The sequence below is a fragment of the Motacilla alba genome, chromosome 2, assembly GCF_015832195.1.
Source record: "Motacilla alba alba isolate MOTALB_02 chromosome 2, Motacilla_alba_V1.0_pri, whole genome shotgun sequence".
NCBI lineage: Eukaryota > Metazoa > Chordata > Aves > Passeriformes > Motacillidae > Motacilla > Motacilla alba.
Genome location: NC_052017.1, coordinates 97,724,946 through 97,869,124, shown reverse-complemented (window position 1 = coordinate 97,869,124; position 144,179 = coordinate 97,724,946). Strand labels below are relative to the sequence as shown.

Below are 144,179 nucleotides of genomic sequence, written 5' to 3'. Positions count from 1 at the left end.
TGAAGACTTTGTATCGTCTCCAGAGTTAGGTCTACAGGAGAGAAAATCAGCTCATTACCATGAAATCAGAATTGTCCTACAAGTCAAGTCTAAACAACACTGAAAATCATCCAAGGATGATGGGGGAGGATGCAGAAGCTCAAGTTTCAACTTCGTGTTCGGTCCAGTGCCAGGTTAGTTTTCTTCAGGCCACACTGGTAGAGGAAGACATGGCTTCTGCCTCAGTGCTGAAGCAGGATCTGTCTTTCATGACAGACAGTCCTAACAAAAAAATGTATGGACTTTTCCTCTCTCTCTTTCCATCCATGCATAGCACCTCTTAGGCATGGATTATTTTTTAAAATTATTTCTTAGTTCAACTTGTTTTCAGAATTCAGAACAAATGACCTTCTGAGGTGAAAAAATGCTATAGTCCACAAAAGGATGTATTATGGATTTAAAATAAAAAATTAGAAATGCTAAAAACAGATAAGGCTTATGAAAGGGCATGACATTTTACTTGGTTTTATTATTTTGAACACAGGTTTAATTCATAGAAATTAGCTACAGATCAATAAGCTTTTTTTTTCCTCAGACAAAGAACACAATCTACAAAAGAAAGGAGGAAAACGCAATTATTTTTGTGAGCATAAACTATCAGATTTGCTAATTTGGACACTAGCTTTACTCTGAAGCTTAGCCAGCCTTTTATAATTTAACAAGTAGCCCTGATAATCTGCTGCATTGTGCACAATCATTTACCATTTTTAATTAAAATTGACAACCCCCCCGAAACTTCCCCTAGACAAATGTGGCAAGTTTAGAATAGCTTCAATTGATTTAACTCTTTGGGACTGTATTTTTACTTAGGGTTTTTTTAGAAAAGAAGCATCAATATATGGGATACTATAACAAGCCTGTAAAAATGCCCAGAAAATAGATTTCTTGTGATGATGTGCAGAGTACCTACAGAACCTTCACCGTATGAAAAAACATAGTGAAAGCACCATTTTCCCTCTAGACATGTTAAAGATACTTTGTTCTTATTTGGAAGCAGAGTCTCTGAGAAAAATTTTGGCTCATATACAATGTGATCACTGCGGCTGCCTGGATGGCTTCTTGTCTGTTAAACTCCAAACTCCTACTCCAAAATATGGTGTGTGTGCTTGGGCTCTTATAAATGACCTACTTAATCTTGATAGAGGCAGCACTGGACCACCTCATACAAAGGTAACATTTCATACCTTCTCTTCTGCAATGAGACGGTGTCCTTGTGGCTCAATAAAGGAGTGACTGGAGGGTGACGTACAACAATTTGTGCATTAGGAAGCCAGAATCCTTCAGGGGTTTTTTATCTGTTCAACACTGAATTATTACAGTCCTCTCTTCTGTACCTAAGTATCATTAAAGCTAGTTAATTCAACATACTAATGGAAAAAATATTTTTCTCTACTTCTGTGAAAATAGTGCAAGCCTTAATGACTAATTTTTTTTAATTTTTTTTTTTTTATTATTATTAGTGGAGCAGAGGAAATGGAGCAGTGGGGAAAACATTCCTGATTTATATATGTGCTGTGTACAGTCATGTAAGAGCATGTGCATTTTGCATATTTCAGGAGATGGATTTTTGCCTGCAGCAATGAAGTCCATTTCTGGAATGTCCAGAGTAAATTCCTGAGACCACGCGTGGGGGAAGGGAGACAGAGAGGCAGGAACAAAATGATACAAAAATGCAGATCTGATGCTCCCCATGTATTAGGGACTTCTGGAAATCGATGTTGTTAACACCTTTACAGAGTACTGAAGTAGCTGTTGTAGAGGCATTTCATTCTGGAAGGAAAGTGCATTTTTTTATTGATAGTGGGCCTCTTTTGCTGAATGAATGCAAGATATATGATGCTGAAGGTCAAGTCTTGGCCAAGAGACGCAGCAAGTGTTGTAATAGACATACAATGCACATATTCACTAATCATCTAGTTCATAACAAAAAGAGAACTGTTCTCTTTGAATGCATGACTTGCAGGTAGACAAATCAGGAGATTGGTTCAAATACAGGATTTTGCATTCCAAACTTTAAAGACAGTATAAAAGATGATTGCCCAGAATGCTTGTGGCTTCTGAAAAGATTTTTTTTTCTGTCTTTCACTTGTGCCTCTGCATGTCACAATGAGGTCCAGGGAGAGAGTTGTTTCCTTGAGAACTTGATGACAGAGACATTGGTTCAGAGAAAAGAAGATGGAGCTCTACATAAAAGTTCTGAGATTTAGAGAGAAGAAAATCACAAATATACAAGAAAATAAAAAAACCAAACTACTTTCTATGTCTTTATTTTCTGTCTCAATGTGTGTTTTGTTTTCTGTTACATACGAGTGCAGGAATTTTGAGGAAAAAACCCCAAATTTCTATTTATTGCTTAAATTTGAAACCAATTTTTTGTAAGTTCTTTGTGAAAAGAGGGAAGACATAAAAGTCCATAAAAAGTTATAGACTCTCAGATTTCCTAGTGCAATAAAATGAGTCTCTTTTCTTATACCTGTTATTTATTTAGACTGAGTAATGTACCTGACCTAGCCTATGCTTCCTTGTTTCTGTCTTTGTTGATGAGACACATGAACAGCATTTATTTCCTTGTTTCCCTCTCCTTCTCTCTTGCATTCATGTACAGCATATTTTGGCTTCATGTATCTTCTTGCATGATGAAGCATCTGCCTGTGGTGCTGAAGCTACTGGCAGTGCCTGTGTTTGCCCCAGAGCACATTACAGATGGTAGTGTCATTGCAGATAATGATAGCCTAATATACTCAGGGTAGCAACAGGGGACAGATGCTGCTTTTGTTCAGTTTTCAGCCACAGATCCACCCTGTAGACTGGGGCGGAGGGGAGAAAACGCCTCCAAAAAACAAGCATAGCTGGCAATTTAGGTAAAGGCCACTGGGTGGGGCAAAAGTGCACATCATTAAAACAGAACAACAAAAAAAAAAATAAAACCAACAACAAAAAACCAAAAAACCAAAAACTCAAAAAACAACCAAAACACCCTTGGATGATTTGTTGGAAATAGCAGTGCAATCAAAACATGATTTTTTTGCCAGTAGATTCTCAGATATGGGAAATATCAGTTTCTACTTATGAAACAGTACACATTCTTCATTACTTTTATTACTTCCATAATAATTTACATCAGATTACACAGAGGACCATTTCAAGGCATTTTGTCTCTCAAGATATGGATGTGAGTAAATCGCACCCTATAATCTTCCATCATCCCCAGTGCTTTTTCCAGTGAGGATTTACACTCAGACATAAAATAAACATTTAAACCCCTACTGTAGAATGGCAAAGGCCTTTTCTTCAGGAGACTACAAGCATCTAAAGTACATGCTGTTTATCTTTTGCCTTTGTGCAGCATAGTCACATGAAGAAAGCCTTATCAGATAACAATGTTAAGTAGGAATTTAACTTTAGCACTATTTTTCACTGAGTGTAGTATTTTAACAAATTGCATTTTTTCCTATTTCTCAGTTTAATAACTTGAGATAATTTTTTAAAAAATACAAATTTTTAATGATTAACATGATTTTAGAACATAACAGCATTTTTTGTTCTTGCAGTTAGTAACATTAATGAGGGAATGGAAGTCAGGTTATCCATGTCATCCGTCATCCATGTTCAGCCAGTGTACCAGAAGCACAGGAGAGAAGCCAGTAGCTGAATGAAAAAAAAAAAAAAAAGAAAAAATCACAGCATGTATGAGATGAACTTCTTGTACATCCTTTTACCAATACTCAGATCTGCCATCTGTTTTCTGCCATAATGTAATTGCTCTGCGGAAGGTCCTTGAAGAGGTTTCTTCCTATAGCACTGCCATCCTTTTCATATTTTTCTGTGTGAAGGAAAACTGTTGGCTTGATTTCAGCAAGCCCCTAAAATGGAAGACATAAGGAAGAATGGAGGAAGTATTACAGGCTTTTCTGAGAATTCTTTTCCCAGACATGTTCCTGAAGAGTGATCAGAAAACAAATAACAAAAGAATCCCCCTCGTCTTTGTAACACTACCACCATTTTCTAAATTAGGCAAAAGAACTGTTCTGCAGGTAGATGTTGAAAAACCAGCTCCAAGATAGAATGCTGCCCTTTCTGTTTAGAGAAGACCATAAAAAAATTTTTTTTTCCTGTTCATCTTCCTACATTTTCATGTCTGTATCCTCTATAACTCCAGAAGACCTCTAACATTTATGAACTTAGTAACTGTTATCACTTGTGTCATAGGATCAGTGGACAGGACAGTACCAATTTCTGCAGGGAGAAAAGAATACCATCTCTTTTTTAGAAAAAAGAATGAAGCAAGGTGATAAAAGCCACTACAGTTCCTCAGTCATTTAACACAGTGACTGACACCATTTTTCATTGACCTCACATCTTTCTACAAACATCCCGATTAAAGCTACTTCCTGTGAGTAAAGCAGCCATCTGCTGGGGCTGCAAGTCCTTCTGCCCCTGTAGAGGACTGTTTCACCTGATTCTTTTTAGAGTGGCTGACTGTCTGCACTTATTTCTACTTGCAGTGCTTGGCCTACAAACAAACTGCTGATTTCAGCCCATTTCCTGTTCATACCAATCAGCAAAAACCATTAGAACAGATGTTACTATCTTTAAGTAGCTTTGAGAGAGAAGACACTGAAGAGCTGAACTACCTTGCAGAAATTTCCAGATGTGAAAGGGTCTAATGCACATCATTTTCCTGAGGTTCCTAACCTGTGTATAAATGAATTTTATTGTCCACTGTTGCCAGTTTTGCATTAAAAAAAAAAAACCAAACCAAAAAAACTTGAGGGAAAGTAAGCATAGTAACAGATAACAGTACTCAAACTGCTTAGATTGCTTCTGACGATATCAACAGGGCAAACAAAAAACCTCTGCTAATGTCTCAGAATACCTTTTAATTGTCCTGTTGTGGTTGTGCTAAACATAGAAACAGAAAAATTAATCTCAACAATTTATGTAGTTTTGCAGCAAGGGCATTTACTGAAATGTGAAGACACTACCCCTGTCTTGCTAAGTAAGTGTATAATAAACGTGGATATTGGATATCGAACTCATAACTTCTGTCCTGTAACAACAAGTTCATCTTTCCACTCTGCCTTGCACTGCAAAGCTAAGATAGTAATGCTCTTTAACGATGTCATAACTGATAGTACTTATAACTTAAGAGATTACCCAGTGTTGTAGTACAACTGCCAGTCAAACTGTACCTGCTTATACCAGAACTGAATCTGTTTTGTAAGGCATTAGAGAATTTGAAGCACTTCAAACATGCAGGCAACCCTGACCAAATACAATTGAGGACATTGAAATACAAGTTTTGGATTTTCTTCCAGGTAACTCTTCCTATCCTCCCCTACAGTACAAAGCATAGTCTTTCAAATTATTTCATTTTGAGGGTCTACTACTGGCTTGAGTATCTTCTAACAAGGTCTTCCAAGGTATCTTCTTCCAAGCACTGAATGTCTTGCTACTCTTCCAAAAATCAATCATCTCAGTCTAAAGAAGTTGTACCTTTCCAGCCTACACAGAGAGTACACTGCAGATTTCCATTTATATTTTTACCTCCTGAATTTCTGTCCTTGTCTTTGACCACAGAGAAACTCTTCTTTTTCATAATTGTGTCGAGAATTAAATGTGGCAATACATTCAATGCGGGTTCCATAGTCAATAAACAATTATCAATAGCAACTTGAAATATTCATTTAGAGCCTAAAGTAAATTTAATAAAAATTGCATAAGAGTTAATTAACATAAAACACCCGAATGCAAAATGAATTAAATAAACTAAAATAAAGTTCATGTTTTAATCAGCAAAGCCTTGTTGCTTAACAGCTCCTCCAGGCTTAATGTTCATCTTAGTTTCTGAATCACACTCTTTCAAATTGCTCCACAGAGACATAAATCTGACTGCAGCTACTGTATACTCTTGTGAGAGTGAGTACATGTGTATATTTCTGAGTGGGAATGTGAAATATAGCGTGCTGGTGCATTGCATGTGAATTAGTCCTTTCTGTATTAGGGAAAATACATTGTAGTATACTACTCTTAAAGAACACTGCCAAATATTTAAAGCTTTCTTGTGTTTGGGGTGATACCAGAGAAATTCAAGAATAACATTGGACTCAATTAGATAGTATGAAAGCAGAATAATGTTATTGACTTAATTGGAATTTTCCAGAACAGACACCAACATGTTTGAAATCTCACAAGCACAAAGTTCCCTCCTTTGGCATGCCTTCACTACAGTATTTTTCTTTCTTGAGGCAAACTAGAAAAAAACATTTCACAATCTGTTAATCCATAGATCTAGGACACATGTTTCAAAATAATGTCCAAACTTACACTTAAAGCCATGCAACTAGATAAGTTGTCTGGATTATGTCACATGTGTTAGCCCGCTCTGATCCACTCCGGCTCATCATGCAATCCTCTGAATCTGAGTAAAAATGCAGCCTGAGATATCTTTTCCTCCTTTGGGTTTTTGTTTAAGTTTCAGCACAACTCAACCACATCATGCTTTAAACAGTATGGCTACTGTTGTTTGACAACATACAACAACCAAGCAACCAATGCACTAGTCAGAGATTTCTTGGATCTAAAGTGAGTGGGAACTCCCAGTAGATGCCGACTGGACCTCCTGGGACCCTGCTCTTGCTGCTGGCAAGATGAAGAGAGAAATGTTGTGTAGTATTAGCTGTAACACTGGGTCTAGGATGTATCAGACAAGTATTTTTTTGTACACTCAAAGACATGTCTAAATTTTCCTGACAAACAGAAAAAACCTGTAAGTTTTGTTAATACCTACATGGAAATCAACTTGCATGGTCCTAGCTTATATGTTTAACAATAATCTACTCCATTGTCCAGTGTATATTTCTGCTAAGGACTTCTAGCATGTAAATTATCAAAGATTTTTTTCCCTAAATTTCTTCATCTTTAAATCATAACAGTGTTATCTGTATTGCAAAGATTGTGAAATAAAAGTGTCAGGAAGTACTTTCTGAGCCTCAGGTAGAAAGTTTCACACAAGTGGAAAGCATCTTTTTTTCTATTTTCTGAAGTCTATAAATGCTTCTGCAGCTCAGAGTAGGCTTGTGAAAAGCAATTCTTTGTGGCTTGTGAAAAGCAATTCTTTCCAATGTGAAAATAGTTCACATGGTCCTACATAAGACAAGCAAGTTCTGTTGAGAAAGTTGTGTACTTCAAGTACAGCTAATTGAATTCTAGAAATTTTTGTGTGGGTGGAATTACTGAAAGAAATCATGTTAATATTCATTATTAATATTAAACACAACTTGTTGGGGTTTTTAAAGCAGTACTGATTTTCAAGTGTCTTGTTAGATGACTAAAGATCACTATTAAAGAGAGTCCCCTCTGACAAGCCTGTGGCCACTCTGTCTCAAAAAGAGCACTTGTGGAAAAAAAGGGTAGTTATCCTTTCACTGTTTAGATGACTTAGAGAGTCACTGCATGAAAGTTCTAGGGTTAATCACAAATTCAATAGAAAATGAATAGAAAATGTTTTTAAGGGTGAAATGTAACAACATGCTTGACAGCCCAGAAATGACAAACCCTCAGGTACACTCTTGATTTAAAACGAACTTGCTAAAATACAAAGTTTTGATGAAAGACGTTTTCTACATTGAAATTCTTTTTCTGGAATAAAGGATTGCATCCATACCTCCCTCCTAGACCCACACAGTTAAACTGATTTGATTTTGATTATGTGAAGAAAGTTGCTCAGTCTTCTTCAGATATTATTTCCTAAAATTTTTCTTTGGTAAAACTTCCAAAAAAAACTAGAACTAAATGGTAGCCAGACAGGTCTAAAGGCATCACAAACCAGAGGAAGATCATGAACTACTGAAATAACTAATGAAACAGAGCTGGGCTTTCCCTGCTGCAGAAGGTTCACCCTGGCTGAATGCTAGGCACCCACCAAAGCTTATCTATCACTCCCCTTTCTAAGTGGAGTGGTGGAAAGAAATTTACCTTGGGTTTATCAATTGAGATAAGAACTAGGAGAAATCACTCACCAAACACCATCATGGGCAAAACAGACCTGAATTAGAGATGTTAATTGAATTTATTACTACCAAAATCAGAGCAGGATAATGAGAAGTAAAATAAGACCTAAAAAACACCCTTCTCCCACCCCACCTTCCTTCCCAGCTCCCCCTCCTGCCCCAAGCAGTGCAGGGAGACAAGGAATGGGGGTCATAGTCAGTTCATGACAGGTTGTTTCTGCCTCTGCTCAGGGAGAGGAATCTTTCTGCTGCTCCAGTGTAAGGTCACTCCCGTGGGATATAGTTCTCCATGAATTCCAACATGAGTTTATCCCATTGGCAACTGCTCTCCGTGAACTGCTGCAATGTAAGTCACTCCTCCACGGGGTGCAGTCCCTCAGGCACAGGCTGCTCTGCTCTGTGTACCCCACAGCGTCACAATTAATACCAGGAAACCTGATCCAGTGTGGGCTCTTCTCTACACAGGTTTGTGGGTCTCTGCCTGCTCCAACACAGGTTCACAGCCTCCCCTCAGGCTTCCACTGCTTCAGCGTGGCTGTCCTTCAGGGGCTGCAGGCAAGTCTCAGCATCCCCATGATCTTCCGTGGCCTGTAGGGGCTCAGCTGCTTTACCATGGTTTGTTCCATTGGCTGCAGAGGAATCTCAGCTCCTGCCCTTCCTTTTCCACTGACCTTGGTGTTGCATAGTTGTTCCTTTCACATATTCTTACTCTGCTCTTCTCTGGCCACAGCTAGATGTGTGCAATGACTTTTTTATTTTCTTTTTCTTAAATATGTTATCATGGAGGCATTACCACCATTTCTAATTGTCCCAGTCTTGGCCAGTGGCACTTCCATCTTAGAGCCAGCTGGCATTGTTCCTGCTGGATGTGGAGGAAGCTTTTGGCAGCTTCTCACAGATACCACCCTGTAGCGGCCCTCACTACCAAAACTTGGCCATGCAAATCCAATACACCTGTCTAGTGCCCAATGATGCAACATCTCTTTTGATCGTACAGTGAAAACTAAGGTGAGTAATATTTTACACAAGCTAGTATTTCTTGGGGAGATTTTGTTCTTTTTCTTTTTTTGTTCTTTTGTTCTTTTTTTCTGGGGGGGCTTGTGTTCCCATTTTTTTGCCACTTCTTTTTGTTGCCATTTATATTTCACATAAGCAAGGGTGGCCCTGGTTAATGTGCCCAAGAAATCGTGGCATGGGCTTTAAATCTATTTCAAAGTTGTTTAGATGCACTTTAAAAGGGCAAGAATATCCACCCTGTACCTTGTGCTTTCTCTCCACTGAGTTCAGCTACAGGGCAAACTGGTGCAAAGAATGTGTTGCTGTGCATTTGTCAGCAGAATGCCCCCAAATCAACATGAAATAGAGGTCAAAACAAAAGCGAAGGGCAAATTGGTTATTGAGCAATCTCTAAAGAAAACCAAGGCCAGGTTAAATGCAGCTTATGTAATTCTTTTCAAAGAGGAGATTCAATAAATTTTTGGAGCTGAAATCCTGATTCTCAGGCTCAAGCAAATGAGAGCTGAGTGGAGAATACATTTTATTGGTATCAATCTTCAGTGCTGTGCCACAGACAACTGACCCCATGGATGACTTGAAACCCAGTTCTATTAGTCATTGGATCCTTCAGTTCCTGTGATTCCTTACCTGGGATCTCTGCCCAGAAGAACATTTTATGTTTTGAGAGAATGTTCATCAGTTATGCAAACTACCCAGAGTGAAGTACAGAATCTCTCTAGATAAGAAAAAGAGGCTAATATTAAAAAAATATAAAAAGAAATTTGAAACATTAAATGTCTAAATTTAGATGCTCTACAATTAAAAATAATATTATTTCAGAGGACTTGCATTATTTGCAGAATTATTTCAACATTCAAATTGCATACCACTCCTTCATTTGAGAAGCTATATGTGCAGACTAGTTAATGCATTTAGATATCTATAATGTATTGCAATTTAACCCTTTTACACTGATTTTAATAGGCCTTGTGTTGAGTCAGCATCTACATTAATTCTGAAGTGCAGGGTTATTGATTTAACTTGTAACACCCAAGCAGATCAGTTTGACAAATTTCTTCTTCTAAACTAAGTAAATTGACTTGAAAAGTGACAAAGCATTTTGGTTTCTGATTACATCTCAGAACTACTGGTGATGAACCAAGCAACTAATTGAATTTTTCATTTTCTTACTCTCCTCATTTTCAATGTGTATTTACATTCCAAAATTTGATAGCAAAGTGTGCAATGTATTCCCCAGATGTATAGAATCTACCGTAAGAACTAAAGGTAGAATGAATCAGGTATTTTTATTTTATATTTTTATTTTAGGAAATGATGTATCATCTGTATCTTCATGAATCTGTAAATTTTACAGTATTGGCATTCCTACTGTCAACAAGTTCATCTAAGTATGAACAGCTTTGCTAGGGACAGAGTTGGTTCAGGTTTAACAAATCAGTCCAGTGTTTCACATAGTTAAAATTTGTTTTAGAAATCATGATTTTAGCACACATTTGCAGCTGTAATACTGTAATGCTCATTCCAGCCAGCCACAAGGCTGAGAGGTCTATGTATTCACAGTTTACAATGATTACCACTTTATAAACTTCATAAACCAAGGAATTAAAAATTCATTGTAGATATTAAAGGACTTTATTGCTACATAATAAGTAGAGAATCCTTCTTTCAGATCCCCTTTTCTTTCTTTCTTTCTTTCTTTCTTTCTTTCTTTCTTTCTTTCTTTCTTTCTTTCTTTCTTTCTTTCTTTCTTTCTTTCTTTCTTTCTTTCTTTCTTTTTATCAATACTTATAAGCACAGATTTCTTTTGGCTGTTTGTATACTGCATTAAAATATTCTTTTATTTCTTCAAAATAGTACTATGTATTTTTACTCAAGGTTTCTTCATTCCACATTAGAGTAAAATAGATGAGTGTTTTAATTGTTTTTTTTACATTTCAGTGTCTGATAGATTACTATTATTTTTGGAAGTATAGAGGACATTTGATATCCAGTTCAATTACTTCATGCTTCTAAGAAAATAGTAACCTCACCAGAGATCAGGTTTTTTGCATCATTCTTCTTTTCATTTGAAAATAAATGCTCTTATAAAATATATTTTCCTTTGAAATGCATTGTAACAAGCAGTAGTGAAATGCCTTTGCCATAATCTCTTTAATTATAGATGATGCTTCGGACAAAGTGGCTTTGTGTAGCTATGATATTCCTTAGGAATAAATTTAGTTTGCATGCTCTTTGGGTCCTTTTCTATGTATTTACTGCTGTATTTATTGAATATAAAATAACTAGAAAAATACAGTTTAGGTTTTTCAAGGGGAATACTTTTATCAATTGAAAATAACAATTGAACTTAAAAAACTCTAAAAATATTTTCTCTTCCTGCACTTCATACAAATAAGTTTTCTTAATCTCTCTCTGTATAAGGATTTCAGGATGTCATAAATATTACTTGGTTGACCAAAGCTAAATTTAGAATTTAGTTTCAGGAAAAGAAACCCAAATGTATTTAACTCTAAATGTATTTAACTGGATATGCAAGTTTTCATGGCTTATGCTTTATATGTTAAGACTTTTAACAGACTGCAGCATAAGTGGACTATGACTTATTCCCGTTCTTCTTTTACAGATTCATTCTGTTAAGTTATAGTGCTCTTTTCACTTAATTTCCTTTTTTTTTTTTTTTTTTTTTTTTTTTGCAAAATATAAGGACTGCTGTTGGATCAAATAATTGAACTGCTAAGAGCTACATATGTTTGGATGGAAATCTATAGCAAGTTTTTACTGGAGGTATTCTGTGAGTGCACTGTGTCTGATGAGAAGGTCAGTTAACCTGTGCAACCCTCAGCTATTCTAGAATGGCAAAATTCTAAAGTGAAAAATTTTATCAGTTTTATCAGTGACGAGTTTTATCAGTTTATTTTGTTACATCAGAGTACTGATATATGAATTAACTAACATTTCATATACCTTGTAGGGGTTTTTTGGGAGTTGCCTTTTAAATTTCTCTATAAATTTGTCATTTGAAACAATTTTCAAACACTTTTGTATACTCTAGGTAAGAGCACAAAATGGTTTGGAGGTCTCTAAGCTGGTAATTAGTTACATCCCCTTTGTAATTGCCTCCTAATAGAAAAGTATCCAAATTATACTTTCAGTCTAATCAAACTGAGAGCAGTGGTTTACTCTGAATTTACTCTGAATTGAAAATAGAAAAAAGAGGTCCAAAACCCACAGTTCAAGTATTTTAAGAAGTGTGTTCTCTCAGAGTGACTTACTCTCACATTATTCTACAGATTGTTGTGGGGTTTTTGTTACTTATGCCTCTGGGTTTGTTTTTTTGTTTGTTTGTTTGTTTGTTTGTTTTTTACTTGAACAATACCAAAAAAAGTATCATAAGGTACTTCATAAGATATGGAGAGAAGCCAAAATAAATTGAATGTAAATTAGTATAATAATAAAAACTTCTGGAACAAAAGGGAACTTGTTCTTGGGTTTTTGTGATTTTTTTTTTGTGGTATTCAACTCTGTGACATTTTTAAGCCTATGTAGCCTGGGGAAGTTGATGAATATTACTTTATTAAACATTTCATCTTAGGAAGAAATTTGCATACTAAGTCTTCACTCTATGGCTAATAAAATTCCTTTTGACTTCAGTGAGAGTTTTGACTAAGTAGTGAAGAAAGTATCCATATTTATATATATGAAAATAAAAAAGAGAAAGGATAATGAAAAAAATAGAAATAACATGACTGTCAGATTTTAGAACTGGTGAGGGTACCATTTTGGCTTCCAAGTAAGAGCTGTATTTAAATTCAACAACAGTGAAATGCTTTTATTTTAAGATTTTGGTGATTTAACCCCATCAAAAAGGAAGGTGAAGACTTTAAAAGGGTTTTATAGAAAATTATTAGCTTTTTTTTTTTTTTGTCTGTTCAAGTGAAATAGTTAAGGGTAATTCACAAATAAAAAATAATAACAATGTATACTCTATTATTTATTAATTAGTTCATGATTACAAAGTGCTTTGAGAAAGCATGGCATTACATAATGCCAGACTTATTTTTACTATAATATCATGCAAGTCCTTTAGCTGTTTCCCACTTTCATAAAACATCATTTAGAACTGTTCAGTAACAGATACAGCCTTCCATCCTGGGTAAAACTGGTGTGAAAGAGCACATCATTGAATTGTTCTGGAAAGGTAAAGACAGGAGCTCTATGTTCACACTATATACACTTAGAAGTGTTCCTGCAAAATTGTGACTGGTTCTGTGACCACCTTATGCTATTATTACACCGGAATTGTGATACTGATTCAGATCCAAAGCCTATCCTGAGCAGAGTAACTATCTGAGAAAGTGGCCAGTGTCAGATGCTTTGAAGTCCTGGAGCCCTCGCCACAGGCTCTTCATATCACATAGTCTGCCTCCACTTTTGATTTTTTTTGGTTGCAACCAGAGATTTAACCCTGAATCATGAAGCACTTCAATATGTCTTCATGTACAAAAATATATTACTTTATGTATTGTGTGCAAAAAAAAGCTAAGTTCTCCAAGTAGATGTGGGTAAAGAAAGGTTTTTGGTTGTTGTACGAGGAAGCAACTGGGTGAACCAGTGGGCTGCCCTACCTCTTACAATTGTGCAAGGGTTTCTCAAATAAAAATGCTGTATGCAAACAAACTCCAACCCTTAGCTCCTTTTCATCTCCTAAAACCTTCATTACCATGTTATTCCTGATCTCATTTTCAGTCAACTCTTTTTCATCCATGTTCTGACTCTATTTCTCTGATGTTTTATTTCTCTATCAGGGGAATACAGTGCAGTGTAACTTTGTGTTTATGCTAATCCTCTCACCCATAAATCGTTTCTTTATTCTGGGTTTAAAACTAAATCAAGATCAAAATTCTTCATAATCTTTTGTTTTGTCTTTCATTTGGATAATTTTTGATAAACCTAATGATATTGGCAAGAGACTAAAATGATACTGCACAAGCCGGAATGAGTGAAAACATACCTGAAGTTGATACTAAATCCTTGATTATGTTCCTAATTTGTTAACATTTCCATCTATATTCACTGTATCTCTTATCAGGTTCTGTTCAGTTTTAAAAAGAAGGAGGATAGCAGATCCCTGTGCTGTAAAATCTTCTTACTTTATAGAGAAGTCCCTTACCTTAGGCTCCTACCTTCTTTTGGCACCTACCTGCAGTTTGTGGCCTCAAGGACCAAATAGACTGAGGCTTGTAAACTAAACTGAGGTGATGAGTTCTCACTAGGGTATCCTCTGCAGCCAGCGTGGCATTACGATCACCCATCCCTTCATCATGGACATGTGCTAATGGGTGCCAGATGTCCTGGTTAGCAAATAATCATTGCTGAAGGGAGTGCCCTGAAGGACTAGAAAGGGATAAAATGGGCATAATTTGCCGTGAAGTGTTCCTGTGATCCATAGTAGGTGAAATCTCTGAACTGCTGTCTAGTCTTCTTGACAGCCCTGGAATTGCCAAATGTAGGTACTGCATGTAAACAAGAAATTAGTCAGGTCATCATCTTGCATACCAACTAAGTGTACAACACCAGTGTAGTTCTCTGCGGAGAAAGAAGCCACTTCAGAGCTGAACACTTCCCTTCAGTTTTCACCAATTTTCTTCAGGTAGAAAAAGAAACGCTATGCCAATCTTGAGATTTCCTTTTTACTTCTTTCTTCCAGGTAACTATTTAAGAACAAAACTAAAATTCATGGTATCCTTTGAACGTTGAAGATCATTCTATGTCAGTTATAGTGAAAAAGGAAAGGAAGTTTTGAAATAGTGTTTTGATTTATTTTTTCTTTAATTTACAAGGATACTGGAGAGCAATGAGTGCAATTTTGTGCAAATAAGGTTTGCTCTGGCACTGCTGTGTAAAAACAATCACTCACTTCTGGGTTGTGAGCTGGAATACATTCCCACTCTGTGTTCTGTCTCCTAATTAGTTTTTTAATCCATGACATGACTGTGCATCATCCCCTCTCATTGCTTAATATCCTCAAAAGAAGAAATCTTTCAAAAGGCTCTTGAAATTCTAAATCAGTTATATTGCCTGCTTCTATTATGTATTTTGTTAACTATCCCAAGTAGTACTAACCCTTTAAGAATGTAAAAATCCCTGTAACAATAAGCTTTGTAGTTTTTTTTTTCCTTTTCATGTTGTACTCATCAGAGACTCTTATAGACCTTTGGTCAGTACTACCAATTAGGAGGCATACACATACAGGAACTCAGATCTGTATGGTTCTTGCCAGTTCCTTTCAGTATTGAAAGTGCCTGGAGCACAATTAATATGGTATGGATGGTAACTTTATTAAAACACGGCATAGCAATAACCATTCATGAATTCTCTCTAATGAGGAGGTCTTTAAAATTTCTCTTGTAGCTTATCTGCTTAAATTCTGAGGGCTTGAGTGTTTTAGGTTCAGGCTACATTCTGCTGAAGCATATATAAACACACACACATGGGTATATATAACTATTCTTTTTCATGTAACCAAAACAATGTGCACATCCGAATACTGAGGCCTGCACCCTCAAAATGAATGAACTGATATTATTTTTTAAAATAGGACATGCTGTCCAGAAAGGCACAAGCTCTTGCACACTCACTATTTTTTTTATTTTCTTTTATGCACAAGAAAAAACTGTGTAGAACCCAAATGAGAATTTGCTTCTATCAAACATGAATCTAGTCCATTTCTGTACCCCGGTGCCTATCTTATAAAAGCCAGTATCACATCAGACTGACAACTGGCAAATGCCCATACCCTTTCTACTGCTCTCCTCAGCAGTGTTTGACACTGTCAGTCATACATTCCTGCTTACATGCTGTATAAATCTGGCAAGTGTAGGCAGAAGCATGCTGAAGTGACTCTGATCTTTCTTGTCAGATTAATCCCAGAAGGCTCCATTTCCATCTCCAGAACTTGGCACTGAAGACCTTGGTAAGGTTCAATTCCTTCCCCATTCTCATTTGATATCTGTACATCAGGAAACTATGACTTGGCAGACGCTTGGAAACAGACCAGAAAAGAAGACCAGAAGAGCGTATACCCAACTAGAAGAATGAGATCAAGTCCAGACAATAAAACAGCAGATATGCCCAAATACCTTTTACATTATGCTTCCCAAAGAAGGAATCTTTGGAAAGTTTCTGAAGGAAACTGGAAATATAAGTTCCATTTGCTTGCTCCTGCACTCTCGTCCCTACTCTTTGTTCTGCACAGTTACATATGGATTCATGCTGTGAAGTTGATCAGGGATGCAATACATGTTAAACAAAATTAATTGAAAAAATCTCTTTTTTTATAGCTGGATTTAACTTGAATAATTGAACTGATCTATTTTGTAGGCTTACTCTCTGTTCAGCTGGGGTGACATCACATGTGTGAATGCCAGCACTGGGGGTAGGAAGGAAGGAGAAGAGGAATGTCTCAGCTGGTTTTGTTGTCAGTGACACTGAAACACACAATTCCACCCCTTGCCTAGGTGAAAACCACATATTACAGTTGGGAATGAGCTTTCAGATGCAGCTATTCAAAGCTCATACACTCATTATATGCAATGCCTTAAAGAAAAGAAGGTTTTAAGAAGTGGTATGACGATTTCATGATGTATATATGTACTTTCTTAATTTTTTTAAGCAGAATAAAAGAAGTGAATTTTCTGTTGAAGATACAACTCCTCCTGATCTTTTTTCAGAACTTTTCTTTGAACCTGCAGCTCTCTTTTTTTTTTTTTTTATTTTTCTATGTGACAACAGTGGCAAGTAATAGGATGAAATGCTAATAAAGGACGATTGAGATATACTTCAGTTTTTTGCCCATAAATCAAGTAGTTAAAAGATGTTTTATTTCTGGTTTTGTGCAGTCCTGTATCACAGATTCTAGTATACTATTTGGACGCTTTTCTACATCTCAATTTTTTTGAGTCAGAAGGCAGGGTTTTGCATATATTTTCCCTTAAATTCTGTTTCTATATCTGCTAATTAAGTAAATAGTAAGATCTTTCCTCTTCAGCTTACTAAATCACCTCTTGGATAACTCTACTTCAAAGGCTGTGTGCTATACCCAGCCATTCCATCTAAATGCAGAGCCAGACTAAAAGCTGTAATTCTTAATTTCCCCTGATCTTAAATCCACAGTTTTATGAATTATCATTAGCAGTCTTTTTTTTTTTTTTTTTGACCAGTCTGGCAAAATTACCTATCAGTAGAGATTTTGCTTTCCTTTCAGAAGCATCAAAGCATGCTTCCTTTTGAAGTTATAAGCACTTGGTGTCATGCCTTAATGCAGTACTGCATTGTTTTGTTCGGCCTCAGACTCGAAAAGCTGCTGGCCTGATCCTTCACACAGCAGAAAATATTGTGATCTGATAGCTGGGACTGAAGCAAGTAATGCAGGAGCTTGCCTGCACCAGGAAAAGGGAGAAGGATTTGCCTTCACCTTTCCCTGCTAGTGCCTGCTTTGTGCTATTATCTCTTTTCATAGATGGGAAAAAAATTTAAAAGAGGTAAATACCAAATTTTTTTTCTCAAAAAATTCTCAAATTTTTTTGGTTCCTTTTTTCCCTTTTGATAACAGCTATGTAGCCACTTCCAGTCACTGAAACAGGTTTATAAATATGGTATTAAATAGTGCTGTTGATTATTCTTCTCTTTAAACTGATCCCAGAAATAGTTGAGAGAATTTGCATTTAATGTTTCAAACAATATTGTGAGGGGAATGATGATGCAACTGATCTTGAATCCCACTTATGTCAAGAATATTCTGCCAGTGGTTAAACAGCAAGTCATTCCCAAGCCCAAACTTCCAGTATTACCATTTTAAATGTTCCCCAGTTAAATAATCAGGTGTAACTTAATAAATGTTTGGACATCACTTTCTTCCCTCTTCTTTCAGTCCAACTGTCTTGTAGTTTATGTCACTATGGCCCACTTTTCAGCAAGAGCATGTCTTAATATTGACTGTATCAAATTAATCCTACGGTTTATTGTGGGCAGCCCCAGTTGGTCCTGTTTCACTCCCTTTCTGGTGAAAAGCACTTGTACCGTGGCCCTGCTGGTGGCCTGAATCACCTCAATTTGTTCTAGCAATCAGAGGCAGCTGCTCCTAGTGAAAGGAGTGTGGACCACTGAACAGAGCATTAGGACTGACCTCAGGCTGAATGCAAAAGGCTCAGCCTTTTTGGCGAGGCCAGTCGAGCATGTGCAAACAGATTTGCTGAAGTACAAAATGGTCCAGTGATTTAATGCACTTTTTCTTCTCCCTTTCTCTCTTTTTCCCTTTCAGAAATGAAACAGGATAGAGGATAGCTTGGGTACAATCTTAGCAACATCTGTTGCCTTTCAGTAGGGTCTTGGCCAAGGCCAGTAGCTATTCAAAGAGCTACTGTCACTTTACTGAAAGAGAAGAAAGGCTTAAATAGAGAAGTGTTTGGACATGTTTCCCAACACATACAGTTGGGTCTTTTTGTGGGTCAGAATGCTTTTGGAGAAATACTTCTCCACTCCCTCCCCCACTCCCACCTTTTTGGGTGAAAGTGTCACAAAACAAATCTTCAGCAAATTACAGAGCTCAGTGGGCCTACAACACTGAAAAACAGTTAAATTTTCCTTTCTTTGCTTTTATTGTCTGAACTAAAGGATGTTTGACGACCAAAATCTTAACCACAGTCAATAAGAAGTGTGAAGGAATTTATGCTTAAGATTGCTTCACATCTGTTACTTTCTAATTTCCACATCAATTTATCTTTTAAAGTAACTAGTAATAACAGTGGAGCAACTGCAGCATTTTAGCTCTATTGAGATGACTGATATTGTATGAAGAGACATTTCACAAAGTTATTTCTTATGTTTGTTTTCCTGTGTGCTCTCCCCCCTCCCCCCCCCCCATAAACATTAATTTCATCCAGCACTTAGGAAGAGGCAGTTACCTGTTTCTCTCTTCCTTTTTTTCTCACATAGCTTTTCACAGGCAATTTTGCTCTGTCCATCCATGACATGCCTTCATAAAAATGACAGATGAAGCAGCTGAGTAACTGGTGGGTATATTATCCTCCTGCAGGCATCTGCTGCTCAAAAGGCACCTATTCTTTTGTTTGCCTTGAGAGAGAAGATGCATACTGCATCCCATACACGAAGTTGTTCTTATCAGCCTTCCCCTATTTTGAAGATAATCACAGTAAATTAAATAAAAACTACTCAGAGGAAGTCTAGTGGAGTTATTCAATTACATATATTTGCAATGAAGCTTGATGTAAGTACATGTCTGTAGACACAAAAGATATTGCTAGAATCCTCAAGGAGAAATACTGTGGAGATTCCAGTTTTACTGAATTTTGTTTTGACCAGGCCATTGTCATTAAATTCAAAGCAATATGAATATCTATGGATGAACACAAGCTTCATGACATGGGATGTCTTAGAGTAGCTGACTTGTGTGTATTATACTCATGTATTATACTCATGTGTGTAGTAAATTATTAGTATATATCTGTGTGGTAGTACTTCACACTGAGGTGAAGGTGCTTGTGCTCTGTGTCCCTTGACTGACCTAAAAAAAGCCTTGTCCCAGAAAGTTCCCAACAGAAATATATATGACAAACTTCAGTGACTCAGAGGAAAACAAAACCAGTACTTTTGAAAAAGCAAGGCTTGCAGGGCTGGGAACACCAAGGTCAGTGCTGCTGAATGACTAGGCACAGCATCCCAGTGACCAGCACTGATGTCTCCAAAGGGCAGGTTGGAGGAAATATGATAAAAGAGTGAAGGGGCTTGAATGAATTACTTGTGGTGCTAGGGCATTACTAACCTGCTAAGTGTAGGAGGAAGCGAGCTCCACAGAACTGCTATTTTCTTTCATCTACCCTTAGCCCTTTTTTTCCTTTACACATATAGCCGTGGGTAGAAGGAAATAAGGATTGATCAGGCTATGGTTTTGTTCTTGCAGCACAGCTATTGGTGTAATGCTGTGGGACTTGCAAAGATTTCCACCACTTTCTGCATGTTGTGCTTCATATTCTGAGCTAGTTTTCATACCAACAATACTTTAGGTTTTTCATTAAACTTATTTTTGTCTCATTGACTAAACAATGTTTTCCCACTGATTTTAATGAATGCAGAATCTATCCCAAGGAAAGGTAGAATTTGGATAGGATTAAGGGGTTTATAAGGTTTTTAACATTTTAAGTATAAAAGTAATATCTAAGTTGTCATTCCTGAGGAATAAAAAATTTGATGGATACATTAGCTGGGTGGAAAATTGACATATAAAATTATGTCTCCTTCAGCACTCACACCAAGTAATTTTGAGAGTGGGCAGTTCAGGATGATGAAGATAGTGACATTTTTTCTTTAACTCGCTCAGAAGACATTTCCATCTGCCTCCTGTACAATTGCTTACATGCTGGTGTAGAATTCTTTCTATATAAATATTCAGGTATAGGAGATTAGCATTTTGTTTAACATCCAGACTTGAAAAGTTGAATTGCTTGAAGGGGAAAAGGAAGGGTCATCAGCATGCTCCTTGCTTTTAGTGTTTCTTGTGCTTAAAATACTCAACATTTTAAAAACGTGTTTTGGGGTTGTTAGGGAATTTTTGCCTTATTTTTGTCTTCAGTTTTGGGAGGGTTTTTCCAAAAGAGAGAGTGCTTGTCCAATTTTTGCTGTGGTCGGGAGAAAAACCTACAAGTAATAATAAAAAAGTTGCTTACTTAGCTGAAGTTTTCACACGGGGAAGGTTATGAGCATCTTGAATACCAGTTATGATGCAGAAGCATATATAATTCAGGCCATTTATTCAGAAAAGACTTCTAAAATTGCAGCTGTAATTACTGATTTTGTTTGTGCAAGTGTTCAAGTTTGTCTTGACAAATCACACTGGAACACTGAAATCTGGTTTGGGTTTGGAGGTCAGTGGAGGAATTATTCATATTAATTTTGTATAGTTGATGTAGAGTATGGGGTCTGACCTGAAGATAGATAACCTTCTATTTATGTGAAGTTACTGGTTTAATTGTGTATATATTGGCATTTTTCACAAGTAACTGAGCAGCAGATTTTCTGATAGATGCTACACAGTAGCAATCTCCCTGAAGCATGCAAAACTCCCTGAAGTCAATTGGACTTCCTATGTATAGCTTTTCATAGAATCAGACAAATTGTGATTCTCTATCACAATTCCTCTGAAAAAATTACATCAGTTGTACCACAGTATGACTGCCTGGCAGAATTTATCTTAATATACAGCAGAAATGCATCTAACCTATTTTTTTCAGCATACATCAAAAAAAGAGAGGAGTGCTTATTCTAAGGGTGGTGGTGCTTCTTCTCCATCAGCAGGATCCTTCCATCATGACACATCAATCTGAGACTCATGTGTTTTTTGAACACAATTTGAATGTTTTTTTTCATTAAGAGGTGCTCATAAAAGCAGCTACGTGACGTCTGATAGAGAGTTACTGTTTAACTTAGCAACATTTCAATGTTAGTGCAGGTCCAAGGATATAGAAATAGTTGGCATTTTGCATGCTCTTCTCCTTCCTGACAATCCAGAAACTAGATTCTCTTCTGCTCCTGCCCTGATTGCATTTTTGATCATTTTTTGTTTGGACAACATTCTTGAATGAAACAGAATAAAATATTTTTAATGATTCTGCCTCCCTTTTAATTCTCTCATCTCATTTCCTATCTCTTATTCTTAGCCCCCCCCTTTTTATTTAATTTTAATATTTTAAAATAATATTAATATTTTTATTATCAGCACCTTTCTTTGTCTGCTGCTGATTTCTTTTTTATTCCGTATAGGTAATCCATACTTCTTGCAGAGCACTCACTCCACCACACTGCCAGCTTTGTCACTCTCTATTGTATCTCAGTGTGGGCCAACTTGGTACATCCACTTTTAATTTGATGAATAGCATCTGGAGCCTGGCCACACAGCCTCCATTCTGGTCTTGATGCTTTTTTAAGCCATCTATCCTTGCCCATTCCTGTGTGGCCATAATGAAATTCTCAATTTCTCTTTTCAGTCTTCTGACAGCCTACCTGCCATTTGCCATCATCCCATGACATTTTCAAAATTCTTTCGATGTTTTTGTTTTTCAATTGGTTTATTCTTGTGCTGTTCTCACTGGTGTGTGACTAATTAATTATCCTCAATAGAAGAATCTTTTAATTTTGCAGCTTCCTTACTATTAAACAAACTAATTTTCAGTTTATAGAGTTTTTTAACTTTACAAGTTCCCTTCCTACAACTACTTTTGTTGCTATTCTCTGTTCTTCCTGACAACATCAACTCCATTTTTAATTGCATTCACTTTTATTACCTCAGGCAACTTTGACTTCTTATTACTTGTACAGTTACATTGCCTTAGATTTACTAGATTTACTTTTGGAGAGTACCACTCTTGCAAATATATCAGTTACTCAAATTTGCCAGTATATGTGGACCAAATATGTCATCAAAAGATTGTGGAAACTCAAGGGAGGATAGAGAGGAGCCAAAGAGGGACAGATGGAGCCATGACAGTAATATTTAATTGATAAGGTAACACTGCCTAAGCAGAATGGGTGGCTGTGGATACACAAAGTGACCTCATAAATTCCCCAACTGAATCACCACTACTAAATACTATAGTTTAGTTCATGTTATTATGTCATTTTGACTAACACATCTTTAGAGGATATTCTGCAAAATGTATTATAAAGAACAGGTTGTTGAACTTGTTATTGTTAGGCATGTCCCCTGTGGTTCTACATTGGGTTGATAACACTCTTAGAATAGAGAGAACATTGTAATTGTCTCAAAAATGTCAATGTTTAAATAGGGAAATAAACTGTAACTTTGAGGACACAGAAAGACAGAGACATCCCTCTGTTAAATATCTTGTCAAAGGCTGTGAGTGTCTTCAATTTCAGTAGGCTTTATTTTTTTGCCTTCTGCTATTTATAAAAATGAGAAAAAAAGAAGACTGAAGAAAAAACATTGCTCACTTCTAGACTGGAATCAGAGCTAGTGCAACCACAGCAATGGATAGTGACTTCCTCTGTGATACAGAAGGGAAGATAGTCACTATAATCAGAATTATAGCCACTTGTAAGTATTATTTCTGGACAACTGAAGTGGTTAGCTAAGAGTAACGTACAAAGGCATTAGTACCTGTACAGGGAAAACATGTTTTTATGGCATTAAGAAATGATTTCCTTTAAAAAAGGAAGTTCTCCTGCTTGCTTTGTGAAAGACCAACATCCACATCAATTTTTAAGAAAAAGAAAAGTTACCATTTTGCATCTTAGCGTACTACATTTTGATATTGAAGGAACTCTACAAGCTATTGCTAAGTGCATAATGGAACTTGCTTCTTCCCACACAGTGAATTACCAGGACCCAGGTAGCAGTTACCTGACACTGCTCTTTTTCAGAATGTGTATAATGAGTGTACTGATAGAAATGCTAATATAGAGAGACAGTCAGAGGCTCAGGGGACTGAATACAACCATTAAACAAATTTGGTTTGTGTTTCTGGTCAAAATCCTTCATAAGCAGAGGCCACCAAAGCTCTCACTGTCTAAGAAGCATTTAAGAGCATGCTTCAGGACATGCAGTTTCAGGTTTTATGGTCCTAGATCTGCCTATGCATCCGGTCTACAAAAGAGCAATGTGACTTGTAATGTGAAGAGGCATCCTTGATAGTTCCAGAAGTGAAAAGATGGGAAAGGTGCCAGTACCAATGTGTTTTGATGCCTGCAGTTACTCTTTACAGCACCTACCTAAGAGACAGTCTAGCACAGTCCAAGGTTTGCTCATACAAACTGTAGACTCTCCTCTGGAAGTGCTACACCTGTACCTCTCAGGATGGGTAAATGCACTATACAACATATTAGAAAGAAATACAACAGTGCTGTAGGTGTGGATTCCTGCCAAAATGATCCTGTCAATGCTTTGGAATGGACTGACTCATTGGCAAAAACCCACAATCAAGACAGTCAAGAACAAAATGTATTAAAAAATACACATTTGCTTATGTTACTAAAAATGGTAGATTGCCAGAAGTGACTAAGAATAATTGCTTCTTTATGTTTCATTCTGCCTGTGCAATGAAATTAAATTGGTCTGCTTAGTCACATATTTTGCTTGGAGTCACTGTTTTACTCCATGAAAGTCAAAGGGTTTCATACATTTTATTTTAATATGACAACATAAGCATTTAGACAAATAATAAGACAAAATATCTCTCCTATTTTCAACAGAGTAAAAATAAGTTCAAATGTTTTCACTGACACACAGTTTAATGAAAGATATTGCTTGAGGGACTAGATTTTTGGAACATAAAGCACATCCTTGAGAGAGGTCTGTTAGGAAGAAAGTCATGAAATACTCCATGAAGCTACACATGAAAGCTTTTTAATTGGGTGATAATTGACTATTCTATTTTTTCCATTAGTAATATCTGGATCAGAATCAAAATTAATAAGAAGGAGTCCTTCCTTTATAATGATTTTAGGTGATTGTAAAACTGTTTAGTCCTTCTTTTGAACCTGAAGAGCAAATAAAAAGTTTGAGGATATTTGCTAAAGTTTATGAAGATCATGACCTCTTGCAGATTCTTTTTTTTATGTCATCCTATTTGCAAACAAAGGTTTTTTTATCTGTTTTTAACTGTTCTGTTTTCATCATTGAAGTCATAGATTTTGAATTAAGTGGTAAAAAGATAAATTTTCATGGTTACATCTCTGAATGAATTTGAAAGAAGATAAAGCAGAGGTATTTATGATATTTCATGATGAAAAAAAGATAATCTGTCCTTGAACCTTGTCCTCTAAGGATCAGTGCAGAGAGTCTTATTTTGATTAACTTGTAAAAGATGAATTAGGGATTGGGGGAAGGAGAACAAAGGAAAGGCGAATCCTTAATTACAATCTTAAGCAACTGTGTGCAATCATGTTTCAGGATTTTCTTGCCTGAATACATCTTGTTAAATTGGAACCATGCACTCAGACACTCCACAACTTGGAGAATGTAGATTGCTTCTAGTTGCTCTCTTTAAACCACTACTTCAGTTCACAAATGCCATGTTGAATTGCCTCCCTCTGATTAGAAGGGTGACATTGGAAATCACGTCTGAAAGTGAAGCTTAAAGACAAGAAACACATAACAGTTACATATTACATTTATTAAAATAGGTATGAATACTGCATTTGTGTATTCAAAGACTATAAACTAATTCAGAAATTAAAATTATTTTTAAAAAACCTTTGTGACCCAAACCAATTGTTTTATCCACATATTACTTTATTAGTGTTGACAGCACACTTCATAGTATAATGCATAGCAGGAATGAAAAGTAATTATATATTCACATTATTAGTTTGTTTATATCATGTTGAAAATATTCTTCTGGTAAATATAAACCAAAAGACATTGGTCAAGGTGCATCTCTTACAGTTGCCCTTGGTACAGTCCATTGTTCTAAAAACAGTGTGTGTTAAAAATATTTTTGTCCGTGAAAAAATGTCAGTTCAGCAGCTCTGCCAACATTTGGAACCTCTGCTTTTTTTTTTTTTTTTTTTTTTTTTCAGGAGGCGTGCTGACTCCTGGCTGATCACGTTTCAGTCGTAGATCTGTTTCATTCTGCAGACCCAAACGGCTTCAGCAGTGCTGGAAGGAGGCAGAAAGTTTGTGCTGCCGCTTTCCCGGCCGGACCACGTCCAAACAAAGCAGGTACTCATTTCCCAGAGCGGCTGCCCCGAGCAGCTCCGGGGTTGCGGGGCTCTGCGTGGGTGCTGCCGGGCACCAGCCCCAGCGTGACACTGAGCCTTCTCCTGCTGCCGGTGCCCTCTTTCCGCTCTCTCCACCCTTTATTCCGGGAAAGCACCCGGTTCAGTTATTCAACATATTTTTTACTTTTTTTAATGCTCTTCTCACTGCTCACCACCACCCCGCAGTATGGGGGGGCGTGACAGCAGCTCTAGGGAGACAGAGGGCAGCAGGGCTGCGAGGTTTTAAGTCTCCCGAGCAGGTCGGTGGTGGCTCCGTGCTCTGCCCGGGGACCAGGAGAGGAGACCCTGGCCTGGCCCCGCCGCTGCCCCACGCCGGGCAGGAGGACGGGCCAGGGCAGGGAGCGTGGGTTTCACAAGTGGCAGGCTGGGCAGGCTGAAAGGGCAAGGCTTTAAAGAAGGGACTCCGCAAGTTCGGTTTAGTTTTGCGACTTTGTCTTCACGCCTCTAAAGCTCAGTCGAAGCTTGTAGGACAAATTGCGTGGTGCGTTGAGGGGGGAAGAAGTAAAAAAAAAAAAAAAAAATCATAATAATAAAAAAAATTTTAAAAAATCTTTAAGTCTCTCCTTCAACTCCCCGTTTCAAATGCAAATAGGGAGAGAGATTGGTTCCCGCCCCACCCCCTAGCCCGGCTCCTGATTTTTATCCAAAGGACTCCATCTGTATATCCTGTCAAGGAGGAGGAGGAGAAGAGGCGGGGGGGGGGGGGGGGGGGGGGGGGGGGGGGGGGGGGGTAGTGGGGCCGGGCAGGCTGCTTGCTCCCTGGATCCCGCTTCAATAGCCACCGCTGGGTCTTCGGGAGGTACAAAGAGTCCCTGTGCCGCCTCCGCGCGCCCTCGGACGGAGCTGGCAGCCGGCTCCAGCCACTGAGCCGTGATATCCCCTGCCCAGAGCAGCATCCCCACCTCCTCTGCTTTCTCCCTCCCTCCCCGCTCCTTCCCTCCCTCCTCTTCCTCCTCCTCCCGCAGCCACGATCCGCACCCAGTCGGAGCTGGGCTTGGCACCGTCACCCACTTCTCCCATCGCGTGCCCAGCGGCTGCCTGTGCAGTGCCGCGCCGTGCCGTGGAGGAGGAGGAGCGGAGCAGCGGCAGCGCTCCCATCTCCGCGGGTGCGGGCGAGTGCGCGGGCGGGCGCGCAGCCCCCATGCCCGGTGGGCGCCCCGCCGCCCGCAGCCCGCCCCCCCTGCTTGGGAGCATCCCGCCAGCACTTCGCCGCGGAGGCACCGTCAGCCCTTGGAATTAAAATACTCACCACGCCGGGCAGACGAGGGAAAGGGGGAGCAGGTAAGTGCTGGCTGCACCTGTGCCTTTCCTTACCTTCCTTCCCCTTTCCGTTCCCCTCCCGCGTAGGCAGAGGGCGGTCGGAGCAGCTGCAGGAAAGGACTGTGTGCTGTTCCTCCGCACCCGCTCGCTCCGCTGCTCGGAGCGGAGCCGCTACTCTGCGGAGCCGCTGGGAGCGGCGCGGCCGCGGCCGTAAGTTTGGCGTTCCCCTGGCTGGGATCGGCCGCGGGAGCACCCGGCACCTGGTGTGGTGGGGAAACCGTGGAAAGTGAGAGCGCTGGGACTACAGGCGCGTGTGCACCTTCTGAGAAATAAGGGAACAATAGCATCACTCTTGACACTCTGGAGAAGTCTCACAGACAAGCGGGGAAGTGGGGTGGGGGAAGGGAGGACCACAGACTTCTGCAAAATATAGGCAGCCCAAAGTCCTGACTGTCAGTCCTTTCTGCCAAGCCAAAGTGGCTGTCTTGCTTGGGCTCAAAGTCTGGCCGTGATGCTACAGTGCAAAATATTACAGACACAATGAAATTTCCTGAGTTATTTCCCAGAGCTTTTGTCCTTCTATGTCAAAGATGTTCTAGAGTTTGCAAATGTTGAAATTATGGGAGCTGTTTCTTTGATTAGTATTCAGCTGGTAAGGCTAGCTCTGCAGTGCTTGGCTGATGCTGACCCTTCCCCCTCCGCCCTGTCCCCCAATCCATCCACATATCCACATGCTGGCATGTCCTGCTTTCCTACAATAGGCTGTGTATACCAGTAGCAAGAGGTTTGTCATCTGGATCCTCAGACTTCTAGTTGCTAATGGAGGCAAAAAATATCGCTTTTTGAAATACAGTTTAGCCTTTATTCTGTTTTCAAAAGGTGAAGTAGTTCAGGTGAGCCAAGATTCTACAAACGATGCCTTCCCTGGGATGTGGGAAAGGATGGGAGATGGATAATTGTGATGTGCTCTGATTCTGGGAACTGAAATGCTGATACTTTAATCTTTTCCCCTTGCAAGGATAAAATCTTATGTTCTGATAGATAACTTGCTCAAGCCAAACCAGAGACTTGAAAGGGCAGAGTATACTTCATAGTCTCTCTAACAAGACATACTGACTTGCAATTTTTCAGCTAAAACATAGGTGATGGTGCAGCTTTGCAGAAAATAAATTGCTTTTCCAGGACAAATAAATAAATACATAAAAGAGCCAAACTTTTGAGCATGCCGGTTTCTGAAATAGTCTCTCCTTGGCTTTGATGAGTGACTTTACTTTTCTATCTTTATTATATCTTCTAATTGTTTCTATGTTGCATTATTTGAGTTTGCAGGGAATTGTTACTGGTGAAAGCTAGGCACTTTGTTTCTGAGAAAGGTGGGTCTCTATAACCCCAGGGGCAGAGCTGTTTAGGTGGGCAGTAGCATGAAAGTTGCATAACTAAATTAAGTTTGCCTAACATGTAGCTTCTGAAGGTACAACAGGTCAACAGATAAAGATCAGCTGTGAAGTGATGCTGATTTTTTCTCAGCAATATTATAACAGTTTTAGCAATGCGGAAGTGAAGTGAGGATATTTGGAAATGGTACGATTGTGCCTCATTAGAGCTAGTTCAGTGCAACGGGTGTGTTACCACCTTTGGAGGAAGAAAAGAACACAAAACCCACTTAACAAACCCAAAAGAACTATCCAGGGACCATATGTGCTATTATTTTTAAGTCCTTTTACACAATTTTATAGCTTTTCAGTCTGCAGCTACCAGGGGATCTAATCTAGACATCTAGACACACGTTTATTTCAGGGTCATGAAGAAAGGCTAAGTAAAATTCAAAAAAAAAAACAATTGCAGTAAAATCCACAGTAAGGGAAGGCCTAGCTCTGACAGCTTTTAATATTAAGTATGTGCAATATCTAGGGTTTGAGTACTCGATAAAGGTTTAAAACTACCAGGAATATTAGGAACATATCAAAGGTAATAATCTGAGCTACCACTGAATGTTAGAAGTGTGTGTCAGTTAATGTGAGTGAAAATACAAACATCAGTAATATAGCCTATTTTCTTGCAAAAAGCCATTAAAGATTGCAGTTTTAATTAAGGGACATTTCATCCTTATAATGGGAGACTTTACTGTAATTAAAGTCTGATGTGGGTCATTAGAATAGTGTTAAAAGTCAGATGACAGCCTCACAACTCTCCTAAGTCTACTTTCATTGATTTAATAGCAAGGCACTATTGATTATTTGCTATTGATTTAGTAGCAAAATATTCTTATGTTTTCATGTAAAAGTGTAATTGCAAAGCATTTCTAGAACAGCAGATTAACTGTGAATTTTCTGATGAGAAGAATGGATACAATATCCACATAGATTTTCACCTCTCCTTTTCACATATGACTGTGTGTACGTACACGTTCCCACATTTTTCTATGTTTCTTCAGCAGTCAGAGACTTGACTGAAGAAAATCATTACTAAAGCAAGACCTTATATTTTTCTACTCCAACTTAAATTCCTACTTTGCTATAAACCTGGCTAAGCCTTTTCTCAAAGGGATTCAACTCACAAATTGACTCCCATGTGTGATGAAAATAGAAAATATTTTAAACTTCAAGTGGTTTACAGGTGAATATACTGCTTGGGAGTCAGTCCTAGTGATGTCTAGTAAGTTCTTGTGAGTGTTTTCAGTCTATTGACTTCAGTATCTGATGTGTTCAGCGGTTCTTCAATGAAGGCCTTTCTTGAGCCATTCCTTTTCCTTTAGTTTATCACACGCATTTTTTTTTCATGTACGCTTTCATGCTACTACTGGGTATTGTTTTCTTGTGGCAATAAAAATCATTAAATTCTATCTAGGAAGGGTGCATAAAATAGATGGTTACTTCAGTTCTGCCTGTCAAACCAGGCTTAACTCTAAGCAGTAATGCAGGAGTGCCTCCTCTGGGAATTCAGCAGTTCTGCAAGGAAGTCATCCCTAGGCATTATGTGACGCTCTTCAGCTGAAATGAGGCTGCAAAAATTGAGCTTGTGGAAATTTAAATATTTGCCTTGATTGGTCCCAGATCCACAAATACTGCTGGTGTTTCTTTTCAATAACTGATCAAATTAGCATAATCCTTCCCAGCAGCTTAGATCTTTCAAACGCACCATGGCAAGGTGAAAAACCAATAAAACCTTTCACATGGAGAAAATGATATTAGAAAAAAAAGATCTTTCTTCTGTTAATTTTGCATGGGGAAGAAAACAAACTTACCAAGAACCCAAACAATTTAGCACTCTAGACACGTGCAATCTTATGATCAACTGCAGAGCAGTATAAAAGACCAAAAGCTGTTGCCTAGCTTTCTTTATGAATTTTTTTAAAGCCATATAATTTATTGCAGTGTGCCTCGTGTTTTTCTGTCGTCTCATCAGGTCCTTTCACCTGAGTCAGAGGGTATTGGAGCCAGTTTAGTGTAACAGTGCCATATGTTTGGAGCAGTGATAGTTTTTTGCTTGATAACCAGATGCAGACTGCAGGATATGCACTACATTTACAGATCTCCCATGTGAATATTTAGGCCAGTTAGTGGCAGGAGGTTGTGGTCTGTAGTTGTAATGTCATCTGGCACAGGGAGTTAATAGGATTCATCATACCGCCTTGACTTGCAGAGCTTCATTTCATCACAGGGTCCCCACCTCTCCTGCTCCAAGGCACCCTCCTTTTCTTTTTTTCTTTCTCTGAAAAAAGTGATAACCAGACATTGCAATTGACATCATAATTAGACATGTTTTCTTCTCAAAACCTTTTTCTCTCAAGGATCACATTCCTGTTCATGTGCCTGTGGAGGAGTCTCCTGTAATATTTAGGACGTGTGACATGGAGGAGCTGCAGACTTGTAACAAAGGGGAATTTTCTCTGCCACTAAATGTAACACCCTGTCCAATGGGCTTTGTAAAATTGAATGTCAAAGCATAAATATTTCAGTGAGGGCAGTCCAGCTGTCAGGGGGCTCACCTGCTGGTTCTACTTTGTTTGAGGGATCGTGGTTCAAGATCCAGTGGCAACAGTCACCCTTGGAATTATTTCAACACCCTGGCTCTGATTTTACTGAATGACTAAAGTAGAGGAAAAACAAAAAACCCCATGGGATAACTGTGCATTGTTGACCAAGCTAATGCAAGATTTACTAGCAGGTGGTGGCTGCTCAGTCAGTGAGGTCCATATTTGCCCAGTAAATTTTGCAATGGCATCAAAAATTGAAGACATTTGATGAAAGGAGAATAATAGGGCAGGGAGGAGGATGAGGGAAGAGAAGGCAATAAAATAGGAATGGTAAACTCTTCAGTTACAACTCCAATGCGTGGCTGACAGTGAGATTTCAAACTAGATTAATGCAATCCAGACTGGTGGAGTTTAGTAATAGAAAAGGGTTTGGATATCCACTTCTTCCTGAAGCATTTTACACATTAGAAACACTTCAGGACAAAATATGCTGAAGGACAAAATCCTCAGTTGGGTTGAAGAAGTTGACAGGAAAATGATATGGTTCATAGATTAAGCTGGCACTGTGACACTGGTAGCAATGTGTGAGCAGAAGTCTGCAGGAATTTGCATTTTGGCTGCAAAGGTTAGGTGGTGCAAAGATGGTCTCAAGAGCATTCAGCAAATTGCCCTACAGGGCTGGGGAGATCTCAGAATGGGAAAGGAGGGCTTCCACGATGATATCTCTGAGTCTGAAAACTTGTCCTTATCTACTGTTGCTCATTGTGGCACGGAAACAGCAAACACTAGACTTGATGAGTTGTTTTAGAAATTATGGAGTGAAGCAAAATATTCAGAGAGATTTTCAGTGGGTGTAAATTACCCTTAATTGCTTGCAGTGAGGGGGATTAATTTCTTTAAGTTGAGGATCTTATTCATGATCAGAATGTTTTCAACAAATCAAGATTGCCCCTTGGAGACAGTGCATAATAGTGTCTTTTTGACATTAGCAGACTGTTTTGGCAAAGTAGAGTAGTAACATTCTTCAGTTTAGCAGTGTATACCAGTACACTGTGGCTTAAATATAGTTTACTTTTTGTACAGCAGATGGGAGAAAATGTAAGGTTTATGATGTATATTGAATGAAAAGGTTATTTTTTTTTTCAAATATGTATTCTTCAGTCTGAGGTTTTATATATCAGCCATCTATTTAAGAACATAAATGAGCATTTAAATATCTTGTGTATATTTTTTGTTTAGTTTTTTGGGCTTTGTGGGTTTTTTATTTTTTTTATTCTTACAGCTGTTCACTTGGACAGCATGTTACTGCTTAGTTGAAACATGCTACCTGCACTTTCCAGATCACATAGCATAGTCTCCAAATTACACACCAGTTCTATTACTTCCTATTTTTCATATTTGTTATTGCCAGGACTGCATGTAAAGCAAATAGGAAAAACAAGCTTAGATGTGAAAGCTAGAGCTTAATGCTTTAAATACACTAGCAGACAATTTTATTTTTAAAGGCCTAAGTTGGCAAAGTGTGAATGAGGAGATATGATTTGGTTTACCCCCTATATGGGGAGGGGAGTAGCATTTGGGAGATCAGAAACAAGATGTAAAGGTACACTTTTATTTTAGGGTAGTTAATGGTATCAAAAGTGTAAATATTTCTAAGTTTTTTATATTCTGAATCTTGTTTGTGAAGAAAGACATAGCATTTTGTAAAAGAGCATCTTTACACAAAAAGTACAAAGTGGTTGCAGGTCAGTTTTGCCATCACACTCAAGTCAGTAAACACAGATGACAGTGAAGACACTGGAATAAGAGCACTGAATACCCTCTGTCACTGTCAGTGTTAGTTTTATCCACTGCTGCAAGTGCAACCTTGAACACACAAGCTGTGACTTAATGAAGAAAAAACTATCAACAGTACCTCTGAGTTTTCAATTTTGTGAGTGCTGTGACGTTGCTTATATGGTCTTGTGGACTTGATACTTATGGACATTGTAGAAGAGGTGATGTTGAAGTGCTAGGTATTCTTGGAAAAAATTATTTAAAAAAATTTGTATAAAATGTCTCTCTATCTATCTATCTGTCTATCTATTCATCCATCCATCCATCCGTCCATCCATCCATCCATCCATCCGTCCATCTCAGTAAGAAAGGTAATGAAATTCAATTTAATAAAGAATTCTTCCCAAAACAGAAATTATTTTTAAATACAAGAGACTTCTGCTTTTGGAGGTATCACATATAAAAGGCAGTGTGCTGGAATAACTATAAATAAAAAAACCTAAAAAAAGGGCCTTAAGAGGAATAGGAAGACTTATCCTGAAGAGGAGAAAAAAGGGAGGGGAGAGTGTTTCAGAGCAGAAAGTGCTGCCACACAGCTGAATAAAAATAATTGGAATTTTGGAGTCTATGTGGTGAAAGTATTTGAGAATGAGTAAACCACAACAACGTTTTTTTTTCCAGGAGGTGTGAGTATTCTGCTTTTCATCAGATTGTGCTGTCTAGCATATGGACTGTTTTTCAGTTGGTATTTTGGGTGCATTTTTCAGTTCTGTGCTGTGGTGTGTGGCTGGGGACCATGGCACTCCATATGGTGGCTTTCATACTTTCCTGCAGGTGTAAAAGAAAGGATATAAGAGAACACTGTTCGAGATAAAGGTTAGAGCAATTCTAGGTTTGAAATGTCTGTTCTGAGCAAGAACAAGACATTTCAAATTGCTTAGTGAAAAGACTCTAACATATTGTAAATGTTTTACTGACATTTCTTAAGAAAATCCATTTTGTATTTTTATCTCTGTTAAATAACAATCTGCTGCCTCTTTGAAATAAACTGACAGTTTATCAATATCAGATGTCTTTAACATGATGTAACTTAGACACAGAGAGGGGAAATCAAGGATGCATAAACAGCCTCTACTACAAACAACACTTACCGTAGCTGAACAGTGCAGTAGGAAGTGAACATATCACAAGGAAAGCACAGCTACTTCCTTAACACTCATTGGCAGCCCTCTCAGTAATTACTGTCATATGGTCATGATTTACCCAAAGGGCCAGATCAAAACTGAGTTATGACTAGTTGGGATTCATCATTTCGAACTAGGCTCTTCTAACGAGGATGACACCTGCTTGTTAATCCTGCTGTGACAAGAATTTTGGTCCATGTTGAAGTGATGTCTTTTATAACTGTAGCATCATGTTTTCAAAATTAGGGTCTTTAGGTAAGGCTTCCCTATTCTTTTCATTTTGCCTGTAGGGAGACACTGGATTTTCCTATTTGGAAGCTTTCAAATTGCTGCTGCTTAGCAAACACGCTCAGTGGGTTTGTGGTTTATCCCACCAGCCTCTAAGCAAAGCCTTTCTGGTACAGGGCAGTACCACAGAAGGGATTACAATAAAAAGGCTTTAAATACAGACTGTAATCAGAAGAGCTTTTTATTTGTTTCATGTTTCTGCCCTCTAGGTACCTTTGGCAGCACAATGCATAGGCGTTCTGCAGCTGAAAGAGCCTGACATACTGAAAACAGATAGTGGGTATCGCATTTCACTCAGTTTTAGTAGTAATGGGTAGGACTGTGATAATCAGTCCAGAGTGTTTAATGTCTATGTGATTTAATGTCTAGCCTTTTTAGATTAATTAAAAGTGTAAAGGATGAAATCTTCTTTCTTCTGTGGCTTCCTAAGTAGCAGCAGTTCACTCCAAATTAATGCTGTTATCTATTTTAATTTCATCCTTATTTCCACTTCGTGTTTGGCACTTCGTAAATGCTTCTTGTCTCCCTTATTGCTCACTTGGACAGTGAGGATGTCTCCTTAGGAGACAGCTTTGCTTATCTGGTGATTCTTCCAAAAGGTGAAGCTGTGTTTGGTTCTGACTGACAGAATTTATGCTTTTAAAAACATTATACTAAGTATACATTTTTACATGGGCAGAGAAAGCTCACAGTCATAAAAGGCAGAAAGCAGTCTTGTTTAAGTATTGAAGTTTTGTTTTCTAGAAAAAAATAATTTTTATTAGTTAGTTCTATGAGTAATTAAACGATTAAATTTTAAAATAAAAATTGATTTATATTTGTTAGTTCTGGAAAATCACTTGTAATTAAATCAAGGTTTCATTGAAAATACAAAATGACATTATCTTCTGATCTTTCTGGGCATATTTCTGTATAAATATATAAAGTAGTATAACATGTTTCTTACAGTGCCTGACATTTGCTTTAGGAATGTAGTGAAATTGAGTGGGGAGACTCAGGGCTTTTTACCAGGTCAGGTTCAGATCAGAACAAATCATAGCATCTGGTGTACTGTGACTAAGAATCAATCAAATTGTTCTGATTCATCTTATGTGCCTTCATTTTACTTTTGAGTTATATGGGAGAGAGTTAATCTAGGAAATATCCCTGCCATTATTACAACTTGGTGCCTCGAGCTGATTTGTAATTATATCATAGTAAAGGCAAGTAAAACAGACCGTAGCAGACAGAAGAGAAAATATCAAACCAAATTACTGTAAATAACTACACTTACTCTAATTATTTTAAAGGGGAACAATTTTAGCATTTAAACTGGAAAAAAACCCCAGTGTATAAAGGGAACATTTAGGAGAAAACTTTATGGCTATAAATACAGTTGCATCAGCAGTAGTAATGCCATCCAAGAAGTTTGATATAAACTCTGAGAGATTTATGTAAACTCATTGGTGTCGATGAGGAGAAAAGTAATGAATAAATAGTTTTGATGCATGATGTGAAAGCTGCAAAGAATTTGCATTCTCTAAAAAAAAATTAAAATTCTGACAACAGTTCTTGTCTTTTTCCTGGATAGGTACCTATTACACCATTTCTTTGGTGAAGGCTATTCAGCAGTGGTGACATCTTCCAGTCGGCCATTCTGCAGATTATTATCTCTGGACTCCCAGCTGACACCCTGCCGGAGGCTAGAGCTACTGAAACAGCTGGAATTGTGCCTGCTTTGGTCAAGGTTTTTTCTTTCACCAAGGAAAAAAAAAAAAAAAGATGAAGTTGGGCAAAGTGGAGTTTTGCCATTTTCTTCAGATACTAGCTCTTTTCCTGTGTCTTTCTGGGATGAATCAAGCAGAGATCACAAGGTCCAGGTCAAAGCCCTATTTTCAATCAGGGAGGACGAGAACCAAACGCAGCTGGGTGTGGAATCAGTTCTTTGTCCTGGAAGAATACATGGGTACAGACCCACTCTATGTAGGAAAGGTAGGGGATTTAAATAAACTTTGGAGGATGTGGATGCTTGCTTTTTGATGTGTTTATATGATGCAATCTAAAAATTGTAATTCTGTTTGCCCAGAACAGCAACATATTGCATTCTCGTAAGAATTGAAGGTTCCTGTTGCAATTTTCTTTAAGAGCTCTACATATTAGCACTGCTTGTTTGACAGAGTACAGTCATGAAAGTGTTTCGCCACCACTGATAGGAAGAAAATATTTATTACTTACACTAGATTTTAAAACGGAGAAACATAATGATGAGTATTCTTTTTTAAGAGTTAACAGCTTGTCCCAGAAAATAAGTTCTGTATTATGTTGTTTGCTCCTTAAAACTCAGCACTACTGAAAGCAAGAGAGAAAGGATCAGGCATCTGGGGGTGTGATGAGTGAAAAGGAGGGCATGTCTGCATTACTGCTTGTCTTTGACATTGCCTGGCTGGCAGATTGACACCTTGGGGGCCTTGCTGTCCTCTGTGCACAGCACAGACTTGTGGCTCTACCTCGCCTGTGGTGGGCACGGGTCCAGTAGAGAGCCAGCCCTTTTACATCAAGGCATCCCAAATGGTTCTTTCTGAGCACTCGTCGCTGCACATGGAGCACACTGAGCACAGCTGTGAATCCGGGACTTAGCTCATTTACTGCCTTGTGCTAGTGGGTAATACGCTGCCTTCAGCAATTATGCAGGGGAAAAAAAAGCCCACAAAACAAAACCCCCTCTTGTGTTTCTCTGTAACATTTATGTGTAATCATCTTATTGAAAGGAAAACCCATTTTCTCGGTGATATCAGAATCAATAAATAGAGTTTCTCATTAAAATACAGCAAATGCATAGAAAACAAGGGAGTGACAGCTTTTGGCACAACAGCACGCTTACAGAAAAAGAGATGAAGTAATCTGAAATCCACTGCTTCAAATATACCAGTGCAATGAATTTCAGCTTACTTAATTCATCCTACTGAGACAAAACCTTGATGTTTGTGTTAATGCAGTTAAGCACTTAGAATTTAATCATGCCAACGGAATAATCAAGTTAAATAGGGAACTGCTTTCATGATTGCAGCAATCGTTTTGTTTAGGTGCTTTTCTGAATTGGGACTGGTACTTTGCATAATTGAACCCTTAAGAAAGGTGTGCTAGAATCAGAAATGTCATCTTGTGGTGACATTACAAGGGTCTTGAAAGTTTTGGTAAAGTTTTACATTATGTAGCAGTATCCATTCTGATGCCACACAGTTGCTGGTTGCCTGTGTGGGTTTGTCTTTTAGGCAAATTTGTCCCCAGGTTGGAGTGGCTCTGGAAATGGCCTATTTGGCATTCTTTCCTACTGATAAAAAAAGAAGTGTGGCTTGCAAATTTGAATTTCTCTCCTGGAAAAGAAGCATCTTGAAATACTTGAGTGAAGACTAGTTTTGATCTGTAGTAATTCTCATATTCAGTCGATTGCTGTATTATGGCCAAAAATGCTGTGGTAGTGCTGTAGTACATGATATTTGCATGCATGTGGTTATTTTTAGCTTCACAGTCTGCTCTTTCCCGTCCTTTGCAAGAGTCCTAACATTCACAAGCAGATATCTTCCAAAACACAACTTTTTTTTTTTTTTTTCCCCTGAAACATTCTGTGCCCAGCCTGCTTTTGTATCAGCAGTATGAATTGTTGGCTCAGGAATTTGTACCAGCAATCCATTTTGTAGGAAAAGCAGATAAAAATTTTCACTTACAAAAAGAAGCCCATCTTCTTGGAAACACAGTCCTTGCTGAGCATCTTGTAAGATAAGATGTGCCCAGTTCCTAACCTTCTCACTGTAGAGGCTTTTCACTGTGTGGCTCCTGAGGTGCAATCATGACCGAAGCCGCATTCCCACACAGGGGAGCTAAAAGGTGAAGAAGTGAATTTCCTCCTGTGTCTTAACATATTATGTGTAGCACCACTACAAGTGCAGCTGAAGTGAGCAGCCGTCGCCTGCCTCCCCCTCTTCTCCTCTTAAAAACATTGTTGGTCTTGTTTCAAATCCTTTGCAAGCAGGTATGGACAGAGGAGATGGAGATTTGGATAGGAAGGATGTGGTTTTTTCCTCTTTTTTTTTTTTTTTTCCCTTGCTGAGGAAGCTGCAGCAAGCAAAAACCTCTCATAACTCACTTTTCTCATCAAATGAAGTGGAAGCAGCAACCAGACTCTGCAGAGTGCTCTGCTTCTGGGGAGGCCAGTCCTGCACTGCCTTACGTTCAGGATGCTTTGCAGGGTGCCAATCTAACTGCACATCCAGGAAGGAGAGACCTTCCTCCAGCTTTTAAGGGCTGTGAGATAAAAAGGCTTCAGAAACACTCAAGCAAATGGAGCTGTAATGGGGAATGCGGTTTCCCTGCCACTATTCAATTTTACAAAGCCCTAGGCAATTCTGGTTGGAAGGCAGCATTTGGGAGATGTTAGGGTTACATGGCAAATGATTCAAGAGTTGTGAAGTACCAATGTTAATTCCATGTTCAGCACTAGCTCTGTCCTCCTGGGTGTCTGCATGCTGACACTTTAATTATATGATCGTACAGGGGAAAATCCTATTCCTTGTAAATAATGTAGTAGGAGTCAAGTCCTTCCCTTAATTTTTCAGTGTTTTCATGTTTGTTTAACAAGGCTTCACATCTAAACCTGAGGTATACTGCAGCCTTCCTTCTTGATATCCTTTTTTCGTTTTCCTAAATGCATATGTATTTTTTTTTTTTTTATTAAGGCAGCAGGGCCTGTTTCTCATGTGACTCTGGAGAAACCTCTGGAGGAGTTCCATTAATTTCACTCTAATAGAAGTCAGAGGTGACAGAAGTTTGATGCCTTTTTTATTATCTTCTTTTAAAATTTAGGTCCTACCTCTCTATGATATGAATTTTAATCATCTTGGATATAATTTCAAGCACTTCTTGGGAGGTGCTTAACATGTAATCAGATTGTGGACTGAACCATGTACAATTCTTTTCTGTCGGTCAGCACAGCATATGTTATGTTCACTTGAAGGGCTGAAGCATTTAACTGTTTAATGCATTAAACTGTTTGGATAGTTCTCTTCCAGACGTGCCATGTAGGAGGTGAGGCAGTTAAGTGTGATGCTTATTGAGCTAGAAGCATAGCTGGCTTCTGTTTTCTGGAAAATGTTTACTATTGCTTGGTAATATGTTGTTGTGAAATGCCTTACTCGGTATTTTCCTTTTAAATCATGATAATGGAATCTATTTGGGAAAAAAATACATAGTATAGAGCAGTTTTAAATTATTTGAAATGTAAACACCTAAAATTAGGAAAAATTTTGTTGAATATGCTATTATGTTGAATATTTGAAAAGTTGCGTACAGTCTTGTAATTGAAGTTTCCATGGGTACACATTGGCAAAAAGGGATGCAGTAAAAATAGAACTTGAACATTTTGTTGGTACTTTTTTGGTTTTGTTACATAACCATCAGACATCCAGGGTTTGGGGTTTTTTTGGTCTGGTGGGTTGGGTTTTTTTATTATTATGTGTTTTAATTTGTCTTCTGCTGCAAGAGTGTCAGTCTCATCAAAAGCATTATAATGACACAAAATCTCTGCCAGTAATAATTTCATTTTTCTTACAAAAATGTTAAAAAAAACCCCAAACAAACAAAAGAAGCCACAAACAAACCTGAAGAAGTGAAACAGGTTTTTGAACTCCATGTGAGGTGCTGATTGATAGCTGGCTTCACTGTTTTCTTTAGGATCTAAACCAACTCTCTTTTTCCAATGGCTCTAAATTTAGGTATAGTTACAGGGCGGTTTCAAGCTCTTTGCTGAGTTGATCTCTTCCCTTGAGATCTCACTAACATCTGAAGGACTGAAGATAAAAACCAGAGACTTTTGACCGAGCACAAACCCAAGAAATTATGTATAGTATGTAATTCTACATACTAATTACTTGTAGTGTAATTCTACATACTAATTGTAATTCTACATACTAATTACATTACTAATTACATGTAATATAATTAGTATGTAACTTCGAGAGGCTCATTGGTAATTCTCAGAAGTAACGCTTTGAACTCATATGATGCCCTGAGTGTTGTTTTTTATTTATAATGTGAGTGAAAGTAAAGCATAAGCCCTAACCTGCGTTTTCTGGATTGTAAGATCAAGAAAAAAGGTTAAACGTGTGAACTAAGAGCCTATAGTTTCCTAGATCTCACAGTCATTGCCTTCCAACACAATTTTACCTGCCTCTTCTGACTGTTTTAAGGTAAATAAACCTGTTGGATTCAATTTTCAAGCATGGAAAAAAGTGCATAAAAGCTAATATTTGCATTATTATTTCCTGGATTAGTACAGAATGAGGTGCATGTGAAAAAGGAAATGAAGTTAAGCTTTTTCTAAAAAGTGATGTTATTTAAGAGAATTTGCAGGTTCCACAAGTTTTAAGAGAACTTACAGGAAGGATGGGTTTTTTAAGGCAGCCATATAACAAGTTTATGTTATTATTAGTGTAGAGAGTGGGTAGATTTTTTCCAGTCTCCTTATTTCAGAGGGAAGGAGGCTGGATAGGGAAGGATACTGGGGTTTTAGAGTAATGCTTTGTTTTTCAAAGGTGTTGGTGGATATTTCAATAAGGTGACAGAATTACTCACATACTATATTTATCTATGGTGTGACCTTGTCTCAGGCCATACAGATGCAGTCAGCAGTAGGGCTCTTTTCGTAGAATCCTAGCCTGACAATTTCAGATGTGGCTGATGAATTTTGACTGAGCTGGATAATAGGTGTCTTTGCTAAAATACTTTAAGCCAGTGAGTACTGTGGAAGTGCTGGCCTCTCAGTCAAACTCAGACTGAACTGTGGGAATATTACTGGCATTTTGGGAAATGGAGAGGACATGGGGTGATATTACAAAAGCTAAATATAGGTAAGAAGGACTGGGCTGCCACTCTTGCACATAGTGAAGAAGGAGGTTAGTCAGGCACAATTCCCTGCAGGGATCTGACCCTCCTGCTGCTTCTAGAGGCACCCAGAGGGACTAAGGCTCTCTGCTCTGCTTCAGTCTGTGTTTTTTTCTTTTTTCTCTAAGCATCCTGTGCAAGGTAAATGTTCATGCCTGTTGTTCAAGTAAGCTCCTGGCTGAGAGTATCCACAGCTCTGCAGATGTTTGTTTATTTTCCACCCCAAGAAGTTTTGGAAAAAAAAACAACATTCAAACACACCAAACTCAAACCAACTATTTTTCATCTGTCTTTGTGGCCTCTGTGTGGAAAACAGACAGCATAATAACTCAGAAAGAAACTTCCCCTTTGTTATATTTTTTCCTCACTTTCTATTTGTGTTATCTTTACTTTTATCATAATCTTTGAAGCACTGTTGTTTTATATACTCCCAGAAGGCCATTTATGGAAGGGAAAAAGAAAATCTGCTATATTTCTGATATTTACCCATCTCAGGAACTCTTTGCTTTTGTGTGCTATGGAAGTTGATAACAGTTAACCTATTAAGTAAAATGGGGCATGCCATTCTTGTCAAGTATTTTCCTACCACAAGTGCTGCAAATGGAATGAATGAACAGCCAAAATAATTAAGTCCTACTTACCTGCTTTATGTACTGAATAGGTCTTGGGGAAGTGATGCTTCAGTTGTACTGCACATGTATGACTTTACCATCTCAACTTGTTCTGTCCAGTCCCAGTATCACAAACGTTTCTTCACTGGATAGTCACTGTGGGCTTTGTGTGCTATTTCCGTGCTATAATTTATGTGGATTACCCTGAATAACTGAGAGATGACTGACAATCCAAATGTTCCCTCCTTAGCATGAAGGGCTAAAGTGTCTCTGGGGAGAATGGTGAGATTAAGGCACACAGGAAGAATTATCCTAAAGGATAACCTAAAATCTGCTGTCTTTTCCTGGTTGATTTCATCAGCCTGAACAGCTATAGTGTAATTTCTTCTTTCCCTCCTTACTGGGAGTCCTCTCATAGCTGAATGGTTACTAGAGAAGCTTTTATGCCAGGGACTTAAAGTGATGACAATTTCACAAGCCCAAGCACTAGAAGACAATTGGTATGTAATTTCATTATTAAAAGTGATAATAGAGTTGAGAGACTTATGGTTGGATACTGAACCAGAACATGTAGCTTTTTGATCTCTTTCTACAATATTGAACATTGATCCTTAACATGTGCCATTACAGAAGAGGAAGGTTAGTGAAGGTGATGACAACATCAGTAAATTAGGCAGCCCTCATGGCAATTTTTCGTTCAATGCCACAGCCATGCTATTTATGTAATCCTGTAATACCATTTCTGTATTTCAGCAGAATGAGAGACTCTACCTGCAGTGCTGCTCTAGATGTCTTTTGGGCATTATTTAAAACTAAATTTTATGAGTCTCTGACAAAATAGAAAAGCAACAGTAAAAGCTAATTTTGTGATTATATGTAGATGAGAGGCTCTTGTATGCTTGGCTGGTTATCAGAAAATGCCTTATTTTCAGGAAAGAATGAGATTTAAAGCTCTGATGTCAGTCAAGCTGGTGCTGCTTAAGCTGACATTCCTTCTCCTTTTTGTCTTCAGATAATGTACTTGGTCCCTTAGTTCTTGTTATTGGCTGTCATCCAGCATCCAGTTTTATGTCCATCCTCTTGTCTCACAGTTCTGTGTTAATGGCATTAGAAATACAACACTGTAAAACTGTGGCTATCAGGTGCTGTGAGTATTTTCATTGTTCTAAGACTAAGGAAGTCCATTAATGAATTATTCTCCTATCTAAAATGCAAGCAAACACAACCCCTGCTCTGAGGCAGTGGTCTTATAAGGCAAGAACTAATAGCAGACTAAGAAGCAATGACAGAATTCAGAGAACTATAGTGTTAATTAAAATCTGTAAATAGTTTGAGAACAGTGGGTCACTAGTGCTGTTTTCTATGAAGATAGAATATTTCTTTTTCTGAAAATGAGACTCATGCAACATTTTAAAACATTATGAATAAATAATTGAGAGCCCTTTCCTGACTTTACTTCCCAGTGTTTATAGATGACAAGTTTTTTGAAACTTTTAAGTGCAGACCTGTTTAATATCTATGTTAGTACAAGGCTACATCTTCTTTCAGACCATCAAAGATAAAGGATGTTTTCCAATTGCTTTCAAAATATAAGACTGCATATGCTTTATAGTTTTACATCTTGTAGCCGGCTGTCCAACTACCTTTTTCATGTTGCCTTTTCTCACTTATGCATCTTCTGTTAGCCATAAGTGTCTGCCTGCAGACTCATTGGGCATTCATTTTATGTATTAAGTATTTTCCATGAGTCACCGTCTAAAAGTGCTGCCAGGGCTGGTGCTGCCTTGTCATAACTCTACTGCTGAATTTCTTATTTGCTTCACATTTGTTTTTAAATATTATACTGCATTTCCTAATTTCCTGGCCCCTCTTTTTTAAAATTTTTTCCCAATAATCACTTAATAAAATAGCACCTGTGACATATGTCAATGTTTCAGTGCTGACTTTAACCACTTAAAGGGAGAACCTGGGACAATGTATTTAAAGATTCTGAAAAACATCAGGGAATGTTTCCTTTGTGTGTGGTAAGCTGGCTTTCACATAAATACATTGATGATAAGTACTGGAAATCTCTTCAGTATTATCTTATTATCTCAGCACTATGCATTTCCTTGGAAGAGATAACTGAGCAAAGTGCTAACGGTGGAGCTGCTGAGAGAAGAAAGATGTTAATACACTAAGTTGCTCAGTTTTTTTAGAGTAACTATTAGCTACCTTATACTACCAGCATCTTCTCTGTCACTTTTGCACTGGAAGAGATACTTACTGTCATGTAAATTAGACACAAGTAGCTCTTAGAAAAGGCAGTGGAGTATGTGCTCTAGGAGAACTCTAATTCTGTCCCAGTTGTTCAAACCATGGTCATGGTATGAGTACCAGCCTGCACCAAGATCAGAAGTTTGAGGATGTCATAATGCTTACTCTTTCATAACTTCAAGGTTATAAGAAGGAGGATTAGCCAGTTAAAAATAGGCACAGATGTACTTCACTTGATATAAATAAATGTTGTGAACACCTAACTATAATTCATTTGAGCTCAATGTATAAATGGGAACTCTCTTAACTTTTCCAGGCAAGTGTAAACTTAGCCAATGAAGAAGCTTATTGGCAACAGATACTGATCACCAAAATCAATAAATGGGTTCATAAAATGGAAGAATATATTTATTATTATTTCTTGCAGATGTTTTTGAAAAAAATACAACCATTAACAGTTCTGTCAGTGTAAAAATATTTGGTGATGTTACAGCCCTGTGCTGTTGCAAAAGTAGTATTGTTATTTATGTAGGTGTAAGGCACATAGTATGGTAGTAGCGCTCTACAAGTCGTAAACATAGCAAAGAATAAGCCTTATTTTTTCTTCCAGATAAATAGGAATGCCAAGAGAGATATAGCTCTTTCACATACAGAAGTTCATATGCCATTACTCATGTACCAGGAAACACAAAATATGCCTTACTGACTTGATCTCAAGCTGTCTTTTTCAGAGTCCTCCCCTGGGAGAAGAAGCTAATTCTAAACATTCAAAAAGAAGGCAAAAAGTTTTTTAATATGTTTTGATTATTAAATCATGCTGTTCATAGAGTAAATGAAGATTAGTCCAGAATCTTCAGATGAGTTTTATTCACCCTTGGAGACCATTCGAGGGTATTAAGGTTGCAATACAAACATCTAGTTATTGCAAAATTGAATACTGAGGATTGATTTGCAACATATATGAATATATTCCACATTTTGAGAATGAGGAAAAAGTGGCTTCCATTCATATAGTACTCTAACATTCCTAAAGCACCAAAGGGAAGCATTGTGGCATTGTGTGCGGGTCAAAAGGTGTATGCTAAGAACAACTAAGGACACTCTTGCATAATATTCTACCTACAACACAGAAAATTCTTAGACCCTCTTTGAGTAGAAAGAAAGAAATTTAATGTCATTTTCTAGGTGATGTAAGATTTTTCTGTGTGAATTCCACAAAACATTGCCAGAGTCATACTGTTTCATTTAGTTTTCCTGTTTCTGTAAATCATGAGAAATTACCTTAAGGATTAACAAGACGTGCAATTCTGTTGCTGTGGAGTATATGTGAGAAGAATTGAACCCAAAAAGTTATTTTTCATTTGAAATGTTTCCAAAATATGGAAAATCTGGTCGTTGGATTGTACATGTGTAAGGATGATAAGCTGCTTAAACACTTCATACTGAGGTATCAAATTGTTACCCTGCTGACTAGGCAATCAGGCAATTCATTTTTCCTTACAAGGTAGGCAGGTGCTGTATTACGTGAATTTTGTCTTGTTATCCTGTAACAATGAAAAGTTTCCAGACACAGCTGGGAAAAGCAGATGGTCATTTCTTAAGTTTCCATAATCATGGTATAAACGTAATGCCATAAATTAGCAAAATACTTAACTTGTGTTTCTTACACAATCTATACACATTATATAGGCAGAGCAGGCATTTGCAAAATGCTTGACATTTTTTTATGTTACTTTTTTAACTGGCAGGGCTGTAATTCTACATAGTCTACATATTAAAAACTGTTTAAATAATTCCACTTGTTCCTGGACATTCATAATCTTCATGTATATGTAGACTGTTATCCTTCCCACCATCTTTTACCCTTTAGCACTTTGCTGTTGCTTAGCCAAGCAATACTTGTAAAAGGTTTTCCTTTTGAGTCAACACTGTAGTCTTGTGTTCATCCATACTGCTCTTTCATTCATCCCCTCCTTTTTTTGAATATTTTCTTGACAGTGAAAAGCTGCGAACAAAAGCATGCTATTGTTGCTTCATCTAAACAGGAAATAAGCCAAGTGAAACTGTTACTTCCTTTCTCATTGTAAGATTCAAATTGCACTATTCATGTTTGTTTCTTTCTTTGCAAATTCATGTTCACTACCATGCAGAGAATCTTAAAACCTTATTGCTTTTCTGGCTGTTTTAATCTTTATGCTGAATCAAGCATACTTCTGAGCCAGTATTGGTACCAAAACAATGGAAATAATAGTTGTTTGAAATGGTTCCATTTGTTTGACTGACAAACCAAGTGAAGCCATGTCAAACAGGGTTTTATGGAGCAAACATGCAGGAATTGGAATGATAGCACTGATGAAGCATATACACCAATGAGTATATATGTCTAGGAAGCAATGGAGGGACCTCACATTGAGGAATAGTTCCTCCTTATACTGACACATTTATTTAATTCAGATTTATCTTAAGATTCAAGAAAAATGTAAGAATTCTAGCCAATATTGGTTTTAGTTTGGGAAAATAGAGATTGAAAAAGTTAAAGAGAAGAAAAAGTGTGCCAAAAAGTAAGCGTGAGACAAGAAGGGACATGATGAAGCATTTTACTTTGTTTTTATCACTCGGGAGCCTGATGCAAAACTGAAATCAATGAGAAAATAAATTTAGATTAAGGTATAACAATCTAATCACAGAATGGCTCAGGTTAGGAGAGAACACAGTGGGTTGTCTGGTCCAACCTCCCTGATCAAGCAGGGTCATCCCAGAGCACATGGCACAGGATTGTGTCCAGACAACACTTGAATATTTTCAGTGAGTGAGACTGCACAACTTCTGTGAGTAGCCTGTTCCAATATGTGGTCATCTGCACATTAAAAACGTTCTTCCTTGTGTTCAGATGGACCTTTCTGTGTATTAGTCTCTGCCTGTTGCGTCTTGTTCTACTGCTTGGTGAAGAGTCTGGCTCCATCTTCTTGGCACCTCTTTTCAGAATCTTATAGACATTTGTGAGGACCCCTTGTCTCTTCTTGAGGCTGAACAGGCCCAGCTCCCTCAGCCTGTCTTTTTAAGAAAGAAGCTCCAGTCCCCTAGGCATCTTTGTTGTCTTCTCTTTGACCTCTTCCAGGAGCTTCATGGAACTCCAGGTGCTCCCTCTTGTACAGAGGAGTACAGAACTGGACACAGCACTCCAGATGTGCCTCACCTGAGCTAAGTAGAGGGGCAGGATCACTTTCCTTGACCTGCTGGCAATGCTGTTCCTAATGCACCTCAGGATCCCACTGGCTGTCTTGGCCACAAGAACACACTGGTCCATGGACATTTTGTTGTCTGCCAGGAGCCCCAGGTCCTTACCCAAAGAGCTGCCTTTCAGCAGGTCACCCTCATCTGTCCTGGTCCATGGGGTTATTCTTCTCCAGGGGCAGGACCTTGCACTTGCCTTTGTTGAATTGCAGACTGTTCCTCTCTGTTCATCTCTTCCACTTGTCGAGGTCCCTCAGAAGGGACCCAGCCTTCTGGAATATCGGCCAGTCCTCCTGGCTTTATGCTGTCAGGGAACCTACTGAGGAGACATCTGCTCCTCCATCCAAGCCATTGATCAATAAATTAAATACTGGGCACAGTTTTGAACCTTGGGGGACACCACTAGTGACAGGCCTCCAACTACACCCTGTACCACTGACTGCTGCCCTCTGGTTCAGCCAGTTCTCAGTCATCCTCACTGTGCACTCAGTCAACCCACACTTCCTGAATTCACCTATGAAGATGTTGAGAGAGACAGTGCTGAAAACATTGCTGAAGTCAAAGTAGAAAATATATACTGTCCCCATCCCTCCAAGTAGTTTCATTGCAGAAGGCAATGAGGTTGGTCCAGTGTGACTTACCATTAGTGAATCCATGCTGACTACTCTCGATCACCTTGTTGTCAAGCACATGGATAGAGATGGTCTTTTGAATGAGACCAGGGATTGAGGTGAGGATCACCTTAAGTGTAGGTCTTGATTCCCTATTCTCTTTGCTAAAGAAGCTGTGTGCATCTGTATGCATCACACATTGGTTTAGGTCACCTCAATCCACCCCATGGGTTCTAGAAAGCAGACCTGACTTAGTTATGTTAGCACAGATGGAAAAGGAGGGCAGGTAGCCAGAGATCCAGTAACATCCAGGTTTTAGAAACATACAGGGAGTAGGTCTGTTAACTAGCAGATGTATTTGAAAGAGACAAAAAAGGTAAGTAAAGTTCATTTTTAATCAAAAGAGGAAAATGCCATGTGCAGCAAGGTAATCTGTGATACAAGACATCAAAAGCAAATATCATCAAGACAAAATCTAGTAGAACAAGTTTTTATGCTTCTTTAATGAGATTAAGGAAGCAATGAATAGAAAATGAAAGATGTAAATATTTCTTATAAAACATTACTGGAGAGGGCTAGAGAATTTGGAATTTGTTCAGAAAAGCCTAAAACATGAACAGCAGAGTGCCAAACAGCACAGGACAAGACAGAATAGCATTCTATACATAGAGGTTCCAAGAATTACTGGGTCAAGATGAAGCATGGATAAGAAAAAAATAACATAAAGATCTGGAGGAGTCCAAGCAAGTCTGAGCTCTCAGCAGACGGATGAAAGGATGCAAATATGTGCAGCTGTCAGGGAAGTAACTGGACCATGTCCAGACTGTTTCCAAATTAAGAGCCAAAAATCAAAATGATGAGTTCTCTGGTCTACCATTTAAGAAGGCAGATCACACCTTACAAAGCATATTTTTCTTGGGTGCTGAAGGGATAAAATAATGACATCCATGGTTTTCAGAACTTTAGTAGACACCTTTCCTTCTAGACTGGTATTTTGACATGGATCATTTCATGTAACTATATTTCCTCCCATCTGTTTGCAGGCTGCATGAGAATTTTTCATGCAGACTAATTTCAATGTCCTGTCAAAATTAGAGGCTGTTCCATACTATCTAAGTCACAGTACCACATTCAACAATTTCCATTCATCTCTTATTTTAGAAAGCAGAGATAGACAATGATGGTCCATTCTGATGACAAAGTCATCATTCTGGATTTTTGTTTTTTTGGCGATTTTACTTCTAGTAGCACAAAGTGAAGTCAATGACTGCTTTATGTGTGGTGTGATACAGACTGAGGGCCCAGGTGCTTTGTCAGGCTTCCAAAATACCTGCCAAGCAAAAAATGAGACTGTGAGGATGATGGAAAGATTAAGACGTCCACCCTGATAACAGATCCTTCTGATTTAAAGATATAAGGGTCTGTATCTATATACCATATTAAAAAGGGAAGATAGTTACCTTTGCTTCTGAAATTATGTTATTATATGTGTTTTAGACAGTGGCCAGTCTTCCAGTTCTGATTCTTTGATGCATGCTTTGTATTATACTTAAAATGCAAATATGGTCTTGGAACGCAGTTTGAGGCTTTAGCAGGATGTGCTAACAATTTTTATTTCAGGTCATATTTTTTGGAAAATTACTTTGTGAAATAATTAGCAGGATAAAGGGGAGACATATTTCAGATTCACCTTCAAGGTTCAAAGAGGTAAATTTATTAGAGTGAAAAAAATGATCTGCAATATCACAAATTTTCCTGGAATCAAACATTCCTGTACCTTTAAATAACCTTTACTGATAAGAGAACTTCAGCAGAAATTGTATGTGTGACGTTGTAGAGAGTCATGGAGTGAAACCAGATGCTTCTTCCATAGTAACTTGAATCTGGTGAAAATATGGATACAACTGAGGATGAGCAGTACATTCAGTGCATGCTCAAAATCAAAGTACATCTTTGGTTTGCAACAGAAGTAGTGCAATAAAATAAGGTAGATTTTCTTAAACATTAAGGTACTATTGAATAATGTTTATCAGAGGATAACATCACTTTATAAATGATGTCTTGTAAGGCAAGGTAAGAGTTTTTCTTTATATATTCCTGAAGTTGTATGTCTCAGTAATCAATAGATCCTCCCTATGTTTTCCTGTAAGTTTGGGCTCCACAAAAGCATTTAATACCATTAAATCTTTTATCTCAGTATTTTAAAACCTTCAGGGTGGAGTGTCAGAAGAAGCAGTAGGTTGTCACATAGCAAAGGCTGCTCAGGGCCCTGAGTCTTCACGTTGGCTTGGAAACTCATACAAACAATAAGATGGTTTAATATGTGTCTGATGGTTTACAGACTAGCAGAAAATTTGCTCTTAAAAGAGACTGCATAAAATTATACTGTGTTCATTCAGTAGATGAATTCTATGTGTGAGTCACACCTGCCTGTTCCAGTGATAATTTTTTTCCCACTTATTATTGCCATTAGTCCTGCTGAGCTAACACAGCTGAGAGACAGCAAACTGAGTGTCATCCTCAGACTTGTTTGTTATGTTCCACTGACTTACACCTGCAAAATCCTATTGTAAGCTATGGGGCCCTACATTTTTTTTAAAATTAGAACAGAATCTGAAGATAGCAGGGGCTTTACTTGCTTTTGTAACCAGGGGAAAGACTCAACCAAGATTACAATATGAACAGCTTGCATATGACCTGCCCACTGAGTCTGAAGTGCAGGAAAAAGAAAGGAATTGCTGGTTTTATGCTATTACTTTTTATCATGCTGCATACTAATAAAGGGTCTGTTTACTGTCCTAATGCATTTTTTAACGATTGAATTGGCTTGGTTGGCTAATTAATTTTTTTTTTTTACCAGTTAATATTGAATTCACTAGATTTGCTGTTGAACTACTATCCTTCCATTTGTACCACTATTTTTGTGCATATATGGACAGCATGATTTTGTAAGTGAACTGGCGTGCTTTTCCTTTAACAAACATTATTCCAGAATTTAATAGTGTATTCTAGTTCCTTTACTCTCTTACATAGGCACTGGTTTTACCTTCCAGTCTTCCACAAGTTTTAAAAGTAGCTGCAGAGCAAACTGAAGGGCATTCCTTATCTTGAGCTGTCATGAGCACTGACCACCAGTGATTGATGACTTCTGTAAACAACATGCTTTAGAGTTTCTCAGTATTCTTTACTGAAAACAAATTTTAAAAATCTCTGAACAATCTCTTTGCCTTCTCATGAATTTTATTGGGCAAATATGAATAGAGAATAATGGAGAGAAGAAAAGTGGAAGAAGTGATGAAAAGGATGTATATAGGAAAAAAATATGCCAGCCACAAACTCCCAGAAGAGCAGGGGTACTATTGGACAATAAATTCAACAGATTGGAATATGTGGAAAGAGTGTGGCTGAAGAAACACAGCAACCTTTGAACTTGTGCATAAACTAGAGACAGGCAGAGAATATAAATTCTGTCAGTGAATCATTACTGAGATTAGGAAGTAGAACTTTCTGTCGACTTCAGAAAGTTTGAGTTTAGTGATTTGCAGTGTGTAGATACTTCATTTATTTGACTAATCTTCTTGTGACTTTTCTTTGCAGAAGCTCTTATTTTTGCTATTTTCACAAGGTAACTTTCAGCTATTTGTGAACAACATAGCTATTTACTAAAATGCCATTGTTTTTATATGACAACTTGTGCAGTTTTGAAGGGAAAATGTACAGCAAAATAACACAGAGATTTTCATGTGCAGAAGCAATTATTCTTTTTAAAATATTTACTGAAAATAACAATTTCCTTCTAACAAATATAGAAGTTTGGCACTATCTATTAGTGTACAAGACTCAGAGGCCAATGTATAGGGTTGTAATTAATTATTCTTTTCCCTTAAAACTACGAGATCCTCAATTAATAGAAATTATACCTTTCTTTCAGTGCACGGAGCTGTGCTGATTTACACCAAGCTTTATAGAACTTCCCTAATGGGTCTTCCTTAAGTGAAATGATCATTTTAATGGACCACACAGAAGGTATGAGACAAGAGTGGAAATGCCTTGAGTATAAAGTTCTGAACATAACAATTGGTGACATAAGGCCTACCAGTGAGACAGTAATCCTATAAAAATACAAAAAGATCAAATTGTTTGTCGAATTAGACTTGCTTTAATATGGATGCATGCAATGGAGCTGGAAACTTTGCATCTGTTTTGTATACAAAGTGATTAGATTGTGATCACTTAGTCCAAGAGGATAGAAATGATGCACAATTCTGCCAGGATGAGACATGCAAATTGGATCAATTAAGCTTTGAGAGCACTCAGACAATCTGGTAGAGAAGTTTATATGTTGTGTCAAGTGAAACTTAGCAAAGATCAGTCCTGGATGCTGGGGGCAAGTATTATAGTGATTTAGACTCCAATCTCTGAGAGTAATTAATTGTTTTCAGATTTAGTTATTAAATGGATCAGATACTATAATGAAACAATCAGATACTATAATAAAAGATCCCTTATGGAGATGTTTGATAGTACACCAGAAGTATGACAGAGAAAGTAGTGGCAGTCATTTGAGTTGCAACATTTGAGGTAGAGGCAAGTAATTTCAGATGACTGATCTTGCTTGCAGCTAATAGAATACACAGTCCTAGTAACTCCTGTACCTTCATGTTCACCACAATGTTTCAGAAGCAGGGAGTATTCTCATAAGTAGCTCACTGTGGGCGCTATTTTCATTGAACCAAAGCTCCCTCAGAAGGGGGTCAACAAGCAAATGATCATTAGGTAAGAGCGCTGTAATTTCATCAGAGACCACATAAGAATTTGAATTATGTGACCTTTTAAATGTCCTTTATAGTGTCAAAAGGACATGTTGTTTTAGATAATCAGAGGGATCTCAATGGAAATTGAAAATTCTCAATATTTGTGAAATACCGGAAGCCTCAGAATTCAGTTTTGAAAGAAGACACTAAAATTTTCAGTAGAATGCAAATAGCTTACAGAATTAGAAACAGGTCTGCACAATTTGAATTTTAAGGTAGATTCAGCAAGTATACATGAGCAGTGTAAAATAACAACTTCCATTTCACTATTTTCTCAAAATTTTTTTATTAGTGGCACATACATTGACTGTATCATCAGCATTTAAAGGCAATGACTAAGAAATACAGCGAGAATATTTTATGGTAAAAACAGATGAAAAAATCTCAGCATCATCATTGTATATGGCAAATCTCAAATCCTTGTTTGTTTTGTTTTGTCTTGTTTATTTTTTAATACAAGTGAAGTTCAATCTTATAAATATCTTCTCACATCATTTGAAATGGCAAAGTGTGATTTAAGGAAACAAGATATAATGACTGCAGAGGAATTGGATGAGATTTTCTTTGTTAAATGCTTGTTGTAAACACCAGCATAGAAAAAGGCACTAGGAGAGCACTGCCTTTTACACAGAACTGTTAAAATCCTTCTAAGCTGGGAGGATTTACAATTAACCTAGTATTGTTCATGTTAAGGCAGTTTTTTATGGGTTTCAATAAGGCATTATCCTCCCCCTCAAATATTTTCTGAAAAACAAGCACAAAACCGGGGCATTAAAAGCATTTGTTTCCTAGCTCTTAATCCTGTGGAGTTTAAATGCCTATCAAGATATGAATTACTATCTTGAAATCAGTCTGGTTATATCTGAAAATCCTTGCAGGCCTGCAAGTTTGAATGGTTAAAAAAAAAAAAAGCTCGGGAGAAGTCAAACTTTTCAAAGTATCTATCCACAAAGGATGACTTTAAATGATCTGAACAGTTTCAAGCAGACTTTCAAGTGTCCATATTTACTGTGCATACTCTGCTTCAGCTTGTTCTGAATACTGAACAGCTACCGTGTGAATTTATGTAAGGAAATCTCTTAATCTTTCAATGCTTCTTCTTATAATTAGGCATATGTGACACACATGTTCATTAAAGCAACCTTCCTCTTAGAGCAGGGGTTAAGGGGCTGTTTCAGAAAGACGCTTAGACATATGCTTAGTACCAGCTTTCATGACTGTTAAGCAAGTCCTGACACGATCCACATGGATAAGGATGATTTCCTAACTTAGAAAATTCTAAACCAGGTTTAATTTGATGAGGCACCGGGTTAAATTTCCCTAGGTTTTGAAGTTAATTTTGAACCATGGGCTGTGAATTGATAAGCCAATATATACATATATATGGGTGGATGGGTGGACTTGAGAAATATTTTTGGGTAAAAATCAATGTGATAAGCTGCCTTATGATATGCCAATATGATAAGCTGCTCAGTAAAATACATAATACTAGGGGAAAGAAAATAAAAATTGTCCTCTAGTCTACTGAAAAAAAGAGTGTGTTATTTGTCATTCAGTGTTTTATCTTTACTTTTACCTTTACTACAGAGTAACAAGTGGGTCACAGTAGTTAATGGAAAGCATCCAAAAAATTATTCAGGTTTTTATCAAGCCAGACTCCAAAAGAGATTCTAAGTGAAATGTAAACACACTAGCAACAGTAACCTGTGTTTTATGATAACAAATTAACCAAGGGATTATTTTGCTCTTTTTTACATGAATTCATTTTATGACACAAGATAAGTGTCTACATGAAGGTATCTGATAGTCTCCACTTTATTTGGCCATGCACTGGTTTTTCATCTTACATTGTCATACTAGCAAGGAAACCGTAATGCTTTACTATAGATATTCATTCCTGCCCTTTTCATATGAAATAATTCACTCATTTTAAAATGCTAAAGAAAAATTTTGTGCTTAAATTATCTTTTATTGACTTTTTTCCTTGACCCACTGTCAGCTCTGGGCAGTTGTGACTTTCTCCATGACATGCCTTCCAAGGTACTAATTATATCCAATGTGGGCATTGTGTCAAAATCCTAATTTTGCACTTTAGGTCTAGGAGTGGTGCCATTGATTTTAGTGACAAGACCTATGGGATTAGATTTGTGAAAATGCTTTGGGAAATACCTGGGTGGTGTGAAATATTTTATAACATACAACCAATTTGTTCATATGGAGAATTGTCAATTTAAATTTGACTATATATCTTTCATGAAAGTCAGCATCAAGTATTGCATTTTTGTCAAACATACAGAAAGACAATAGGAAATTAGACAACCAGAATTAGACAATAGGAATTTAGTTTTTAAGAAGAAAACCACAATAACAAGCACTGTTATCCTGACATTTGTACTATCATTTTTGTTAGAAATTAAAATTAGTGTTTAGACCAACATGTAAATTCTGGTTTGTTCTGACAGGTTTTTTAAAAATATTAATTAATGAGTCCATAGTTGTTTTCAGGAAATGAAAGATTAGTGAGTACATGGACCCAGCTAACTACATTTTTTCTGTATTGCAAGTCTTTAATCATTGAAATGATCAGATCATGCTCTCTTATGTAGTCTAGTATTTTATAAACGTCTCCAGAGACTTAACCCTAGTTACTTACACTGCTTTACAGTTAAGTATTTTGCCATTGTCTTCTAGTCTGTCGGGGTGTCAGCACTTCCCACTAATACACAAGGTAAGATTATGAGTCGATCTTTAGTAGCATTAAACTTTCAAAAGCAAATTAAATCTGAGGAATTGATACAACATAAAACCAAAACGAAAACAAATGAAAAAAGCTCTACACCCTCTGGGTGTCTATTCCTTGGTACTAATGTTCTTCGGAAGCAGGTTCCTTTGAGAAAAATCATTATCAACGAAGCAATGCTGCGAGCTATTTTGGTTAGTTGAAGCAGAAAGAGGATAATCACTCTAAACTATAGATCAGTAGTTTGACAAATAAGAGACAATATGGGAGGTATAATTTCCAATCTAAAATGAATACATTCAGTATAAGTACATATCTTATCTCAGAAAATACTTTAATACCAAATGAATTTCTGTTTGTAAATTTGGTATTATTGATATGGTTCTCAAACAAGAAGTGTGTATGAATATTTTTCCTGTGCAGTGCTGTTACAGATAATTCTATAGATTACAGAGTTAGAGATGAAAAAATAGATCCTCTAATGTGCTCTCATTTTCCATGGTTGAAATCCTAGTTCCAAATTATAATGACTGAGTTGAAAAAGCATTATGGGAGAAACAACTTTCCAATGACCATATTTGTATTCTAATGTCTTATTTTTGTTTTCAAGGACAGATAAAAAAGTAAAAGCATTAATTTTTCATTATTGAAGGTACATAAATTCTGTTACTGCCTTTCTTGTTTCATTTACCCTCTTTCCCTTCTTTCATTGATATAAGGGATAGTGCATGCATGCATTGTCTGGTCATAATACCTAACTAACTAACAAAAATAAATAAGCTGTACTGAAATAATTAATAGAAGTATATACAGTGGGAAAATATTTATATTACTATAAATTTATATACTTGTGCACCTATGTATGTGTTTCATTCAGGAAAAATACATGCTCAAGGAACAGTACCTCACTGTACATGTGTTAATACTGTGCAAACAGAAATTATTTCATGTATAGTGAGGAAGTAATTTGAGAAGAAGAATGAGTGAAGTTTCTTGAAGGTTCTGTTTCTGCAAGCTGCCACACATACATAAACTTTTCAAGCCCATGGACATCTGCTAGCCCAGAGACATTCTTCTATGAAGTGTGCTGGGAACTTTGGTATTTGTTTGCCATGCTACATTTTTAAAGCCTGAACACATTCATAGAAGCAATATGTGGGGAAAGCGGGAAGGAAGCATCCTTGGAACAAGTTTATTTTACTGCTGAAATAGAGTGTAGTGACTTTAAGGAAATTTTGTCTTATAGCTTCAGTGATTCTTGGCAACAAAATAAATCAAATCACTGGACCAGCAAATCCGTCGCTTTAGTATATAACAGCAAGGTGTTTGGTGCACTATGAATAGATATGGATCATGTGGAAATGCTGTTGGCATGTATGGAAGTGAACTTAGGCCCTTTCCTGTAGAAGAAGACCCAAAATAGAGCTAGTAAGAATAAACATTCAGGAATTTGTAAATAGAGTTTCACTGCAGTGGTATTTTCACATGATTGTAATTGTATTAGGCACTTGTGTAAATGAGGTTTGAGTCACTGGTTTCTTTAATCAAAAATTAAATCTATTTGAGTAAAAACCAGCTGGTTTTGTATAAAAAGTAAGTCAGATGGCAAACCCATTCTATGTTTGTTTGTCAATGATGCTGTTTTTTTACTGAGATGTTTAGAATGAGTACTGCTAGGAGGCTAGGAGTAAATACAGATAGACTGAGAGCAGCGTGGGGAAGAAAACAAACACCACCACCACCACACAAAAAAAAAAAAAAAAAAAAAAAAAGAGAAAACAACTGAACCCAAAAAACCAACACAATGCTGAACATTGAAAAGCTGTGTAAAGATTCCAATGTGCATGTTGTCCGAAAACAGTGTGGTCTGTTTCCATTCTAGGAAGCTGATTTCTGAAAAGTTTGAAGCCTGCACATGAGGAAAAAGCAGGTCTCCTTTTTTTGCAGTTCTTGTTATGAATGTGTTATGTTATCTATAGGCTCTTGGTGGTGCTACAATACAGTATTGCTGTCCCCCCACCCCCAATAAATATTATGCAATTAGTACATGATGATGCACAGTATGCAGATGGTTTTTACCTCCCAAAGCTGCCAAACTGTCTTTTAAGAGAGTGAATGACAAACAGTCATTTTGGGGAGTGACATGTCATGATGATGGCCCATTAAAACTCTTCAAGAATACTCAGGCAGCTACATATGCCCACTCAGCTCCATCCACAGCAGCAGCTGCTTCTGAGTTCCTCCTGTAGCTGCAGTAAACTTAATGGGCTGGCTGCACAATTCCCTGTTGCCACAGGGCATTTGGTGTTCTTATTAAAACTGGGGAGTGGAAAAGGCAGAGATTTGTGACTACAGCAGCTGCAGAGACTGGAAAAGGACAGAAAAAGGAAGGGTGCGTGTATGTGTGTATACACATGTGTACATGTACACACATGCACTTAAATGTATATATAGATATACAATTTCTGCCGACATTAAGAGCTACATTATATGAGTATACATGAGGAGACAGAACACTACAGACACAGCTGAGTATTATTAGGAGAAAAAATATCAGAAATATGACATGGATGCTCTTATCACATCAAGTTTTCAGTATTTCTTATTAATTATTCAACTCACTAGCCTTTAGATGACAGTATCAGTTATTCCTAGGGGAACTATTCTTCTGAACTTTGTCTTCAACCTAGAAGCCTTGAGGGCTTACTTAGATGCTAACTGGAATATTATGAAGTGAAAGTTTTAGAATTTTAGTACTTCTAATTTGAATTTTGTTTGAACAGTAGCCATCAAGGAAATGAAGTTTCACTGTTCTCTTTCCTCTTTAACCCCCATTTTCGAAAGGCTGGCAAAATTAAATATTCACTTCACTTCATGTGGCTGAGGTGATAAGATTATTATCCTTCTGAAGCACTGATCCACCACTTAAAAGTATAAGGGCTGTATAAGAGCTTTAACTAAACTCTTCCACCAGTATCTCTGAAATTTTATTTTGGAAACAATACAGAGGAAGGAGGGAATAGTAAAACCTAACTGCTTATTCCAAGTTTGATGATGGAAGAGCGTAAGTAAATTAATACAAGTTCTTACTGTTTTAGTTTCTTAGGCACAGAAACATGCATTCTGTAACAGAAAAGGAGTTCAAAAACTGCAATAACAGCCAAAATAAGGATTGTTTGAGGGTTTTCTAAAAAAAGATGCCTAGTTCATTCAAAGTCAGCTGACAGTTATGCTACTCTCCCAGCCCATTAATCATGTTTATTTTGTTTGCTCCTCTGGTCTCAGGACTTGAAAACCAATGACAATTTAAATTTCAACTTATTTCTTTTGGTTTTTTACCTCCTTTTTTGTTTTTCCCCTGTACACTTGGAGGAGTGGTATTGCACATCCTCAGTAAAATGACACTTGACCAGATTCAGGTGATCATCTTTTTAAATTGCTGTTGCATTAAGCAGTGTATGAAAAGAAGATGCTGATAAAGTTATACAACATAACTCTGAAGTACAATTCTTGCACTTCAGACCTATCCATGTTCTCACTCACTTTGGCTTTTGGTTTCTGAATATTTTTACATTCTATTTGTTTATTTATTTATTTTAATTTTCTTTTTCCTCTCTTTCGTGTTAAACATTTGTGTTTATTTTACCTCATCCTTTGCTTTCTTAATAATGACTGAATGCCTTGATTGTAGACAAAGCTTTATTCTCATTGGTTTTATATACCGTTGAATATGAAGGTCTTGAAGGCTCAAATTACACCAAATGTTATACATTTTGACTGCAGCAGGACTACTGAGGACAATCTGTTGGCTGAAAACTGATACTCCCAAAAGGATGTGCCTTGGTTTTACCTGGAATCTGAAATGTGTTCATTTGATAGGTAATTTCTGATGACCTCATTGCATTTGTGGTGATTCTGGGCAGATATATATCTGCCTTGTGGTCATTCATAGGACTCTAGTATTACCTGTGTCAAAACAAAATATGATTCAGAGGCAGTCTGAGTTCAAGTAGCCTGTAGGGTCAGTGCTGAATGTGAAGACATCTCTGAAATGTCCTGGACCTCAATTATCTCAGAAGTTCTTAGGTCTTTGGTCAGCTCTGAGCACTCCAGACACTGTTTTGAATATTTTAAATCAAGTCAGAATAGAAGTCTTGTCTGGGCTGACCAGATTTTTAGCAACCCGGTCACTAACTTCTTGCGTTAGATAAATATAACGTGGTTATACTGTGGTCTGCAGCATAAGACCTTATTGTATTCCCTTGTGACTGTCTCTGCACTTGCCTGACAAAGAGCAAGTCTGAAGGCAACAAAACAGTGCATGAAATTGCCAGTATGTCAACGTGGCAAATTGTGCCACAGTGACACCGTTGTCTGTGCTGGTTCCCTACTATGCTGACAACATTGCTGAGACAAGGAAACTCTGGCAGCAGTACAAGCATATTCCTTCTGTTCAAACTCTAATTAAATGTGTTGGAGTTTTGGGTATAGCCATTTATATTGACTTGATCTCCTGTCCTCAGTATTATCTGTTGTGCCGAATGCACAGAATGTAGACCAGCATATTTCTTTCTGAGCCTAGGCCTATAGTATAGTTTTACACAAATTAATAAAACCAAAAGCAAACAAAAGCCCTCCAGGAGCTCCTTTATCACTTTCTCAACATTTCTTGAAGAATAGACTTTTATAAGAAAATCATTACCTACTGAATAATACTTTCACTGGTGCCTGGGTATAAAGTCAATTATATGAATCACAGGCCTTTGCTGACATCAATAAAATGTTGAGGAATCTTTTTCTTTCCCTCATGACTTCTGTAATCAGACTGAAAGATAAATTTAAAAAGATGTCTTAGGCTGTTGATACTGAAATATAGTTTCAGTTTACAAAAATGAGAGTTTCATGGCTCCCTCTGATACAATGATCCTATTAGTAACTAATGTGTTTGTGAAGCCCTTAGACATTGCAGAAACATGATATGTGTGCACATTAGATTTTACTGAAATGTTAACTACATCATCTAGGTTGAATTTTAATATTAGTCACTATTTGCATTGAAATTGTTCCAAAGCACCAGCACTGAGCCCTTAGTTATCCTGATAGTTGATAAATATATTGCTATATAAAAAGAAAAGAAAAAGGAAAGGAGATAAAACCCCTATAAATATCTAGTCCTTTATGAGTCATCACAAAACACACACTAACAATGATAATCTAAGGGGAAAGGTGATTTGAAAACTTTGTATGTGAAACCATAGTAAATATTGACTCCAAGAAAATCCAAGAACTGCAGTTTTAAGAACCTGGCTGTTGTGATGACCAAAATAAATAGAAATGAAAAAATTGTGATTTTGTTTCAAATCCCCAGCTTTCTTTAGCCTTTTAGAAATTACATACTTAATCTTTGTATATCATTTTTAAGTCTTCCCAGAAAGGATGAAGGGGAGAAGGTGGCATGAAGAAAAGTTTATTCTTCCCACAATCTCTTCTCAGTTGTTTTGTGATAGTAAATTGTGGTTATAAAATGGACAAGAAGATTCCTTCTGGCTTGGAGTTCTTTTTTTCCTTTTTCATGTTTGTTTTTGATTCTTAGTGCCTCCTTGGATTTTGTGAGAAAGCAGGAATAAAGTTGTGCCATTTCCATACCACCAATAACAATGGATACTGCACAGGGCATGAGAAGGAGGCAGAGGAGGCAGTTTTCATTCCTCTCTTCCCTTTCTAGTTACTTTCATAGAGAGGAAGGAAGGGGTGCAGACAAGGCAAATCCTCCTTGAGAAAATTTTTCTGTTCTGCAAAGGAGAGCACATTTCCTATGGTCTCAGAGAGCAACTAAGCTAGATTGTATTGAAGCATCTAATGTTTCCCCTGTCTATCTCTTTCTCTCCATTGCTTCTGTCATTCTGATAGTGTCAAAAAACTATCAGCTCCTTATGTTCTCCCTTCAATTTTGTTCTTCACCAATAATCTATAAACTCTGTAATGAATCATTAACCATGCTGGCACAGAGAGAAGCAAAAGCAAAGATAGATTTTTAAGGAAGATAAATCAGAACAGAGAGGCATATGAACATTGCACCTGCTTTAAAGGAGCCTGAAATGAAAATCAGAAAAAGATCAAACCTCCCATTCAGACTTACAAGAGATGAGCAGTGGCCAGATAAGCTGCTTTTAGTACTTTAAATGCTTTTAATAATTCAGTGCAGTATCTCTCCTTACTGAGAAAAATTAGTCTGCTTCACCACTGGAAATATTGTTTGTTACTTTAATGGCAAGTGATACAAGAGGGTATCATCTTTAGTTGTACAGATTTTAATACAGGCAGTATCTAGAAACTGTTGAGTACTGGGAATTTTGAAAAAAAAAAAAAATATGTAGGCTTCTCTACAATAATCACCCACCTAAAAGTCCACAGAGACATATATGCGTTAGGAGAGACTCTAGACTGAGCTATATTGCTGTAGGGCCAAAAAAATCTGAGAAAAAATTTTGTTTATTAAAAGACTTAAGGTAATAACACCTTTGCTCTTTAATGCAGCTGACTGCTTCCTTCTCTCACACATATCCAGCAAGAATTTTCTAAAAGTGAGGACCTAAAAAAATTAAATGCTTTTTTATCTTGAGTTCAGAGTCAACAATAAATTGTCTTCGAAAGAACAAGAAAAGATTCACTTTTAATGTAAATTGTCCCTCTGCCTCAACAAGGCTTATGTGGCTTTTATTATTAGATCTGTTTGCTCTCTGTTAACTTTCCTAGCACATGAAAAGTTATCCTCCTGGTAAAAAATATATCATCTCTCTCTAGAGGGTTGTTGCTCCTCTTTCCTGTTCTCATGTACTCTTGTATATGCAGGGATCACCCAATCCAGAACTCTTAGAATCTTTGTGTTAAATATATGCAATATGTAAAAAAAAAAAAACTATAGGATCAGCATACAAGAATTGGATGGTGAATCTTATACTGAAAATAAGCCAAGTTAAAAGGCAAGGCAAACAGGAGAGTCACCGTCATTGATATTGTGTGAGGTGGCAATGGATGAAATGAATTGGAAGCATACAGCTGTCTCTATCATTCCTCTATCTGAAGACAGGGTGTTTTATTTACAATATCTATGGCAAACTGATTCTAAAAGAGGAATTGTCCAGAATAACCCAGAATGGAACCAGATGAGATTTACCCAGTGAATCCTTGAATCCTCCATGTCTCTTGAAACAAGAATTTGAAAGTGACTTTGTCTTGAGCCTCTGTACTTCTAAAGTGATAGTCCCCACCTGTAGCTACAGATTGAGCTGCAGTTCTGTCTCCTACAAGAATGGCCCTGTAGAAAGTGGGAGGAGTGAAAGACAAGCTAGCATATGGCACAGCCAGACATGCTTTCTGGGACCTTCCTGCAAAGTACTACTGCCCTGAGGACTAATAGCATCCTAGATAATTGTAGTCAAATTAATAACAAGAACAAATAAAAAATCCCAGGCGTTATTACTTGATGTATTTCTTCTATTAAAAAAGGGACAAAGAAAACCTGACAAAAACAAAAAATGTACAAAGTGTTTTCTAAAGCAAACATTATATGGAAGATTGTACTTCTCACTTCCTATGCTGGTAAATTAAATAACTGGAACCACAGGGAGTTTGCAGTCTAGTTTGGGAGCAGCAGAGCTGTGAATATGATACTAGACATTCAAATTCAAAAATTTGGTTCATAGTTGCAAAGCATTGATGCCTCTGCATTAGTTACTTTAAAGATCACTGTATGGAAGAATTATATTGTGTGAAGCTGGAATATAGGTAACATGAAAAACGCATCACAATTCTCAACATTTTCAGCAAAGTACTTTTTTTTTGTGTTGTTCTCTTGTACTGTACTTTTAAGTTTTCTCTGATCTCCTCTAAAAAGCATATAAAAGTGTTGAAAAAATATCTTTAGAGTGCTTTACACTGAATTGATTGTTCCATAGTGCCAAAGATAAACTAAATCTTGAGCTATATCACCTTCCTGGGGTTAAGTAGGTAGGGAATGGTATATTACTAATTTGAGCATGGGCCAGCACAGTTTTTAAATGCTTAGTAGAACAAAGTTTTAATAAAAGATGCAAAGAAGTTTGCAGTTCCAGAGCCTTAACCTTGGAATAACAAAGGTCCTCACTAATCACTTTACTAATCCATGTGGTAGCAGTTTTCTTACCAAGGCATCATTCCAAAAAGTGGCTTCTGCTCAGCATTTCACTCCAGGTCACCAGCCACTGTAGTGCAATCCATGAGGAGATTTATGGACCTCAAAGTGGAACTCCTTAAAGAACAATGTGTTGTTAATCAGTAAGCCACTGAGTGAGCAAATGGGAAATGCTGAAGCTACAGAATTTCTCCTTTCCCTGGGATGTGAAAGCCTTGCTCAGTGCATCTTCAAGAATTTACTGGCCTCTCCCCTGAAGGTCTCTTTTTATTTTCTTTAAAGCAGTGCTGGTTAGTTATTTGGGATAGGCTGGATGTAGATACAAGGTAAAAGGCAGGCTGTGCAGCCCTGCAGTTTGAGACCACTGTGGTGTGCTGATGGGCTCAGCTCCATCCCCATGGGATAGCGCTGTGCTGCTCTCAGCCACTGAGATGTGGAAACTTTACTTTCTCTGCTTGAAGAGATTTACTTGTACATCTCTAACATTCACAAAAACTGCTCTGCTTGATGAAATGCTGGATATGCTGGTGTCTTCTGCTTTTCTCTCATCCAGCATCCATCCTAAAGTACGCCAGAAAAGGTGGAACAGCCTTTATAGGGAGAATGTGAGAATTGCAACCACCACAGAAAGACCAGCTAGAATATGGGGTATGGAGAAAACAGAATCACTTAAGAAAGACAAAGGCATGGAATCCTTGTACCCCATAACCTCAGTTCTTGTGTGATGTGGTGTTCAGCATGTCAGTCTAGACTGAAGGATTCTGGCTATGTAGGGAAACACAGACAGTTCCTCTGTAGCACACAGGAGACTTATGCACCCTGAAGCAGGTATTAGAGAAAGAAAGAGGAAGAAAAAAAAAGGTCAAACAAAATCAAAGACAAGTTAGACAGATTCTTACTTGCTCAGGCCACTGCTCCTCTGTAGGGAAGATGGATACTTCTTCCAGTCAAGTTTGAAAAAGCATTGAAAGCCCCAGCTGTCAGATGTGTGAGTTGAACAGAGGTATGGTTTGTTCAATAAACCCCAGCCATTGGGACCGAGGAATACTCAGTGCTGTGGATCTCAAAAGAGCCTGAATGTGAGATACATTTTACCTTGGCCTGCTCACAGTGTCAACATTGTTTATTCCTGAGTGTGCAGAAAAGTAGGGCTTTAAATGTTCGGGGAACTCCACCAAAGAAATCTTAGGCTTGTTTATATGTCTCTGGATTTAGGTAGCAGCAGAATAAGGATAAATCATATTTCAAAATAATGTAACTAATCTGATTTAGTTACCCTAGTTCTGTTTTTCTAATCCAGTCCAAAGCTCCAGATTCCATTTCTGTCTTGAAAGAGAGGAGTGCACTGTAATTGCATAAGTATGAGATATCCAAACAGTGTAAGTGAAATAATGTGTAAGAAATAGGCAGCTTTTTATCCAGCTGAAAAATTCAAAACTGTGCATGAATACTTCCCTCCTGAAATAGGAAAAAAATTTGCAGCTGCGTTATGTCATGCCCAAGATAACAATTTTCTGCATGTATTTGGGAAGTGAATACTGTCACAGTGCTACTCCTAACAGAGAGAAAAAAAAGTAAGGGATGGAAATTGTGATGCTGATGGTGATGACAGTGGACGTACCTCCAAACTCAAGGTAACATGGAATTAGGGCAGGTACAAAGAAGATATGAGATAGAAAAACCCAAGCATATTTAACACTGTCTTCAGCAATTTACAAATTAATCCACTTTTAACAAGCAAGAAAGTACTTAAAATTTTACTGGTATTCTTTTCACTTGTAGTGTATTAAATATATCATATATTCTGTTACTATAACATGATATCCAGATCAATTACACTCTGATGCAAGTTTGAGAAGTATGTAAGAGGTGTTTGAGTCTGTGCTCTGTAACAGGAAGATGAAACTTGGTGAACTTTAAAGAGATTGAAAACCTGTGGAATTCTACTCTGTAAGTTAAAATACTTTGAGTGATGAGGAAAAAAAAAATTCTGTAAACCTATCTTGCCTTTCTAATGGGAGATACATTTTGACCTGCTGAAGTGTATTTCTTGCGTGCCAACTACAAGTAGTCCCAGGGAGACTGTACCTGGCTTTCAAAGCTGTGTGCTTCCAAAAGTACCAGGACACCTTGGTCTTTCTCAGAGTCTGCATTTTTCTGTAATTAGATAATGAAAAGGAAGATATGGAAGTGAAGAATTGAAGTTACAGGCCCATCAGATAGTAGTGAGCAATTTATCAACTGGTACATTTTACCTCCTTTTATAGAATCAGAGAATATGCTGAGCTGGAAGGAACCCATCAAGAAAATCAAGACCAACCCATGGCCTTATACAGAAAACCATAAGAATTACACCAGGTGCCTGAGAGCATTGTCCAAATGCTTCTTGAGCTCTGTCAGTCTTGGTGATGTGACCACTTCCCTGGGGAGCATGCTCCAGTGGCCAACCACCCTCTTGTTGAAAAGCTTTCCTGCTATCCAACCTAAACCTCCCCTGACTTAGATTCATGATATTCTCTTGAATTCTGTCACTGGTCATGAGAGTGAAGAGATAAGTACCTGCCCTGCTGCTTTCCCTCATGAAAAATATTTGACACGTTTTACTGCTCTCTGCAGTAAACACTGAGAAAATACATAAATACACACAAGAGCAAACACACTGACATGAAGTTTATACTGCCATTTGTTTGAAGTCTCACCCTTTAGAAGGATTAGAAGCTGAAGTGAGCAATGTGGTTGAATTCAGATAGGAATAAAGTCATGGTTATGATCATATGTGTGCATGTGCTTGCCTATGTGAAAATCTGGCATGAGAAGAGTGAGATTGTTTGCAGGAAAGAATGCAGTTCTTGTCCTTAAAGGAGCAAATTTACAGATTCCAATGGTCACACACATGCTCTGTGTGATAAAAATTCATCTTATATTTCCAGAAACAATAAAATTTCATGTACTGCTGCTCAACACAGGAATTATTTTTTTTTACATATCTCCATGCCACTGACTCTCTTGTAAGTTAATCTCATCTCTCATGAATTTTTCACCAGCTTCACTCTGATGTTGATAAAGGAGATGGTTCCATCAAATACATCTTGTCAGGCGAAGGGGCAAGTTCCATTTTCATTATTGATGAGAACACGGGGGATATCCATGCTACAAAGAGGCTGGATCGAGAAGAGCAGGCCTACTACACGCTCCGAGCACAAGCACTAGATAGGCTGACTAATAAACCCGTGGAGCCAGAGTCTGAGTTCGTCATTAAGATTCAGGACATCAATGACAATGAGCCAAAATTTCTGGATGGTCCCTACACTGCTGGAGTTCCTGAGATGTCTCCTGTGGGTAAGTGCAAAATACACTGTTGGTGTTGTGGGAAATTTGTTCCTATTGCCTTTTTAAAAGTTTCATTATTTTTTACTGTTTCACGCTAAGCTACTTAATTATCTATGAGGCACCTGCAACAGTTAGATATTTCAAGACTAAACTGGAAATAACATGCTAGATTAAGTATTTACCCTTTCAAAATGCTGTGAAACTCAAATAGCTATGCAAGGATTCAGATAACCATTTTATGGTGCATTTCTCATTCCAGGGCCCAAAGGCTTTGTTTTATAATTCCCATTAACAGTAATAAGTTTCACACCTATGTTATGGTACTCAGAGGTTATAATTTATAATTTCATTCAGATAAGGTCTGTTCATAACAAACTCTTCAAGTTCCTGCTAGTGAATAGCATAATCCTTTTTGTAAGTTTTGCACATTTTAGTAATAGTTTATTGGATATTTTTTCCTTACACTGAAATTCCATTTTCTGGGGAATATAGGCAAGCAGCAGGAAGTGGTGTACAACTTGAGGTAGCTCAAAGTTCTACTGAAATCAGAGAAGAATGGGTCTTAGAGGCTTCAGACCCTTTGTTGGAAACTAAGAAATGCTGATTTTTCCTGAATTTGAATTAGGGAAGAATTTCAAAATCAAATCCACTCTCTGTTCATTATAAAGTGACCAAATGCTCATCCATTGTCCGGGCCACTGTTGCTCTAAAAGCTGACTTTTTCAGACCAGATTAAGGCTTGGGCCAGAGATGTTTTGGTAAATGTTACTTTAAGATGAAATTATGAATGCAAGCACAAAAAACACCAACCAACCAACCAAAAACAAGAAGAAAAAAACAAAATTAACAAAACAAAACAAAAAAAACCTTACTTTACTACAAATATGGGAAGGCCTCTTCAACCTGAGAGAGTTCTATGGTGATTGAAATAAAGATTTTCTTTGCTTAATTGATTTTAAACCACATTAAAAAACCATATTAAGTGGTACTCTTACAGTAAGGCTGGGCATAAAATTTGCTCTAGTTTCCTCAGTATGATCTCCTGTGTTTTTGAATGTTAAACAATGCATCTAAATTAGAGCTAGAGAGAAAAAGAATCTTCCCTACCTAAGTGCCCTACAGCAATCAGTAGCAAACATTGCTCATATATTTGAAACTCAGTTTAGGAGTCAATAGAAGATAAGTAAAACATTGATAAGTAAAACAAGATAAGTAAAACTTATTGCTAATGAGTTTTCTATACATTTATTTTACTAAGCAGTGAGCATAGACACTATTTCTCTTTGATGCTTGGCATTTGCTCATTGTCACTCTAGCACTATGTGGATGGCTCTAGGCAATGAAGAGGCAATGCTAGCCTTGGAAGAAAGACAGACACCACAGTTTTTACAGAGTAACAGGGAGATGAAGTTGTGACATGTTTCTGGGAATTTTTACTTCTGGACTTTGAAAAAATCTAGACAACAGAAAATCTAAGTCTGTAAAACCTAAATAATACACTTCAAAAATATGTTATGTTAAAATACATCTGTTTTTTTCTCAATGAAGTTGCCCCTTTTACTTTAGAATAAGATAATTTAAGTAAGATGTAGCATGCAGCAACTATTAGATTTTTTTTTTCGCTTTTGTCTTATGAACTGAAAAGAAATAATCTCCATATTTCACTTTTGCATTTATCACCTGTGTCTTTTCTTGCACTGGCATATTGATGTACAGACAGCTACTACAGACATATGAGGTTTACTTACACATACAAATCCATGCCTCTACTCCTACCTATGCTCCATTTGTTCCAAAAATATATTGGAAATCAGTCTATGGGCAATGCACTGTGTGCAGTGGAGAATATAATGACTATTTTTCAAAATGACCTGCTTTGCATATTTTGTTGAATCTTTACATCATAGAGGAGTAAAAGATATTTTCTCCCACATGGACTGTGCAACACCAAATGTATTTTCGATTCAGATAAGTATTATGCAAAATTATTGACTGAGACCAGTGCATTCTCTGAAATTTGTGTCAGCTAAGGGTGGTTTCAGATTAATGAACTTCCTGAAACTGCACATTTTAAACATCTTCATGGTTAGTATCACACACCTAGCAAATACTGCATTGTTACAGAGTTAAGGATTAACATGAAATTCCTTTGTCACACTTTGTCGCACTTTATTGCATTTTGTCTTACATAGTTACAGCAATTCATACTTTATTCATATAACATAATTTTTAATTAATCACCTAGAGTATCCATGAAATATTAAGGAGATACAAAGTATCTCTCTCCTATTTAGTTTAAAATTGTATCCATGACAAGGATTTTTAATTGGATATTAAGGGAAATGAAAGAGATCACAGGATTATAAACCCAAATTAACTATAAAGCTAGGAAAACGATAACCTTTAACTTATAGACTGGTATGCAAGTATAATGGTTCTGTATTTTATTTGACAAATATTTTTGGACATTATCTAAGGCTAATTGAAGTCAATCTCTTCTTTTATTTGAAATGACTTCAGGTCAGATTTAAATTATATTTGGGTCAGGCCCAATTATATTGATTATCCTGAACAGAGTAAATATCTTGATGGCTTATAAATCTATTCCTGGCAAAACCCCCAAAGATATGGCTTATCTGAAAATCATAGGGATTTGTTTCTGTTATATTTTTTTAAAGTTTGCCTTGTACTTAAAAAACTGAGCAGCATTATATTTCAAACAAAAGGATACTGGTCTGTTTGAGTTAAAACCAAGGGAAGTAGGGATGAGAATTCCAATGCCCAGCATACTTTTGGTTTGTTTAATCTTCTCTGCTCTCCAGCCATATCAACAGCTTTGCTTGTTACCCAGCACAACAAATATCTCTCTTGCAATTTATTACCCCTGACTGAGATGGATTGAAATATCTGAATTATATAACAACGTAAAGAAAGCAAAAGCACTGTATCAGGCTTATATCTTTGATACAGTGTGTAGTGGGCCTTGAGAGCCTGCATGAAGTGTCTCTCTCCAAGCACAAGCCAACTCTGCTTCCCTTTGTCTGACCTTGCTGCTTAGCTGGGGCCATTCTTGAGTTTTTTCCCCAAGTGCAGGCAACATATCAAGGGTGTGGGAGGGGAGGGAGAAGCTGAAGAGGGTTCTGACTCTCCCCTTTCACACTCCTGGAGGGGAAAGGCTGTGGAAGCATTGCTGCATCAGCTGTGGGTGAGACCTGGTGGTGGAAGAAATAGAAAATACCAGAAGGTAGTGAGCAGAACCAGTCTGGATTGTTGTACATAAGGATCATGAAGGAATTCTGGATCACTTGATAGTAAGGGTGTTTAATGTTTTTAGTAGCAGCTGATACCATGTAGAGACGTGATGCCATCATGAAATGGTTTTATGTGTTAGACATAGTGCACATCATTAGTTGATATAAATTAATACTTTTAATAACTGACTGCCTTAAAGGTCTATTTTTAATTCGTTAATGTGGCTACAATTCAATCAATAAGCATTTGTGCAGTTTAAAAATTATGCATTTGTTAGATTATTCTAGTTTTAGAAACAAGTTTTTTTTTGACTGATCTCACCAATATTAAAACAGAAGTCACAGAATAATTTCTCATAAAACATTATTTCAAAATATTATGTGAAATATTCAAATTTTATTTGCATAAAATATCCTTCAAGTTACTAGCAAGCTTTCTAAAAAGCTCTGTAGAGGTTTCTAAAATAATACACTTAGAGATTCAAAATGGATCCCTTTGAAGGATCTCCAACTCAATTTTCAGTCACCAGTTTAGCTTTTTCTCTTCCTATAACATAAAAGGTTAATCTCTGCAGTGTCAGGGACATTGTTGAGCCTTGACTAGCTAAATTTAAGTACGAATAGCATTCTAAAGACAAGGTCCTCTCTACAAATATCCTCCCATCCTTTTACCTTAATACCAGAGTTAATAGGTCAAGTTCTAATATTACTGTAATTTAATAATCTCTATCAATGTCTAGTAAATATTATGTTAAAATTATCTTTAAAATTCTGGAAAATAAAACCAGAAATCTGTACCAGTCATACAGAATTAAGTCTGTAACTAACTACTATCAAGAAAATAATTACATGGAACACTTTGATAAACACCACAGATTTTTTCTTAGTACTGGCTACAATTGCTGGAAAAGTTTATGATGCTGCTACATGTAGAATTTCTTTTAATGAACTGATATCCAAGTTTTGTTAAAAGGACATGACAGTAGAGAAAAATAATTTTAGAGGAATCCATACTTAAAAGAGAAAGTTATTTTTAAAATAAATAACACATGTACATATTTTCAACCCATACAAAATGCACAAACTGTAAGTAGTATTTTAAGTTATAGTTACAAAGCCATAGTTTATATTAAGACACTAATGAAAGTTTGGGGAAGGGTCAGTGTCCTGTCTACACTTGCACTCCAGGGCTCTGAACAATGGCGACTGAACAAGATTTATTGGAACACTCATTTTGTCTGATGGAGTAAAGGTGTGGTACCATTTGTTGACTGTCCCTGTTACCTCTAAGTCCTAACCTTGGATGCAGGTATGGCACCTGATTGTCTCTGCTGGAGGGTAAGGCAAAGCACTCACAGACACAAGAAAGACAATTTCAGTGCAGGAACACAAACTCTTCTAAGATGTTTTACTTGGAACTACAATGCAACTACCCATTTTTCCTCACACTTTTAGATTTATTTACTATCCATAAGTATCCCCACAACTTTATGATTTAGGTTCTTTTAAAAGGGAAGTAAGTATTTTAGTTTGACATCAATCCATTGCAGAAAGATTAGAACAGCAGTACATGGCAGTTATCCTACTCTGAAGGAATTCCTGTTCTTCAAGAGCAATCTGCTTCTTCTGGAAGAAATCTCTGGAAATCCTCAAATACACATATTTCTGTGCATTTTGTTTCCTTGGAACAGATTTCCTACACATAGGACTTTTCACATAATTAGAATACCTTCTGTTATCTTGCATATTCTTGAAAAAAATGTTATGCAGAAATCTCCCTCTCAGCATGGGGCTTCAAAAGCTCTTTTTTTTTTTGTGTGTGTGTGTGTGCAATTAATAAAGAAATAATGACAACATAATGGGTTTTAGATCTTTCCCCAGTGATGTTTAGAAGAAGTTGATTTTCACAGAAGGAGTGGAAAAGTATCATTGTTTTTTGGTTACTGATTATATTTAAATGGAATTATTGCAGAAAGATTTGATGTTAGAATTTCTACTTAAAAAACCACCCTTTTCTGAAGGATTTATGTGTTTTAGGAGAGACACAATCAAATTCAGATAATGACTTTATTCATCTCCTGAAATGTAGAGGGTTTGTTTGCTACATCAATAGATTTTTACAGCAAACAAGCACTTCTAAACTTGCAGCATTTTGAAAATGTCTGTGCTGAGATTGCAGAGCTTGTAATTTCTTTGATCTTGTATTGGTCTGGGGCCCTTGAAGGCAGCAAGAGCAGGGGGAAAGACAGAATTGTGTGAGAGGTTTATAAGCACTTTTGCCAATATTTGCAGACATTGTAAGCTTCATTGGCAGGGCTTAGTGACTTTGTAAATGCAGTAAGCCTGGCTTTCACAAAGAACACAGGATGTCAAACAGTCATTACGATACCCTTGTTCTCAAAAGCTGGATAGACCTTGGCAAGTTTAAAATAGGTCCCTGTATGAAATTACATCATAGAGTAATCTGTAAAATCAGTTTGACATACTGAATCAAAGATCTTAGTTACTGGTGTACAGAAAATGGATGTATTTTAAGTCCCATAACTGATAAATGTGTTATTGGATTAACTAGCAATTTTCTTTTTAAACTTTCAATCAACTTAATAGTTGCATGTGAAATTTCAGGTTGGGAAGAACCTCTTCCCTGTCCAAAAATATTAGGCCAAGACAGAAAAAATGAATTTAAATAGAATTGCAACCATACTACTTTGTCATGGATACTTCAGGAAGAGAGATCAGGAAGGTGGGCTAATTGGACCATACCTCAAAAAATTTGTTTTACAAATGATCATTTCTGGTTAGAATTCTTTCAAGCGGGACCCATCCTTTGCACTCTGTTCCATTTTAGGGAGGGCTGCACTTAATCCTTTCTCCAAACTTTCAGCCTGGTTCCAGGCTCTATTTATGATATTCTACTTAACTGAGAATGGAAAAGATGAGGAAAATGGTTGGATGATATATTATGTAAGATAAAAAGCATTTCAGATCTTTCTCCCATTTCCTGAAAATTCCAAGTGAAACTGACCGGAATACTATTTATGTGAAGTTCACCCTGGACACTTACTATTGCAGTTTGTACTTAAAAAGTGAATTCAAGGCTTGCTAGTCTCATTTTCCCATGTCAAAAAGATATCCTTTCAGAAAATGAACATTGTGTTTAACAAATGATTTTCTCTAATCGTGTGTAAATAAAGTCTGTGAAGCAATCTGATCTTCTCTTGAAGACCTTTACTGGGCATCTGCCAAATTGATACAGTATTTATTTGCAATCTCACCTCCAATGGGTCCCTGGGCTGTTCAATGGAAGATCTGAATGTTACAGACAATCTGCCAGTGAGAAAAAATAATCTTTTCTGTCTATCAAAGGATGGTGACCATGGCCAAGGCCCTGGCTCCCAAGTGTTATTTTATTCTGCTCTCAGCATACACCATGAAAGCTGTTGTCTAGAACAAAACAAATGGGAACTGACATGGAGAGCATAATGAATAGAAGCTGGATGCAGAATGAGGTCCTCACAAAACATAACCTTCTTTTTAGCCAGTTAGAAATTTTTCTTTCTTATTCCTGTTAAAATAGAGTCATTCTTTGCTCAAGGAATCTTTACACAATAGATTACCACAATTGATATTGCAGAAATATTGAAGGAAATTAGTATTGCAGGTTATTGAGGGAAAATACTGCTTTTTAAAGGAATTTAGAGACCACTTTCACCAGGTTTTCTCTGAGCTGAGAAAGAAACTCTTCAGCCATTTCTTTATGAAGCAGTAAATAATTTTATAGGCTAACAATAATTTTGTGTACATTTTTCAAAATTTGTATAACATATATATGTATGTATGTATGAGTTTCTAATGGAGTTATTATAATTTCAGCAAGCAGACTTCTCTTAAAAGGAAAACTACTACTACTGTATTTCATAGTCAAAAAGACTTAAGTTTTCATCATCATTACCGGAATTTTGCTGACATATCCTCCACCAGGCAAAGGCAGAGATAGAGAGGAGGAGCTAATGAGTGAGATGGTTTTTACTGCTGTGAGTCAATGCTTGTGACTGTTTGGGAAGATGGAATTCTGTAATAGCTGATGCTATCAGTTTACAGATAGAACCTCGTACACTAAACAGAGTCAGCACGGAAATGATGAACACTTGTGAAAAAGTCACCTCACACTGTTCCAGATATGTACTGGCACAGCACATAGAATAAGTGTAGTTCATAATTTTCTATCTTTCATGTGCAACAGTCCCTCAAACATTTTACAGGTACCTCTGTGGTTCAAGTGACAGCCACAGATGCAGATGATCCTACTTACGGCAACAGTGCTCGAGTGGTTTACAGCATATTGCAAGGACAGCCTTACTTCTCCGTGGAGCCCAAAACAGGTAAATTTACATAAATCCTTTGCAGTAATGCTGAGAAAAAGAGGAAAATGTACATTAAAACTTGCTAGGAACTTATCAATATGACCTCTTTGTTAATTGAATACATTCGGGTTTTGTTGGTATTTTAATCTCCTATTGTTTATAATGGATTATGAAACCTACATGTCTGAGCTATGCAATAAACAGACTTTGCTGGAATATAATTGATTGTCTTTTCAATCTACCAGCTGCTTGGTCTGCTACCCTGTAATCTCTCTTTTCAGTGAAAATTTCAAAAATTTCAAAACTGATTGAACATTTTTTTCATATTTCAGAAATATCTAAATGTCACATAGCCAAGTTCCAAAGGATTAGATTTAAGGCTCAGTTACTCACCATTCTACTTTTCAAAGTGAAGTATTGTTGTGGAAAATGAATCCCTTCTTTATTAATTTGGAGAAGAAAACACTGTGCTTCTTATGCTTATCAGATATAATATTTTGCTGCCACTTTCAAAGCATATTGCTGATGAAACATTGTTTTTACAATTTTCTTGAAATTTTGTGAATGTTTTTAAGCCACAAACAAATGCAACCTTTAATCCTCTGTTAGTTTAATAAATATTACCCATTCTGCTGGATCGTTTCATAATGCAGGAACGTAGGTTTTTGTTCTGGTCATTTCAGCTTAGTGCTTGAGCCTTCACTTACACCTACAAGGAGAAGAGTTATAATCTTTATTTTGGATATAACCAAGCTGAGACAAAAGAGAAAAAATATCACCCTTTTAATCATAAACAATCTGTGATGTGAATCAGACTTGACTCCCAATATTGTGACCAAAAAGTCACACTCTATTTAGCAATCTGCAGAAATAACTACTGTAATTATCTCCATATTGCAACAACTCCATGCTCAGCAGGAATATATAGCACTGTCCTTTTCCCTCCAATGAGTATGATTCATAGTGGTTTTCTCTCTGTGTGTCTCTCTCTCCTCTCCATGTGTGCTTCTGTACCATGTGTGTTGTGATGATGGCTGCAGGCAGCCCTTGAACAATAATATGGTAGTTTCTGCTAAATAAAAAACTTGAAGAATTCAGAGTGAAATGTTTGCATACATTTTCATCATTTGATGTGATATTCAAATTTCCTGTGTGCATGAGACTTTGCTTCCAAATGATTGGGTAACTTTGCCTGGTAATTTAACTCTGACAGAAGAACAAGCATGCCAGGAAAAGCAAGGTAGAAACAATTAACACTATTAAATTGTGTATTAATTGTATTTTTACATGTCTTGTAAAATGGGTGAAATAGTGCCAGGCAGTCTGTTAGTGAAATAAATGTTTCAACCCAAAGGTGATTAATGGCAAGTCCAACATTCATAAGGGGAAAAAGAAATAAAAGTCTAAGCAAGCATTCAACAAATAGCAGATGAAGAGATATGTGTCCCAATGTGCCTCTTCTTTATTTAGTTTATTTATGTTTTTTTTACTGCTGACACTAAGTGCTGGAGGAGCAAATGGCTGCCTCTCTGGAAATCAGGGTTAGCAGCTGTATTATGTACTGGGCATGAAATATTCATAAAATCATCATATTTTGAGAAGGCATATTTATTTTTTGATGTATATCAGCAGAGCTGAAAGAATGAAACCTGGAATTTTCTTCTAGTTTTCATTTCATTTCTATTAATTACAATTTAAATAATTATGCAGATTATCAAATGGACACAACAAAAATTATTTCAGATATTTAAGTACTTCATTACTAAAAAAAAATCTCTTAATTATGCCAACGTTTTGGAAGTTGATATTGGTAAACCCAATATATGGCAAAATAAATAATTTCATATATCTGCAAAGTGTGGCATGTTATCAGTACTGGTAAGAGTTAATGTCTTGAATGGGTATCCAAAAGATAGTGAAATTAATTTTGATGTTAGAATTTAAAAAATGAATGCAGAATATTCTGTTCTTCCTAGCTCTAAAAGAGTGGGGAATCAAATACAGAAGATTACACCTTCCAGGGAAGGAAGTGTTACCCAAGTAATTTTGAAGACTAGTTCAGGGAGAAGATACTTGAAAAACACAAACCTGTGCTGCATTACCCAGTAAATAAAAATTGGTGGGTTTGGTGACTATTTAAAATAATCTTATGGTATGTCAGTGCAACTCCTAGTCAAACCCTATTATATTCATGTTGGAATTAATTAATTCTACTCTTGCTGCAGTCACTGATCTGCTGTTCCTTTTAAAGGCAAACTCAGCTTTTACAGTAGCATAATTTTGCTTGTGTGATCCTTGGCACCTTGTCTTTCTGCAGGTGTTATCAAGACTGCCCTTCCGAATATGGACAGAGAAGCCAAGGACCAGTACCTGTTAGTTATCCAAGCAAAGGATATGGTTGGGCAGAATGGGGGATTGTCAGGGACTACATCTGTAACTGTCACCCTGACTGATGTTAATGACAACCCGCCCCGCTTTCCACGCAGTAAGTTACTTTGTAAATATGTGACTTGTGATATTATTCCAAAACACTGCTATTTTCTTTACACACTGTGCTATTTCTAAACAAAAAGTACTTATTTTCCACGTTAAGTTCTTTGTTAAACACTGACTGAAGGACTACATTATATTATTATTATTATTATTATTATTATTATTATTATTATTATTAATTTATTTAGTAAGCGTTGCTTTTCTTTGCCTCATGCATACCAGATCATTTGAAATGGTGTACAGCATCAGGGACATTTATTCATGTAAATACAGCAGCAGGGACATTTTACTTCCTCTATGTGAATAAATAGACAAAAAATAAATCCTAACAGATATTTAGGTCTTTCCAGTTAGGCTTCAGGATTCTTTAATTTGACCCTTAATCCTTCATATTCCTTTAGCATTGTCATGTGCTTACAGTGTTTCCTAAAGAGTTAAATACCAAAGAGCTGGAAAGTCACCTTCCCTCTGTTTAATTTCTTTGACCAAGGTGACTCTTATCCTAACCTAAAGAAAGGAGCACATAGTTGTGTGCTCAAACCAGAAGAGCTCAGTTTATTCATAGAGTTCTGTCTGGGGTGCTTTTTTATTAATAAAAAAACCCAAAAATATGTGGTAACATAGGAAGTAATGTGAAGGATATATTCATGTCAGCTCCAGCCTCACCTCCAACGATGGAAAAAATAGATCTGCACATAATAGATTTCCTGTTATTTCAAGCCACCAAGTGCTTGAAATAATAATAGAATAACTGAAGTTGTTTTTGAAGGTGACGGTGTTATTGGCTACAGAATGCACTCTGATACCCCTTTGACAGCATATATATCATTTTGTGCTTGAATAAAAAAAGCTAGAATTCTCAAGATGGTGCACTTACTGTTAAATAAATTAATATATATTAGTTTCTAGTGATATTCAGATTGTGAACTGCCCAATCAAGATATAAACTATAGAATAATAAGTTTTTATATAGATGTTATTTTACTTGCTTTTCTTTCCTGTTTTCTGGTAAAAAGTAAAACTCCATTATCAGAGACTCAAATCCTTATTAGCATTTAAGTTTTGAATTTTATTTTTGTGTCTTTGCCTTGTACTTCTCTTGTCATATGAAGAAGTTATGCCTGTTGTACTTATAGTCTATCACCAAGAGAACCTAACATAAAGGGCAGTTCGGTTTCTAAACCGAAGAATATTTTCTTGTAGCCTGAGTAAATGTTCAGGCACATGGTTTAAAGGAATGTAGATTTAAGAAAGCTAGATTTTTTTTTTTTTTTGGCTTTCAATCCCAGAAGACTCTGAATTCATTAAATTTTTAAATTTTGCAGGATCATATCAGTATAATGTCCCAGAGTCTTTGCCAGTGGCTTCTGTGGTGGCCAGAATAAAAGCTGCAGATGCAGATGTTGGACCTAATGCTGAAATGGAGTACAAGATTGTGGATGGTGATGGTTTGGGAGTATTCAAAGTTTCTGTTGACAAAGACACCCAGGAGGGAATCATAACTATTCAGAAGGTGAGTCTGATTTTACTCACTGATTCTGTTTGGAACTCTTCAAGATGAGGGCAGGTAATGAAATATGAGTTTTTGTTCCTAAGAGCCTTGTTTGCTGTAAATGTTTCCATTGGTGTATTTCATCTTGACTTGACTGTGTGATTTTAAGGTTATGTTGAAAAATATTCTGCATTTTCTTTGAAAAGACCTGTATTTTTGTGAGGTACACTGCATTTTAATGGGAATTTTAAAACACTGCATTTGAATGGGAATATAAACTTTAGTCTCATTTGTATTAAACAGTAGAAAGTGTGAAAATATATCTTGCAGCAAAAATGGAAGCTCCAAATAAAAAAAGGGTCCTGAAATTATCTTTAAAAATCATTATCTGGATGTCTTTAGCTAAGGTAATACTATTCAGAAAACACATTATTAATTTAAAATTACATAACAGTAAAAGTAGTCGGTTTACAAGATCATGTATTATTAAAAATAATATTTTTTAAAACCAGAAAAAATTAAATAAGTATTTTTTCTTCATAGCTTTCTGCATGTGCAGTTAGAAAGCATTATGAAATTGAAAAATCATGTTGATATAAAATTATTAAGACTAAGCTTTCTCACATTGCTGCAACATATTTTAGACTACCCTTTTAAAAAGTAAAAATGTTCTGCAATAATTTTCAAGAAAATTTAAATTTTTGAACAGTAAAAGGAATACAACACCTTAGAAGAATCTCTCATATAATTTCCTACTCTTAATGTGTGAATGCTTGGCAAGTCCCTGTGACCTTTGTTATGCAAAGCGTGGTATTTCATGGCCTGGGCTTCCCACCCAGAGCTCAGCCTGCAGCTCCCACTGCAGTTGCTTACCCAGCTACCTACACTGAATGGATTCCTCAGCGATTTAATATCCTTAAAGTGTGGGAATGACTTGGAATTTTGGAATACATGTACCTATGTTTCCAAACAAGGACCTGTGTTTGTACTTAGTATTATTCCATAACAGATTTTTCTTTCCTATATAGACTTTAATCTTTGTAAACTTCACCTATTGGCTGGGATGCTTTTTTGTCTTGTTGTGTTGGGTTGTTTGTTTTTTTTTTTCCCTTCTCTGGTGTATCAATTTCTTCTTCTAGCAATAGAATTCTTCAGTTATATTTCTCTTTGAAAGAAGTTAAGAGTGCAAGATGTTGCAAGGCAATGGGCTAACTCTCTGATGCCCTTAACACTTGTTGAGAGCTGGTAATCATCCATAGATGTCACAACAAATGAAGTATGTTCACCCTTGAAAGATCATAATATGTGTAATGTGAACCTTTTTTCAAGGAAAAAACATCCGTCTTAGGCCTCTAACAAAATGTACTTCTGCTTAGCACATTTGAAATACAAGTGATGAAAAGTTAGTAGTCTTTTTGTTCACCAGCCAAATTCAGTGTGGCTCCTTCAGTTTGCTCATTTAAAGTTTTTGGGCAAGGATTTGGGAGAAATGTGCCTATCCTATAGGGAGAACATTTACCAGTGCCACAGTGAGCAACACTGAATCAGTCAGGGTCTTCAGTGATCTAATACGAGAACTGGTGAGTTCATTTCCATTTTTTTTTAGCATGGTTTTGTAGTCATGGTATTTGTTCCTTGAGTATCCTGATTTCAGTGCTATACAGTGGACCAAATAATTGACATTTGTTATTTCTATAATCATTTCAGCTAGGGAGCTGAACTGGGCTTTTCACTGGAATGTTTGTCCAGAGAAGTGCTCTATGAAAAAGCTGTTAGACTACATCAAAAGGCTACAAATTTTTGACATGATCAAATGGTCTAATCTCCTAATAGATTTTATACCTACATACTGCTATATTTTGACACAAGAATTCAGACTTCTTTCTCTGCAGCGTTAGACCTTTTCTCTAATTTTCCTATTATTTTTGACTTATTTTCCTCTGTGTGGTAGGTGGCTAGTGCAAGGTGCCCACCAAGCCAGTCTACCACCCCCCCATCAGGAGGACAGTGTGAGAAAATAAGGTGGAGAAAACCTTGTGGTTCAAGATAAGAGCAGTTTATGAAAGCAAAACTGAAGGTCACATGCATGCCAAGCAAAGCAAAAAACCAGAAGATCTTATTCCTTATGGAAATGCCCAGCTGCTTCCTGGGAAGCATGGCTTCAGTTCAAATAGCAGTTGCTTCAGAATGCAAAGGTTGTAAATAAGAAATGCCCAATCCCCCACTCCAACCCCCACCTTTCTCTTAGGTTTTATAACAGATGCCCTATGGCATGGAATATCTCTTTGGTCCGTTTGGGTTCACTGTTTTGGCTGTGCTTCCTCCCAAGATCTTGCCCATCTGTGTGGGAAAGGTTGGAGAGACAGCACTGATGCTGTGCCAGCACTGCTTGGCAGTAGCCAAAAACTGGCGTGTTGTCAATACCTTTCCAGCTACCAATGCAAAGCACAGTGCTGTTCTGCTGTGGGGAAAATTGACTGCCCTTCACCCAAACCCTGACATACCCAAAGGTGATTTCCCACAGTGGGGGCCACCTCCCAAACCTCAGCATCTCCTTAGCTTTTCATTGTGACTCCAGAGAACTGTGTGCTTTGCTGAAAGACCCTCCCTGACAGCCTTGTAGAGAACATTGTCTAGGATAGAAGTGAGGAACTGCAGCACAGTGCCTGTCAGGCAACTGCACTGTCTTCTGGACAATAAATTGAATTAAATACCAATATTAATAACTGTGTATGCAGGTTAAGTAGGTTTCAATCACTGAGCCTTACCTGCCAGATCACTATGGAGTCAGGTTATCCCTGCATGATAATGTGTGCTTGTTAGTAAGAAATCAGGGAAGAAATTAAGTTTAAGTTTGTAGCCTGAAATCTGCCTAAAAATTTTACTGTCCAGCACATGATGTTCTGTACTCCTCTGAGTGCAACTACCTTTCTCCTTTTCATGCCCTAAAATCAGCTGAGGTATTGAGAAACAGCTCAGTCTCAAAACACATGCCTTTCCTATTCAACTTCTGATTATTGATATGCTCAGATGTCACGTTTGTGTGCACATCAGGCAGTAAAATGCCAAGGCAAAGACTTATGAAAAGGCATGCTTTGGTTCTAAATGCAAATGGGTGCTTTAGTTTTGCGTGCTTCTGCTGATATTGTACATAAAGCTCAGCAGGCTGGGCATGAAAATCACCGGCAGTGACTGAGCAGCTGAAGGCACTTCTCCATTCATTTTTGTGCTGGGTGTTGTTGGGGAAAGTTTGGCACCTGGTTATCCGAGTTCCACATACAAGCTGAGGATTTTGCATTCTGTTTTTAGAAGGATAACCACTTCAAGACAACTTTGAATGCTGACTTCCTCACTCAAAACTAACACTTCTTTTAACACATAAGAAGCATTAAATTTAAAAAATGAGAGTTTTTGGAAGAAAGAAAAGAAAACTGCAGGAAAAGAAGTGAGATTTAAGAATTCACCATGTAAAGATGGATTTTTATGTTCTTTTTTATTTTTATTCTGCAACATTCAGTTTATGGAATATTAAAGAAAAATGCCCAGGAATGAGCAAAAATTGCAGGAAAATGGTCTTGTTTGAAACAGAGAGTCACCAAGTACCATGATATTAGAATGAGAAAAAGTGTTACATGGTTAGGTGTATCTCAAGATTACTGGTGAACAGATTTGGATGTGTTTAATTTATTGTTTTGGATTGTTTTCCATGCCTTTTTGAATGCATTTCTTCTCTGTACCCTGCAACAAAGAGACTTCATAACATCACGAGTCAGTGGGAGAAAAAAAGGTGTTTTTACTATTAAGAGTGATTTTCTTTGAAATATATGGAGTGTATTCCTTCCTTTACAACTCTCATGCCTTGCTATAAACCCAGATATCCCTCTGGCTTGCACAGTTTATTCAGGATGGATTTTTCTCCTAACAATTTGAGAACAGTGCTGTTTTCTGAATAGCAGTGATAGTTCTGCTCATAGTTCTTGCAGCCATGGCAGGACTAGGGATTACATGTTCCTGAACATGCTAGTACTGTTGCTACCTCGTGCCTAATGTCAGTGTTGATTAACTACTAGACTAAACCTTTGCTCAAAATAACATTGTGGCAATAGCCTGGCACTCCTGTAATTACTCTCTTGATCATATGGAAGCAGACAAGGGAAGAATGCTTTCTCTGTGTCTCTATCCACTTGGTCTTTGTCCCTTCCAGGAGTAAAGAGTAGGATTTTACTACACCTTATGCAGCACAACTGAGAAGCATGTGTGCTTCTATCACAGTAGAGTTTTTGCAGTCGTGTGGGCTTTCACATACCCATCCCACCTTATTTTCTTTTATCCCAGTTAGGATACTTGAATCAAAATTAAATGAATGAGATAAGCAGTTAATGTATTTCAGGAAGTCGCTTAAGTTCCTTAGAAACAAAAAAAAACCCACCACCCCCCACCAAAAAAACTTGAACCCAAATAAACCAATCAAACAAAAACAAATAAACAAAAAACTTCACATACAACATTTTAAAAATATTTGGCACAAGGACTAATTTTGTTCATTAATTTATGGCTTACATAGTGTCAGCAGGTTATGTTTGGGTAGAATTGTTTTTTTGTAAGAATAGAGAAGCTAAAATTTCATCTAATGACAGAAGCTAGTAAAACGGTGTTGAACCATTTACTTGGTTATTGACACTAAAAAAAGTTCTACTCTCTTCTGCAATACATTAACTGATTTCATATGCAAAACATGTATCCAGCATGTATCTAAAATGGTATATAAAAGTGTGTAAGTAATTTTTAGGCTTTTCCAGCTATTTCATTACCTGTAATAGGATATGAAAAATTCTAGAAGACAAACTTTGACTTTCTTTGTCTTTCCTCTTTCTTCAGAAGTTGTTACAAATAACAAGTGAATGAGACCTGTAAGTAAAATTCTCAGCCTAAATGAAGGGTGGGAAAGTGGTAGGAAAGCTAATAAGGGTCTTTTCCTGTAACCTACTATATTGATACAATTTGTTGCCTAGCAGTTTCAAGTCCCTGTGGAAATCTTCCTACTTCTTTATTTACTCGCTTTCTCTTTTGTTAAATAATACTAATAAATAAATGAGAAGTTCTCACTTGTCAAATGAAACAGAAGAACAGAAACTGCTCCTGTTTGGAGCAGTTCATGCTACAATTCTGATGTTGCAAATAATGTGAGTTTGGCTAATCTCTGCACTGTAGCACAGTCTCTATGGTAATTCATAAAGTAGAGCAGAACAGAAGAGAATAGAATCATAATTAAGCATAATTAAGATTGTAAGCGACCTCCAAATTCAGGAAGTCCAGTCTTTGATCAAACCACCACCATGTCAGCGAACCTATAGTGTCACATCCAGTTATTTTGTGAACACTTCCAGGGGTGATGATCCCCTGGGAAGTCTGTTTCTATGCTTAAGTACCCTTTCAGTGAAAAACAGTCTTTGTGATGTCCAGCCTGAACCTTTACCTGTCACATCTTGTAGCTGTGTTGCCTTATGCTATCCCTAGTTACCTGGGAGAAGAGGCTGACCCTCACCTCTCTACAATCTTTTTTTTAGGTAATTGTAGAAAATAATGTTCCCTCTGGGCCTCCTTTCCTCCAGGCTAAACAACCCCAGTTCCTTCAGCCACTCCGTACATGACTTATTGTCTAGACCCTTCACCAACTCCATTGCCCTTCTCCCTACACTCCAACACCTTCTGAATGGGGGCCCAAATCTGGACACAAGACTCAAGGTGTGGTCTCACCTGTGCCATGTGCAGGGGCATGCTGCCCTTGTCCCTCCAGACACACTGGTTTTGATACCATCATTGGCCTTCTGAGGCATGTGGACACATGCTGGCTCATGATCAGCATACCCAGGTTCTTTTCTGATGGGCAGTTTTCCAGCCACTCCCAGCCTGTAGCACTGCAGGGGTTGTTGTCACTCAGGTGCAGAACCCTGCACTTTTGTTGTTGAACCTCAAACAACTGGCCTCAGCCCATTGATCCAGCCTGTACAGATGCCTCTGCAGATCCTTCCTGCCCTCCAGCAGATCAAGGCTCCCACCCAAGTTAGTGTTGTCTGCAAACTCCTGAGGTGCACTCAATCCCCCTATCCAATTTATTTCTACATATTAAACAGGACTGGACTGAACAGTGAGCCCTGGGGAGCACCTCTGGTGATTGGATGGCAACTGAATGTAACTCCATTCACTACCAACTCTCTGAGCCTGGCCAGTTTTTAACTCAGTGAAGAGTGCACAGGTCGAAGCCATGGGCTGCCAATTCCAAAGTAAAACTAAATTAGATGTGTAAATTGCCTTTAAGCTGGATTTAGGAAAACATCCATCTTACGTGATCTTTTCAGAAAAAATAAGAGTTGTAGAGTTTATGAAAAGGAATCAGGCATTTATATTTCTTAGAAGTATCTCAAAATTTTTTCTTCGTTCACACTGTGACTCAGTTCTCCATCTGTAGAGTAGGATCAATTCCTTCCTGTAGTTTCATTTGTAATTTACATACTGCTATCAATGCTCTGTTAGTAAGGACTCAGATCATTTGCATAACTCAATTTCACAGTGGTGAGGGTGTTTGGAGAAAAAGCATAATTTTTCTGCATATATTGGAGTTTTAAAAAATGTGTCAGATTTTTCTCTGCAGTAGAAATCTTAGAATTGAAGAAACATTTATGGAAGTAAATGATGATTCAGTCACTTAATGCAACAGATTCTGAAGTGTCCATGCAAAGCTATGTACAATTTTGTAGTGAATTAATGTTGATTTTTGACAGAATCAAATTGTAATACACATGAATGGACTTTTGGCTTTGCTTTCCAAGAAACGTACATAAACAAACCCTTATTTCTTGTAGTTTCCAAAGCACTATTCCTAGAAATAGTGTACTAAAAAAAGCATAATTGAAGTACAGATCTCATTTACTCAGAAAGTTGCAGGCTAAAGTTAGACTTCAGTAATATTAATAGCTAAGTAGCAAAATATCTAAAAATAAAAACATGATGCTCTGGATCCACCTACACTTTTATCAAATATTTGGTACTTAAAGTAGTTATGGTAATTTCATAATAAAAAAAGGCTTCAAAGTATATTTTTATTTTATTTATCAGATGTGACTTTTTGAAATGTTATGAGACGTGATTCAAGCTATTTGGAAGTCTGTGGAGAGATTTTAGTGGTTTAAGGCGGGAAGGGGAAAGACCAAAGACCCCATAATACTCTGTAGAGTGAGCATTGCAGTGTCTTACTGCAGAAAGTGACAAGCATTAAGATTTCCCCTGGCAGAGTCCTTCCTCACTTTGCCTTCATTTCTACCCTCAATACACAGCCCCACCACAATATCACTAACTGGTATGCATGTTAGCGGGAAAAATATTGTTGTAACGTACTTTCTCATAGAAATTGACTGCTAAGAGATTATTTTAAAACCTGCGTTCATTCTAAAAGCAATATTGGCAATTATAAAATGGGAGTGGGGGAAGAAGAGGGTTTATGCATAAGCTTTTGAGTGAAAAGCTATCTTTCCATTACTGTTAACATTTTGGTGGTTCTTTTTTTTAGCTAGAAATTTTTCTTTCAATTCTGTATCAGAGTTTACAATGTAAGAACTTGAAGCTTCCCTGGTTCCTTTGAGAGATTTTGTGCATTTGTTTGATGAACTGCAGTTTTCAATATAAAACCTCAACTGGGCTTAAAAATGGGATTTTCACCTCTGAAAAGTACATTATTACAAAGTTACCATGCAATAAAAATGAACATTAAAAAGTGGCCTTTCTGTGAGTTATTACTTTATATCCAGCCTCTCTAAAATAGAAGACTTGTTTTGCAATTTCCTTCAGAGAGGACAAAATTCTTATCCCTTAAAAAGAAAAGAAGAAAAAAAGAGACAGACCTCACAAAAGAAAAGATATGGATCCTGCACAGGATCTAATCAGATAATACTAATGCACAGATATTAATGAAGCTGTTAAACTCTATTCACTATACTGAAGGACAGAAGTATATCTTATCCATTTAACCTTCACCATTGATGTAGTGATTTGCAGTCTGTTAACTTGGTGTTCATCACTGGAATCTTGTGCTTTTGTTATAGCAGGAAATAATGGAGGCATGATCCAAAAGCCATTTAAATAATGCTCTCTGTGTAACAGACACCAATGATAATTAGATAAGAAAAAACAAAAAAAGAAATTTCAGGTCACTTTCTCTGTCTTTCATGAGTGTGTGTAGCATGCAATTTCTTCATTGTATTATCTAAGAAATGTTGAAATATTTATGCCAGGTAAAGAGCTCTTGCACATTAATCATATCTTAGATATTTTGTTTGTTTTTCCCAGATTATATTCTGCCCCAAACTCTGATGGATACCTCTGTTTTCCCCACAGGATCTGAGGTTGGATATCTTAGAGCAACAGATTGAGGATGTTTGTAGCTTTTGTGGACATTGCCACACCCCACAGAAAACAGGCTCTGCTAGAAAGAACTGAAAATAACATTATTGCCACTGCAATAAAAACTACTTAATATTGTAAAATCCATTTGTCCATCCATAATTACCCTCTTCTAAACCATTTGTCTATCCATAATTAGCCTCTTCTAACCCATCTCTACTGTATACGCACAAAGATTCAATTTTTAATTTTTTTTTCTTTAACAAGAATCCTTATCTATTTTGAATGCTGCCAGCAGCATTGGGTACCAGAAGATATCTGAGGGAATCCTACAGAAGGATTCATGTTGCTAAGAGCAGATGTTTACTTCTTTCAGTTACTGAGATTCCCTTACTAGTGACTGGTGAAAAACAGGCATTCATCAGCTGATAGCTTTCCTGGAAGAATTTTGCTACAATCACACTGAGGACCATATGGTGGTTTCCTCAGATGTACATAGCTATGTTAGAGAAGGTTGAACATGCACTTGGTAAGTAAGACTGTTTAGAATACGTATCTACACCACTGTTATTTTTTCATCCTTTTCTATGAGGAAATACTTTACTCATGAGTGTGTATTTTTTGGTGAATTCCCTACTAGTCTAACTCTTCTTCATGATAGACATTCTTATGAAAAAAACCACTTCTGTATGTTTTCAGTTAATAAAGATCTAAAGTAGTCTTCTTTAATCAATATAGAGGCATGGGAGTGTCTTAAAATTAATTTGAATAGTATTTCTTTTTTTGTTGTGCTAGTCTGTTAAAACAAAATTAAAATTTATATATTTTTTCCAATTACATATATGGTATAAATTTTGTCTATTAAATCAGAAATTTCATAATTCTTTTTACTTTGAAGGACTGTGCTGTTGGCATTAGTGTATCAGAAGAAGCTATCTTTTCTGCAGTCTCATCATAAATTTCCATGTGTTTGATTAGGTATCAACTGTGATCTCAACCACCCAATTTCAACAGATACTATGAGGATAAATTAGCTTCCCTTTCTCCACTATTTGCTTTTGTACATTCTGACTGAAAATACACTGTTTGTAAAAGGGTCAGTGCTTTGGCATTGAAGATGAGTTTTGGTTTTAGTGGGTTTTTGTTGTTGGGATTTTTGTGGTTGTTGTTGGTTTGATTTTTTTTTTTGGTTGTTGTTGTTGGTGTTTTTTTTGTTTTTAGTTCAACAAATGTTAGCCTTTTGCCTTTCACATTTTTGGGTTATCATTTCTTTATTTATTATGCTGGTTTTTCAGGTCATAATTTTTTAATTAATAGTTTGCTTTTATTAGATAATGTAATGCCTTAAGATGTCTTAAGAGTTTTTCCACTCTTTAACCTTGCTGCTCATCTGGTCATATCACTTGCCTAGTTGTTATCACCACAGAATGGAGTTTCTGAGGCATTTTTCATCATTCCAACATCACTCTGCATTTGCATTATGGCTATGACGTTGTTTCATAACACATGTATTGTCCTTTAAATATAAAACCAAAGTGAAAATAAAAAAACTATTAAACATGCTGTACTAATGAATACTGACCAGTTGTACCCAGTACAGGGAGCAGTATCCAGACAAACTTTCTATTTCAGCATATCTGTTTTCCAAGAGCTGTGGATATTGCAGCTTTGATTCAATGCAAGAAGTAAGTGCTTGCATAATATCAGGATCACAAGTATTCCCATTTGGAGAAGCCTTTTGCTGCCACACAGAGTTTGTAAAAGTTCAGTGCCTTTCTGAGTGCATTGTGCTGCAGTTCATTTTTCATGTTTAAATCTAGACTGCTTGCAGCTGTATTATCGCATCAACATAATCGCTGACTTTAAGATGCTCATTTGGGATTTATCTGACTGTAACTAGATGGAGAACTGAGGCCCTTGTAGGTCAACAGATGTGTGTTTCACCTCTGCTGCTCCTCTGAGTGAATATTGGAATGTTTTGCAGATGCTGGAGGATTAATTTGCAAGCACATCTCAGATCCCTGTGATGTATTCAGTAGCAGAACTGCAGAAAAACATTTTTAATCTATTTTATACACTTGGAATTATAGTCTGAAGACATAGTTGAGTAACCAGACTGCAGCTTTAGAAGTGTTTCAGTATTTTGCTTCTGTTTTTTAATGATTAAACTTGGAATTACAAAGGAATAGTTAGTTGGATGTTTGTTGCAAGCTGTCAAACTAAAACTATAGATATAGGTTAAAAGGTTCTGATATTAACTTGATATTTTCTTTCAGTAATGGCCTCTGTGCTAAAATTATTCTTTCCTCAAATAATTTTTTTTTCTTTCTAAATAATCTGAATATCCTTAGATCACAGATTTGTTATGGGGGGTAGTTTTTGATTCTAATGCAGAATTTATTTGAAAAGAAACTCTACTTCCATTAAAGAAAATTAAAGCAGAAGGAAGGTATAAAAAAATTACATGTATTTTGCTTAATAAGTAAAACAAACCAAAACAATCTCTCGACTTCATCTCAGTACAAATTATTGTGATATAAAGAGTGTAATTTAGGTCATTGTCACATTTTCTACTCAAATTTATAAGAGCTTGGAGAAAAGATTGTTTATTCAATCCAAATACTATACAAAATCCAATAGATTCAAAAGAAATTTAAGACAGAAAAGAATCCCACCCACAATTTTCTGACTGAGGTGTTTTCACCTGTAAGTAACCTGCAAAGATTATATTGAGTTCTTACATCTGGGTAGTATGCCACATGGTATTTGCCTTGAACTTAGATAAAATATTAACAAGACAAAAATAAGTATTAATTCACAATGGTGAAATAATCAGTGAGAATATGGTCCTCACAGAAGTCACAGCAAGTTTTGCAATTATGTTATAAAGTTGTTTTACTCACCAAGTAGAACTATCTTTATAGTAGACAGAATGCAGAATATTCACTAGTCAGACACTCGAAATAGTGCTTTGAGAAACATAAAAAATTAACCATCAACTATGGTCTGTCATCAAAAGTGATGGTTGTATACAAATGGCAAAGGTATTTTCATTTTATGCTCACTGAAAGTTTTAAGCAAAACAGTTTTGCGTCAACATCACTGAATAATAAAATTTCCAAATAATTTTGCTTGTATAGGAGCTGGATTTTGAAGCTAAGACAAGCTATACCTTGAGGATAGAAGCAGCCAATATGCATGTTGACCCTCGTTTCCTGAGTCTGGGGCCTTTCAGTGATATGACAACAGTGAAGATAATTGTAGAGGACGTTGATGAGCCACCTGTGTTTACCTCACGTCTGTACTCCATGGTGGTGTCTGAAGCAGCAAAGGTTGGCACTATCATTGGAACTGTAGCAGCCCATGATCCCGATGCCTCAAACAGTCCTGTCAGGTAATTCTAAGCGTTCTTAATTATTTATTCAGCCTTTGCATTGAAGATGTTCATCTTGAGGTGGGAGGGGCTTTGGTTACACTGGAAGTCATTAATAAGCTTTATTCCCTTGCAGAGGGAGATTTGGATGTTCTGTGACTTTGCATGGTTTAACTTTTATAACCTGAACTACAGAATCTCTGGGAAAAAAAAAAAAGAAAAAAAAAAGAAATCTCTGTGAAACAAAGAGAAGATATTGTTTCAGAATCCCAAAGGAAAGAAATCACCTAAAATATTGCTCATATTTATTACTGTCTAAGCTTAGGAGGAGTCTATTATTATCTATAGCAAGTTATGTTCTCTTAAATCAACCAGGATCAAAAATTATGTCTATACTATACATGTATGCTTGAATAATGGTTCATAGTCTGTGTGCACTAGGAATCAGAATGTAACAGGACATAAATTCCCACATGGAAACATTCATAAAAACTCTTTACATGAGAAAAGTGGACAGGTTGAGATGCATCCTGTTCTAGTCAGGGTGGTTAAAGGCTTTTGGTTTTGTAAATTTGCTGCAGCCAAATATCTTCCATTTGAATAGGAATAGGTATGATCACTGGAAATTCATAAACTTTCAAGGCCCTCTTACTTTGTCGTTAGTGTCTGAAAAACCTGCAAGTCTTCCACAATATAATGTCCAAGAACATTAAGAAACCATAGAAGAACACAAATTCTCAATCTTATGTTTTCCTGTATCTAAGGTCAGAGCTCAAGGGCAAAGACTCACCACCTTAGCTACCAGTAATGAGCTACTTGTTATTTTTCTTATGCAGAGTAGTAATATTAATTCTCAAAGGAACATGCAAAGGATCTAGAGAGTAATGGTTATAACTTAGGAACTCTGTGAATTTAAACACCTGCAGGGGGAGGAACTCATACACTATTAAAAGTTAGTGCTTAGTTCCATTTGTTTTTATTGCTCACTTAGGGCACACATAGGAAATATCTTTCTGGGTATTTGTTTTGGTAATGTTAAGTCTTTCCTTTCATGCATTGAAAATGAACTTGGGAATTGAGTGTAATTTCTAAAGCAGAGATTTTTTGCAAAAGTGAAGCATATGTTTCACTCCTAGAGGTGATGCAAGTGTTCTATCTCTTTCATTATATATTTGCAACATATTCAAAATAGCTGATTCCTATCATGTATAAACAAGTCCTAGATGAATGTTTGGCATGGATTTACTTGTGAAATTTATCTTTGCTGTGGCAGTATTTTCTGGCACTAATGTTAGCATCTGGTGTATAATATCTGGTTACCAGAATAATTTAGAATAGGCTGAAACACAGTTCCATTAATGCAGGCCATGCTCAGAATGATTTTGACTCCTTTGTAAACATAAATATGAGTTTATTGGCCTTGATCTGGTTAATTTTTACAATTCCAGCATAAATATAATTATATCACCTGCTAACATCTTGAAGATTCCTTCTGCTTCAAAGTTTATTGGAATTTGAGGGAGAGGAAAAAAGAAAAGTAGTGAGGATTTATCTATGTGCTCGTGAACCTGCTATGTACATAGTCAAAGGTACCGAAAGATAATATAATTTAAAGCTGTTCTACATATGCTCTGATACATCAGAGGCTGATTCACCTAAAATTGGAATGTGCTAAGGAGGATTATTGCATAAAACTTTTCCTGATCTGTTTAAGGAGTTTAAACTATTAATCTATAAATAAGTACTCCAACTTCCAAACATTGGATTATATTGATACTGATTAAAATCTAGATTTGTTACAAATGAGAAAATGTTGAAATTACAAGATCAGATACAGAACCTTGACAATACCAAGGACTAGTGAAATTAATAAATATTTTGAAAATAAGAGGTTATCTCATAAGGACCGGAGAACCATTGATGTTTGAACTAGCATAAATAAAGGATTTAAAACTCCTGCAGCTCAAAGATTTTCAAGTACTATGGCTGTGAGGAATTAAAGGATTAAATATGTTTAAATTTTTTTTTATTTGAGTATGGATACAATTCTTATAAATAAGGAAAACTGATTGGTTCCTATGCATAGAATTATTTTTCTCCTTGTTTCATAAGGAGATCATCCAATTTATATAACTTGTTTGCTTTTCCATCCTCCTTCCCTCTCTCCCTCCTTGTCTCCCTCCTTTACTGCTTTCTTCCTTTTTGTCTTTCTCACCTCTCCATCTCCTCCTCCTTCTCTTTCTCCTCCTTCTCCTTTGACTCTTCAAGGTGCATGATGATAGTCTTAATAATTGGGAAATCTAAGGATTTATAAGGGAAATCTGGCAGGAGATTGAATCTCAGCTGTGAGGCCTGCCAAGATTGACTACATAGCAGAGGTGACAGGTGTAGTCTCAAGGGGAAACTTGCCAGCCTCAAAACAGCTGTAGAACACCACTGACCAAATAAACAACAGTACTGGCAAGAAATAAAGTGAAAAATGGCCTACAGTTAAGACAAAATGAAAGAAGAAAAGACAAAGTGAAAGGGGGAAAGCAGTAATCCATAAAAACTGCTATTACTGTTGTTGTTACCACTCTTTATTCTCTCTCTCACTGTGACATAATACAGGTAAACAATTCTAATTATGTAACAAGGCTCTGCACTTAGATTATACAGTTAGGAGGCAAAGATAAAAACATAGTAATGCAGTAAAGAAGATGTATATTACAACATAGAACAAAAAATAGTTTCATAAGATCATTGTGTCTAGGAAGTCACATTTTTAAATTGTCTTGCATAATTCTTTCTTTCCATGCTGTTCAAAGACTTTGTTTTATATTACATCAATAATCTAATATATCATCAGTGTGTCAGTAATTGCAATGATCACACTTGATCCGGTTCAGACATTTTAATTCATCCTGAGTGTAGGGAAGTGCTCTGGAGTACATACTCGACCTAAATGAGAGTGCAAGAATCTGACCCAATTAACACTCTAATGTCAAAAATACTCCAGTTGTAAATCTAAATCTTCCTAATGAGCTGTCCCTTACTCTCAAAAGGGATATAGGAAAATCACCCACAGGTGTTTTGACCTTTTCTCTTATGCTCTTTTCAGTTTGCTGAGGAGCTCCTAAGGAGCTCATCTTCCTAAAACAAATTGGGAGGTAAAGATGAGTTAAGCCAAAGAGTTCAGGGCATGAGCCTGTGCTTGTTTAATGACAGCAAAGCATTGTGAGCCGACAGTGATGACATGTAATCCCTTGACCCTAGGCTGCATCATCTTTCCTTTTTCCCCCTTCCTCTGCAGCTCTGGATGACTCAGGGGCTCTTGTGCTGGTGATAGAAAGCTCTGTGCTCAGACTGTCAGCCCCATGGGATCAGAGCTCGGCTGGTACAGCCTTGTAGCAAATTCCAACTCACCTTCTCCTTAGCTGGTTCTCAGGAGGATGTTATTTGGTTAATTCCTGAGTTTGTTTTACAGCATAGAGGAAGAAAGAACAGACAGAGCTATAAGAAAAGCTATAACCTCGCTTAAGGTGACACCACCACCATCAGCACAAGTCACTGTGTAATTCTCTCGCCTTTGCAAGTGCCTTAGCCTCTCTCAATGCCCCAAGAAAACAGGAGTTTTCAGCAATGCTGAAACAGCAATGCTCAGACTAAGGAAACAGTGGAAGTGCTTTCCATCTAATAAGAAATCAGTGAAATGTTTTTACAAGCTGTAAATGAGAATAAATGAAAAGTTTCTTTCATCCTTTACCTAGGTATTCGATAGATCGAAACACAGATCTGGAGAGGTATTTCAATATTGATGCCAACAGTGGAGTCATTACAACTGCCAAATCTTTGGACAGGGAAACTAATGCTGTTCATAATATCACAGTTTTGGCTATGGAAAGTCGTAAGTATCTATAGAAAGATTTTTATTGACAGTTTGTGTGTAAAGCTTCAGGCTTGGTTTTGATGAGCTTCACTCAGAGAAGTTCTGGCAGCTGCAAACTGTGGCAGATAAAAATAACATACTGCTTAATGAAAAAGAAATCTATATTACAAAAATATAAAAATACAACAGTTTAGGTGTTTGCTCTTTCATTTGCTTCACACTTTTGTATTCTTTTATCTTCTGAAAGACAAATACAAAGGAAAATGAAATATCTTAAGTCAGCAGTCTCACACTAAGTGTCGTTACAGGAAAGGTGATATGGAAGATAGCGGAGAGTGGTTACCCCATCTCAGTGAGGGCACTCAGAGTTGATTGCTGTTGGTCAACCACAGCATTCTTAAAAGCTATAAAGAAAAGGGGATATGAATGCTAATGTGATTTCATTTTCCTGACTCTAAGGTACCACTGTAGAAGTTATTTTGTATTTGGTATCTTTTTCTGGTGTAAGATAAAAAGTGTTAAAAAATGTAATGCTTCAAATCAATACAAGAATTCTTTGAATGCAGGTTCAAACATAAACTTGTTCTGCTTTGAATAAATTTTGTAAAGTGCTTTTATTTTTGAAGAATTTATATCTTCAAATTTCATCTTTATTATTACTCTGTTGGGCAGTGATAATAAAAAGTTATCAGTTCTCTGGCTTGCTATTCTAAAAATCATAACTTCTTGATTTCAGTTAGCTTAATTTAACATTCAGCCTGGAAGTTAAGATTTATTGTTTAGTGTCTCTATGAATCTATCTTCTATTATCATGAGTAGTGTTTTGGTCTAAAAACACAAAATAGAAAACAAAATTTTTCCTGCGTGGTAGCAAAACTGATGAGGTAGACAAGGGGCGTACCTGAAACAAATGAGAGTCTAGGAGCACAAGTAAATACTTGCACTGCTTTAATTTATATTTATGTCTGCTTGGTTTCCAATAAGCCTAGTTCAGCGTAGGAAAAATTTGGTGTCAAAAAGTCTTGCTTCTCTGGCATTTCTCATGTGATATAAAAAACAGCCAAAAAACTCCCCCCTTGTGATTAACAATTGGATACTTACAATATTCATTAAAATGTGGCTGCAATACACTATTAAAAATAAATATATGTTTGAAGCTTTGTAAAGTTTTTTCTTTTGTCCGGCTGTAACATTAATATAATAATTTTTGGTGAAAAAGGATTATAACAACTCTTTTCCCTGCTCTGAAAGAGAAGCAAAATAAGTATTGCACTCACTGATGTCCCCATGCTTAGTCCAAAATATAATTATCATTTAAGATTGAAGTGTGACAATGGACACTGAACATACTCTTAGATAAGTTAGAGATGTGTTCCAGTTTAGGATGTGATTCATATTTAAGGTGTTCAACATGTTAATGACGGTATTGAAAAACTTAGTTGTGTGTGCACTTCAAATACTTTGGGATTTGCTTCAGAATGCAGCCTTCTCTTCTCTTACACATAGCTGATAAAGTTCTGGTTTTGACTACTCAATAGACTGATCCATCTAAAGTTTAGAAAAAAAAAATTTAACCTATAAAATTCATGCTATTCTTAGTATGAATAGTGATGTTCTGGCTAGCTTGGTGATGATTTTACATCATCTTGCTTTTATCCTTCTATGTGATTTGATTCAATGCTGTGATTAGTGAGTAAGACTTCCAGTTTTTCCTGAGAGTAAGATCATAGGTTAATTGAAGCAGCTGGAGTACATAAATGTTGGTCCAGAAGATCAAGACAAGAGCTTTCTTTGTATTTGAGGGGGGAGAATACAATTGATTTGACATGCGTAGCCAAAAGAATATGACCTTCAGAATAACTTGCAAGGATCTCCTCTTAATTGTTTTATTGGACTTTTTCCTGTAGAGAATCCAGCACAGATTGGGAGAGGCTATGTAGCCATCACAATCCTTGACATCAATGACAATGCCCCTGAGTTTGCCATGGAGTATGAGACAACTGTCTGTGAAAATGCTCAGCCTGGTCAGGTAGGTCTTGATAGGTTTTATGTTTATTTTTACCAGATAATCAGCCATTCCTTATGAAAGCCTTCCAACTTTAAGAAAAATCCTCTTATAACAGTAAGAATGAGGCTCTGATGAACAGTACAAGCAAACAGTAGGAAAGATCCAGGTATAAAAAATATTGGTTGAAAGTCGTGTTAAAATCTCTGTCTTTCTTACTTGTGTAACTGATACATTTTACTTAAGTCACCTAATTTTGAATAATACTGAGAACACGTACTTTCTCCTAATTTTTGTGGGAAGTGGGAAGCAGTAACACAAAGGTAATTCTGAGACTAAATGTCCACCATTCTGAAAATGAGTACACACTTTTAATCCCCCTAGGATGTATGGACCGTAAGGACATAATTTTGCAATGGGAATATATTCCTATTTTTTATTCCCATATTTTCAACTACACAAATATCTTCCAAGTAGTCCTAGACTTAACTAAATCTATCGCTTGTTGTTTGTTCTTTGTGTACCTCATATTTAACCTTTTCCTCTCTACTTTGGAAGATCTCACAAAATAGATGTACTTTCTCAGTCTCTCCTCCCACTTCAAGAAAACTTGTAGATGTTGCACCTGCATAGATCCTGCATATTTCCAGGAAGACTTGGTGTTTTTATGCCTTCTCCCAGTGTATTTTCTTTCCTGTGGTAGATGTTTATTGCACATTTCAAAATCACCTCATAATTTAAATTCTAACAAAAGCCCATTATGATTATTAGCTTGTGTTCATGAGAAACACAGACTATGCATGCCCTTATTGTTCTATCTTTCTGCTTTCCCTGATCAGAACTGGACCAGAGAATTGGAGTTTCCAGTTTTTGTGGATTTTAAGCAGTGGTGACAATTTCTTTAGAGGTAGATTTTGAAGGAATTTTAGAAAACGAAATAAAAAACTACTAGTAATAAAATTTGAGAAAAAAAAATATACTTGTAATGTACCTTTCTGTTTTCCATTATATTAAAGAAAAAAGTACACTAATTCTAATGCTTAAAAACATCACCATTTCCTTGTGAAAGTTTACAACATTGATTGCAGCCTCTGATGACTACATTAAGAGCCATCCAGAAGGCACACTTCTTCCATTGCTATGTAGTTTATTACTCCAAGCTCTGGCAAATGACAGGACCTAATTTTCTCCCAGAGCCTGCGGAGCATTGCTTTGGCCAATAAATTTGGTAAAGGTAAAGAGCTGAGTCGAACATTAACAGTCTCTACATGCTTAGGAGATTAGAAAACCAAAATTCAAGATTATTAGAATTTGAGGGAGGGTTGATATTTTGGTAGGTAACAGAGGGGTTATGTAATGTACATGTACATATGCTTCAATGAAACCCTGATGTATCTCAAAACAGGTGATCCAAAAAATTAGTGCAATTGATAAGGATGACCCACCGAACGGCCATCAGTTCTACTTCAGCTTAACAGCAGAGGCAGCAAATAACCACAATTTTACATTGCAGGACAACAAAGGTAAGAAAATTTTGATTTGGTAAATATTCACCAATAGCACCTTCCATTTTCAATGTAGCATGCTTATTATGACCTACATAAACTTCTGTTCTGGTAAGGACATAAACTACAATCAACCTGCCCAATAATTTTATCTGTAGACTGTTTGCCAAAGGAATTAAGCTGTTGCATGAATCATTTAAAGCCTTGAGCCAAACAGAGCAGCATTAAATCTTAAAATCTTTATTTTTTTTTTTCCATCTTCACATTTTTTGCATGTATTTATAGGTTTTTGTCTAAATTATATTTTACCTTGGGGCAGTGACTGAAAAATGTCCAGGAATTCATGTCTTATTAATATAACTCAGGGCATAAAAAAATGAGTACACAATAGATGGAGATGTTTTGTGATTTGTGAGGTTTTTGTTTGGTTTTTAGAAAAACACATCTCTTTAGTAATTGAGTATATCCGCTTTTGAAGAATGCTTTTGATAATGGAAGCTGCCTATAATATTTGCACAGACTTCTTATGACTGCTTCCTCAAAGACTCCCACTGACATCCCATTTCTGTTAGTTAAAATATCTGAGAGCAGACTCTAATTACTGCCCTCATTAGTTGCACTGCACAGTACAGCAGCTGGGCACGTGTCAGGCAGTTTAGCTATTAGCTGTAGCAAACAGAACTAAATAGACAGGGTATTGCTCTTGCACTGCTCTTTTATGAATCAGTACTTAGCCAGAGCTACAAAGTCATCCTATTAGTAAAACAAGAAAAACAAACATATGGACACTGAAGGACACTGTTTGTACAGGCAGACTTTGAATAATAATATTCAGTAAGTATAATGTGTGACCTAATAAAGTTCTTTCAAGCAGGTCTTCCTTGCCTTACCTTAGATGTAGTTAATGAAACGCTTAATTTTCTTCATATGAACAGCTTGCAGTTTAAAACTGAAGACTCTAATAGCAACGCGATCAAAATAATAAAAGTGCATTAGAGTAGGACTGTTCAGAAATCTGACATCATGAAAACTGTAAAGAAGTTCATGAAAAGAGACCCTCTTCCAGAGAACCTAACATTTAATAAAAGTAATAGTAGATTTTTGTAATGCCTGTAAAATCAGTGGAGGTACGAGACTCAGCAGCAGCTGCCTCATTCAACATTAGTTAATTTGATGCATCTCTCATGTGATGTTATATCAAGAGGTGTTTATATATTTTGCCAGATAGATCATAATAGTTGACACAATAATATAACTGTGCTGACTACCAATATGTCTGTCTATGGCTAGATAGGTAAACAGACAGATAGACAGACCAACTGAATGAACATTTCTACACATGCTGGGGGAGGTAACTCCCTACCTCTCAGGAGCTCTCAGTCTTTGATGTACACAGTGAATTTTGCACATATCTTCTTGGACACACAGGCTTTTCATTCACACAACTCAGACCACTGTCAATTTGTGTCTTTTAGACTGATTATAATAGCCTTCTTGAATCTCAGAAGAGTCTGAGAACAACAGTATTTGTTGTTGCATGCACAATTACCTTGTTTGTGCATGGATGGGAATTTTTTTGCATTCTAAAAATATTTCATTGATCTTCAGAACCTATTCTCCTATTAACATGGTCATTGCTTCCATTAATATAGTATCTATAGCTGTAAATAATTGAAATAAAAGCTTGTAAATTAACTGGAAACATGTATTTAGATACCTAATCTGATCCCTGAAGGGTATTTTTTTTCTTTTTACAATTATCTCATCTTCACCTATCTATCCAGGTTGTGAAAATGTGAGTTTAGCTAAAAACAAATGGACCTCTGCATTTTTGAATTATTCTTTTGTTGAAAACAAAAATCTTGTTTTTCTTGTAAAAAAAGTTTAGTGTGATTTCTGAGTTGACTTACCTCTGCAGCTTCAAAAGCACATGACTGGGAAAGGTAAACTTGCTGAAATAATATTAATATTTTTATAAAATCTTTAAGTAGAAGGCTATAGTATTTATAAACTTGTGTTTCAGAAAAGTCACATATATTTTATAATTTGTCTTTTTATTCCTTTATCTAGATAATACTGCGACAGTATTAACCAAAAGAAATGGGTTTCGAAGACAGGAACAGTCTGTTTTCTACTTGCCAATATTCATAGTGGACAGTGGATCACCTTCACTTAGTAGCACTAATACTCTCACCATCAGGGTCTGTGACTGTGATGCAGATGGTATTGCTCAGACATGCAATGCAGAAGCATATATCTTGCCAGCAGGACTTAGCACTGGAGCCCTGATAGCAATATTGGCTTGTGTCTTGACGCTGCTAGGTATGTCTTCTTTCTGTTACCCTTATTTTCCATTCCATGCATCATGGCAATAGATACATGCATATAAATTTCAACATTCCCCTCCGCCCTGATTTCTGTGAACAGGCACAGATAGCATTCAAGAAAGAACAGCATTTTGTATCTTTAGCACTAAAACCCCTTTAGATTGGGATCATCAATTTAGATGCTTTGTTTCTATATCAAGCTGCCTCCAGACAGATGTAAGAAATTACAGTAAAAGAAGTTTGACATGCATCAAATGCAATTTTGAGAGATAGAAAATGCAATTCATGGAAGCATTTGGTTTAGCATACTCACCATAACCAGTGTGTCCCTTTTCCACAGTCATAACTACTTTTAAACATTTACTGTTTTGCATAGAACAAAAGATAATCCAAAAATAAAACAGATGCAATTTACTCATGAGAATCATAATTATTTGGCATCATTTGCAGAGTGATCTTTTGTCACTTCTGCAAATGGTAGCACAGCTGGATTTTATGTTGAGCAGTGAAACTGCAACTAGATTAAAGGCAGAAAAGAAAGAGCAGGAAAGAGTGGGAAAGAGCAGAATGGTGTCAACATCCTAGTTTGCCTAGCATTTCTCATGTAATACCTAGTCATTAAACAGTAAATGGGAGAATAAATGGTCAAATCAAGAAATAAAGATAAAGGATAAGGTGAGCAAAAGTGAAGTTTTGGTTTTTGTCTGAAAATTCTTATGTTAACAGGGTACCCGGTTCAGCACACAAGAATTTTCATCAGTGCTGTTATCAGTTAAGGGATTTTTATATTCCCTATCTCTACATACCAGTCTAAGGAAAGGGAGAAGACCACAGTCTCCTTATGTTGGTATAATCCCAGTGATATTTTATCTGCCACTATTATCAAAGTAATGTGCATAGGTCAAATCAAGAGACTTGTGTCCAAACTTCTGTCCATGGCAGTATTTCCACCATGTACAGATATATCTTCTTTCACACTCTGATTCATGTCTCTGGAAACCATTAGAAGGAAATGTTCCTTCTGCTAAAATGTTTCTAAATGACTCAAAAATGAAAAACCTGTTGCATACTTTTTTTACAGGGTAATAAAAATCACTACCTCTGCAACCAACTTACTCAGTAGCTATATATGAATATATATAGGAGGTGGCATTTCTAAAGTTTTCCATCTACGTGACATAAAAAAATCTAACACCATAAGACTTTTTTCTCACTCAACACATGGTTAGGCCTAGGTTTAAGAACTGGAAGGGAATTATTGCCAGAAGTTTTAATGAACATTTTTAAATACCATTTTTCTAGTAGCATTTCTAGCCAATTTGTATACACAAATGAACTTTATTTGGACATGAAGCTAAATGTTAGAGTTCAAAAAGATATAAAAATATTCTCTTATATCAACTGGCATTAGTATCAGTGAAAAAACACCTGCTTTAAACTTTAATTCCTATATACTTGGGAATAAAAGTCCTGTAACCATAGCAATTCATTTGATTCAAAAAGAAAATCTCACCATTTTTGTTCTACATGAAAAACTAGTTTCTGAAGATTACATAGGAAACTGCTGTAGGTACCATGCAGCTTGGTCTGGTCATAAACTGCTCTTAAACAGAAGCAGTAGGATTTCAAGACCATTGAGTAGAGATAAAGCATGTTGGCACCAAATAACTTGCTTATTGTACTTGGTACATCTAGTCAAATACTACCAATAAACCAACAAACAAGTTTTATTCCAGTTATTTTAAAGCATTCTGAACAAGGGTCTGGTAAAAAAAATCTTGCATATTTCCACCACACCACTGATTTTATTTGTTAAAGACTTTGGTTTTCCAGAGTCATCTGTCTGAAGGCATCAACATTGTTTATCCAAAAAGACATTTGTATGTGCCACCATCACTTCCAGTCTAAACTGTTCCTTTTGAGTACAGTTCAAAGCTGCAAGAACAGATTAGTCTGTGTTAGGCTGTGTATGATAACCCTGGCTTTGAGTACTGCATTTGGGTACTGTATCCCATTTTAGTCTCAGCCTCATGCCAGCGTCCACAAGGAAGCGGTACCTAAGCATCCCTGATGAACAATGAAACCCAGCTGCTTGTCTGGTCCCAGAGACTTTCTTCTTCTCTCATTTGCTCCTAGAATATGTTTTCTGGGACCAGCTGCATGGTGGTATTGCTAGGAATTTACTTTTGCTCTTTTGCCCTTTGCATTCATTCCTGAGAAAATTTCTGAAGATCTACTAGTACTACATAAAAAACAGGCTTCAGCTATTGGCAAATGGTTCCAGGACCGGAACAAGGGATGCACATTTTTGTGTAAGACTTTATCAGTGAAAAGAGGATACAGTCTACTGGATCAATATCTTTTCCTAACCCAAGATTACACACAGTGCAAATCTGGTCACATTAATCGATCTCATCTTAATGTGGGTGTCAGTTGTAAAGCAGAGAAATCATGAAATTTGCATAGATGGAATGAATACATGCGTTCTGGCACCAGGGTCCTGAATTCTCAACCAGGTCTTTCTTAAAGTTAGTATGATATACTTTCTGATCTTGCCCCATACATCCCTATGGCTGATACATAACCAATTATCTTTACCAAGACCTAGATTGTCCCAGTGGGATTTCTTAGTGTTACTACTTTTACTTAAGCAACCAATCAATTTTAGATAAGCCCAATGTTTTCACTGACTCTAAGAAGGAAGAACGTTATTAAATTACACTCTTTTAATGATAATTGCATATACATGGCATAGACTATTTTTTTCAAACTAAAATAATGTTTAAAAGCTGAAAACATTTAAAACCAAAATCTCTATCCTCATACTGACTGATGGAGTTTAAATTTTAAATTTTATTTCACAAGAAAATTCCAGTACTTTTTTAATTACTCAAAACAGCTTTCCAATTATGCAGTAAGGTTTAAGTTTTACAGAAAGAAAAAAAAATCTAAAAAATCATAAAAAGCATACAAAAAGGTAGTTTGATTAGTTTTGGACTACACATAATTTTGAGGAAAGCAAGGAGAATTTTTAACTTTTCTGAAAATTATATGGTAATTTAATTCAAGGCAATTTGTTTTTCACTTAGCATCTTCCAGAAACAGTAATTGCTTTTGTAACAACTGTTTAGCATAAAATGTTTACATAAAATCACACAAACAGAATATTCACCTGTAGATAACCTAATCACATTTGAGAGGTTAAGTATTTTCTTTGTATGGAAAGCTATATTGGCACAGTACTTTTTCATAGTTGCTGTCTTTCATACTTCTGAATGTAATCTATTATTGTAACCTATTTTCTTAGGAAGACTGAAGAAAGCTTCCTGTTGTTGGGGCACTAGAGTTTACAAGGATAATGCATTAATAAAACTTGAAAATACAGCTTTGAATCGGTCTTTTTCAGTTGAAAGACATCAAATTTGTTGTCATTATCAAAATATCTGCAAAACCCAAATTAAATCAGAACACATACCCATGATTTGTAAACAAGAAGAAACAGTTCTAGTCATAAGAATCCTATTTCCTTAATAGGCATAATGTGTGCAGAATGTGACTATGTAATATGTGTTGAGTTTGGCCTTGCAGTTTTAAAAGTGATAAATGTGTAACTGGGGGAAAACATTTATTTAGGGGTACCCAAAGCAGCACTTCCAGAAAGTGGTTGAATATGAAATGCAGCAGCTGTTTTCTGAAAGTTAGGGAGCTGATTAGGGTCACTCAGTGTGGGCATTTAAAGGTCACAGTCACTTTGCAAATATCAGTCCAAACTGATTAAACAACAGGTATAGGTGAAGTTTGTTAAGTGGGAATTAAATTCAAGTTTCCTGAGTCTTGGCCTCTGTAATCCCCAAACCTTATCTGACTGTACTGGCAATTGCAATGTATAACTAAATAGGTTATTAGTGTGCTGCTTAGATGGCTGGGGATCTCCAATCATCAGCTTTATGAATCATGACACACCAAAGGCATAAACCAGTGTGCAGATCTGCTCACAGCTGATGTGGCTTATTGCTATAGTAAATTCCTGGCTTAGGGGTGTAGTGTATACAAATCATGGTAATGCTTGTGATTTATTTTAGCTCTGTGCCTTTCTGTATAGCTCTGCATGTAGTCTTCTCCCTCAGGGCCTCTCATGACTTTTATGGCTTCCTTACAATTATGTTGCAGTTGCCTTGAATACAAAAGGAAAAATTAATACTAAACCAGAGAAATATGTCCGGGTGAACTAAACCTGACTTATTACCAGATCATACCAAAATGGAGATTTCATGGTCATTCCAGAAAGCACATAGAAAAATTTCAAAGCAAAAATCCACTCTTATATATGAAGGTGTTTGTTTAAAGACTGATTTGAGTGTACTGAAACTACAAACATTAAATGTATACTAGACACAAGGATAAAACTGTGTATTACCACAGCTAATACAAAAACAGACAATTTTTTTTTTTTTTTTGCTTGGCTACTGTACTTATTAAAGGAAATCAGTATTTCTAAAAATTTAGGTAAATCTGAAGAATTAAAAGGTTAGTTTAAATCAGTCTTTGTTCCTTCTGGTTATTAGGACTTTATAATTAGCAGCTTAAAATATCAATTGATTTGTTTATTTTTTACATCACATATGAAATGTGTATTGTCATTTCATCTCCTTAGTATGAGTTGGGTGTATCTGTAGGAGCCAATCTAGTCCCTTCAATGTGCAATACATTTGTGCCTAAAGGTCTTCCACTGTATTATTTCTTTTCTAAGATTCATGAAATTTGGTTTTTAGAAGTTTAGACAGTCCCTAATTACTGACTTAATGGCTTCTTTTGTCATAAATGTAGGAAATAAAAGCCCAACATTACTTAATGAAAAATGAAAAAACTTTGAAACCATTTGCATTTGATTTAAATAGCAGTGAAAATTATTTAGGGCTTGTATTCATTTCTGCTGCTCCTACAATGCAGCTAAAGCTTTGTTCCTTTAGAGGTTAAACTTTATTGTTCATGGCTGCTGAAAAGGCTAGAAATTAATTATCTTATAAAGTTATCTAAATGCTAAAATATTTAACCTTTAGAAGACTCCATATTTTTCTTGGCTTCAAGCAAGTGTGAGAGATAGCAGGAACACTATATAAAACATTCACTGTATCTTGATTTTTATTGTACCTTTAGGCAGACCTTCCTACTAAGTTTCTTATTTTACACTTATTAGCATGTCTTTAACTTTCAACATGAAGTATGTTAAGAGGGACAGTAGAGTAAAACTGCATTTATTGAGTAAAGTAAATGATTAGCTGCTTACTTATATGACAATAAAAATGTGACAGTAAATCTTAAAACAGTAATTAAGAAGTTATGTCAATAGAAATCTTGTTTGAAATATCTATTTGTGCTGTCAGCTGGTAATTTCACTTTAAAATATCTTTTACAATAAGGGAAAACATTAAGAGTGGAGTGCAATTGTATCAGATCACAATTTTATGTTCTCTGCTGTATAATTTACACCTTATTATACAAATATCAGAATGTTTTGAAATTTCACAAATGTCATTTTAAAGGTCAATATTTCATAATATTAAACTACTTATGTAAATATTCTTCAAAATAAAATGCCCCAAACTGGTGGCTTCTGAATTCGATACATAAAGGATGAATCTGGTAAATGCCAGGGGCAAAAAACGTGAAAGGGTGAGGTTGATTACGTAGTAATATAGTCATAAGACATCAATTAGTAGATGGATTATTGGATATGTGCTTGCTAGCTACTGAGAAAAGAGAAAAGAATTTTTGTCTAATACATTTGTCAAAAAATTTTAGGGGGAAAAATATGTAGTTGCAGCTTTATTTTTAGACATGTGCGGTTCCAAAGGGAAATAAAAATAGTGCAGAAAGGCATCTCTGGCTTCAGCCAATTCCAAATAGTACCATAACATCTGTGGACATATACAGCTTTCTTGCATGTACAATTTACTGGTTTATTCTATCCTAGTGATCCTAATATTAAGTAATTCCGCACAATAGATTGATACTGAGTTTGAGATCACTCCATGAAAAGGCTTTCAAGAATGGTAGTCCCACATCATGCAATTTGTGGAGGCCACTTTTGAGGCTACCAAGGGGACCTCAAGCTTAATTTTATCTCTATCACCTTTCAGCTTTTGCTTTTCCATATGTTTCTACAGCATTTAATTGGCATAGTAAGTAAAGATTGAAAATGTTATCAATGCATATAATCACATAACCTTAACATTAAAAGTAATCATAAAATCAGAAGAGATTAATTAAATGTGGAATGACAATTTTCAGCATACTGTTATTTTTTCAATCATAGTGATGCCTGTGATTTCCTAGGAGTGTCATTAACTCAGCAAATGTTATCCAGATGCTACAGTATAGTATTAATTATTTTCTAGGAGGATGATTCATACTCCATCATGTCCCACAGATGGATGCAATATTCACAGTATTGGTTCCATATTTTGTGTGTCACCAGTGATGTTTCTCTACCAAAACTGTATTAGAACAAGAGGAGCCTTGAGCTAGTTTCTTTCAGTGCTTTTGGCTGCCACTGCAGTTTATTATTAGCTTTCAAGCTGAAAGAAACTTAAGGGTTAAAATTAAACAACCAATTACATTTCTAGTACTGGTTCCTCAAGTAAACTGTAGCCATAGCAGTTGTCATTAGATGTAAGGCATAAATCTCAGGTGCTGCACTTTGCACTTTTCAGGAAAGCGAGATCTTATATTGAGGTGGTTTTATTTCATGAACTAAGACAGTCTTATTTTACACACTGCTTAAAAATTCGATGTCCACCAATATAAAATTTTTAAACTTTATTTTTATTTGGCAGATATTTATCATACACTTTAATGCTGTCACTTTCCAAACCATGGTGTTTAAATCCTATTCCGTCAATTTATGAATGTGCTTTTATCAAATGGGCATTTAAAAGTTCAGGAAAATTTTTTGGGTTCTTTTAAATCATTATAATTTCTTGGCTGTGAGATTTTCATAGTCAGACTGAACCAGTATTGAAATTCATGTTTAGCAGACAATAAAGGATATTAGAATTAGAGATGAATACGCTAATCCTGAATGATTTGGGAAATAGATTCTTTAGGGTCTAAAAAGCTTATGGTTTAAAAGTTATTTCATAATCTGCTAGGTTTCACATCTAACTGCATAAATTTCTTGCATCTAACTGTATAAATCCCTTGGGTCTTTGTCATATAAATAATGGGTATTCCAACATTAGGAAAAATATGAGAAAACTTCAGCACTGCTAAAACTCTAGCTTTTCTTTGTTCCAGTTCTTGTCTTGCTGATTGTCACCATGAGGCGACGGAAAAAAGAGCCCCTCATTTTTGATGAAGAGAGAGATATCAGAGAAAACATTGTCAGGTACGATGATGAGGGTGGTGGAGAAGAAGACACAGAAGCTTTTGACATGGCTGCCTTGAGGAACCTCAACATCATGCGAGATACCAAGACCAGAAGGGACGTGACGCCTGAGATTCAGTTCTTGAGCAGACCGACTTTTAAAAGTATCCCAGATAATGTCATTTTTAGGGAGTTTATCTGGGAAAGACTAAAAGAAGCTGACGTGGACCCCTGCGCGCCGCCCTACGACTCCCTGCAGACGTACGCATTTGAGGGGAACGGCTCGGTGGCGGAGTCGCTCAGCTCTCTAGATTCCATCAGCTCAAACTCTGACCAGAACTACGATTACCTCAGTGACTGGGGCCCCCGTTTTAAAAGGCTTGCAGATATGTATGGGACTGGACCAGAATGCTTATACTCCTAGCCTTGGAACCTTTCTCTGAAAATGCACTGAAGAATATTAGAACAGAAGACTCAACCCAACAGACTGAGGAAAGTTGTAAATATTTTCCCATTTTCTAAATTTTAGGTTGTTGGTTTTTTTAGTTTTGTTTTTGCCTTGGTGGAACATATCTTCATTAGACTTGTCCTAGGGACTGCACTGACCACAGAGAATATGAGCATTTGGTGGCATTTTTGATAAAATGAAATGCTCAGCCACGTTCAAATAGATAGCAACCCTCAAATACCTGCAGAGGCAACTCACTTTCAAGAGTATGATATACAGTCACCTCAGTGAGCTGGTGATACTCTGTAGATGCCTTCACAGTATTGCTGTATTGAGAAAATAGGGTCTCTGTTTTAAGAAGAAATAAATTTTTGAATATATAACTCAATACAATATTACAGTACATTGTACTTACACAGGCAAGGGTTTTTTTAGCAAATTTTCTTTACTCTGTGCATACAGCTTACTAGAACAAAAGCAGAAGGACTGATGAAAACAAACAAAAGCCCAGGAAATGGCTTTTTTGTGTTTCTCCCTGTTTGTTCTCAGAGCTATTTAATTAGAAATCTCTTTAATTTTCTGGGTAGTTTTTGAGAAATTATTGTTTGTACTAAGAAATTTCACAGTGTGTCATCAACTTACAAAGTAGCCTAAAATTCACATAAAATGATAAATATGGAGGTATAATCTTATGGATGGGAAGTTTTGTGATGCCCATGTAGGTAAAGAAAAGGTGTTGCTATCTATTTGCTATTTTTTATTCTCTCTTCTGATTTGTACAGGAGAATTTATCCTTTTTTATTATTGTTTGACATAAAGTGTTATATTTATTTTGGAACTCCAATCTCCACTAAATTCAGGTTCATTTTACTGCCTCATGGTTTTAGACTTGTCAGAACATGCTGATTTTTCTCCAGTCTCAGAAAAGTGTAGGAAATGAAGCATGGAAGTGGAAAAATTACAGTAAACAAGGCCACCCACCATTCATCCCACAGAAAGGAGAGCAGCTCCAAGGATGTGCAGTTGTTCTTCTGAGCCATTAAAAAGTCTGAGACATTTAAAGAAGATATTTGAACATTGAATCTTTTAAAAGAAGACTGCAGAGGTAGCTGGGAGTGTCTTTAATGCAAAATTTAATTTTCAAGGTTAAACTTGCTATATGCTTCAAAGACTGTAAACACCTCGCTCTTCTCCTTCCCTTCTCTTTTGCTGCTGATGAGTCACAGTAAAAGATTTTTCTATTTCTTTATTACGTTAGACAATGTAATACTATTAACTTCAGAGGTCATCTTTAGATCCTGCTGCACATAAGTATTATTTCCCCAAGGTGTTAACTCACTACACGTAATTTCTATGCTGGTTCAGGAGTGCCAAAACAGAAGGACAACTATTGTTGGTTAATATACTTTATGATTTTGAAGTAGTATTTCTTAGAATAAGACAAATTTTTTATGATTCTGACAATATTTATACTTCATCTTTCATGATTTATTACTAGATAATAAGACATATATTCAAGTAAAATAGTGGGTTTAGGTATTATTTCAGATTTTTGTTTTGTTTTGTTTTAGATAAAATGTAGATGAGTTCCTAAATTAGAGTCTGTTCCTGCAAATTTTTTGCTTGTACCTAACTTGAAATTACTTGACCTGCCTGCAATTACTGAGACGTACACCGAATTGTTTACAGAACTGTGTTTGTGAACAGAAGGTGCTCCACAGAGGATGATGCTCACTCTAAAAGTACTTTTTTCTGAGAGAAGGATCCTTGTACTGAAATCTAGTGTATGGGCGATGTGAGGCTGGGGGATAGGAAATTGTCATTAAGGCTCTGTAATTTTTGTAGCCCAGCATTAAAAATTAATTATGTGAAAGTGGCCTTCAGCTCCAACAGAAAAGAAAAATAATTTTAATCATCTACTACGTACTTAATTTGAGTTACATGTTAATAGACAATCATTGTTTCATAATTCAGTAGATTTGCTTCTAGTTGTATGAAATATATATATATAGGCATATATATATATATATATAAAAATATGACAGATTTTGTAATGGAACTGAAAGATATCGTCCATGACTTTTAGTCATACATGTAAGATTTTCAATAAAAATATTAAAAAACAGGAAAAAAGGAACCATGTGTATACAGTTTAATGAGAACGAGACATGTTGCAGAATATAAGCAGGTATTAAATCAGAAAGGTTCTGAAAGAATAGTTTTCATAAATCTCCTTGTTCTTTGTGGGAAGATAATTTTCATCTGGATTAAGATGTCAAAAATGCTGATTTTAACATTCACAGGAGATTTAAATGTGGTTTAGAGTAAACAGCCCAATTTCCTTGGTTTTCTACCTTCTGCATCTGTGAAAAACCCAAAAACGTCCACTATTAGGAAACTATGTTAGGGTGGGGTTTCTTTGATGTGCTTTCTAAAGAAAAAAATATGCTTTATTCTGATACCATAAAAGCTCTTGCACATACCTGTATGTTTTCTGTTGCAGAGTTCCAATTTAATTAAGTTTGCTGTTACATTCTATATGCTTACCTGCTGATTGTATTGTTGCAGTAAGAAAGGGAGATGGAAATCCCTATGTTTGGTGACAGATATTCCTATAGCATACACATAATGATGTGTGTAACACCAAAAATTACCATGACTATAGGTTTTTACAGTTTGTAATCTGATTTAAATTCTTTTGTTGAGTCTTATTTATGTTGCATAGCTGGATGGCATAAAGTATATTCTACAGACTAAATACTATAGAATGTAAAAAAAATATTTTCTCTGTCCTGGAAAGGTAATGAAATTATTTGGGCAACTTAATTAGAACAGGCCTTTAAAAATACTTAGAATCATATTTATTTATTTAACTTTCTGAAGAGCTTCAGTGTCTAACTAGAGGCCACAAATCCTAGACAAAAAATAGGTCAAACCTTGCAATCACTCCCATCTTTCAGCGGAATAACATGTCTTTCCTTCTGCCATACGCCAATGGAAAAGGCTTATTTTAAATTGAGATTTCCAAGAATCTTTTTAAATGCACAGTTTTAAGATTGCTACTAAAATACTCCTACCTAAAATTAAGCTGTTTGAAGAAGACTTAAGGTGAAGACTTCTTACTCTGTTTTGACCAGTGTGAAATCTACTGAATTCAACAGAGTCAAACAATGGACATTCTGACTAATATTCCCTATTCAAAAGAATAAACTTAGTGTACTTATTCTAGGTTATATTCCCACTAAGACATAGCGCAGGTCTTCCTAAGCCTCCTAGTTCTGATGGCTGCTTAATATAATCACTGTAGAACTCATGAACTTTGATGTTACCAACTGAAATTTCTTCTACTCTCAAAAAATTATGGGAGAAAAAAAAATCAAGTTCTTTTTTACTCTTTTATTTGTTGTTTTGAAAGGGAGAGAGGATTCATCACAATATACCTTTTCAGTTAAGGTCTTTTCTAATTTTTTTTTCCTGTTTACATTTCTACACTTCAGGTGTTAGAAATAATTCATAAAAATTTCCTATCATTTTTTTCTTTTAGAAGTTTTTGATCAAAGCATGTTATAAAATTGCAGCAGTTTATTTTTATGGACAAATACTCTTGTATGATATAAAGAAAAGTCGTAGTTTGCCATTCTGAAAAGGAAATAAATATAAATATAAAGAAAGCATACAGTTATATTGGCTTTTAAGATCTTTCAAGAGTTGAAAAGTGAACATAATTACCTTTATCAAATCTAGTATTAAATTCTTGGTTGCAGTCCATCATGTGACTGATTTCAATTTTTTAAATATAGATTTTTTTGGTCTACTTTAGAATTTATATAGAGTAATACTGCTTTGAGGCATCATTGTCTTCACTTCATTATTGATAGAAGGGGTCAAGTATATTTTTACTGGTCTGTGACTCTAAAACGGAATTGCTAAATATAGAAATGTCACTTTATTTATTTGATAGAAATCAGAAAGTCTAAAAGAGTTCTACAAATTTCTTTCTTAACTATGCCATCCTTAAGTCTGACAGATATATATATCTGAATTTTCCAGATACATCTTAAGATATATTTTCACCCTAGAATGATTCCTTCCACACCAAAAAATATTCTTCAGTTTATTTTTAATGCAGCTTATTTTTCACTGATTTTTCAAATAGATTTCTTCCTTAACTTTTGTTCTTTGAACTAGGGGACTCTTAGTACACAATATAATCTATTTTCTACATGAAGGAAATGAAAACAAAATCTACGTAACAAAGGGTCTACTTTGTTGTTCTACTTTGTAGACCCTTTGTATTACCTTTTCTCAGAACAGAAGGAAAAAATCTTTCCCTATGGCACATAAAATCTGTGAAACCTTAAACCACACAATTACCTATGAAAATATATTAGTTGAAAAAACTTGATTTTCCTCATCATTGTATGACATGAAATTGTAATGGAATCCTTATGTGAAGCCTTATATATCTGATCAAACACAATGAAAGAAGAAATCAGCATAATAATTTTCTGGAAATCAGAAGAAAATCTCATTGGAAGCCACAGTGGTGTGTTGCAAACACTCCTCATATGTGAGCACATATTTTCTAAAATTATGTGTATGTTTAAACATTCTACCCCCAAACCATTTCTTTTAAAATACTTTTTATTAATCAGAGAGTATCTGCAAATATGTAATCCTACTCTCAAAAAAATTTGTTTATCCCCATCAATGAAGTAGAATAATATAATTTAGACTCCGGCAAAATTTTAATAATGCCCCCACAATGAAAGCAAAGTGTTGTCATATTTTGACCAAAATAGTTTAAAAGCTGTTAGAAGTGTTGCAAGGACTGTGATTGCTCTGCATTTTTTTAAGATGGTATCAGATTGAAATTCCTATTCCTAGGAATAATGTAAGGTTAAATCAAGTTTAATATTTGGATGATTAACTAAGGTCACAAACCTGTTGTGATGGATGCTGAACCACTATGAGGGGAAAAATCAAGGATTTTACTTTCTTCTATTCACCAGTATCTTGGTCGAAGTCAGAATTTCAGTGTCCACCTAAACAAAATCATGTTGAATCTAAGTTGAACACAGTAGGTAATTAGATGTTGTCTCTTCCTCACAAAAAATATTTGCCTTGTTGTTCTATTCACATATTCTTTTCTGATTATGTCTGGACTGCCTAGGTCACTCTACCTGAGACCTGTGAAGTTGTTGTGGTTTGGGGGTTTTGTGGGGGTTTGTTTGTTTATGTTTTTGTTAATGTTAAAATCGGTATTCTTGCTGAAATGCTTATGTTTGAATGAGCTGACCTTTTTCATTGAATTTTTTTGATTTGTTTTTCTTTGGTCAACCATACTAGCCATGTATACCCTGACTTTTCTTCTATTTTGACTCCAAACACACCTTTTTCTGTACTGTCTATAGCAAAAAGAAAGTCCTGAGATGCTCCCTCTCTTTGATGTCAAGAAGCTATGAAGAAAAAGATAAACAGAGGATCAACAGGATTGCAGTGAAACTAATCTGTCATTTTCTTGAAACACAAACTCACAAATTCCATAGTTAAGCTGCCATTAACACCATTCAAATAATGACATGAATCTAATCTTAAAACCTTAAAATATTCTGGCACTACTATCAGCAATTTTTACACATTTAATGAAATAATATTTTAGAATTGTCAAGGTTTGTTACCTGTAACTCAGTTTTTATATCATGATCTTGATGCACAGAAAAAGAAGGAAAAATTGCAAAGTAAAACAGCCCAAGTACAAAATACCCCTATGTGCACTGACATTTAATGCAGTGTTTTAATTAGTGCTGTGCCTTAGTATTCCTCATACATTGACAGCTTTCCCTCTCTTTGAGACTAACTACTAATAAATTAAGATAGTGTGATATCGAGCCAGATATTCAAGCCACATTAGACTATTTGAGTTTGACAAGAATATTCAGTCTGAATTTTAATGTTCTTCTATTTCCTTAATGATCAGAACCTGCTTTATTATTGTCATCAGACTGCTGAAATTTTATGGAGAAAGAAGTGTTTACTGATTCACCTTCGAAATGCTGGGCAAAATCTGGATCATGTTGAAGTACTTGGCAGATCTCCCTATGGCTTTCAAGAGGTGTCAAGATTTGTCCCTTGTTAGGGGAGGCAGATAAATGATCACTTACATCATCAGGATGGGAGATTGTTGCTTTGAGTTGGATACTATTTTTTTTTTAAAAACCTCTTCTACTAACCTTCCCATATTGGAAGACACAATCTCAGAACAGTAATGCAAGTAGCTTAATAGGATGTTTTTAATAGCATAAGCTTCTTACTTACTATCAGCATAGTACACATAACCTTGCTGTACTGAATAGTACCCTTGCTCATAAAGATCATTTCTGTGCACATGCTAAATACACAGTGCTAGGAAAGGTTTACATTTGATGAGGTATCAATAGTAAAATATTGTATGGAGAACAAAACCAAACCAAAGCAAAACACAAACAACAGTTTCTCATTGAAATAAATAACACAGAGAATTTTCAGGCTATCAAAATTAAGTTATCATATTTTCCTCAGACTTTGTGAACATCTGTAGCCTTACTGACTTAGTGACTACAGGTACAATCCAAATTAACCATAATCTTGTTTGGACATATTTGGTTTTTCTGATACTTCAGATTTTGTTAAATCATAGAAAAGGACTGAAGCAAAAAAAAAGTGACAGAGAGATTAAAAGTATCAAGCGTTTTTCTGATGTTTCTAATGTTTTATAGATGATCTAATGATGTGAGAAATAATGTTTTACCAGTTGCTACTGGAATACAATTGCCCTTCAGGTAATAATATTTCCATCCTGTGGAACACTGTTTTCCAACAATCTGCAGTGCTTGGCCTGGCCTGGCCTGGCCTCATCTTCTTATTCAAATATTTTAAAAAAAGAGTTATTAAGGGGAGAGATTAAACACATAAGTGACAAGCTTAATAAAAAAATTTCAGCTGGTCAAGACATTAAATTTTCCTGTTCTAGGTGTGAGGAACACATGAATAAAGCTCTCATGGGATGTACAACCTGTTGATGCAGCTATTGATTCTGTCTGGATATTTGTTCATGGCTTTTCCCATTCCATTTCTAGTAGTTTGTGACTTGATTTATCTTTCAGTGGAAGTCAGTATGTGATAATAAAATAAAACATAATGAAAAATGATATTTAGTAGCAGCTGATCATGAAAAATAGGTTAATGTATTATGCTTTTTTTTTTTTTTTGTTACTGTAGTTTAGCACACTTTATTGGGGCTCAGAGATTAATGTCGACCAACTTGCCTCATGCACAAAGCACTCCCACATGGGATTTTAATTCAAATAGCTACTATAAAATTTGGAGTTATTTAAATATTCAGAAGCTGCTGCTCCTTGGAAATAAAGAAAGGTAACCACCAATCCATACTCCTTGTCTTTCTGGGAACAGGTAGATATATGCAGAGAAGTCAGAAGGGGTAAGCTCTTCAAATTTAACACCTGTAGTGAATATGGATGAAAATCCAATTGACTGCAACTGAAAGCAAGATAGAAACCCAGGAGTCATCTGTCAATGGCAATCATTCTAATCAATCTAATTTAGCCAATTAGGGTCAGCTGTTTTAAGAATGTTTTTTGTCTTACTTTAGTTTGGGCTTTAAAAACAGAACTTCAGAAACTGAAAAGATTCATGTTGTCTTCTGGTCAATTTTGCATTCATGAAGAGGTAAAGCAAATACAGACCAAAGCTGTGGCTGACTGGCAGTCTGGAAGTCTTGCCTTACCTACAATATAAATAAGATTGATGATATGGGGAGGCCATGCTGAATGAAAGGGAAGATTTCCTCAAACCCCTCATGCTTGATTTGTATGACCAGACCTCAGAAAAGCTAAGATCCTTGTGCCCAACAGTTTGTCAGTATACCATTATGGGGGCTCTCCACTGAGCAGTCCACTGGAATGGAGGGCAGTTCAACTGATTCGTTCAAGGACACACACCAACAGCGTAAGAGAGACCCCTTTCCAGGTCCCTGCAGTCGAGAATGTGACCCACTGCCGGTGACTGCCAGCACTATTGAAGGACGCACATGAACAATTTACAGAACTATATTATTAGTATAATAGAAAATTCTGACAGGTTGAGGTCCAAAGGTTGCTGGTGATAGTATTTGACTGCAAAAGCTTATTCAAAGCAATATATGGAAAAGCTCTAATCTCTAAAAATGTTAGCTAGAGATAATTATTCAGTGTGCACAGAGTATGATTCAATAGACATCCCCATGGGGGAGAAGACATGTTCAGCTTGTAAGCTGATCCTGGCAGCTATGGAGTCTTCCCTAACTTCTCCCAAATATTAACTTACTTTTACAACATTTCTTGGTGTCTAGATGAAGCTTTAGTGACTCTAGGCATGCATCATGCTCAGAGAGGGGTGCTCATACCCTTAAGACAGGTAGCTTTGGGATGGAGGTGAGGATCAGTATTACATCTGAGGTAACCTTGGGATGGAGATAGGCATCAGTATCATATATGATGAGAGTAATTTCACCGTGGGGGTTTCTGGTTCAACAGGAATACATCTCTTTTTATCTCCTTTGGTAGGCAGCTAATATGTGGCTTATCAGCTAAAAAATATCAGAGTTCCCTCTTCTGCAAGGATTTCAGCTGAGCTTGGTCACTGTTTCTCCGCTCTGCTCCACTGTCAGCTTCATCCCTCCCTTCTCATATATTGTGTGTGGGAAGTCAGGCATGTTGACCACATACCATCCAAGGAACAACTCCATTTCCCCCCTATTCTTTCCGTACTCTTAAAACTTCCCAGTTTTCTTTAATTTTTGCCTCAGTCTTTTCCCTACAGTGAATGACAATGTCTTGCTGGCTCACTCTTCATACTCCCACTGCTCATCTCTTTCTCTAGCTGATATTTCCTAGAGGAGAGTTGTAACTTTGTGAATTCCCTGTGTATGATGGTTCGTACCACTGATTCCAGATGTTGATTAAGCTATAAAAACAGAACAGCAATACTGATATTACTCTCACTACTAATAACAATGACTCTGTGAAAAAGAGACATTATTAGTCTTGGAATCAGAATATCATATTATTATGAGATATTAGTTATCTGCTCAGCTTGGTCAGTGATCTGATCTGTGATCTGATCCAAAGATGGATCAACCAGTCACCTGTTGACAAAAAACCTGAAGAGGCACAGAGCACTTTCAATATTTTGCAAAATTAATATAATATGGTAACATTCCTGTAACTGTTTGTTTGGGTTTTGTTAGTTTATTTCATTCCTGGAGTAAACTATTCTATAGACAATGTCAGCAGCAATGTAATTTCAATGCTGTATATAGGATGGCAAAGAAGCTTCAGAAGACAACAAGCAGTCCTGACAATTATTTGGCATTAAGATGCCATGCAAATGCAGTGTGATAGTCATACCAGTGGGATGGAATGCTGTAGGAAAAAACAAACAAACAAACAAAAACCACTCACAAAATGGCTTCCAATACTTTGATACATTTTATGATTCATAGAGTTTAAAAGAAAGAGACATTGAATTAATTTGCTCAGTAATTCTGTCATTGAATAAAGCATTCTCTCAAATCCACAATGAAAAAGTGGCATACAAATATTTTGGAGGAGTAGTGTACTTTGTACTGAAGTAAAAGGAAGCTACATAGCCTTCTGTTGGGTATTAAATGAAGTAAAGGGAAATACTTGATTGATGTTGTAATATGAAAGAAGACATATTTGCAAGTAACCAGAAAGGTTTTGAGAATATATTTTCTCCTCAGCTAACTTACTTCAACAGCTGAAGCTCATTAATACCCAATCCTTAAGTAAAACATCTATCTTTAAAACCTTATGGTTTAACTAATGTGAGACTAAAAAATAAAAACTTTATTGAAACGGAAGCTCCGTCTGAGGAGGGATAATTAATACAACTTGCTTGCCTTTTAATCATAAGAAAACCCAATGGCTTTGTAAATTTGAAAATCAGTCCTCTCTTTGGAAACCAGAAATTAAACAAATTAAAGGCTCCCTCACTAGCAAGTTTTATTGGCAAAGCAATATGTGAGAAAAGCTAACGGCCTTGAACAGACTACCTCACCAAATGATATCTCTAAGATTAACCTGCCATGTGCCTAAGGAATCATCAGGCTAGAAAGGCAAAATCACTCTTTGTTAGAAAACCAAAGTAGAGGTAGTTCAGGTAAGCTATTATCAACTTCAATAAAAAACAGGTTTTGGTCCATCACTTTATTTCTGTAGTTTTTTGGTGAATGGAAATTATATAAACCAATTGATACAGAAGAAATTAACATATTATTAGATTTAAAGGTGACCATGCTGTCCAAAAATAATGTGTGAAATAATTCATCAAGATTCAGACCAATAAATCTGGACTGCTTATGTTTTTTCTGAGTGAATTAAAAAGGATGCCAATATTCTGACAGCAAAATTATTTTCTGAACTAAATGGGATCTCACAGAACATGTGTTCTGCTGTTTGCTTTCAACATGCTTAAGAGAAAAAAAAATAAAAACAATACCCAGAGAAGCATAAGATATGAGTTCAAAGTTCTCAAAGAGGTTTTTTTGTGACTACTGTAGTTGTTTTATTTGCCTTCTGGTAGCTCAGATTTTGTCCAATATAGTAGCAATTAATTGGTGCTAAATTTGCTACTGGAGCAGAAGTGAACTGACCTACAGAACAATATGGTTTTCAGCATATTCAGCCTCAGAATTTTAGAGGTATTTAGTCACATGACCAATAACAGTGGGGCAGCTAAAGACCTCTTAAGGGCCATGATCAGAACTGAACCCTCATCTTCCAAATTCCCCAGAGAGAAGACAACTGTGGACAACATCCTTTACACAGCAGAATGCAATAAAAGTCTCTACCTCAGGAAATCTAATTATAGGAGAAAAAAAGAGTCATATATAAGCTTCATCTTGGGAAGTTTTCTTATTGTGTTGAAAGTGAGCTTTATCTTACCAGTCTTTTATCTACAAATAACCAAAACACTCTATTAACCTTTATCAGCACAATTCACACTAAAACTCTGTAAGCTAAATTATTTTAAAAGTCTCCTTAATTATTCTTGGAAATCTTCAGTATTTAAAAGGGAAGTATTTTAAGTTTTCTAATTGCCTATACCTCTATACCTTCTTTCTCTATGTATTGGATTTGCTTGGCCAGATTTTAGTAGCAGGGAACCTACAGGGGTTGCTTTTGTGAGAAGCTGACAGAAGCTTCCTCTAAGTCCATCAAAGCCAATGCCAGCTGGCTCCAAGATGGATGTGCCACTGGCTAAGGTCAAGCCAATCAGAAATGGTGTGTCTCCTCTGCAATAACATATTTAGAGGGAAAAAAAGTTATTGTGAAGATATAGTTGTGGCCAGAGAGGAGTGGAGTGAAAATATGTGAGAGGGACAACTGTGTAGACACCAAAGATCATTGGAGAAAGAGAGAGAGGAGCTGCTCCAGATGCTGAAGCTGATATTCCCCTGCAGCCTGTGGTGAAGACCATAGTGAAGCAGCTATCTCCCTGCAGTCCATGGAATAGGACATTTCCTGGTAGGACTTGTGACCTGTGAGGAATCCATGCTGGAGCAGGGTGTGCCTGAAGGACTGCACCCTGTGGAAAGGGACCCATTCCTGATCAGTTCATGAAGAACTGTAGCCTGTGAGAAGGATTTACACTGAAGAGAAAGATTCCTCTCCACAAGTAGGGGCAGAAAAAAAGTGTGATGAACTGACCATAATCTCCATTACCTGTTTCCTTGCACCACCAGGTCAGAGGAAGTAGAGCTGGGAAGGAGGGACGGGTGGAGAAAGGTGTTTTTAGGATTTGTTTTACTTGTCATTATCCTGCTCTGATTTTGTAGGCAATAAATTCTATTAATATCCCCAAGCTGATTCTGCTTTGTCCATGGCTGTAACCAGTGAGTGGATCCCAGTCCTTAACTCATGAACCTTTTCTTATATTTTCTCTGTCCAATTTTGGAGGTGAGTGGTAGAGCAGCATAAACCAATGCAATCCATGTGCTGGATGAAGAACCATACATCAATACGGCCCTTTTTTTTTTTTTTTCTTCTATTTAGTCTTCTATAAAATCTAATTTTTTGGCAGTATGAACAGAAGGAAGAATCAGAGTATCTTGTGTTTAGAAGATTAGCAAACTACCTGGGCTTAGGATAAAACTGTAATAGCACCTGAAACAATTTGTTATTTTTTCTTTTTTAAATGCTTTTTCTCTAAGTGAGATCCTACTGACTTTTGTATTTAAAGACAGACAGCAAATGTTACTAGTTTCATACATATTGTCCAAGGACATAGAGAAGTGTTATTTACACCTAACAGGCAGAAGACTGAGCGTGTACAAGATGACATGATGTTAGGTTAAAAGGATGCAACTTTAACCAGCTTAGAAACAGCACATCTTGTTTACAACTGAGTGTATTCATCAGAGAGCTGTTAAGTATGAATTATTAAACTTAGAGCACTTCAGAAAATGTAATTTAACATGGAAGAATAAATATATAAATTATAGTCTCCAAGAAAATAAATTTAACCTTCTCCTATTTCTAAAATATACATAAAATACAATGTTAGCATACAATTTAAAGGTCAAGTAGCAGCGATAATACACCAGTTTTATGGAGGCGAGCCATGTTGGAATCTTGCAAATAAATGACTTTTCACATGATTTTACAGACTTCTGTTAAAACCATACTCCACTTTTTTCTGTTATTTCTTGTCTCATTATTCCGCTTCACTTCTTTTCTCCTTTAAGAAATCTGTTTTGTTATAAAACCTCTCAGTCTCTAAAAGGATACAATATGCCAGGTACTCACACTATTTGAGCTGCAAAATTAGATTTCAGGCATGAGTTTTGTAATCAGTGTTTCTGGTAGTGCTGCCTTCTAGATCTACCTTCAACAAACTTCTCTACCACTATTTACATATGGTCAGAATTTCCCTTTTTTTATAAAAGGCAGGCAAAAGACATAAAACTAATACACTGCCTTATGTTTTCTTCCTCTGCATGTGTATTACATGAATATACATATATATTAATATAATATTTTCATATTCTATGAATTCTAAAAGAAAAGCTTTTCAAGAAGCTGTGACACTGTATAGTGTAAGGATGGAGTAAGACAGTGGACTCCGTGCCTCAGGAAGTTAATAGTGAGTTAGAAAGGAAAACCTCATACCTGGTATGAACTGAGTTTTGAGTAGGAAGGAGTTGCTAGTCTATAATATTTGAAAGACATTACATTACACTCAGGTGACAGTCAAGGAGCCTATGTCAAATAACTTTTGTTTTGAATCTAGGTCATAGAGTATAAGTCCTAACATAACTGCTGACAATTAATTTAACAACTTTTTCAGCAATCTAAATAAAGACTAAAAGAACTAAAACAACATACTGAATAAAATACCCTCTCTCTGTCCATCTGATTGCCAAAGTTTCCTTCAGACCATTTTTTAAGTCACACCAGCTGTATCAGCCATCACAAAGCAAGAATGAGAAAGCTTTAGATGTTAATGAACTGTTAATTCAGCATTTTTCTTTTAGCATTGGAAACAAAAGAAGATTGTTGACTAAGCAAAGATAATTCAAGTTAAGGTCAGTCATTAAACCTTTCTGATATTTAATATCCTACCATGCTCAACTTTCAAAACATCTATCAATAATGTTCAAATCGTATCAAAAGCAATCATTAAATGAGATATGTGTTTAGATAGACTTTAAATCCAGGTTTTGCTAAAGTTCCGGAGTCTCCCTTTTTCCTTGCCTTTTTTTTCCCTTTCACCTATAAGAAATTGCAGAAGCTCACTGTGCAATAGGATCAGTAAAATTCTGGAAATAATAAGTAAAACATGTCTGAAACACTTTAATTTTCTAGGCATATATTTAAAAATAGATATCATAATAACTTTAGGGACAAAATATTCTTGCACATGGAGAGGGCAGATATTGCTACCAAGTGCTGAAATGAAGCAAAAGTAAAGATATCTGAAAAGGAAGAAAAACTTACATTTCAAATTAAAAAAAAAAAAAAATAGAATAGTCCCCTAGTGTCTGTCTTGAAGAATATAGTCCTTTGAAGAGTCATAATTTGAAATTGAGAGTGCAGTACTATGAATGAATGATGGAAATGTTCTCTGAATTAAGAGAAGGAAACATGGCACTGTAAACACATCAGAAATATGCACATAGCAGGCCTTGGTGCTGCATAATGACCTAGAACTTATTTTCAAGAAAAAAATTGCCAAATCCATGTAACTCTGTGGACCTTGAGTAAGTTATAAAATTATTATCTAGCACAGTAGACAAACTCCATATATATTCTTTGGAAATATACATATATGTATATTTTCTGACAGCTGATCTCTTAGATCATCATAGTCAAGTCATCCCAATCTGTCTAGAGTTACAAAGCACTTCATACACTTCACAATAGAGGAGTGGACTTATATTCATTAGAAATTATGAATAGCCAAGGAACAGGAATGTGACAAAAGTTGAGTTGAACAGATCAGACTGGGAAGAAATTAGACAATTATTTCCCTCAGTCATTCTTCCTGTGGTAAGTATGTTTAACATTTTCATTGGAGACTTTCATGCAGGAGCTAAGTGGGCACCCTGAAATGTGGAAGTGTTAGAAAGCAGAAAGTGTCATCCAGACCTAATCAGTAAGTGGAAGAGTTGGAAGAACTCGGGGCCTAAAGCAATTGAAATTATATTAAATTAAATAATACAAATTCTAAAGATAAATGCTTTATGATTAATAAGAATTTGAGCATATAAATGTAATTGTATGCAAGAAAGGAAAGGAAAACTTGAATACATTGGTAACAGGATGACTGTAACATGGTTGTGAAAATAATAACAATAATATCCCGGAGTGCATCAAACAAGGAATTCTCATTACAGATAGGAAAATAGTACTCCCATTTTGGAACATATTGTCATGATCTTACTCAAAATATTGTAAGCAATATGACTCAGATGATAAGCATAAAATTTACCTGAATTTGATACAGAAAAAGGCAGTAAGAATGACTGTGAAAATGGAAAAATCCCTACAAATTCATGTTAGAAGAGATAGTAAACAACATGTGGAGTGAAGCCTATCTTCTTTATAAGTGTGAAGATGTAAGAAGGAACAGAATGATCTGCCTTAGAAGACAATGCCTATGCATGACCAGAGGGATATGAGGTGGTCATGAATAATGTCATCACAGTCAGAAAGGTGTTTCTAAGTAAAGTCCTGGGATAGCATTTCTAAAGATTTTGGCTCTAACACTGAAGTTGAAAAGATTAGAGAAAAAAGAATTACATAAAAATCCTAATTCTCATGATGCAAGATTATATGTACTCAACTCATTTAAATTTTCAAAGGTTGTTGAAATAAACATAAGGACTTTATTGATCAAAAATGCCAACCCTGCTTTTTGCTACTACACCAAATTTATATGTCACCAAGACTGCATCCTAGACAAATAAATTTGCTTTTGTGTTGGTGTTCCATTTTTCATTCTTCTTCCCAAAAAGCATTTGGAGACTGATGACTGACTACAGTACAGGTTCAAAAGTAGCTCTAGCATTACTGATAATTTTTTCAAGAGTCAACATGGTATTTCATACTTAGATACTGAAGTGATTATCATATATCATTAGAGGAATAATCAGGAAGTAATCAAAGACTGTCTGTCAGAAAACACTGGAAATTTGTTTCAATTTGTTTTCAGTCTCCTTACCTAGGTAGTTTCATCTGACAAATGCTCATATTTTTCCTGTAATCTAGGACAGTGTCAATGTCCTTGATATTGTCAGCTTTTATTTCTGTGCATTTTTGTAGCTTTTGATCTGATGAAATAGTGAAATCTTCAGTTGGTTTAAAGAACACACTATTATGACTTTTAAGATTAGGTTTCCCAGTGCCTGTCCAAGAAGATGCCATTCAATCTACAACTGGTGAGCACTGACCTCTATTGATATAGATATTTTTTTTCCCCCTGTAACCTCTCTTTCCTTACTTATTTGCACTTATTTATGCATTTAAGCTGTGTTACTGACTTTTTTCCCTACATGATTACAGAAGTAATACCTAATACCTCATTTTGTGTAACCCTTGTTTGTTGGGGGTCTTAAAGCAGCATTCTGAAATTTACAATTTTGACATTGCAAAGAACAAAATTCTAGAAGTTAGAGAGCCTTAAACACTACAAATGTATATATCTCTAAAATCACTGGTTTTAGTTAAGCTGCTCTGAATTTTCTTTTTTTTTTTTTTTTTTTTTTTTTTTTTCTTTACGGAAACTTATCTCATCTTTTCCAGTTTCTCTCATTTCTGGCTGAATATCTGAAACTACCTGTTATCATTCCTCTACTGTATGTCACTCAAGATTGCTTTCCCAGGAGTTAATTGGGAAAAGACAGCTCAGGCTGGCAGCAATAGCCTCGTAATATTTGCATGCAGGAGTATTCATCACTAAGTTTTCATGACTGATGCTGCTCTATATATATCACTGAACACAAAAGAGCAAGAAATCCAGAAGACATATGCAGTATTTTTCTTTACAGGACTCTAACGGAGAAATGAGGAAAAAAGAAAAAGAAGTTTTGTTAGATAAAAAAGGTAAATTGAGATTAAGGAAGGAGAAAATCATATGTTTAATACTGAAAGAATAAACATAATTTCAATCAACAGTTTCGCTATATTTATATGCAAAAATAAATGTAGACTAACTTGGAAACAGACTTGAATGATGATATGAATTTTTTATTAAAATCATCATGCTTATTCTCCTCTACTTTTTCTTCTCTATCGTGACAAGAAAGTAGCAGGAAATTGCTGGATGTATTTTCTCAGTTCTTTTGTTATCTGTTTTAAAGCATTAATTTTTACATATCAGCTTTATGAAATACACATTTTTGAAATAAATACCATTCATACACAGAAAGCAGAATGACTTAAAATATTAGATTCACTCACAGTGGTATCATGCTGCATTTCAATCAGTAATACATCTGTTTCCCCTAATTAGGGAAAGGTCAGTGTAGAATAAAAATAATAATGATGGTGAAAATATTTCAGATATATATTATGTGCTGTGTGTGAAGAATTCAAAGTATTTTTGAAGCTCAGTAGCATTTAGCTAACTATTAAACCCCTGTTGACATGGGAAGCTAAGAATCAGGGCACAGATAATTTAAATGACTTACCCAAGGCCACACAACACTTCAATTCCAGTAAAAAAAATAAGATTCCATAATTCTAGTCTCCTTTGTACCCAGCTATATTTCATTCCTGCCAAGCATCTGTCTTACAGACAAGTACCCTTGTTCTCAATTGTGAAGTGAAATGAAAGGAAATGAAGTCACCTTGTGTGATTTTATTAGATGACCTGTCTTAATGAAATATTGAATCCTCTAAAGATGGTGCATAGAATTTATCTTTCTGGTCCTAAATATGTTAATAACATTCTTTTACTCTTTCTTCTGTAGAAATTTTGGAAATAACAGAAATGTGGAAGTGTCAGAGGCAGCAGAGGCACATACTTACAAGACCATCTTTTACAGCTGGGTAGATTTAAGACTAAAAGAAAGCAGATGTGATAGCAAAGGACTGACTGCATTAACAGCTTAAATACAAAGTAAATGGCATATCAGACAGAAATGTGAGGGAAGTGAAATACCTTCTATCTAAATATACACATGCAGTCACAGCTGTTTCTGAGGTAACACAATGTGCCTTTCTGAACAGTAATTCCCCAAAGCAGGTGTAACTTTCAAGGGATGAGTAGAGCAGAAAGACATTCAGAACAATAACTTTTCTAACACCAGCAGCTGGTTATTTTAGGTGATTTTTTTTCTTGACATAGGCTTTTCTAATTATTACTAGAAAAAATTTGCCAGGAAAATAAGTTCAGTCTTCTGACAAACTCTACATATGCTTTCTGTAGGGTGATCTGTGGTTCTGTATGTTAGCTAAAAACAAGAACAAAAATAAGTTGGTAAGAAACCAAGAGGAGCAAGAGGAAGTATGATTTTAAAGTTTCACTGGCTGACAGAACATCTGTCTATAAATCTTCTGTTCATCTTTTACCTTTGCAAAACTGGATACTAGCCAGCAGTGCACAATCCAACATAGGCAGGGAATCCAAATTTTTTACTGCCTGGAGCCTCTGTAATCACTTTTAGCTTTTCAGTTTGCATGTAAAATGCTACTATTCTGATCATACCCACACTTCTCTGCACACCAGATAGCGATTACCTAAGGCAGTGTGGAACCAGTCCAAGAAAGGCAGGGAAGAGGACTCTTTCCTCATGATCAATATTTAAGTGAGAAAATACAGAATAAGAAGTAACACATGCATTTCCATGAATACTCACTTTTTTCCCTACTGTTTGCAATAGCATTAAGCATTTTTTAATTATGAATTCAGACAGGTGTTACAATAATCAAACTGTATAAAATTTTCCAATGGATTACCAACGCATTCAAATCCATTTAAAATTACATTTTTGTGGCATACCTGTATAAAATGCTACTTACTCATCTCCGCAGAAATCCTACTTAAAACCTATACACATATTTCGAAAACTAAACTCTTTCTGTATTATTTTGGGATGCTGTAATGTACCCCTCAGTACTTTGTTCAGAGTGCTAGGGGACTAAAATATCTACCAATGCATGGAATGATTATACACCATCTAATTAAAAGATCTGTTAATCTTTTATGGTCTTTGAGTACATCTTGCTGCACCCTAATCAATTTGTCACATGCTCAAAGGGAGGTTTATGTGAAGGACTGCAGGTTTGCAATTTCAACAGTGCTTGCATGCTTGTTGTTACATATGATCCCACAAAATCTTTTACAAGATGTGATCAACTCTGTGTTTCTCATTCATTCTTAGATTTTTTTATTCACAGATTGAACTTAGAGGTCTACAGCGAAGAAGGATGTAACTGGCTGCTTTTCAGCAGTATAATGGAGAGTAATCATCCATCGTTTATGTTCTCCTTCCCCCTCATACAGTCTTACTCATATGTGGTAATAACTGCAGTTGGATGAAACTGCAGCAAATATAAAATATCCAGGTTCTGCTGTAATTTTGAGAAATGACAACATATTTATGTGAATGCTTTCTAAAACTATATCAGCATTTTAGAGAAGAAGATGATGTCATTCAAGGAACACTTAAAAATCTAGAGAGGTATCTTAAGACATCGATAAGACAAAATTCCACAAATATGTTAAGAATGGCTATAGTTTAGACTAAAGGCCCTGTAATGAAAAGTGAAAAATTGGTTTAGAAGAAACCCAGCAAGTAGAGGATGTGCTGAAAGTTTCTCAAAAAACTTAGGCTTGAGATGGGAATTGTATTTCTAGGACATAAGGCAGATGGTATGTCCTAGTCTGTACTACCCAGCTGAAAGTCAGGAATGGAAAGTGCTTTCACATCTCTAAGCATATATGTTCTTTGTGCCTTTTATCCCACTCATACTTTGTTTTCCTCAAAACAAACTACCCATTGCTGTATAAACATACTTCAGAGACTTGCGATTCTTTGGTAATGAAAAGTTTACTTATCAGAGAACCAAGGACTATTATGACTTCATGCATATTCCTCAGCTGCTGCATCTGACCAGGCAGCAATTCTTACTTGTTGGCACAATTTGCTTACAAACTGTGCAAAAACCAGGCTATTGAATTTTGAGAGATTACTTTAATCTATTAGTTGATGTGCTTAGTTGAATGGAAATTGGTTCTCCAACTTTCATTTCTATGGAACTGCAGTAAAATCATTAAGATTGGTGTGAATGGAGAATTAACATGATTTTTCTGCTATAGAAGCAATGGAAGAAAAAGCAGAACACTAAGCCTATAAGAATAGCATGTGCTGATAACATTGGTTTCAAAACATCTGATTCAACAGACAAAAAACTGAGTAAATTCTGAAGGACTGTAGAGGTTGAACAAGATGGAGAGATTAACCACTGAAGAGTCCAACAGACACCTGAAAAATGGGCAAGTAAGTCACTCACCTAAGAAAAATTGAGGAGGTGAGGTGTTGACATTCTTTGGAACCTGCATCATCCTGGGGCCAACTACTATTGTACATGAACCGTGGTCATTGCATACTGAAGAGGATGCTAAACTACAAAAGTCTTGGTGCCTGTGAGTATGTAAGCATGGGTGACAATGTGAGCTAATGTAGTTTGGTCTATTTTTTTATTTATTTATTTATTTCCACTTTGTTTCATTTTTAATAAAATCATCTTTCTTTTCTACATGGTCTGCACTAAGTTTTGCTATAATTTTTCTACTAAGTTATTGTAGGGATGTGTTTGTTTGATTAATATGACTATTGTTTGATTTGCAATCTCCTTGTGCTGCCCTTTGATTTCCGACTCTTCTCCCAGAACTTCTTTTACTCCTTCTGGCAGGAAATGTCTTTCTCTCCCTAAGAAAACTGCCTTCTCGAGAAACTTTCTGTCTATTCAGCATTTCTCTAAACTGTCCTTTTCCCTTGGGATTCTTCATTGGTGGAGGTTTGAATGCCCGCCTGTATGTTATCTCTAGTTCTCCTGATTTGTTGAATTCTGTATCCTGTCCTGCGACCCTTCCCCGGTATATAAGCTATTGTCTATCCCGAGTTCGGGGTCCTGGAGAAGCAATGGGGAGTGGTAACATCAAATAAAAGTACCCCAGGATCTGTGACTGCTGCTTCTGTTTTTGCGCCGTGCCTTCCCTGGCAGCTGGGAGATCGGAGGAGCGGAGAGGGGCTGTGGCAGCCTGATACCACCTAGCCGGGCAAAGCTACAAGTTATGATATTGAGTCCTACCTTCTCTGTTTTTGTTTCATTTCTGTTTTCCATTTCATCACATATTTTCTTTCTGCATGAGCTGAAAACAAAACAAGACAAAATAAACACACCCCCCCACCCCCACCCCCAAGAAACCCAAATAACTATTAAGGATGAACACCCTAAAATTTGTATCACAGATAGTACTTTACAGCCATAGAGGTTTAGAAGAAAGATTGCCAGAAGCTGAGGTACAGCCAGACTATTAACAAGTTTCAAAAATTACTCCTTTAACAGAAATTGAACAAATACCTTTTGTCAAGAGTACACAATTTGCTCTGGCTTTTTGTGCTTCATAGATCTTGAAGCCTTGAAAATCCTGTGGAATTCAGTAAAGGTTCAGTGGCTAGTCTGACTTGGTTGTTACACAATTTCTCTATCAATGTAATTTGCAAAAAATTAAAACTGTATCAAAGGAATAGATTCAAGAAGTAGTGTTTACTTCTTGGTTTTAAAACCAGATAAGGATGAGGAATGAAATACATCTACAATGGATTTCACAGCTTGAAATGCAGTTGTCCTCTGCATTGCCAGCCAGCTTGAAAGGCCAGTGCAAAGGGGCAGCAAAGAACACTCTTCCAATCAGCTTTTGGGGACATCTTGTTTCCTAAGGCAGATGCATAGATAATGTAAATTCTATAGTAAGAATAATTGCATCAGGTCATGGAGAATGCACTCCAAAAATGGGCTTTCTGACCCTCTTACATTGGAAAGAGTAGACAAAAAAGCTCCATATTGGTTCCAAGAATACAAAGTGAGAGTAAGTAAAAATAAATACCTCAATTAAATGCCTATTTTCTTAAAAAAGACAAGAAACAACAGCAATTTCTACCAAGTCGGGTGGTTCAAGCTCTACACGCTATAAATGAAGTCTGTATGTGAAAGTCTCACATTTAATTAGCAAGTGACAGTTTAGAATGTTAGCAACCACGTGCTATGTGTCTAGATAATTTCAAAGTTGTTAGAACCTCCTGAATATTAGTTCATTTTAGCTATCATTGCATAGTTAGCATTCTTCCATACTGGCCATTAGTTTAAACACAGCCAGTCTTCAATTACTCAATAAAAAATAGAGAAGGAGAAAATGAAAGAGACAAAGGTAGGAAGAAAACATGATAGGGTTAAGAGATAATTCCAGTTTTTTATTTTAACAACTAGCAAATTTACAACGGAGGAGGGCAGAGGTGCAGTCAAGTGCTGTTGTTTTCAGTTTCATCTTTTGCTTAGACATATCAGTGATTCAGTTCTGAATGATGTCTGTCGCTTGATCCAGTCATGCTAACTCTATTTTCACTGCCTTGGAAGAGGCCATTGACAACCAGATGTACAGACCAGGCACAGGTTTAAGTCTGATAGGCTGAAGCAGTTTTATTCCATGTAGAATAAAAAAGCAGATGAAAACTAGACAGAACCTGTAAGCTGGAAATTTGTAGCCAAAGAAAAAACTGCAGCAGCATTCCCCAGCTGAGCTTACTGCTGTTGCACAACAGTGATAATTACTAAATTTTTATATTTATAGAAAACTGGGACCTCATAAAGATCCAGCTGCACCTTTATCTAAGTGCAATATGTAACCATTTTCTATGAATATGGAAATTTTGTGGAAGCATATTTTAATTGTTAAAACACAGGATTAAGTTAGAGGATTTTTTAATTATTTATTCATAATACATAAAAATTCTGCCTTTTAAGAAAATCAATCTGACTCATTCCCATTTTCACTGAACACATCACTGATCATTTAGTGATTTTTGACCATGAGGGCTACAGAACAATTTTTTTGGCAGTATGTCTTGACAGGAAACAAGCAGATTATCAAAGTTTTCGATCATAATGGCTAATGTGCATAAAAAATGACTATGCAGGCTATAATGCTGGAAATACTGGCACCAAGAAGTCTGTCAGGGCTGTGGAGCTGCACAGGTAGAATAAGACAGAGACATTGATTCATATGAGAAAGGTGGAACACTTCAATTATTTATCTGCAAACAACTGCAGCAGCAGCAAACCCCTGACATAGCATAAGATGGTTAACTTTGAACTTGGAATAGATCTTATAGTCACTAAGGTACCTCAGAAGCAGAAGGCAAGTTGTCAGTAATTAATGGCTTGTGGATTTAAGAAAAGAGCAAGGTGTCAGCATTTACACAGCGAAGGATAGGAAAGTATGAAGGACAAATCTAGCTGACAACTGCAGGGAATTTTGCAAGTGTTTGCAAGTGGCATCTTAAGAAATATTCATCTGAAAAATGATTATACTTATAAATGGATTATGATATCTAAAACTCCACATGCCTTTTATTGTCACTTTGGGCCTCTGGTCTTCTTCCATCTTGTTTAATAAGATTTACCTTTAAATGTTTGTCCTATTTTAACAACAGCAGCACCAGACAAAGTGAAGAAAAAACAACCAATCCCATTTTTATGTCCGAAAAACCTCTCTCTTTTTTATCAGGCCGAATGGTTCCTAAGGTTCTTTTTGTATAGTGCATGATGTGTGTGTGGCAGCAGTGGCTAAATATGACAAAAATACTGGTGAGGTGGATTTCAGTCTACTGCTGATGAGCTGCCTCCTTTCATCCCTTTTCCCTCCTTGAAATAAACTGCTAAGCTTTCAAATGCTATCTTGTCTCCATGTAGTCACTTGACCAAAATGGATTTTAAACTTTTCACCTGCTAAAACTCCTCTTTTTTAAACAGCTCTGAGAGAACCCAAAGCAATAAAAAACTAGCAGAAATTACAATGTCATCCAGAGACAGGGAAGGGAAGAACTCAGATATCTAAATTGCTGCTTTAAATGTCAGCAATTAAAATTAATTGAAAATAATAAAGGATCTCTCATTTTCTCATTCTTATGCAGTATTTATTTAATTTTTATAACACTACTATATTAAGTCCTCACACAGGCTGAACACGTGGAAAATGATCTGCAGTTTCATTCCTGATTATTTGGCAGGAGGATGTTTGGTCTCTGTGGCAGCTGGGGTCATGAAACAGCAGAGCCTGGCAGCCAGGGCCCACACCACCACCCCGGTCAGGAGAAGGCAGCCAGGAGGGCACTGAGGCAGCGCCAGGCCCTGGCACTGGGCACCTCTGTCTTGTTGGAGTCCAAGGCAGGGCTCTGGGGACAGGTGCAGATAGAACAAGGACAGCGCTGCTTCTGATCATCATCTCAGCCTGGCCATCCCCACTTCCAGAAAAGTCACATGTGGAAAAACAGAAGCTTTCTGGGAAGGTATGTTTCATGAATTTTTGATAGCAAACATACTTTTATCTCACTACAAGAATACAAGCAAAAAACAGAAAAAAAAAAAAAAAGAAATCTGTCCTCCTTGCTTTCAGAAACCATTGTTCATTTCTTCTGTGTCCCAGATAAGATTTTAGCAACTGAAAATCAAAATATTTACTCTGAAACTAGAATGTATGAAGAGAACCTGGCACTTTTTGAACAAAAAACAGTGGATGAAATTGAGACAAGGCTTTAGCAACAAGTAATATTCTTATCTAGAAAAAATAGTGTATTTGTGCTAACTAAACTTTTGAATCCACCACCACTTCTTTGCATCTGAATTCAAACTAAGACCAGGCTGGTAGTGACTGACAACATTCATACACCTTCCCCTGGCTTCTTATATCCCTGGCTTTTTCTTCTGAGTGGTCCCTCATACAAGTTTTGGGGGCCTCAGCTGTGACAGTAAATGCTTGTAGGCCACTGGTATGTACCAGATGAGTCAAATGATCTGGGATAGTGACAATCCTTGGGAACCAACAAATGTGGAAACACCTACATCAAAATGCACCCTGAATTTAACTTTTGTTACTGTTTATTGGTTTTAGGGCATTTGGACTTGATTTCTCGCAAGCAGAAAAAAATGTTAGGCATGGGAGAAGTAAGAAAGGTATTTTAATCTGCAGAACACGGAGGAGTGATTTTCACCTAAGAAACGTTAAGAACTGCCCTAGGGAACAGTGGGGCAAAATACATGGAGCATGAAAAGAATAGACCTATTGAGCCTTTTATTTTTAATAATATTTTCAATAATAATAATAATAATAATAATTTTTTTTTCTTTCTATACCCAATATCTTCCCCAGCTGCTGCTAATGTTAAAGTTATGCCTGTGTTGGAATCAGAATATGGAACATTCCCTAGCAATAGCTTATCCTCTATGTCTTGCTTTTTTTGAGATGTTTGAGCAATGAATTTTCTCTAGTGGATATTTGCTGCCTCATCAAGTCTTCCTCACTTTTAAAATGTAAACTACTTTCTGCTCTCCTTTGATTCCTTTAATTTATTTCTGAAACTTCCTTCTGAGTCAGAGCATTTCCTCCAATCATCTGGTATGCTGCCGGGCTTTTATTTCTTTTGTATATCGTGTCAGGTACAGACACACTTAAAGTTGCCCTCGTCAGCATAACTCTGAGCATTACAAGCCCAAGTTGTACAGCACAAGACTTTTTATTTCACAGTACAGGCTGGAGCTAACCTAATCTCTTTTAAAGATGATTTACGGTATAGCAGACTGGTGAATATGGGCTAAGCACTCAACCTTCCTCAATTCAGAAAAAAATATGAATATATATAAGTACATAAGACTTGCCAAAAGATTGGCTTTTTAGCTCAAGCTGTTGAAATTCATGTTTATAGGTTTGGAATATCCCAGTCCTTCAGCTATCATTATTGATCGTTATTCAAAATTCAGGTGGACAAGACTGCAAGCAATTTGATCTCAGTTTGAATTTAACCGTGCTTTCAGTAGAAACCTTGGCTCAGTAATCTTCAGAGTTTTGTTTGAACCTAAAGTTATCTGTGCTTCTATGAATTACAAGGAACTTGATGAGGACAGGCCTCTGTTCAGTAGTGAATTTAATGTTGATTCTAAAAACTTCATGACCCTTCATCATTTTATTTTTATCTCAAGCTTTAAATGAGTCAATGGAATTCTACTTGGTATTTAATCTGTTACCTTGCTTTATTTTGTTGATAAAGTAACATGAGAATAGAAAATCTGAGCAACAATTAGTACATTTACCACCCTTTTATTCTTCTGATGCCATATTACTTGGACATTATGTCATATTTCTTCCTTTACCCCTCATATTGCTATTAATATTCTGTGAGCAGTCACCTCCATTTCATCAGTTACTGGTGAGAGGAACAGCTGTCATTCATAAAATCCTTCACAAAGAAATATCTTTTTGTGAGTTAGCTGTCATCCCAACAATTTTCTTAACAAGCTATTGATTTTTTTTTTGTTCATTTCTCTTCACATCATACATAGAAACTTCATACTTTTGAAGGTGCTGTAACTAGGAAGAAAATGTAGCAGGTATGTTTTGCACTAAGTTTCCTCTTTTATACCTTGATCTTAATGTTTCTGCAAGTTTCTCAAGTCCTTTCTATCATTATCTTTGCCAAGCAATCAAATCTCTCTTGAATGCATAAGTCTTTAGAAACCCTAGAGATACTGAAAGAACATTATTTACTTCTTTGGAGACCAACCTATAAATCACAGTTTACCATTACTTTTTTAAATTTATTAAAATTCCAGCAAGGAATATTTCTGTAAGTGACTACTGACTAAAAACACTTGCCTTAAGTATTACAGTGGTAGGTCTGGAGCAGAAAGTTTTACAGATTTTCTATCAAATCTCTCCTAATGACAAACTGTTCAGAATTATTAAAAAAAAAAAACAAAAACAAACAAAAAAAACCAAAAAAAGTTTCAAGAGACATCTTGAAGATGGTGGGTAGTGGTTTTCAGCCAAGATAAGTTCATATTTGTGACTGACTCTGTCCTCTAGTCAACCTCTGAAATCATAACCTCACCCTTTTTAAGATATGCCCCTCTGGTATCAGTTACAAAGATCTAGTCATAATTTTTAACTCTTCAATTCAGTGTTCCTGAAAAGATAAAAAAAATCTTTTAAAATAATTCAACTGTTGAATGCATACTTGATTTTATACATTTTAACTAATCCATACATACACTGATACAAAACAGAGAGCTTCTCATCTCCAGGTGCTCTGTACAATCTACTGACAAAAAGGAATCACAGAGGAGAGGAGACTCATGAAACAGACACTTTAATCACTTCTGTTTCCAAATGCATCTCATAGTCATTTTTGTTTCAATCACCCCACACAGCTGCAGCAGAGACTCTCTTTCTTGTTATTCTTATTTCTCCTCATTCATATTGAGTAAAAAATTTCACACATGTCAAAACTGAGATTGTTCTTAATCACATCTGCTGTAGAAAATTTAATTTTATTTGCCTCTTTTGAGTAATTACATTTTTCAAACCCTTCAACAAGACTATGAAGTATATAAACAATACAGGTCAAGAGTTTATGATTCTGCAAGGGCAGAAAGGCTGAAATTATTGAATGAAATAGAGAAAATAAAAATTGAACACAATTTCTTAACATTTTAGTCAGAGAATGTTCCAATATAGCCTTCTTCTGAATCATTAAAGTATTTCAAAATGAAGAAAAGGGAAAAATTGAATATACACGCATGCACACACACACACACACACACACACACAGAAAATCCCAAAACCACCAACCAACCAACCAACCAACCAAAAAAACAAAAAAAACCACAAAACCAACAAAAAACCCTATTAAAATACCTGGTGAATAAAGAGCGAATAATGAAAACTGTTGTCTGGACACAGAATCACAGAATATTTTGAGTTGGAAGGGACCAACAAAGGTCGTTGACTCCGGCTCTTAAGTGGGTGGCCCACACATGTATTGAACCAGCAGCCTTGGCAGCCATACTCCGACAAACTGATTTAGGGGAATTAAAAAATACTGTTTTAAAAAAGTTTTAAAAGTTTTCCCCAAAGACCATAGACAAAAAGATTTCGGAGTTAGTGACCCAAATATAAAATGAATGAGTACAAAGTATTCTTTGAATAATGTGATAACACAACATGGTGAGGGGTTATTTTTGAAGCCTGTGATTAAAAAGTGAAAATAAGCTGCTTCTGTGACTGCTGGTTGCAGCTATGTATATGTGCCTATGGTTTGAAAGAACAGAAGCAACTGTCCTGCAGTGGGTACATTTTTGAAGGCTAAAGGTTAGTATCAGGTAAGATACCTCCTAGTGGCCTCTCATCAGTCAGTTCTTCTTACCTTTCTCATTAGGAAATGTAAAATCCGAAAAGTTCTCAAAATCACAGACTTCACAAACTTCCCAGTAGAAATCGGAGAACTATAAAACAGTTCTCTTCTTTGGAAGCAGAAGAAACTTTAGATGTTTTTTTGTTCAGGAAAATGTCAGGCAGTGAAGGCTCTTAATTTTTCTGCCAATTGTTGAAATATCCTTTATAATTTCATTTATAAAATTATTTCACTTACAAAAATTCATTAAAACCCCTACAGTTTTGCTTTAAAAACTTAAACAAGTTTTTTGATTGAGTCAGCAAGAAAGAAGTCCAGCAATAAGGAAGGGATTGTCCCATTCTGCTCTGCGCTAGTGCAGCCTTGCCTTGAATATTGTGTGCAGTTTTTGGCCCTGAAATACAAGAAAAATATTAAACTATGAGAGAAAATCTAAACAAGAGCCATGAGGATGGTGAAGGGTCTGGATGGGAAGCCGTATGAGGAGCAGTTGAGGTAATTTAGTCCCTTAAGCCTGAAGAAGACTGAAGGGAGACCTCAGTGCAGTCTATAGCTTCCTCATGAGAGGAAGAGGAGGGGGAGACATCTCTTCTCTGTGGTGACCAGTGACAGGACCTGAGGAAATGGCCTGAAGCTGTGTCAGAGGAGGTTTAGGATATCAAGGTTTTTCACCCACAGGGTGGTTGAGCACTGGAACAGGCTCCCCATGGAGGTGGTCCCAGCACCAGCCTGACATAGTTCAAGCATTGTTTGGACAACATTCCTGGGGACATGGTGTGACTCTTGAAGATGGCGCTGTGCAGGGCCAGGAGTTGGACTCGTTGAAACTTGTAGGTCCCTTCCAACTCAGTATATTCTGTGATTCAGTGATTCTGTAGAGCCAGGTCCTGCATCACAGCATGAGATTAGTGCTCATCCTAAAGGCTTCAAGTGGCATTAGATTCTGTGGTCTCGTCCTCATTAGGATTAGACCTATTTGTGCATGATGAGCTCTAAGAATGATCCTCTTACCACCTCTTCAGAGAAGACATACAAACCTCTATATTATCTCTAAAGTTACATTTGTTCTGTTTCTGAGTGATTGGTTTTTTTTTCTTAGCGTACCAAGTGCTATCTATTTCTGCACAGCTCCTTCTTCCCGTTTCTGTCTCTGGTGGTAAAGCTGCTATATCCCTTCATATTTAGCCCACAGTGATTTTAATTCCTCTGCCATATTCAAGTTAAGCATGTTCACTTAAATGGAACAGTCACCTGTCCTTATCACTAAGAGACACCCTGTATAAAAGATCTTAAAGTCCAAAGAGCAGCATATCAAAAAGGTTAACGGCAAATGAAATGGTGCATTTCAGTGTTTCTTAGGAACTCCATTAAAATTTAGTACCCATTATTGGTCTTTTTAGGATCTTAGCTTCCATTGAATCATCTGATTTTGTCCTTGTAGTTTCATTAATAATTCAAAAACTTTTGTTTCAAACACCTAATGTCAGCATCTTTGTCAGTGTCACGCTAATAGCTCAAACTTCACCTGCATATAAAAGGAAGATCAGCACAGACAGAGAGAATGAAACCTGAATTCCAGGCTTGCAGTAGCAATCATTCAAAAGAAATATATTTTACACTGAGCGATACCAGCAGAATAGAAGGGTTTTGTTAATTAATATTTTACTGTATGATAAATAGAATCATATGGTTTTACTGCAGGGAATATTCATAGAAATATAAGCTATAAAAAATGAACTACAGATTATATCATGGAGGCATCTCATAGTGGCTCATTGCCTACTAGTTAGCATAATATTGCCAAACACTTTCATTCCAATTATGGGAAATGGAGAGAAGACTTTAAAATAAGTTCCTATATACTCCTTTACATTTATGAAATTCTTTTATAAGGGTATCTCAGCAAAAATGCTATCCATGGCTCTCATATTCTGTGAAGAGTATTTTAAAAACATACATTTTAATTAAGAGAAAAATTGGTTGCCATAGAATTAGCAATATTCAGCAACCTTTTGTCTTCCTTTATGCACTCATAATGGAAACGGTTTCATATTTAAGCAATACCTAAAATATTGTTATGAATGCAATAAGACACATATTCTAAGATAATTAAAGTATTAGTTGCACTTAATACTGTAGGTGGCTCGTATTCAATAAACATGAATCTTGTCTACTGGGGCTGATTTTGGTGCTGGTTTTCAAAAACATAATTTTAAGAGTTCATGTTGCCTACTTTGTCAATTACAAAAAAAATTGTCCGCATATATTTGCTTCTGCTTTTTGCAGAACATGAAAAAAAGGAATAATGCATTTCTTTAAATAATGTCTAAGCAGCCCACAGAATTTTGGCTAGATAAATTGTATCTCTCAACACAACAATGAGGAAAAAGAAAAAAAAAAAAATCAAGAGCCCTAGAATTTTATGCCAGCATTTTAAAAAATTACACATTTTTTTTCAGACATCAGTCTCCAATGTCCTTTTAAGAAGTATTCTTGAAATTGACTCTCAGAAAATAAGCAATTTTCCACCTAAATTTTGGAATATTGTAAGTAAAGGAACTCATATTGATGATTCTGTAGTTCTCAGTCCACTTTCTTAATGTTCTGGTCTGATCAATTCCCAAAATTCAAATTACTTCCTAAATATTATTGACAAATATTTTCTTTTTTCTCTTTCCTTGATAGTGGTGCTTTTCCTCTAGTGCAAAAGTTGTAAAAAAATCTTAACAGTTACTCAGAATGCTTTCAAGAGTGAAGAGGAAAGGGGGAGAAGCATTTAATGCTTCCATGAGTATGCAAAATACTGGTAGAGAGAAGCTGCCCATCTTTTCACAAATCTCTTTTCACTTCCTCTGACAGTTGGAGCTAGGCTACACACTAGTTATGATCCTTCCTTTTCATCAGCTAAAAGGAAAATAGAAATATCTGCACTGAATTCAGTTTCAGAAAAAAAGATCAGCTGTCACTCAGATGATTACAGAACTAAGACTTGCAAAGACTTGCACTTTTTGCTCTCTTTTCCCTCTTTCTTGTGCAGGAAGAAGAGATGGGATAAAGTCATCAGGTTTTTCTGAAGAGGGAACTTTTGAAATTCTGCCTCAGGGACTAGGAAAACAAGGTGCTACCAGAAGTACCACATAAACCTTCAGAAACCAGAAAGAAGATCAAGCAGCCATCCACCCAGAAATGATGTCAAGAGGCAGAATCAAAGAAAGCAGTACTTTTTAAACCAGAAATTTCATAGGGATCTTCTCACAAGGAAACCAGCAATCCAAATCTTGGATTGAGTCTTCCATAAAAAGTGAACAAACCATCTCCTTTCAGGGATTCTTCATCTAATCTTGAAAGTTTCATTAGAAAAAAAAAAACAAAAACAAAAAACCCAAAGCTGCTCTGTATTTAAAGAGAGAAATGACATTTACATTTTTGATGGACACCATATTATGGGGAAATTAGATGCTAACATTTAGAAGACAGATTATGAGGTGATTGATTGGAATTTTTTTTTTACTGAAACGTTACTGACAGTAAATGAATAGTCAAAGCTGAAATGATTCCCAAAAAGATATTGCCTTGATTGAAAACTCAGTGAAAAAAAATGAAAGTTTGAAAGTGTCAAAGCACTCTTATACACCCTTTATGAAGAAATTTATGGTTTTATTTGTTTAAGACCATTCCCCTTTAAAGCTGGTTTCAGATTCTTTCTGTATTTTAGTTTTTAAACTGTTCTTAGGGCTGGTGTCTCTGAAAATTCATATTCCTTTTAATTTAGTGTACTAGATATTAAGGAAATAGTAGATATTTACATTCAGAAGGAACTGTCTTAGATATTTTAATGTCTTTGTGTTAGTTTTAGACTATAAAGTCAAAAAATATTTTTAATTATGCTAGCCAAAAAAAGAGGTAAAAAGGTGGATCTTTCAAAGCAATGACTATTCCTCCTAAATGCCAGAATTTGGATGGTTTCAGAAAATCATTATTATGAATTGATAACTTTTTCATAGAATTATACTTTTCAAAGTAGTTTATGTTTTTAAATATTCACCACTGAGCTGTCTAGCCTAAAGCCAGGCAAAACCAATTTTTACTTCAGGCTTGTCTTTGTTGTAATTTGATATTGGTTTCTTTCCCAGAAAACTTAAACATAATCAAACATAGTACTTCCAAACAAATGTGTTCAACATTCAGACAGAGAGTGTTTAACATTGATAGGAAAGCACACTTCAACAACAGCAGTAGCAATGGTTTCAATAATCAAAACATTTTGCAGACATTATTCTAAAATGTTACTGTTTGATGTCAAGGATTAATTTTAGTTTATTTGTTTTTCTTTTTATTTTTTCTCTATATTTCTGCTGCTGCAGTGAAAAGATGTAATTTAAATCAATAAACAAGAGCTGGACATACAGATTTTTCATATTAAGCCTTTTTTCTTCTGTATTTTCTATAAATTGTCAAATTGGCAGAAAAATGAACCAATAAACACAATAAATAATATAAGAAAAAGGGAATAATAAGCCTATAGTTATCACTAGCAGGCAGTAGTCTCCTGAAAAAAAAAAAAAAAGACAATTACTTATGTGTTACTAATGCGTTCCAAATGCTGGTAGTTGGAAAACATTTTATCCTATTTGCCACTACATGACAATAGCACCATTTTACACCATTAGTTGTATAATTTTGGTACAGACAAATCTTATCACCATTTTTCAATCTTGTACTACATGTAATACAAAATATGTGCTTTTTACCCATAATATTATATACAGATATAATATGCCACACTTTTTTGACAAAATAGCAGATTTGTGTCTAATGTAAGTTAATAGGTTTTTTTTTTATTCTCTGCTAGAAAATTGAATTGGAAAATCTAAAAGGCTACTGAAGTATTCTGTCATACAAACTTTGTTTAGTTAAAATTTCTATAAAGTGCTTTCCCAAATCAGATTAAAAGGTTCCTAATTTAGCTTTCAGGAATTTTGGAGTGATGTTTATAAATTTTAAATTTGGTTTTATTTCTTTGTTTCTTTTATTCCTTTAAAGGCATGATTTTATTAGTATGGTCTGTTGGAAAGTATCCAATATCTTTAGAATTCACAGGTATCTCATATTCAAAGATTACTTTTCAAGTAAAAAAAGCCAAGATAGGCTAAAAATGGAAATAGTTTATGGCCTTTAAATTGTCAACATAATTTAATACCTGGGAAAGTGCTTACATAGATCACAGATTTATTTTATTGTTAGTTAAGGTATTTTCTTCTCTTCCATCTAGATTAAAATAAAGGATAGGGATGGAGATGTGATCACTTGTCCAAATTTCTTGTAGTATTACTTACTGGATGCAGTTTAAGGGCCATGGCAGAAAATTTGCTCTTTTGATCACAGTTGTGGAAAATGTTAAATATGTATGTAAGGTTCCTATATCTCTATTAAAGCAGTTTACTTCTTTCAATTTAGCTATACCATATAACTAAATTAATGTGTTTCTGTACTTCCCCTTCTGCCCTGTTCTTTGCAGAGTGAAATTAAAACCTCATGCTTGATAAAAGGCAGGAAGCTGTTTTTCTACTGGTTGTTTTATCTCAGCTGAAGAAGTACTTTTCAAAATTGTTTTCTCCTGCCTCTTTCCAGCAAGTTGGGCTTCCAAAAAATAACACCATAAGTAGTTCAGAAAAATAAGTTGCTGTAGTGTAGCTGAGGAAGGAGCGCTTAGCATGCTGTGTGCTGACTGATTTTTTCTTATTGAATGCATTTGTGAATGCTTTTTTTCTGGGCAGTGCCATCTTTTGTTGAACACACCATCAGTATGCCCTATTAATACATCATTTGCATGACAGATTCAATGGCATGCTGAAACAACTTCTCATCAGAGCAGCAGCACACTGATGGTTTATCACTGTAGCATATCATCAGAATCAGACACACTAATAATATTAGATTAAAACAAAAAATCTACAGGGGCATTATGCAGGAGTGGATTCAATTCAGGCATCAGAATGAAGGTATAACTTATAAATCTTCAGCCATTGTCACTTATGTAACAGAATCTGCATTCTTGCAGTGCCACATTATTGTCTCCTAGATGCCTCTTTCCCCCAGCATGAACCCCATGGCTCTGTGGACAGGTGTGGTGTTCACTCATCAGTACAACTCTCTGATCTGTCTTGGCATAAGACAATGGTTAAACTGTTCCCCAGAGTCCAATTTCACTCTCTTCTCCATTCTGGCTAATAGAGGCATAAGAATATGTCCCATAATATACTGGTAATGTTCTTCTGAGACATTCTGTCAGAGAGTATGCCCTGAAATATGACGCAGACAGAGAGAACTGTGGCATTTATTACCATTAGTTACAAGGTCAAAGTCAATGGCACACAAAGCATGAAATGAAGATTAGATACACAGAGAATACTTTGCTCAGGAATTGCCTACTAAATATGCTCTCGCTGTTGGAAAGCTTTGCTACAGAGGAGGATCAAATAAGTTGAAAAAAGTCTGCAAGAAGAAAGTCTTCTGAAGAAATTCACAAGAAATGAAGTAGTAAATACTCCGCATTTGGTCTCAATCTTAGTAATTTGGCAACTCTGCTTCTTCTCTACAGAAGGCATTGAGTTACTCAAAATTCTCCGGGTATATCTGTAATCCCATTGAAGAGTGTAATCTTTTTTCATTGCATGATCACATTAGTACATTATCTTTGACTAATATGAAACAATTCCACTATGTGCATGGAGTTCGATGTTTCCAACTAACCAGTTGAGTCATGCTAATTGGCAACATCATAAAAATTAATCTTACTGAAGGTCTGCTTATTATTTTAAATATCTATCCAGTGTTATCTGTTAGCAGATGAAGATAACTATAACTAAAGATTTTAGCAAACTAATCACAAGATTTATGTAAATATATAATCAACACAAACAAACCTATAAACTTAGGCACATATGGACACACGATTCATATAATATCTAACTCAAAAGTATTTAGTACTCAAGAATGGAATCATATCTCATTAGTTAACTGACTCAGAGAACAATACTTTCTGCATGACTTATGCAGGCCATTTAGGAACAAGTATGAAGCCTATATATCTTCAAAGCAGCGTGCAAACCTTGGCTAACTGATCCATTTATGCTAATCCATTTATTTAAAGCACTTGAATCTAAATGACCTTTATGAATCAGGCAGAACCTTTTTATGTTTTCACAGATTGCTTTCTACAGAGCCTTCCTCTATGGGTCATTTTCTTTTTTTTTTTTTTTTTAACCCACTGAACAAGACAAAACTGTCTGGAACTACCAGTGTCTGTTAATCACAGTGCTAGCTCTGAAACTTAAGACTAAAAAAAGAGAAACCATACAGTTCCACCTGCTCTCCTGATCTGGATTTTTCTGTGTCCCACTACCCTTTCTTGAAATTCTAAGAAATACTGATCATTTTGCCCTGAAGAATAGACACAATCAGCAATAGAGGAGGTATGAAGTCTTTCTTCTGAAAGAGTACCTATATTGGTACATCTGTAGATGTGCAACAGAATTTTTGGGGTTTGGACTGGGGTTTTTTTTTTTGGGGGGATAGGCATTGTAATCTGGCTGCTACAGTTTTTTACTGAAAAATTTCAATTAGCATTTCATTCAAAAACAAAGACCTTCCATAATCTTTACCTCCTCAGATCTACCTTTACAAAGATATTACTTGTCCTTTTGTTTAGCATCTACAACTTATTCTTCTCTTTGCTCCCACAGTTTGGAGTTATTTGAATTAATTGTAACTTTTCTTACACTTGAAAAGAAAAATTACCAAAAAAGTATCAAAAAAACTTACCGTGTCATGTTATTACTATTTCAGTATGTAATCTCACTGACACACTAAATGCATAACAAAACATGTATTTAAGATGCTTCACACTGATAATATATAAGAATTTAAACCACTGGCTTTTTTTTTCTAAATTCAGTATGACTTTTAATTGTGTACTTTGATTTACTTAGGTTCTATGTTAGGATTGTCAAGAGTTCTTAATCATTTGCCTTGTATGTACTACCTTATAATGGGGAAATCCTGCTGAGGAAAAGAATTATTTGAAAGAACTAAAATTACCTAATGCAATCTCTAGTAAAATGTATATTTTCTAGTCCCATCTTTTTTGGCTATTCAACAGCAGGATTCCCAGACCAATTTTAGGGTTTGTTAGTAGAAGTGATTTTTC

At 36.3% G+C, this 144,179-nt stretch overlaps 1 protein-coding gene across 1 annotated transcript; it reads left to right on the top strand.

Moving 5' to 3' along the window:
• The first annotated feature begins 27,022 nt into the window (after positions 1-27,022).
• On the top strand, positions 27,023-110,057 carry LOC119697540 (cadherin-7). Its single transcript, XM_038128414.1, has 12 exons — positions 27,023-27,158; positions 35,932-36,332; positions 66,760-67,054; positions 74,559-74,678; positions 76,978-77,145; positions 78,479-78,666; positions 90,183-90,436; positions 94,165-94,301; positions 96,191-96,312; positions 97,694-97,811; positions 99,864-100,115; positions 107,417-110,057. Exons 2-12 carry the CDS (start codon positions 36,123-36,125, stop codon positions 107,908-107,910), a joined length of 2,358 nt encoding a protein of 785 aa, XP_037984342.1. The 5' UTR covers positions 27,023-27,158; positions 35,932-36,122; the 3' UTR covers positions 107,911-110,057.
• Positions 110,058-144,179: the final 34,122 nt, after the last annotated feature.

What these genes read in the sequence shown, in the direction of transcription:
- LOC119697540 (XM_038128414.1), top strand. Translation starts at nt 36,123, where the DNA reads ATGAAGTTGGGCAAAGTGGAGTTTTGCCATTTTCTTCAGATACTAGCT. An exon ending in TCCTGAGATGTCTCCTGTGG is followed by an intron (nt 67,055 to 74,558) that starts GTAAGTGCAAAA and finishes AACATTTTACAG; the next exon opens with GTACCTCTGTGGTTCAAGTG. An exon ending in GCCTCAAACAGTCCTGTCAG is followed by an intron (nt 90,437 to 94,164) that starts GTAATTCTAAGC and finishes TCCTTTACCTAG; the next exon opens with GTATTCGATAGATCGAAACA.